Source organism: Pogona vitticeps, chromosome 1 (assembly GCF_051106095.1).
Source record: "Pogona vitticeps strain Pit_001003342236 chromosome 1, PviZW2.1, whole genome shotgun sequence".
NCBI classification, from domain to species: Eukaryota; Metazoa; Chordata; class Lepidosauria; order Squamata; family Agamidae; genus Pogona; species Pogona vitticeps.
In genome coordinates, this window is record NC_135783.1 from 99,497,308 (window position 1) to 99,641,486 (window position 144,179).

Genomic DNA, 144,179 nt, shown 5'->3' on the forward strand with positions numbered 1-144,179 from the left:
TTTTGGACCCTCGACTTACAGACAGCTCCACTTACAGACTTTTCGAGTTACAGACTTCTCTGGCCACAAAATTTAGGTTCGACTTGCAGTCAGAGAATCGACCTACAGACCAGAAAAAAACCTAAAATGGAACAAAAACGGCCGGTTACAGATTAATCGTTTTTCAATGCATTGTAGGTCAATGGAGCCTCGACCTACAGACTTTTTGACCTGCAGCCACCTTTCCAAAATGGATTGATTCCCTAAGTCGAGAATCCACTGTACCCTAAAAGAAGAATAAGTGGGTCCTAGATCTAATCATTCCTGAACCATCTTTGCAGGCAAAAATGTTGAAACTGAGGTTGTCCTACTTTAGGCATCCTGGGAAGAAAGGATTCTCTGGAAAAGATAATAATGCTTGGGAAGGCAACAGGAAAAGAGGAAGACCAAATATGAGATAGATTGACTCTCTAAAGGAAGCAACAGGTTTGAGTTTGCAAGGCCTGAGCAGGGCTGTTGAGGAAAGGACAGCTTGGAGATCACTCATTCATAAAGGTCACCATAAGTAGAGGGCAACTTGACAGCACATAACAACAACAGCCAACACTGATAATTGATTTTTTTGTCTTTGATTTTCTTTTCTAAAAGGCTCAGTGTCAGTAACCAGAATAGAAATGTTTAGTCTGAAGGCAGAATTCCAAATACAGTGGTGCCTCGCTTAACGAGTGCACCGTATAGCGATGTTTCCGTATAGCGATCCCTTTTTCGGGATCGCTATACGGAAACATACCCGATCTTCGCAATGGGGAAAACCCGCATTGCGAAGATCGGGTATTGCGGCGGCCATTTTGGAGCCGCCGAACAGCTGATCGGCGGTTCCAAAATGGCCGCCGGAAGCCCGGAAATGGCTGCCGGCAGCCGTTTTCGCGCCCTGCCCTCGCTTAGCGAAGGCGCGAAAATGGCTGCCGGCACCTGGAATCCTCGCTGAACGGGTAAGTAACGAAGGTATTGGAACGCATTAAACGAAGTTTAATGCGTTCCAATACCTTTCCCCTACCCGTTTAGCGATGATTCCGTATAGCGAGGGTTAATCCGGAACGGATTAACCTCGCTATACGGGGCACCACTGTATGTCATAACAGAAATCGTGAAATTTGATAAAAGTTATCTATAGATAAAGTGAAAGGCATGTTTATAATACTTTAGAGAAAATAGTATTTTAGAATAGAAATACAGGCATCAATTCAAATTATCCCGCAACAGATACACTGAAAAATAACCATGTCTCTCTGCAAAGGATGAAATAAAAAGAAAGGGTGCCAGCAACCAGATTAAACCAGGCATACATTTATTCATGCAGGCTTAAATTTGTAAAGTGGTGTCATTGTTAGTCCTCTAACCTCACACCTACAGAACCACTACATGAATAAGTGTACCAAAGACAAATCACAAAGCAGAAAGGGTAGAGGAAGAGCAGAAGATAGAACAAAACTGTAAAGATGAATTGCAGGCAACATCTTTCATGTTCCGGGGCACTTTTAGATCAACTGTCAACCAATTACATTGAGAGTGGACCAATATGTTTTTTGCTTAGATCTATTAAATCCCACTTTCTCTTTCTCTTCTGAGTCCTAAATCATCATCTATGTACTGTTCTATGGGAACTTTCTGCCATATTAATACTCAGAATATTGTAAGGTATATATGAATATCAGAATTTAAACAATCTTGATTTAAAACACAGGACCTCCACTTCCTTGTGAAAAAAGTTGTCAAATCAAACATGTATCCAGCTAAACTAAATAGACTGATTCTCATTTATTCTGGTATTTTATCCAACATAATTTTACTTCCTTTAGTCCAGTCCTCTCTGCTAATCTGACTCTTTTTTCCCCCAGAAGTGTTGCATCTTTGTTTTCCCTTTTTCTCAGCACTTCTGACACTCTGGTTTTTAAAAGTTTTCTTTTTTCCAGTTTCCCCACTGTAATCTCCTAGAAATCAGATTTGCAAATTAATCATGTGTTCCAGCACTCAGTCATAAAAAACAAACCATGGTAGATGCAAAATGCATGGGTAGGGGAAATTGTGACAAACAGTTATCTTTCAGCACTCGGGGGAGCACTTCTGCAAAAAAAAAAAAAGAGATACTTAAGCACACACACACACACACACACACACAGAGAGAGAGAGAGAGAGAGAGAGAGAGAGAGAGAGAACTTATAAGACACTTATAAGACATTGCTTGTTGCATACTCTGCTTTTTACCTTTCTGCTTCTAGGTTCAAATTTTCAGATTTCTGTTCCCTAAGCAAACTTCTGACCTCTACACCATTTGCTGTGGATGTTCACAAGATGTGAGAGAAGAAACAGTAAGGTTTCTCTCTGTATATCACAGTAGCTGTTGCACCGGCATGTGTGCAGTGAGACCCACAAAAACACAGGTGATTTTAAGAAACAGCAAATTTTTATTAAGAAAGTTATGTTTTAGATAGAAAAGCCTATAATCCTAACTAGATGAAAATGTGCCCTGGGGACACATGAGAGATGAGTACAACTTATCTACCCATTTGGAAAAGAAGAAAAGAAGTGAGATGTATAGGAGGACCCTAAACATATCATCCTAAAAGGTGCAGGGGGGAGTAGATGTCAGAGAGTCAAAGACCAAAATACAGAGCAGTCTCGGTGGCTTTGGTTTATGGCTGTTGAGCCAGAGGTTGGGAAATCAATTCCCCATGTGCCTCCTTGATAGAGGCTGGACTTGATGAGCTATATGTCCCTTCCAGCTCTGCAGTTCTAAGATGATGGTGATGATGATTACTTCCCAATCCTCTCTCTTGTAATTTGGGCTGGACAGATGCTAAGAGGCAATGCTTGAAGAATACCAAGCCAACACTATTAATTTTAACTAACACAGCCCATCATGATCATAAGTTGCCGAAATGGAAGGAGACCTTTGCTCCTAGTTCCTTCATGGCACCATTACAAAAATGGCCAAAATTCTTTTGCTTGCCATAGTAAATTACACAAGAAAGATGGAGTTACTACTCACAGTTATTACAGTAGGACTACAAGATCCTTGGGATCACTACCTTCGGTTTCATTTATCTACTGTCTGAAAAGATTAAATAACAGCAACACCCCCAAGAAATATGCATTTCCAAGATGTATTACCAGAACTGGCAGCTAGAGGTAACCAGAGACTATGCTATATGTCTTGTTTGTTTCTATATTGCCACTTTTGGCATCGGACGGGAGGGTCTTGGAACCAATCCCTCACAGATCTTGCAGTCCTACTGTACTCATCTCCAATTTTCACCTAAAATGTGATGGTTGGTAATTAGTCCAAACTTTGGCATTAGCAAAATGTGAAGGTGAGGAGAAGTTCTTATTTAGATGCAAGATACACTTCTCTCACAGCTGCTTTTAAGACATAAGACATAAGAAATTTATTTGTCATTGCGCTCACAAGTGGGTGCAACGAAATGAGGTGCTCTTCCCCAAGGTAAAACTGGACAACACTACAAAAAAAAGTTAAAATATACACAACTTTCACCATCCAAATATAGATACCCCGTTTTCTCTCAGCAATTAAAATTCCACCAAAAACCTATGGCCCCGCATTTAAACTGCTTGTCCTTGCTTTCAATACCCTGAATCTCCTTCCTGATGGTAATAGTTTAAAGAGCTGATATCCCGGATGAGAGGAGTCTTTTCACTGTGTTACAGGAGTTTTTTCTCCATTGAGGAACTTAAGGGCAGTTGATTCAAATTGGCCTATTTGGACTAATTCTCAAGCATCACATTCTAGGCGAAAATTGGAGATGAGTAATATCTATGAGTCTGTCTTGTGCAATTTACTATACTAAGAGAAAGAAAGTGAAAGATTTTCCATAGAATATGTCATTTTAAAAAAAGGGTGTGTGAGAGCAATACTTCATTTTCAATGGCATAATGGTTGTTCCAATTTCTTCAATTGTATTGTGACCACTTTCCACATCTTTTTAAAATTCCTTCCCCAACCCCAGAAATTCACCCTTTGTTAGAGCTATGACAGATAATGCCTGGAATGTGTTAAGATTCAGGAGATATTTTATTATATGATGTGCTACCAATTTCTCATTTTAATCAGTGATAGCAATTTTTATTTTAACAGTATTAAGTAATTTGTGATTTTTTTTTCCCCCTTGTGGACCAATCGACCACCGATCAGCTACACTGCTTGTGGACCAATTGACCAGCGTCTGGAAATGCAGAAAGCAGTTACCCAGGTAAGTGAACACCACCACCCATGGAAGACCACCAGGCAAGTTGCTCTACTCAATCAACATGGTGAACTGCAAAGTTTGCAGGCCTGGCTTCCAGGAAGATGATGTATAATCAATCAGAAACTTAGGAAGCAGCCTTCTACTGAATCAGGCCATTGGCCTGTTTAGGCCACTACTGTCAGCATTCATGAACAAAAACTTTCCAGGATCTCAGGCAAGATTATTTCCTGACCTGTATCCAGAAATTCCTAGTACTTGCTGGTTGTGTCCCATACCGGTATTAAAGACGCCTGAACCTGATTTGCTTTAGAAATCAGATAAAATCTGGTGCATTCAGGGTGATATGGTAACCTAAATTGCAAGTATCTGCTCATCAATTGCTAGAAGAAGACAAATATAATCAAAGCCCATAAGTGTTGTTGTTTAGTTGTTTAGTTGTGTCCGACTCTTCGTGATGCCATGGACCAGAGCATGCCAGGCCCTCCTGTCTTCCACTGCCTCCTAGAGTTGGGTCAAATTCCTGTTGGTAGCTTTGATGACACTGCCCAACCATGTCGTCCTTTGTTGTCCCCTTCTCCTCTTGCCTTCACACTTTCCCAACATCACGTTTTTTTTCCAGGGAGTCTTCTCTTCTCAGGAGATGGCCAAAGTATTGGAGCCTCAGCTTCAGGATCTGTCCTTCCAGTGAGCACTCAGGGTTGATTTCCTGCAAGATGGATAGATTTGTTTTCCTTGCAGTCCAGGGGACTCTCATGAGTCTCCTCCAGCATCACAATTCAAAAGCATCAATTCTTCGGCGGTCAGCTTTCTTTATGGTCCAGCTCTCACTTCCATACATCGCTACTGGAAAAACCATAGCTGTCATTATGCAGACCTTTGTTGGCAAGGTGATGTCATCGCTTTCCTCCCAAGAAGCAGGTGTCTTTTAATTTTGTGGCTGCTGTCAACATCTGCAGTGGAGCCCAAGAAGGTAAACTCTGTCACTGCCTCCATATCTTCCCCTTCTATTTGCCAGGAGGTGATGGGGCCAATGGCCATGATCTTAGTTTTTTTGATGTTGAGCTTCAGAGCATTTTTTGCGCTCTCCTCTTTCACAGTCATTAAGAGGTTCTTTAAATCCTCCTCACTTTCTTTCATCAGAGTGGTATCATCTGCATATCGGAGGTTATTGATATTTCTTCCAGCGATCTTAATTCCTGTTTGGGTTTCCCCCAGTCCAGCCTTTCGCATGATGTATCCTGCATATAAGTTAAATAAGCAGGGAGGTAATAAACAGCCTTGTCGTACTCCTTTCCCAATTTTGAACCAATCAGTTGTTCCATATCCAGTTCTAACTGTTGCTTCCTGTCCCACATATAGGTTTCTCAAGAGAAAGATAAGGTGGTCAGGCACTCCCATTTCTTTAAGAACTTGCCATAGTTTGTTGTGGTCCACACAGTCGAAGGCTGCTGCATAGTTAATGAAGCAGAAGTAGATGTTTTTCTAGCTTTCTCCATAATCCAGCGCATGTTAGCAATTTGGTCTCTAGTTCCTCTGCCCCTTTGAAATCCAGCTTGTATTTCTGGGAGTTCTCGGTTCATATACTGCTGAAGCCTACCTTGGAGAATTTTGAGCATAACCTTGCTAGCATGTGAAATTGTACGGTAGTTGGAGCATTCTTTGGCACTGCCCTTCTTTGGGATTGGGATGTAAATTGATCTTTTTTAATCCTCTGGCCACTGTTGAGTTTTCCAAACTTGCTGGTATATTGAGTGTAGCACCTTAACAGCATCATTTTTTAAGATTTTAAATAGTTCAACTGGAATGCCATCACCTCCACTGGCCTTGTTAGCTGTGCTTTCTAAGGCCCACTTGACTTCACTTTCCAGGATGTCTGGCTCAAGGTCAGTAACCACACTATTTGGGTTGTCTGGGACATCCAGATCTTTTTGATATAATTCCTCTGTGTATTTTTGCCACCTCTTCTTGATGTTTCTGCTTCTGAAAGGTCCCTACAATATTTGTCCTTTATCATCATCTTTGCATGAAATGTTCCTTTAATATCTCCAATTTTCTTGAACAGATTTCTGGTTTTTCCCTTTCTATTATTTTCCTCTATTTCTTTTCACTGTTCATTTAAGAAGGCCCTCTTGCCTCTCTTTGCTGTTATTTTGAAGTCCGCATTCCATTTTCTGTAACTTTCCCTATCTCCCTTGCATTTTGTTTCCCTTCTCTGCTATTTGTAAGGCCTCGTTGGACAGCCACTTTGCTTTCCTGCATTTCCTTTTCTTTGGGATGGTTTTTGTTGCTGCCTCCTGTACAATGTTACGAGCCTCTATCCAAAGTTCTTCAGGCACTCTGTCCACCAAATCTAGTTCCTTAAATCTGTTCTTCACTTCTACTGTGTATTCGTAAGGGATTTGGTTTAGATTATACCTGAGTGGCCCAGTGGTTTTTCCTACTCTCTTCAGTTTAAGCTTGAATTTTGCTATGAGAAGCTGATGATCAGAGCCACAATCAGCTCCAGGTCTTGTTTTTGCTGACTGTATAGAGCTTCTCCATCTTTGGCTGCAAAGAATATAATCAATCTGATTTCAGTATTGCCCATCTGGTGATGTCCATGTGTAGAGTCCCCTCTTGTGTTGTTAGAAAAGAGTGTTTGTGATTATCAGCTTGTTCTCCTGACAAAACTCTATTAGCCTTTGCCCTGCTTTGTTTTGAACTCCAAGGCCAAACTTACCTGTTGTTCCTTTTATCTCTTGACTCCCTACTTTACCATTCCAGTCCTCTATAATGAAAAGAACGTATTTCTTTGGTGTTTAGTTCTAGAAGGTGTTGTAAGTCTTCATAGAATTGGTCAATTTCAGCCTCTTCCTCATCGGTGGTTGGTGCATAAATGTGGATTACTGTGATGTTGAAAGGTCTGTCTTGGATTCGTATTGAAATCCTTCTATCATTTTTGAGATTGTATCCCAATACAGCTTGCCATTTCCTGTTTGACCACATCCAGGTTCATGGAACTTACATTCTAGGTTCCTATGCAGTATTTTTCTTTGCAGCATCGGACTTTCCTTTCACTTCCAGCTGCATCCACAGCTGAGCGTCCTTTCGGCTTTGGCCCAATCACTTCATTAGCTCTGGAGCTACTTGTACTTGTCCTCTGCTCTTCCTCAGTAGCATGTTGGATGCCTTCCAACCTGAGGGGCTCATCTTCCCGTGTTATGTCTTTTAGCCTTTTGTTTCTGTTCATGGGGTTTTCTTGGCAAAGATACTGGAGTAGCTTGCCAGTTCTTGCTCCAGGTGGATTGCATTTAGTCGGAACTCTCCAGTATGACCTGTCCATCTTGGGTGTCCCTGCATGGCATAGCCTATAGCTTCTCTGAATTACTCAAGCCCCTTTGCCATGACAAGGCAGCAATCCGTGAAGGGATGATACATCATAACCCTTCCAAAATAACATTATCTCTTGTTTGAGTAAACTCTGCTTTATCTGCACAATCCTATTCATGAGGAAGAAATTTGGTTATTGTTGCTCAGCTGTTCAGAGGTCCTGTACAGTTGTTGTGTGTTCTCTATAAACTGGGGAAAACTATCACCCCAGCATGTATAATCACTATCCCATTTTATACGTATATTGTCATTATATAATGAAAGTAATTTTCTTTTCTGTTTCAACTCTGAAAGAACATTTTCTGCCTGTCAGTTAGTTCCACACCATGGCCTGCAATGGGATATCCTTTCACATCTTTCCCAACATGTTTGCTCGTTTTACTTTGAACAGTGATTCCCAACCTTGGGTCTGCAGATGTTCCTGGACTAAAATTCCTAGAAGGATTCACCACAAGCTGTGCTGGCCAGGATTTCTCAGGGTTGTGGTCGAAAAAGATCTCAGGGACCCAGGGTTGGGAACCACCGACATAGAATAATATGCAGACTGAAGAAGGTTCCCACCAACTTTTATGTGTAGCAAAAATGCTGGACTAGATTTTCCTCTTGCATTGACCGCTGATTTCTACTATGATGATTTCTCTGGGGTTTTATGTCTGGCTCAATGTGTAGAACTAGGATGGGCCCTTATCTTACAACCTTATGGAAGCCAAAGTAGTTTCATTTTACTGAAAGAAGAAGCAGAAAGGTTACACACTAACGCAAAAGCATACCAATATAATCCCACACTGCAGTTTCCATGGCAACGTGTCTAAACTAATGAAAGCCTTTGTGGAGTGCCATGCTCAGAACAGTAGTATGAAAGGTTCTGTGGATAATCCAGAAATTAGATGTAAAACCACACCATTTTAGTCTTAGAAATTCAAACGATACATTTTTTTGGAGAGAAACAGAGATCACCGTATTCACCACTATCCTGTGGTTGTATTTTGCTTTGTTTTTTTAAGGCAGCAAAATATACAATTTATACCTGATTCTTTCTTTATTTTTGGAGAAATTTCTCTTTCTTTCTGGTTTTATCTCTGGCTCAACTATTTTATAGAAGTAGCCTCTGTGCTATGGATATCAACTCTATTAAAATTGTCTATATTTGAAAACATCTCTGTAAATCTCTCTCTCTCTCTCTCTCTCTCTCTCTCTCTCTGTCTCTCTGTCTCTTTCTCTCTCTCTCTCTCTCCTAACAGCTTTGGTTGATTCCAGAAGCGTACGTTGGTTTTTCAACATTGTAGTGCTAAGGAATTTATTTAATGCTTGAATTCAATCATTGATTAAGTTGAAGGAGCTGTGTGTGGCATTTTGTCTGCCAGAATTTGGCTGGCTCTGGCTACTGCACATCTTGATTTGTGATGAGAAGGAGGTGGAAGATGGATGCCCTCTGCTTTCTGCTCTGCCTTAAGCCAAACATCATTATAGTGTTATACAGTGCAGCACAAAACCATATAATAACAATATTTTTTTTAAAAAAATGGCTTCCCATGATATTTCACTTTTTGTGTTTTGTTAGTTCTCGTACTTAATATACTGTATGCTTTTTTCCTGCATCCTATGGGAACTAGAGCAGACTTTTTTTTTTTGAAGTGCCGTTTGAGGCTTTTAAAAATCAGCTCTCCTTCTCCCTCTCTTTCTTGCTCTCCATCCCCACTGATACTTCCAGGGGTATAACCAGTGGGATATGTGGATATCAAGCTATCCTGTTATTTTGTTCTTCATCTTTTTTTCTCAGCTGCCAAAAGAAGAAGATTTAAATTCCTAAAAAAAATCCTCACTGAGAAGAAAAATAACTTTCTGTAGTAATATTCTCATACTTATATAGTGCAATGGTTTTAAGCCACTGAATAAAGGTTAGTATTTATCAATGGGATTAGTTTAGCTATGTCCCATTCCCACCACCAATCCAACAACTTTCTCACGCAGGCCCCTCTGTCCATCTTTCAATTAGCTCCATATCCAAATCAGACAAATGTACCCCATCACCCCTAAGAGGCACCAGCCTGTCCCAATGGATATCCTGGTGCCAATCACTGATCCCAAATCCTTACAAACATCCCTGCAGACTTCTTCGCTTTCTCTCTGCTGTGCTCCATTAATACCCTACAAGGGGCACTCTGTTCGCTACAACTGCTGGGTATTCTTGTTGACCACACAACTCTTGTTGATGGATGCTCCCTCTTCCAACCCATTCATCCAGCAGACTATCAAGTATTATGACTTGCTGCATGGCTTGGCCAAGTGTGCCCAGCTGTGCCACAATATATTGGGGGGCCAGCACAGAGTACCATGGGATGCCATTCCAATGAACTCATCCCATAACATACCTTTCCATCCCCTCCACCCCAGCAGGTTGATGCCCCAAATCAAATTAGGACCACAGGCCATTCTGGCCACACCAGATGCTACACAGAGGAAGCTGTGTCCAATCTGCCGGATATACAGCCACCTCCTGACACTCCATGTACCTGTAAATCAAAACAAATTGAGCCAGCAAGTGACCTAGAATGCAGCAGCACATGGACATACTGGCAGTAATTAATTGAAAACCAATGGCCCATCCTCTTAGTGCATAGAACCATAACCCAGGGCTGGAGGAGTCGCAGCTGCACTTGTTTGGAAGAATTATGTTGAAAGCAACAACCCTGATTTCCTGCTTCCTCTCTTAACATTTTGTTAAGCAGAAATCTGACATCAAGTCATAATAACCCTGATGACTTTTTACTTTATTTTGTTAATTTTTAATATATCTATAGCAAACTGCCAACTCCTGTAAGTGCCATACAGGCACTGTCCAAGTCTGCTCCAGACTCTCCCTAACTCTACATTCCTGGAAAACTGTACGCACACCACATACACCTTGTGCATCCTCAGGGCCAGTGCCAGCCCTATCACAAACTCGGCCTCATTCTACCATTTGCCAGTCCTCAGGAGACAGAGTCTCGGAACACATGCTGGCTCCTGGAGCAAGTATCCTGAACCATAAAAGGGGATATGGGGCAATGCATAGGAAAAGCCCCATCCATGTAAATGCCCTGAAAAGAAAAAGCTAGGAAGTCAAAATCCTTTAAATTTAGCCACCTAGAGTGGTCGTAGTTGACCAGATAGGCGAGATATTAAATAAATAAATAAATAAATAAATAAATAAATAAATAAATAAATAAATAAATAAATAAATAAATAAATAAATAAATAAATAAATAAATAAGAATGACTGGTAGAAGGCAAATGGCGACCTTTCTTTTTCTTTATCTAATGAATTGTGTCTTCCACACCATGCATAGAGTGAAAATAGTCTGCCTGTGACCTTACATGCTATAATTCCCAGGATCCTAAATCCAAACATTGCAACAGGCAATTTGCTCCTCCCTTTAGCATAGTGGCGAGGGCCTGCCATTGGATTCACTGCTCCAACTGGGCTCTTTACCCCCCCTCCCATTTGCGCCCAACCCTAAATAGTTGGGCTGGCACGTTGTCCCCACAGACACTGCACTCTTGCCTGTATCAACCACTTACATGTACACATCTTCAAGAATTGAAGGTTCAGGAATGAACCACCTGCTCTGTCATTAAATCGGGAGTGTAAGCTTGCCCGGCTCTCAAATCAGTGCCACTATCAAATCTGTCTCCTCACATGGGGTGTGCTAGTGCCATATATTGAAGCAAAGGCTGGGCTGCAGTTCCTCCCAGTGCCAATTCAAGTGGTGGCCATCCTTGACAAAAGGCTTCCTCAAACAGCAGCCATGCGCAGCCAGGGTAGTCCCTGCATGCTGGAAATTAAATTTAACTATTGTGCTAACCACTTGCCCTCCAAATAAGGAAAACAGGTAACTAGTTGCCCCAAGAGTATTCTGGCTAATGCACCTCACTCTATCTTGTTCACCCTCCTTCTCTAGGTCCTTCTTATCGACTTTCCTATTCAGTAATCCAAACATCTATGCAACCCTTTTCCAGATCCACTCTTGGTTGTGGTGTCACCTGAATCCCTTTTGGCAAGACATAGTCGCAACAAGACCAGACCTTCATTTGAACTTGCTTGTATGCCATATCAGGTATAGATGGCTACAACCATATACCCAGTTCAGATGCAGTTCCTGTTGGTACCTGTGGATAACATGTTGTCAAACCCCCATTGTTGGCTCACAGATAGCTATCTGATCTGAAGTCACCCCTAGGCCACCATACCAAGATGCAATATTGAAACAGGATATCGCTGTATCACACCACGATACCACCCGTCCTGCCACACCTGGAACCTGAACTGCTTGCCATCTCTATCTCCTGCTGATCCAAACCAACTGGCTGGGTTCCAGCTGTCATTTGTCCTGGTGTCCCCAGAGCATTACACTGTCTAACCTCTAACGCAGTAAAACAAGACATGCCAGAACCTACAGATTTGCACACATGTGACCTTTAAAAATTATACAGTATCCCTAAAACTGCAGATCCAGACAGGATTCAATGGGTCACTGAGTCCAGCCTCCGTCAAAGAGGAATAGCAAGGTCTTGAACTCCCAATGTCTGGCTGTGCAGGCAGAGGCCTGAAGCACTGATCTACCCATCAGCTCAAATCCCTATCCTGAGCCTTGCAATTGGCCTTCCCTGCGGTAATTAAAACCCGAGGCATTTCCAATACTAGCCAATTCTCCTTGTCAGAAGATAGTCCGTCCGTCCGTCCGTCCGTCCGTCCGTCCGTCCGCCCGCCCGCCCGCCCGCCCGCCCGTCCGTCCGTCCGTCCGTCCGTCCGTCCGTCCGTCCGTCCGTCTATCTATCTATCTATCTATCTATCTATCTATCTATCTATCTATCTATCTATCTATCTATCTATCTATCTATCTATCTGTCTATCTATCTATCTATCTATCCACACAGACCCTTGTGTGCATGGGCAAAAACATACACCCCTTCTTTTTTCTTTCTTTTCCCCCTCCCTCCCTTCCTCTTTTCTTTCTTTTTTTTTAAAAAAATCCAATTCATATTGAGACTAAAGGGGGGGAAGTCACCCACCCCCTGTGGAGGCATTCCTTCCTATTCTCCCTAAAACCGAGGGGAAGTGCCCCTTGCTTCGGGGCAGGTGCCACCACTCAGGCGATCACACTCATGTACACTCATGCCCACTTCTATATTTTCTTTCTTCCTGCCTTTCTTTCTATCCTTCTATCCTTTTTTCTTTTAAACAAGTAAAATAAACCTCACCCTCCTTCAAAATAAAGCAAACCATGAGGGGAGTGCACCCCCCCCAGTTATCCAAAAATGAAAGTGCTCCATGAGACGTGAGGGCTCTCCCATTTGCAAGCCTCGAAAGAGGCCCCTCCCCTCCTGGGTTGCAGAAACACAATTGACGGGTGTCACACTATCCCGGGAAGGAGGACAAAGAGGCTCTGCTAAGCAAAGTTTCCTCACCCACAGAGCTGCCATTGGTGCTGCATTGGCAGTGGTGTACGTAATGATACTTCTGGTCCTTGTAATATAAACCTGTTTTCCTGCACTGGGTAGACTTTTTATTCAGTGGACATTTGATCAGATACTGACTTAGAATGTTGTGTCATGCCACCACAAGTTAGTGTCCTAAAACTTCCAAATGAACAATAACTGTGGAGAGAACTTCTAAATGGAGCTGAAAATTTTGACTTGCTTTGTCCGTAGGATTGTGGGGCAAAAGAATCATTACTCTGGGAGATTCTGGAAAACGGGCAGAGCTGGGGACAAGTGGTGTAGGCATTTGACTACAAAGCCAGAGTCTGCGAATTCCAACTCCCCACTGTACCTCCCTCACAGGGGCTAGACTTGATGATCCATAGGGTCCAGCTCTGCAGTTCTAAGATTTACACATCGTGTGCAACTTTCCCAATAAAGAAGCAATTTGTTTGCTTCAAGGTGGACAGGTGCAGGCCATAGGTACATTTATCATGTCTGTAAACACCATCCCTATCCAAAATGATCAGAATGCTGGGTAGTATTTAAATTTGGGAAATTGCATAAAAGAAAGCATTGAGAAAACAAGCACAAATATTTCAACCTGGCAATAAGTCTCCTCAAAATAACATGCACTTACTCCTAAGGAAAGTGGCTGTAGATTTGCATGTACCTTTGCATTTCTAACCGTAAACAACACTGCCATTCCACATTGGGTTCCTCAGAAAAGTATCACTGCATTCATAATTGCATTTAGTTTAATGAAAAGAGGAACTGATTTAGGAGATTAATCATGGATCTCTTGATTTGATCTTAGATTCCCCTAGTATTATTCTAAAGTAGTGTCTCCATTTTTATTTTAGCAATTGAAATTCAGTCATACAGTGTGACATGTACATCCGTCTAGAATAGTTGTTATCTAAATTGCTGGTTTCCCAAAGATTAAGATAAATATAACATGGTTAATTAACATTTCCCAGCACTAATTGTGGTTTGCGAAAAATGGTGCAGTCCATCGGCCTGAAGCAACCAAAGCATACTACTGTTCAATCACTAAACCATCACGTAGGAATTTGTGCCCATCAAAAACTGTGTTTATTTTTTCTTCTGAAGTAGACAAATCCTCCCTTCTGCTGAGATTAGTTCTGCGCATGTATCTTAGAAATTATGAGTAAATAGTACCATCCATTGAGGCACACTGCATCCTATGGGGCAAGTAACATTTTCATCATTACTTGTACCTTGTTTGTGCAGGAGTACAAACTTAGAAGTAATTAGACACAGTGCCCCAAACAAGTCACTTTTTTTGCTTATTTACTTTGATTATAATATTCCCTGAGGGGAAAGGGGAAACATGGATTGTATGACTCAGAAGATATCTGATTAAAAATCAGTGAACATAATCTAATTATAGGGGACAGCTTATAATTAGCAAATTACATTCAATCTGCATGTTGCATGCTTTATTAATTATGGTGAGTGGTTTGGGGGGAAATTTAGCTTGAATCATGCATTCACTTGCAAACCTATGAACAGCCTCAGTGGAAGTTAGTGATAAAAGCAGAAACACATATAGAAGAGTAGGCCAAGGATGATCCATCAGCCTAGATGATCCATTTTGTATGAGTACTTTTATTTACTTTGTAAAAATTGGCATGTTCTGCAAATAAAGTTTGTTGTTTGTACCTGGTACTACCTTAAAGAAAGCATTAACACCTATAAGAAAACTAAAACAATTTAAAAAATAATTGACACCTAATAACACCCAGCTGGTAAAGACCTACCGATCCCCCTTATCAGTCAATCCTGGGAGCGTGCAGCTTGCCCATGGTTAGCAACCAACAAATTAAAAAAATGTGATGTTTTGACTTCAAATTGGAAATGAGCAGCATGGTCTGATAATTTTTAGGCTAGTTCCTATGTTGAAAGAATAATTCTGAATGCTGTGCATTCTAGGAGATGCATAGTTTGATGTTTTGGTTTTAATCTTTTGTAAACTGCCCAGAATAATTCTTTGGCACTAATGGGGCAGTATATAAATAAAATTGAATTGTGGTGCTGGAGCAGGCTCTTGAGAGTCCCCTGGACTGCAAGGAGAACAAACCTATCAATTCTAAAGGAAATCAACCCTGAGTGCTCACTGTTACATACAGCACTGATGTTACCTGTCTGTCATGGGTTTGGAGGGAAAGTTCCATCCTATGGGGAGTGGAAGGCGGGACATCAGGAGGAGGGGCTGTACTGTATATATATGTGATGCCTGTGTGGTGAAGTTTAGACACTGAGAGATGCTGAGAGACACTGGGTTGTGACGAAGCAGCAGCTGGGAAGAAGAAGCTGTTGTGGGAGTCTGTGTGTCAGACAGGGTACTTCTGTGTGTCAGAGTACCAACCTGATAGGTTCAGGTGTCTGTTGGTTAGCCAGAACTGATAGGTTCAGGGTCTGTGCTTTAAGTTAAGGGTTCTGTGTGAACCAAACTGTATGCTTGTATGAGTGAGAGTAAGCCACGTTACTTTATCTTATTTACCTGATTGTTTATTTTTCCCTGTGTGTATTTAAAATAAACCTTATTCTTTTATTGTTTAAAAATCCATCCCTGGTCTGTGTGACTTCTTAAAGGGAATGGTTGGTGGCAGCTTAGTGTAAATGTGTGACATGTCCCAGTAGGTCTGGGTTTGTCACATTGATTGGTGTCCAGCGTGTGGGATACGACTGGTCCAGTTGTCCAGTGGTCCAGCAAAGCCTTGGCAAGTGTGCCCAGAGCAAGGGGGGTCTAGTCAGGGACAGTCTGAGGCGCGTAGGTAATCTTCTAGGTGTACCTCACGGGGAGGTGCGCTAGTAGAAGAACGTGCCAACTGGGGAGACTTAGATTAAGGTGCTCTGAGGCAGCCTGGTTTTGGCGGGAAAAAGCTGAGGCAAAACTGCGTAGTAACAGTGAGCTAGCTTGCCAGCTGAGAGGCCCAGCAGAGGGGGGTAGGCTCTGACTCGATACTGTTGCAAGTTTAGTGCTGAAGAACAGCAGCAATCTCCAGGGAGAGCTGGTTCTGAGGCAAAAAGGAAAAAAGTGGTCGTTTTATTTTGAGGCTTGACTTTTTAAAGCAGCCTGTTCTGAGGGGGGATTATGCCCTTGACTCGAAGCCACGTAGCAGAAATGGGTGAAGTGAAAGACCCCCAGATTGACCAAGGTTCTGAGGATGAATTTGGCTCAGTGCAGGGTGACAGCACAGGAGAGCAAGACCCAGAACTCAGAAAAATACTCATAGCCCAACAGCATGAACTGAGGGTGAGGGAAATGGAGGAAAGGGAAAGAGAGAAACAGCGGCAATTTGAATTAGAGAGAGAGAGAGAGAGAATGGAGAGGGAAGAAAGATTGGAGAGAGAGAGAATGGCGTTTGAATTAAGAAAACTGGAACTGATGAACCAGAACAATAATAATAATAGGGATTCTGAGGGAGGCCAATTGTCTAAGGCTGACCTGAAGAAATTCCCTGTGTACCACAAGGGAGATTGTCCTGAGGTGTTCTTTTCCTTAGTGGAAAGAGCGTTTGTGGACTTCTCAGTGAGGGAAACTGAGAAGATGACCATCATGCGATCTTTAATCAGTGGTAGCCTGGCTGAGGTTTATGCCGAGATGCCTGAGGAACTGATGAAAGATTTTGCAGAGTTTAAAAAACTGGTGTTTGCCAGACATGGGATAAATGCGGAGCAGCTGAGACAAAGATTCAGGTCCCTCACCAAGAAACCAGAACAGACTTTTACCCAAGTGGGGGCCCAACTGGTGAGGCTGCTTGAGAAATGGCTATCGCAGGAGGGAACAGAGACCTATGAGCAGCTTAAAGATTTGATAGCGCTAGAACAGTTCTATTCAGTCCTGCATGGGGAATTGAAATTCCAGGTGAGGGAAAGGAAACCGAGGTCTGTGGCAGCAGCTGCAGAGATCGCAGATTTTATTTCCCAAATAAGAAAGCCCTTGGGTGAGGGGAAATCTGTAGGTAAACCCAAAGAAACCTACAGCAAGTACTCTCAGGGACCAGGGAAAAGCCAGCAAGGGGGAGGGGCCCATGGTGAAGGGAAGCCCTCAGACATGAAACCAAGACCTCAGATTTTGGAGGGAAAACCAAAACAAGATGACAGCGAATCAAAATACACCAGAAAATGTTATTTCTGTCAGGGAAAGGGTCATCTAATCTCAGAGTGTGAGAAATTAAAGCAGCTAAAAGGAATGGTGCCTCAGAATTCTAGTGGGACCAAGCCAAAAGCTGTGTTCTGTGTCCAGAAAGAGCAAGGCTCATTGTCACTGAGGGAGCCTGTTGCCATGACTACTCAGTCTGGAACAGCTACCTCTGCTGATCAGGCTGAGGAAAATGGTCCTCTTGTGGAGGTAAAGCGCTGCTTGCTGATAAAAACAGATTCTCAGTTGTTTGAGACAGCAGGGGTGGACGTAGGAATACTTGACCGTCAGTATAGGGGGCTGCGGGACACTTGTTCCCAGGTAACCCTGTGCCATCCAGATATCATCCCTAGGGAGTTTATAATCCCAAATGAGAGCATGAAGGTGGCAGGGATTGAGGGGCAGGTAATCTCTCTGCCAGTAGCAGAGGTACCTGTCAACTTTCAAGGCTGGAGGGGAGCTTGGCGGCTAGCGATTTCATCGACTCTGCCAGCAGCCGTGCTCGTGGGAAATGACCTGGCTGAACATGTGAAACGGGTGCTCGTGGTTACACACTCACAAGCCACCACGGGGACAGTTCAGGGGGGTAATGATGAGCCCGAGACGGAAGCAGAGGGGAGTTCAGAAGCTGTGGTGGAAACCTTAACCACAGACAGCAGATTTGGACAGGAGCAAAAGGCAGACGCCACTCTCCAAAAGTGTTTTGAACAGGTGACTGACGCCCAGCTAACACCTGAAACCCCAGTGAGATTTCTGGAGAAAAAGGGGATTTTATATAGAGAGACCCTGAGGAATATCTCAAAAGGGGGAGATGGGATCAGAAGTCAGCTGGTGGTACCTGAAAAGTATCGCCCCATGATCTTACAAAGGGGTCACTCTGACATGGTTGCTGCACACTTAGGGGTGAAAGGGCCCCTTGATTGGATCAAACAAATTTGGGAGCAGGTCACCCAGGATGACCCACAAGACGTGGTGACATACATAGACACCTTGATGAATGACCTAAGGAGAAATCTAGAGCGGGCAGCAGAAAACCTGCAAGCTCAGAAGGTCAGACAGAAAACATGGTATGACCACAAAGCTAGAGAGAGGCACTTTGACCCAGGGGAGGAAGTGCTTTGGCTTAGGCCCTGCAGAGAGAATAAACTGCAGCTCAAATGGGCAGGACCATATAGGGTCATGTCCAAGATGTCAGACCTGAACTACCTTATAGAGCAGGAGGAGAACCAAGCAAGGAGGGTGGTTCATGTGAATGCCCTAAAACCCTACTACAGAGGGGAACAGAGGGTTTTATTCGCGATAAAAGCAGCTGAGAGTGAGGAAGCTGAATTACCCTTCTGGGAGGGTAGAGGGGAAGTAAAATACAACCCAGAGGAGGTAAAGATCAGTCCTGCACTCACCCAAGACCAGCAGCAAGAACTAAAAATGCTGCTTAGTAAATATCAACAGGTGTTTTCCAACAAGCCGGGGATAGTGAAGGGAGTGATGCATCGGATCCACACAGGGGATGCACCCCCGCAGGCAGTATCCCCATACCGAGTAACGGGACCCTATAGGGACAAGGTGCGGAAGGAGCTGGACGAGATGCTGAGGGAGAACATAATCGTCCCCTCTTCTAGTCCTTGGTCCTCTCCGATAGTCCTTGTGGACAAGCCTGATGGGAGCATTAGGTTTTGTGTTGATTACAGGAAATTAAACCGTGTAACCACTCCTGATGCCTACCCAATGCCCAGGCTAGACAACCTGATTGAAACCATAGGGGGTTGTCGGTTCATCTCATCATTGGACCTGGTAAAGGGATATTGGCAATTAAGAATTGATCCCAGGGATCAAGAAAAGACTGCTTTTTGCAGCCCTTTTGGTCTCTATGAGTTTCGAGTCCTGAGCTTTGGTCTCAGAAATGCACCAGCCACATTCCAAAGGCTGATGGACCAGACCTTGGCAGGGCTCAGTGACTTTACAGTGGCCTACATTGACGACATAGGGATCTTCAGTAATACCTGGGAAGATCACCTGATACACCTGGAGTTAGTGCTGCAGAGGTTAAGTGCAGCAGGGCTAACAGTAAAGGCCAGCAAGTGTCAGCTGGGTAGCCCAGAAATAAAATACTTGGGTCACATGGTAGGGGGAGGAATGATAAAACCCCTGGAGGCCAAAATAGAAGCAGTTCGTGATTGGCCTAGACCCAACACCAAGAAAAAAGTCAAATCATTTCTTGGGTTGGTGGGCTACTACAGAAAGTTCATCCCGAGGTTTAGCGAGATTGCGGCTCCGCTGACCGATCTGACGAGGAAGAAGGCTGATGACCGCATCCCGTGGACCAGCGACTGTGAGGCGGCGTTCCAGAGGTTGAAGGAGGCGTTAATCAACTATCCTGTCCTGCGTGCTCCAGACTTCGACCGGGAGTTCATCATCTACACCGATGCGTCTAACAGCGGGGTAGGAGCAGTTCTGTGCCAGGAGGATGAGAATGGTGACCAGCATCCAGTGTCCTACCTGAGTAGGAAACTTCAAAAAGGTGAGAAACATTTGGCAACAGTGGAGAAGGAGTGTTTGGCCATAGTCTACGCGATCCAGAAGGCCAAGCCTTACATCTGGGGAAGACATTTTGTTCTGTGTACTGACCATTCACCATTGCAATGGTTAAAGACAATGAAAACCCACAATAGTAAACTTATGAGGTGGGCTTTAAACCTACAGGACTATGACTTTGAAGTGAAGGTGGTCAGAGGGTCAGTGAACTGTGTTGCTGACGCCTTATCAAGAAGACCTGAAGAATGAAGACGGCGAAAGAACATGGACTATGTGTATATAATGATGACAAAAGGTTAAATGTACCTGTTTTTTTTTTTGAACTTGGTTTGTATGAATAAAGGTAAATTGATGTAATGTTAATGGTAAATGTTTAAATGCCTAATTGCTATGGTTAACTTAGAATGTAAGTATAAGTAAGTATGATATTGTATGTATAACTGTTGTTGTGTGTTTTATTCAGGTTGTTTTTTGGGAAAAAGCACGTTAGCTTTCCCCCTACAAAACAACTTATAAAGAGGGGAGGTGTTACATACAGCACTGATGTTACCTGTCTGTCATGGGTTTGGAGGGAAAGTTCCATCCTATGGGGAGTGGAAGGCGGGACATCAGGAGGAGGGGCTGTACTGTATATATATGTGATGCCTGTGTGGTGAAGTTTAGACACTGAGAGATGCTGAGAGACACTGGGTTGTGACGAAGCAGCAGCTGGGAAGAAGAAGCTGTTGTGGGAGTCTGTGTGTCAGACAGGGTACTTCTGTGTGTCAGAGTACCAACCTGATAGGTTCAGGTGTCTGTTGGTTAGCCAGAACTGATAGGTTCAGGGTCTGTGCTTTAAGTTAAGGGTTCTGTGTGAACCAAACTGTATGCTTGTATGAGTGAGAGTAAGCCACGTTACTTTATCTTATTTACCTGATTGTTTATTTTTCCCTGTGTGTATTTAAAATAAACCTTATTCTTTTATTGTTTAAAAATCCATCCCTGGTCTGTGTGACTTCTTAAAGGGAATGGTTGGTGGCAGCTTAGTGTAAATGTGTGACATGTCCCAGTAGGTCTGGGTTTGTCACATAGGCCAAGGATGATCCATCAGCCTAGATGATCCATTTTGTATGAGTACTTTTATTTACTTTGTAAAAATTGGCATGTTCTGCAAATAAAGTTTGTTGTTTGTACCTGGTACTACCTTAAAGAAAGCATTAACACCTATAAGAAAACTAAAACAATTTAAAAAATAATTGACACCTAATAACACCCAGCTGGTAAAGACCTACCGATCCCCCTTATCAGTCAATCCTGGGAGCGTGCAGCTTGCCCATGGTTAGCAACCAACAAATTAAAAAAATGTGATGTTTTGACTTCAAATTGGAAATGAGCAGCATGGTCTGATAATTTTTAGGCTAGTTCCTATGTTGAAAGAATAATTCTGAATGCTGTGCATTCTAGGAGATGCATAGTTTGATGTTTTGGTTTTAATCTTTTGTAAACTGCCCAGAATAATTCTTTGGCACTAATGGGGCAGTATATAAATAAAATTGAATTGTGGTGCTGGAGCAGGCTCTTGAGAGTCCCCTGGACTGCAAGGAGAACAAACCTATCAATTCTAAAGGAAATCAACCCTGAGTGCTCACTGGAGGGACAGATCCTGAGGCTGAGGCTCCAGTACTTTGGCCATCTCATGAGAAGAGAAGACTCCTTGGAAAAGACCTTGATGTTGGGAAAGTGTGAAGGCAAGAGGAGAAGGGGACGACAGAGGATGAGATGGCTGGACAGTGTCTGCGAAGCAACCAACATGAATTTGACACAACTACAGGAGGCAGTGGAAGATAGGAGGGCCTGGCGTGCTCTGGTCCATGGGGTCACGAAGAGTCAGACATGACTAAACAACTAAACGATGACGATATAAATAAAATAAAATAGTCAAAGGTGATAAAGGGTGGCCACAAAGAATTCCCAGTCTGTTTCAGCAGTTGATCTGGATGAGTTTATCATTTTGAGTAAGGACAGTCTAGAGGTAGATACATCACAGATCTGATTTTCTCTGTTGTGTCATCAAAATCATTGTAGGTCTAGTCTGACTCATCTTCCCGGTCCTTCTGTTCATGTACTCATGTTCTGCCTTGCAGCTATGCAACAAGACCTTACTGAAGCAAAGGCAATCTCAGTGTAATTTTAGTGTGATTGTTAATATACTTTCCAGTTGGTGTACACCTCCATGTTTGTTAAAACAGCACCTCCAATGCATATTGATGCACTCATGCATACCCTGTTTCCCTGAAAATAAGACCTAACTTGAAAATAAGCCCTAGTATGTTTTTTCAGGATGCTCGTAATATAAGCCCTACCCCAAAAATAAGCCCCAGTTAAGTGAAACCCCACCCTCCACCATTGTGCAGCATTGTGCAGCATCCAGGATATGACTGTATTTGAATAAATGTAGATGGTTGTACATGAAAAAAATAAATAAAACATCCCCTGAAATAAGCCCTAATGAATTTTTGGAGCAAAAATTAATATAAGACCCTGTCTTGTTTTCAGGAAAGTCATAGAAATTGCTAATGAGGTTTGCTTGCTGTCCTTGATGGAGTGGATAGATGACGATTTACAGAGAAAAATATAGAAAAGTCTGCTCTTTGAATCTTTTTGAGCACACTGTATTGAGGGCATTTAAAGTTTGGTGTCGTTTTGCCCAAGAAGAATTTGTATGATGTTGACAAATTTAGAGGTGGTCATGAGAGATACGTTTGTTTATTGGCTGAACAGATACCCAGCGGGCACCCACCCAGAGGAAGCACCCAGCGATGCCGCTGAGTGGTTTGTGCCCATCTCTACTCTGTTTGTCAAATGACTGTTACACATACACACATGAGCTCATATATATGTGCACACACATAAAGTGCTTGAGGCAGCTATAACACTCTGCTTGCCCTCAGAATTCCCTCATAATATCAGACAGAGGAGGTATTGTGTGGATTAGGTGGAACTCTCTGTTCCTGCTTGGGACAGTTGGTACCAGTAGCAGCTACTCACTGGACAAATATTGAGGGTACAGACAACTCTCATTTACTTATGTTGGCTTTCAAAGCATTTCAAGAAGCCGGAGATATCAGTGCTGACTGCTACAGATAGATTGTCACTAAATGCAGTGAAAGCACAGACGACCTTCAGAGAAATTATATTAGTTTTTGCCATCTGGGTCTGGCTGGCATGGGAGAGAAATAACTTCCCTTTATTCTAATAGTTTTGGTTGGATGGTGCTTTGATTGTATATTATATTATATTATATTATATTATATTATATTATATTATATTATATTATATTATATTATATTATATTATATTATATTATATTATATTATAATTTGCTTGGTTTTCTTGGTTTTGGGAAGAGGGACTATGCACATTTTATTAGCTTGCTCTTTTCGCCCTATGTGTGTGTGTGCTTTACCTATTTGATTGATTTTTAAAACATTGTTATTTGGTTAACATACTTTATATTTATTCTGCTAAAGAAGAATCTTTGAATTGTTGCGATTGTTTTGTCAGTTGTTGTTGGTAGTACTGTTGCCTGCTTCTGGAGCATGTTGATTCTCTGTTGCCTTGCCTCGCCTTTATTTTGGAGTAGTTTTTACAGGGTTTTTAAAGAGTATTTTTGAACTAGTGCCAAAAAGCACACATGGGGGAAATGAAACAATATTACCCAAAGGAAGTAGTAACTTTTTTTGTGTAAGATGAAAGGATCAGTGCATGAAAAACACACAAATAAAAGAAGCATCTCCTGAAAGAATCTGAGATGAAACAAATATGAACATTTTCACCTTGCACATGCATCGTGAGAGTCTCTGTGGGCTCTTTACTGATTCAGTGACCTCTGGGGACTATTTTCAGAGAGTACTGGTAGGTCTGAATTCCTGCCTTCTGGCTCAGGAAGAATCTCAGATAAGTACTTTGTGACCTAACTAGTAACCGTTCCTGAGCGCCCTTTCTGCCCTAACAGCAATTGTCTTAGGCCAGAAAAAGATGCTAGAGGTAGGCCACATCTGTAAGAGGCAATTTTTGAACTAATATGAATGTCTGAGTGTCTGTCTGACTGAGAGCTTCTCTCACTTCTAGAATTAGGTAGATTAGCTAGCTGTTTCAGGGACTGGTTTTCAGGATTTAAGCAGAGGATTCCTCTGAAGTCTGAATTCACAAATCCCGAAAGACCATCTCCATCGCTTCTGTGTACTGCATCAATGGCTTTCAGCTCTAATTACGGGGTATCTCTAAAGTCTGTATCTGGCTTTAGCTGTCACCAGTTCATCTCCATTCATTCTAAAAGTATTCAAAATGGCTTCCTTTCCCCAAGTGCATCTTGGGATATTCAAGAACCTTTGATCCAAAGCCTATGCTGAAGGGAAATTGTGAAGGCAGGTGGGAGTCTGTTTAATAAAGTCAGGTGTGCTCTCTGGTTTCTGTCAGTCTTTCCTCAAAATCAGCATCACCCCTTTCTGACAAGCTAGCTGAAGCAAGGGGAGGGACTATTTGTTATTCAGCTGCATTTAATCATGTGGCATAATTTTACCCTATTTCATACCTATGCACTGTTTGAGGAAAGTGAAGAGAGATGGAAACTTTGAATTTTGTATTCCGAAGATGAATGCTACTTTGATCCCATGGCATTTAAGCTTAATATGAGGCACATTTCAGAATATATATGTTGTGCAAGATGAATAAGAAATATCTTCAGTCGCAAGGAAGGCACTTTAAGCTAAGATTTTCTGGCTCTCATATATTGGTACAACAAGTTATAAGACAACTGTCAAAACTGATCTGCCCTCAGCTCATGTCTCCAGAAAAACAAGATTTAGGGTTTTTTCTGATCATTGAAACCCATGCAATCAGATGGTTTGTCTGTTAATCTAACAAAAATATTGTTGTACCTGACATGGACCAAGACCTTGTATATAGAGAAAGAATGTGAAGGAGACTTTGTTATGTCTAGAACATTTGTTCTGTCCTGTTAAAATCTGGCATCTTACAAATGCAAGAATTGTTTTCCATGCTAAGGGCCAGACCCTTCCTGCTCTCCCAAGCATCAATGAAAAGAAAGACTTAGACTAAACACTCAAACGGATGTGGCAAGATGTCACCATCTTATATGTGACCAATGATGGTCTAGAAGTACATTAAGAACAGGTTTTTACCCTTTTTTCCTTATGATAAAAGAACTATAGGGATTCAAAATAAGGAAAGATCAAGTGATTTTTTAAAAAAACAGAATACTTTTGTGTCCCAGCCAAGATAAAACATCATGATAAAAAAGTTTCCATATCATTTTTGTGGATATAGCAAAACAGAAGTTCTTCTGAGATCAACAAGTTGGTCCCTTGTGGGATAAACAGAAATCTCTTTCATTAGGAGATGAGTGGAATTCACTGAAATCAAGAAATACTCTTCCATGGGTGTTTTATTTCCAAGGAATTGATGTTTTATTTTATCTGATTTTATTTTATTTTCATTCTGCTGTGTGCTTTCTGCCTTTGAGTGTTTGTATGAAAAATATTTGAGTCTGTTCCTTTGGGCATGGAATGTTTCTGTATTTGGTAATACACCTGAATTCAGAAAATACTTCAGGATTCACACAAGGCAAGTTTTTTCCCAAAAATAAATAAATAAATAAATAAATAAATAAATAAATAAATAAATAAAAATTATGTGCTGTGTGAGGGCTAAAGATGCAACAGTCCATTTTAATCTCCTGAATTATACATTTTTGAGCCATTATTCTTTTTCCTAGAGTTATGACTGTATTAAACGTAGCTGTAGGAAATAATTAACCCTGCTGAAACAAACGTATACCAAAGGAAGTTTACAACACAGTTTAATCGGAAAATCATTCAGGGGCCTATACTGAACTATCATTACTCTTTCTGTGCTGCTGTTTGTCCTGTCAATGTTTACTAGCAGTAATCCTTAATCTATGAATTACCGAGTTTAATAGTCAGCAGGACCTTTTTAATGGTCATTACTTTTTGTTATATCATTGCCTTCTCACTGCATCAGAAATACATTTACCTGTGAACTAACAGATTACAAGAGCTACATCTCAGCAATTATTTTATCATTGAATCTCACTAGAGAATTTTCATCTGGTTGAACAGTGCCAGAGGCGTATAAAACTGCCCAGTTGTTTCATTCAGTTCACTGAATATGAAAGTATTATTTTATATTCAGATAAATCAGTATGCTCATACTTGGTTAGCAAGTGTGAGTGTCACAGATTGCTAAAAATGTGGACCAAAATTTAATCCATTAATCAGACTGTTAAATCAGAAAAGAGATTGAGTTGGAAACAGTGAAAAATGTTATTTTTCTTTATGTAGCTGTTGCAGGATTCTCTCTCTGTGCATGTTTCCTTTGCTAAGGCTGAGACATATATTGGAGAATAATAAAAGGAACAATGCACCAAGTACCTCCATGGAAGTACGGAGCATCTTTTTCCAGACTGGGACTGGGAGTTCTTCCATTTCCTTTTTTTGGCATAAAGAAGACCCCAGAATACAACGTCCTTGGGTGGAACAGAGAGGGCATTTTCTTCCAGACCTCGAAGCAACTAGTAACAGTAATATAGTTCCTGTAACTGGTTACTATTGATTAATGAGTAATGAATTGGTAATTTGAAGTAGCTAGTTACAAAGTTGTTACAAAATTAACTATATACAGTGGTGCCTCACATAACGAGTGAACCGTTTAACGACGAATCCGCATAGCGATCTATTTTTTGCAATCACTAATGTGATTGCATTGCAATGTTTAAATACGGCATTTACATGCTTTTGCACTGCTAGGTAGGCAGGAGCTGGAGACAAGTGAGGGGAGCTCACTCCATCATGTGGATTCGATCTTATGATGGCTCATCTTCTGACCTTGCAGCACAGAGGCTTCTGCGGTTTAACCCACAGTGCCACCACATCCCACAGACAGATTATACTTATCTGTTTATTATAAATTTAAACAGCAGGCGGAGTCAGGAAACATTTATATATATTTAATATAATCATATTCAAACAAATTCACTTTTTTGACAGAACCTCCTCCTTTTCACCTTCATCTTTGGGCAGGTAACACTCAGCCTGAAGGCTTATGGGCTGTTGTGTTCTTTTTGGGAAGTGGGATGATCTGACAGGGCATTTGAACAATTGGAAAATCTATTTTTAAAAAACAGTTGAGACCAAGGCAAGGATTACTGTTTTTTTTTCCTCATCAGTTTCCTTGTAATTTATGTCTACTTCTCTAGGCTGAAGTAGTGCCCTTTCACTTTGAAAGAAAGCTAGTAGCAATGAATCAACAGATTGTTATAAAAGATGGAGACTGCTTCATTGGTGCTTCTAATCCACAGAGGTCCACGCAACAAAGCCAGAGCCATGGATATTTTGCATAGGTTATGCACCCTTACAATTAAAAGGGTTTTTATATATGTATTCGCAAGGCTTTCATGGCCGGGATCTAATGGTTGTTGTGGGTTTTTCAGGCTCTTTGGCCGTGTTCTGAAGATTGTTCTTCCTAATGTTTCACCAGTCTCTGTGGCCGGCATCTTCAGAGGACAGCACTCTGTGCCCTGGTGTAGTTGGCTTGGGAGTGCAGTATTTATAACTGTGAGATAGGCTTTTGTCTTTTTCTGCAGATGAGTGATTAGTGTGTCTTCTTCTGAGTGTATTGTTGTGCTAAGGAGAAGAGATTATCTCTCACTGTTGTTGATGGGTGTCATCAGCTGGTCTTTGTGTGTAGTGATCCCCTGTCCTTGTGGCTGGGTAGAGTTCGTTGACCTTTTGCACGCTGTATTTTTGAGAGCTGGAAGCCAAGTTTTGTTGAGCTTCACACTTTCCTCTTTTTTGTTGAAGTTCTGCTGGTGCTTGTGGATTTCAATGGCTTCCCTGTCCAGTCTGACGTAAAGATTGCTGGCGTTGTCCAGCATTTCAGTATTTTGAAATAGAATTTCATGTCCAGCTTGTTTTAGGGCATGTTCATCTACTGCAGATTTTTCTGGTTGTTTTAGTCTGCAATGTCTCTCATGTTCTTTGATTCTGGTGTGGATGCTTCATTTTGTGGTTCCAGTATATACCTGGCCACAACTGCAAGGTATTCGGTATACTCCTGCAGTGGTGAGGGGGTCCCTTCTGTCCTTTGCTGACCATAGCATTTGTTGTATTTTTGTGGTGGGCTTGAATACTGTTTGTAGGTTGTATTTTTTTTCAAAAGTTTCCCATGCGGTCCGTGACCCCTTTGATGTATGGCAGAAATACTTTATTTGTGGGTGGCTGTTTTTCTTCTTCAGTTTGGTGTTGTCTTCTTGGTTTGATGGCTCTCATGATTCCATTTTTGGAGTAGCCATTTGCCTGTAGGGCCCAATTCAGATGGTTGAGTTCAGTGCTGAGAAACTGAGCTTCACAGTTCCGATTTGCCCGGTCTACCAGTGTTTTGATTATGCCTCTTTTTTGCTGTGGGTGGTGGTTGGAGTTTTTGTGTAGGTACCGGTCTGTGTGGGTGGATTTTCTGTAGACCTTGTGTCCGAGTCAGAGGTCAGTTTTGCGTAGGACCATGACATCTATTTCTTTTACCATGGTGAATTGTATAGTTGGGTGGATGCTGTTGAGATGGTTGAGAAATTCTTCCAATTTTTCTTCACCATGACTCCAAATTGCAAAGGTGTCATCCACATATCGGAAGCAGACTGTGGGTATGAGGGGTGCCGAAGCCATGGCAAGTTTTTCAAAATGCTCCATGTAGAAGTTTGCTATAACCAGGCTGAGGGGGCTGCCCATGGGCACTACATCTGTCTGTTCATAGAATTCATTATCCCACTGGAAATAGCTGGTCATTAGGTAGTGTTGGAAGAGGGCCTTGATGTCTTCTGGAAAGATCTGCTGGATGAGTATCATGGTGTCCTTTATCGGTGCCTTAGTGAACAGGGATACGACATCAAAGCTGATCAGTCTGTCCCCAGGGTTGAGTTTTAGGGTGCTGATCTTCCTTATGAAATGTCCTGAGTCTTTGATGTAGGATGAGGTTTGTCCAATGTGGGTCTGTAGGAGGGTCGCTAGGTGTTTGGCTAATTCATATGTTGGAGAGCTGATGGCACTTACAATGGGCCTGAGTGGGATTGAGTCCTTGTGGATTTTGGGGAGTCCATATAGTCTTGGTGGGAGAGTTTCTGTCTTGCAGATTTGTTGAAGGACATTGGGGTGTGTGGGACGTGGTGGCGCTGTGGGCTAAACCGCAGAAGCCTGTGCTGCAGGGTCAGAAGACCAAGCAGTCGTAAGATCGAATCCACGCGACGGAGTGAGCGCCCGTTGCTTGTCTCAGCTCCCGCCAACCTAGCGGTTCGAAAGCATGCAAATGCGAGTAGATAAATAGGTACCATCTCGGTGGGAAGGTAAACAGCGTTCCGTGTCTAAATCACACTGGCCATGTGACCACGGAAAGATTGTCTTCGGACAAAAACGCTGGCTCTATGGCTTGGAGAGCGGGATGAGCGCCACCCCCTAGAGTCGGACACGACTGGACAAAAATTGTCAAGGGGAACCTTTACCTTTTTATTGGGGTGCAGGGAGGAACTCCTGATCAGCATGTTTGTTTGTTTTGTGATTTTGTTGGTTGGGTCCCGTTTGAGTTTTCTGTAGGTGATGGGGTCTAGAAGTTCTCTGATTTTGTCCTTGTATTCTTCTGTTTCCATGATTACTGTGGTGTTGCCTTTGTCTTCTGGCAGGATGATGATGTCGGGGTCTGAGTTCAGGGACTTGATGGCATTTCTCTCCTTTCTTGTTATGTTGCTTTTGGGGGGTTTTGCTTTCCGTAGGATCCTAGTCACTTCCCCTCTTATTTCCTCTGATTATTTATATATATTTTGTGCACTTTTACTTAATTTGTGCAAAAAATAGTAATTCTTCTTGTCAGGCATGCCGTAAAATGCCTTGCCTTCTTGCAGGGCAAGATAAAAAGTCTGTGCTTCCTTACCTTCATATATGAGGACAAGATTATCAAGGAGGTATATTCCTAGAGTAAACAACAGGAAAACAAAAATAAGTAAGTGTAGCATTCACTAAGTTATTCATTATTCATGTTATATGTTAATATGGTTAAGGGGTGGGGCCTAAAGAGATGTTAAAAAGTGGAGCCTGAGAGGAATTGAATCAGTCTGTGTTAGGAATCAAAGAGAGAGAAGAATAGTTTGGGGAGTGATTAATCTGAGTGTAAACTGTGATAATTACTATGTTGTTGTTTAGTCGTTTAGTCGTGTCCGACTCTTTGTGACCCCATGGACCAGAGCACGCCAGGCCTTCCTGTCTTCCACTGCCTCCCGGAGTTGGGTCAAATTCATGCTGGTCGCTTCGATGACACTGTCCAGTCATCTCATCCTCTGTCGTCCCCTTCTCCTCCTGCCTTCAAACTTTCCTAACATCAGTGTCTTTTCCAGGGAGTCTTCTCTTCTCATGAGATGACCAAAGTACTGGAGCCTCAGCTTCAGGATCTGTCCTTCCAGTGAGCACCCAGGCTTGATTTCCTTCAGAATTGATAGGTTTGTTCTCCTTGCAGTCCAGGGGACTCTCAAGAGCCTCCTCCAACACCACAATTGAAAAGCATCAATTCTTCGGTGGTCAGCTTTCTTTATGGTCCAGCTCTCACTTCCGTATATCACTACAGGAAAAACCATAGCTTTGACTATTCAGACTTTTGTTGGTAAGGTGATGTCTCTGCTTTCCTCCCAAGAAGCAGGGGTCTTTTAATTTCATGGCTGCTGTCACCATCTGCAGTGATCATGGAACCAAAGAAAGTAAAATCTGTCACTACCTCCATGTCTTCCCCTTCTATTTGCCAGGAGGTGATGGGACCACCTTAGTTTTTTTGATGTTGAGCTTCAGACCATTTTTTGCACTCTCCTCTTTCACCCTCATTACAAGGTTCCTTAATTCCTCCTCTTTCTCTGCCATCAGAGTGGTATCATCTGCATATCAGAGGTTGTTGATATTTCATCTGGCAATCTTAATTCCAGTTTGGGATTCCTCCAGTCCAGCCTCTCACATGATGTATTCTGCATATAAGTTAAATAAGCAGGGGGACAATATACAGCCTTGTTGTTCTCCTTTCCCAATTTTGAACCAATCAGATTAATATTGGAGCTTGATGAAACTTGAAGAATGTGCTTATGAATTGTTCCAGAAACTAAATGTAATCAATAAACCTGTTCTATTAAAAAGTCAGTACTGAATGGACCTTTATCCTTTCTAAGTAAAGTAAGTAGATAAGGAGATCAACTGGTGGCAGCGTGTCAAGAGGTGTTTCGGTTTGCCCTTGTGAGCTCTGTGTTTAGTGAGACAAACAGGGGCCACGGGGGCAAATGCCACAGTAAGTCATGCTGAAAGATGGTGACTAGCCCAGGATTACCTAATGCCTGACTGAGGATCTGACCACAAGCTTTTCTGGCCCTTCAGAAAACATATAGTGTCATTAGAAGTAGAACTAGCTTCGATTTAATTACATTCTATTTGTTAATCTCTTTTAAGAAGTCAAGTTCCTGGAAGAACATTTGAGCTAAGCACTATAACTCTTCCTTTCTCTCTCTGCACATTTCTATTTAGCAGTTTGTTCATCTCTTGGGAACTTCTTGGACATATTTGATTATTATTAATTAGGGTTGACCTGAACGAAAAACTTGGTAAAATACCCCATGGGATATAGCCAGTCACTAATGACAAAGCTGGTGCTATGAACTACACTGAAAGTCATCTGCTGTTTTTACACGTAGCATCAAGATGAGAAAATATGCTCTAGAGAAAAACTCTATAAACTTGAACTGCTTTTTCCTCCCCAAAGAAGAATAAATTTCCCAAGCTGTAGGGTAGTCTACACCAATTCAGTAACTAGGGAATCTATAATTAATCTTCTCTGAATTACTGAGAGGCATAGGTTGGCAAAAAGCTCCTGTATATCATAGAAAATACAACTGGCAAGAGAAAAATGATCATTCTTGTCCATTATATTTTAGCAGTTTGCCACAGAGCTAGGCATAGTTTCTGGGTGAATAAGGCATTTTAGTTTGAAAGCTAGTAATCATTTTTGGAAAATATTTGCACCTAGAAATATGCTGATTTTTAAAAAGAAATCAGCATCTATTAGTGGATAAGCATCCACCCAATGTGTGTATATTTCACAAGGTCTTTTATTTCTATCGCTTGCTGCCTTAAAATGGAAGGAGGAAAAATGCAATATAAATACACTTTGAGACTCAGGATCTGATTCTGTCAGCACATTTTTATTTTTTCTCCTGCTTTTACAGAAAACATTTTAAAGGTAAGTTGATTGATACAGAACTAAGAAAAACACTGATTAGGATATTGCATGATTTTCCTCCAGTACTTCCCAGAAAGATTTTTTTAAAAGCTGTTCTTATTTCTATATTGAGTACAGAGGATGTTTCTTTAAACCTTTAGGCTATGAATAAACCATATGTTTTGCTTGTGGTAAACAGTCACATGGCATACCAGTGCATGTCTTGTTCACTTCAGTAGAATAGTAACCTGAGGAACAAAGTGAGAGTAGTTTTTCAAATGCCCACATTTCAAGGATTTTCCTTTAAGTACTGCACTTGTGCATATCTTTCAAAACATTTTTGTGTACAGTCCTTAAAATATACATATTTTTGAAGCCTGTTGCTTCTTTTTAGGAACTGTGGTGCCATTAATTTTAAAAGTATCATTCTTGAAATTTAAATTCTTTCCAGTTCATATTTAGATTTGATAAATGAGATTTTAGTGTACAGACTAGATGAATTTCTCCCCCAGTCCTTCTCCATAGTAAATGTGCTTATATTGGCAGTCTCATTGATTCCTCCTCTTCTAAAGCATTATCTGAAACCATTCATGGCCAAGAACAAAACCAGAGGCAAAGGTACAATTTCTAACAAACAAGTTATTAGTATTATTGACTTAACCTTACTCAGTTAGAACAATGGCCTCAACAAATTCATTAAAAGAAATGGTAAATATAGAATTCTTACTAGAAATTATAGTATAGAAGGGGTATAGGAAAATAAGATAATGAAAGGAGTAAAGTGTAGAATTTATAAGATACTAATAGAAACAGAGGACAAACATGATGTTTGTAGACCATTAGAATTAGATATGGGAGAGGAAATAAGCATTGGGGGTGAAGAATTTAAGAAAATATTAAAATATATGTGTATAAGGATAAAGGAAACATTTAAAAAAAATAGTCCAGAGATGGTACCTGACTCTGGTGAAATTAAATCATATGAATAATAAATATTCTAACTTATGTTGGAGAATATATCAGGAAGTAGGTACTTATTTCCATATGTGGTGGAAATGTGAAAAATATTGAAATTTTGGAGGCTAGTCTTTAAGGAAATAAATTAAATAGTTAAATATAGAGGTTTGTCCTAAGATAGCTCTTTTATCAATAGTGGATAATAAATCACTGGAGTTGGACAATGAAAGGATTAATTTTTGATTTACTAGCAGAAAAGAAATGGAAAGTTAAGCATGATTTTCTATTGGAGGAATGGTATAGAATATAGGTTTGGAATATAGCTATTAATGATAAATTACACAGCACCACCAGGGACGTGGTGGCACTGTAGGCTAAACCGCAGAAGCCTGTGCTGCAGTGTCAGAAGACCAAGCAGTCGTAAGATCAAATCCACGTGACGGAGTGAGTGCCCGTCGCTTGTCCCAGCTCCCACCAACCTAGCGGTTCGAAAGCATGCAAATGCAAGTAGATAAATAGGGACCACCTCAGTGGGAAGGTAACAGCGTTCCGTGTCTGAGTCGCACTGGCCATGTGACCACGGAAGATTGTCTTCAGACAAAACGCTGGCTCTATGGCTTGGAAACAGGGATGAGCACCGTCCCCTAAAGTCGAATACGACTGGACAAAATTGTCAAGGGGAACCTTTACCTTAGTATTTAATATAAAGATGAAGAAGGAATTGTTACATAAGGATGTTGTTACTGATATATGGGGGGATTTCTTTGAGTTTGTGCCAAAAGAGGGGAAAGGTTCTATGACTCAGAAGAGTCAGTGCATTTTTGGAAGGGGAATGGGATTCCATAAAGAAGGAATGTGATTTATATTTCCAGATGGTCCCAGTAGGGATAGATGCACCTTTGTATTATTGTTTGTGGGGTGTATGTGGTTTTTTTTAAGGCTTTGTGCTTCATGGGTTGGTTGGTTTGGAGTAGTGGCATTATGTTTTGTTTTGTATCATTTTAATTAAATAAAAAAATCAATTTTAAAAAGATGGAAGTTCCCTTCCATTCCTTCATAAATTTGCTCTCCATTTTCCCCTTCAGTAAAATATCCAGATAAAACGCACACTTTGGTGTAAGTTTATCTGAAATAAATTTATTTATTTATTTATTTATTTATTTATTTATTTATTTATTTATTTATTTATTTATTTATTTATTTATTTATTTGCAGCCCACTTTTCTCCCTGTAACTACAAGCATTTTTCTACTTATTTATTCTAATGTTTTAAAAAGAGGATTTATCACAGAATTCAGAAGACTATGAAAATTGAAAAAATAATTACATTGCTAAAACTGTATAGACACATCAGGTGTGCCAGTTTTATCTGTGCAGGTATGTACACTTGGTAAGATAGGAGTTTGAAGAAAAACTGCATTCCCTGTTTTTCTGTATAAAAATAAAATAAAAATTTCTTGGCTCCACTTCAGAAAGCTCAAATTCACCTGAGGAGAATTTCAGACATACCCCTATTTTCAGTCAAATGGCAAGGTGAAAAGATAACAGTGATAGAAAATATATCCTGTTTGCCACCGAGCATAACAATTATTTCCTGTTTAATTATGTCGTCTATCTCATTAGTACTGTTAATTACAACACAAGCAATCTGCCAGGATGTATTTTATATCTAACACGCTTATGTGTTAGATAAAAACACAGTTTTGGTTAGTGAATATGTGGGACATCCTGTGATAATTTTCATTTGTCTAATCAAAACTCCTTTGACGAGTCTCAGAGGCTGACCAGAGGACAAATCCAGCCTCTAAATTGACTTGAAATCACATTCTAAGTGTTCCAGGGAAAACTCTTAGACACTGTAATTTCCTTTGCTAGCATCTCTGCATGTTTACTTTGTCTTCTCTGCACCCCTGGGCAGCCTCTTCACCATGCCTATGTTGAACCTGTCTCTTTATTGATACTAAATAGATACAGTTTAGTATACTTAAGCCTGACATCCTGAAGAGAATTTGATATTTTGTGGAAATTTTTAATTATAAATTATTTGTGGGGTTTTTTGCACATTGTTCCTGAGTTACTAAGTGCTTTGGATTTTTGCCTGTGACCTTCGCGAAGTATACATATGTCTAGAATAATGAATATCATGCAGCACAGTGCTTTTTAAATTTAGTGCACAGTGAACTAATCCATCTGTTTGTAGATTTCTTTGTCCCAAGACAACATTTCATTAAGAGACACATGGTTTGTCCTTCAGGATGAATTCCTTTTCACTCCTTAATTCTTATAAGTAATAAAAACCCAGGGGCAAATCAGTCCATGCATTAAACTTTAGGACCTCAGACTTTTCTTTCATTTGATGACTGCATGGGATTCAAGAGACTGAAAGCCTCTGTATCCTTTTAGCTTCAGGACAACTGTGTTAAAATATACTGTAGGTAGGGATGGCTTTGGAGAAGGAAGAATAAATCTTGCATCAACACAGCCTGGGAAATAACTAGTCTAGTATTTCAAACTCATTTATATTACATAATTTGATTTTTTTTTAAAAAAAAAAAATCCTTTGCAAACAAGTCCATCTGAGGAATTTTGTTTTGCAAACCAGTCCTGTGAACAGTGCCCCCCCAACTTCCAAAATTATCATAAAAACTGCAATTATCTTTTTTCAGGATAAATGGCTATTCGCTTTTATATTATTCATATCATATGTGGCAGTTGTTACCAAAGTCTCCCATTTTAGGTGTTCAGAGATGTTGTGAGATAACCATGTCTTGCCTCAGAAATCTGCACCACTGCAAAGCTTGTTCCACGTGTCTTATATGCCTAACATCAATCCTATTTTTTTTTTAAAAAAAAAACAAAAAACAGGAAAAGTTAAAAGTATTCATTTTTTGAAAAGAAAAAAAAATCCCAAAGTGAAATATGTCATTTTTGGCACAGTCTTCCTAAATAAATAAATAAATAAATAAATAAATAAATAAATAAATAAATAAATAAATAAATAAATAAATCCATTCCAAAATGGACAACATTCAGCCACAGCTGTTGACATTACTGATTTCATTGGATTGCTCGACCCCAGCAGTACAGAATTACAATATCATCCTGTTCCTCAAAAACATTTGTAGGTCATTTGCCCTCATATTGTGTTTCCTATATAGAAATTCTTGACATGAAAAGCTGAAACAAAATGGGGGAATCTCACACATTCCGAGTCATGTTCTAGTGCATCAAATATGAAATTGTTGTCAGGACCTTTAGAATATTGTCTATTATTCTGGCATGCATGTTGATATTATTAATGCAGTTTTGCTTGGTAAGTCGCATGGTTCACCAATGTGGTTAGAATTCTTGTTCATTTCTAGCATAGCATCTTGTATTTTAATTTTTTCCCTGTATTGGCTGCTCTGTTTTATCTTTGTCCTTTTTTCTCCAGCACTGACAGAATGTGAGATGATTAACTGCTTTCTTTGCATTGGGTGACTTGCGAATTTGATGCAAGAAAAGATAAATTTCTGCTCCTTTAAAAAGGTGGAAAACCTAGTGAACTGGCTATAACAAATATTTTAAACAAGGGCTGTGACACTGGTGAAATAAATTTTAATTTTCATGCCCCACTGAAATCAGAAATATGTCTACGCAACTTTCCAATGGCTTTTTAAAAAGTTCCTTCTTAGTATTATAACTTGCCATCAATACAAAACTTCTTGTAGCCAATAACATCTTAGCATGGGTCTGAATGTTCTGTATCTAGGTTCTCTCTCTCTCTCTCTCTCTCTCTCTCTCTCTCTCTCTCTCTCTCTCTCTCTCTCTCTCTCACACACACACACACACACACACACACACACACACACACACACACACACACACACACACACACACACACACACACACACACGGCTGTTTACAACTTCTGCTTAATTTTGCAGGTTCAAAAAGGTGGTGCCAAACTGCCAAGATGAATTGCTTAACATTGCAATAGTGTGTGTGGTACCAACAAGAAAGTCACTAGGCACCCAGAACAAAATATTTCAATAATGTAATAGAGAGAAAATTGGAGCTTCCACTTCAGTTTCCTAAGAAACAGTCTGAAAACAGCACAGCTGGAGCTGTGATGGTGACATATATAGAAACGATCTGTTTTGGTCTTGGTGCATAATATTTAACACAAACATAAATTACATTTCCATTCTGTGGATCAGAGGACTAAAATATGATAGAATGAGTATGTATTTTCTTTTCTGCATGTTTTTTCTTCCCTTACTCATTTGCATGGATCAGCATCACACATTTATAGAATAATTGAAGCACATGCTTTTTGTGTATATAGCAGTTTGCAGCAACAGACACCCTTGCTTGTTCGTCACATGGCGGATGGATGGATGAGCAGGACTGCAGTTTCATGGAGTCACAGAACTGTAGAGTTGAAAAGGACCCAAGGCTCATCATTTCAAGGTCTCTAGTGATGCAGGATGCAGGAAACCCATGGTCTAGTGGTTGCTGGTTGTAGTTGCTGGTACAGAAGCACAGCTGTGACAGGCATAGGTAGTGGGGATCATGATAGAGACAAAAGTAGCATCCACTTACACACAGGAAGACAGGCAAGTATTCACATATACTCGATAGGAAAAGAACAGAGATGCCCCCCCCAGCTCTTTGCATCTGACAAGAAGACAGACAGGTATGAACTGGCTGTAGGTAGCCCACTTAACCTAATAGACAAACCTTGACTGCCACTTCTATGAGCTTCTCTTATGGCATTTCTCCTCAACCCTGCAAACAAGGTGATGATCTCTGCTTTGCATATTGGTAGGATTAGTAGGATATCCCCTCTTTTTTCTTGTTTGGTATTCCTTCTTGATAAATGTTATATAAAGCAATACAGCAGGTCTGGGAAAAAAGTCTGTTGTAAAGGAATATCACTGACTGGATAGCTCAGAGATTTACATATCTGGTTGCAGAGGCAGAGATTGGGAGGTGAATTCCCCACTGTGCCTCCTGTGAGTAGAGCCAGCCTTTGTAGCCTTGGGCAAGCTGCACAGTTCCAAGATACCCCCAGAAGAAGGGAATGGTAAACAACTTCTCAGTATTTTCTGTCTTGAAAGCCCTGGAAAGAGTCACCATAAGTTGGAATCAGTTTGATGGTACACTATTGTTGTTGTTGCATTATTATTATTATTATTATTATTATTATTATTATTATTATTATTATTATTATTATTATTATTATTATTATTATTATTATTATTATTATTGGAAAACCAAAAAAGTCAGAAAAAAATCTCCAAAATTCAGTCACCAGGGAATTTAGAGGGGACAAAGCAACATCTGGGAATATTTCAAATTAAGATCTTATCTAAAACATCTAATTTATGGAAGAAAATCCGAGCAGATCTGAATGGTATACCAGATAGTACTGTTCCGTCATCCACTTTCTATCTATTGATTGCGTATTCTAACTGCATCATTACAGCTACTTTTGACAGTGCTCATAATGAAAAGACCCCTTCTTAAAGATGCTGAGCATGTCAGTTTCTTGAAAATTAATTTGAAAAACTATCAGAGATCTGCTCGTTCACCTTCCTCTTTGCTTCTCAAGATGAGGTGAAGGATGCAATGCTAATGAGCAGCTCAAATACCACTCTCTAAGTTGCAGACTAACAACTGTCAAACCCACAATCATATTATTGTAAGTAACTCTAAAGTGGCTAGGACAGAACAAGAAATATCTGTTCCTTGATTTTAACCACATAGGAATCCTTTATAATATTTAATTCAAAATGTGCAATCATCATTGGTGCTTCCTAATTTATCTTGGACAATTGATTCATAACAGCAGGCAGAATAGATTTTCCACAAAATTAAGCTTTGTGGTACTGTGGCATGACAATTGACTGAACCATTGTTCTTTTTCCAGTAGTTAAAAAGAGCAGTTCATTTAAAACAGTAGTTAATTGAGAAATAATTGATATATACAACGGTGCCTCGACTTACGAACCCCCCTACTTATGACCATTTCGAGTTACGACCACCTCTGGTCGCAATATTATGCTTCTACTTGTGACCAGAGCTTCCACTTACAAACAGAAAAAGGCAGGGGAAAAAAGGCAGAAAATTCAAATTTCTAACTGTAGGTGGCGACAAAGCTGCTTCTTTGTAGCTCTTTCGCCCCAGCAGTTAGAGAGTGTATGGCGGTGTCGGAGTCTTCAGACTGCCTCCTTCCGCTTCTGAGAGCATGTGTGTGTGTTTGCAGGGAGGCTTTGGGCTGCCTTGTAAGGTAAGGTTTTGTTTTCTGCTTTTTAAAAACTGTTCTGGGTGTTTTTGCAGTGTGGTTTTGAGCTGGGGGTTATATTTGGGGGGGGGGTTCCTTGCATTTTGGATTTTTTCCCCCCATTTCCGATGGGTCTTGGGGAGTTTGTGCGCTTTTTAGTTACCTCCCCCCATTTCTGATCTTGCATGATTGCTATTTGCTTTCCCTTGTTTGCATTTGCAATGGATCTTGCATGATTGATTGATTTTCTTCCCCCCTCTTTGGCTGGAAGGGATTACAGTGGTGCATCGCTTAACGGGCACCCCGTTTAACGCCAAATCCACATAGCGATGCAGATTTTGCGATCGCTTCTGCGATCGCATTGCGATGTTCCCTATAGGGAAAAATCACTTTGCGATGATGGCATCCCCCCATCATCGCTACTGCCCCATTTTTGCACAGCTTGCGATGGGGGGGGGAAGCAATCATCCCAGAAAAGAGCCAGGAGCCATCTTCTCTGCTTCAGCCCCTCCCCCTCCCTGCCTTACAGCTGATCGGCACTGCTCTTAGAAGCTTCCCCAGGCTTGCCCAGCAGGTAAACAGGCAGTGGAAATGCACTGGGGAAGCCTCTGAAAGTGGTGCTTTGCCGGGGTGGGGGTGGGTGAGGGTGTGGTAGGGACAGGCTCGCCACTCCCCTGCACCCCCTCACACACCCCCACGGCAAAGCGGGGCTTTCAGGTGCATTTTCACTGCTGAAAAAGCCCCAGGAGGCTTCCGAAAGCGGCACGAGGGGGGCTCAAGGGGCAGGGGGTGGCAGGCCTGCCCCTGTCACACCCCCACCCACCCCCACCCTGGAAAAGCACCACTTTCAGAGGCTTCCCCAGTGCATATCCACCACCTGTTTACCTGCTGGGCAAGCCTGGGGAAGCTTCTAAGAGCAGCGCCGATCAGCTGTAAGGTGGGGAGGGGGAGGGGCTGGGAGAAGATGGCAAAATGGCCGCCCGCTGTGTTTTGGCCCGTATTCCTCGCTTACCGGGCAGCGAAAATGGCGGCCGCATGGAGGATTTTCGCATAAAGTTGAGTTTTTTGCCCATAGGAACACATTAAACAGATTTTAATGCATTTCTATGGGCTTTTTTTATTTTGCATAGCGACGAATCCATATAGCGATGATTTTGGCTGCACGGATTATCGTCGCTATGCGGGGCACCACTGTAATTACATTTCTGACCGGTCTTGCAGTGATTTTTTTGTGATTTTTTTCCTTCAGCCGAAACAGATTAATTGCATTTCAATGCATTACTATGGGAAAAGGTGTTTCAACTTAAGACCCATTTCGAGTTATGACCATCTTCTGGAATGGATTATGGTCATAAGTTGAGGCACCACTGTATAAAGACTGTGAGCATTTGCTTATAGTGCATTTTGGAACACTAAACTGTGATTTTGTATTAGGTTCATGAGGCATACACTAGCATAGTCCCTGCCCTACTTCCATTAGGAGAAAGAGATGAGGATCATTCACTTCACTGTTAGCTAACTGTACTAGCTATGGACCAAATTGGTGGTGGGGAATCTCATCCCTAAATTTGGGAGGTATGGCTAGCTGTGGCTAGTCACACCCCTGGGCAAGAAGCCATTAGGACATAGCCATTAGGAAATAACGGCCAGAAGCTAGTTACACAGCTCCATGTGCACAACGGAGATGGCATCAGCAACAACAATAATTTGACACTGAATAACAGCAAATCGCAGCTGATGAAAAGCAATTTCAGAGTATACACAATCATACACAATGCAACAAAATCATGTGCAACCCAAAATCACCAATGAAAGCCTGGAATCAGCAGCATCTGCTGATGGCATCATCCCCACTGTGCACAAAGGGCTCTGCAACAGGATTACATCCTGTATATATCACAGGTAGAGAGAAACACCCTAGTTCTCCCTCATTTCTTGTCTTGTTACATTCCCACACAATGAAAGTGATGCATCTGAAGAGGAGCAAGATGAGTTCTGTTATCCATGGCAGCTCTCCACATGAGCTGTCCCCCTGTGAAATCAGTTCCTTGAACTCCCACGGAGAGTCCCCACTCATCACCGGCAAGAGAAACAATGAAGGTATGATTCAAGCATGTCCCTCTACTGTACATTAGGTAAGCATACACAATTACTGTATGTAATGACTGAATGGGGATAAGGAAATGGATGAGTGACGCCCATTGGTACCCCATCACAATCTTCTTTTATTCTTATTTTCTACTGGAGACATTAGAAATGATTAGACAGAGTTGATCGATAGCTGTAATATACTGTATAAGATAATATTTAAAATGTAGGAAGGTTTGCACAGAATGAAACTGTGCTTTGCATTCCTGAAAGCTGTCACACTCCTCCAGGGTAGAGATGCATAGACCTGAGCTGCACTTTATGCACCTGAACATTCCATGAACTGAATGGAGCTGTGCTTTATCTCTCTGAGAGGAGGTACACATGAGATGCCAAGGCTCAAAAAATAGATGACAGAGCACCTGTGGCCCTATTTGTTCAATCAAATAAATGCCATAAACTTTATCTTAACCTGTTTTGTAACCTGTTTTTCAAATGTTTGTGCCATGGCCCTTTTGTTGTTGTTCTCTTTCTTGGTGTGCATGCAACTGAAGGTTATAGCCTTATCCTGTTGATATTTACTTAGAAGTTAGTCCCACTGGTAAGACTAGGCAATTAATTCATGTGATGCTCATAGGGGTGCTGATAGGGAAACATGCATTTCTAATCTCCCAAGCCTGCTAATGAAACGCAATTTGCTTCAGAAATCTGTACATTTTAGAGGTTTGCCATTCCTTTCTGATAACATAATATGCACATAATCAAACGTGATGAGAACAAGAGTGAAAGTTATCCCCATCCCTAACATTCAGTTAAATGGCACTCCTGCCTGGTTAAATGTCCATGTTGGACATTTGGCATAAGGTCATAACCTCCTCTTGCCTTATTGGGAACAAAATGGAGAAGTCACCACAAATGAACCTTTTGCTTCTGCTCATCCTACAGATAAAAGTCCACATGATGCTCAAAATGTCATTAGCAACTACATTGCTTTGTTATTTAATAGAAAGGGTTAGTTTTTCAGCAGGACCATGTTGCATCAGAAGGGCAGCCATCCCATTCATGAACATAATGGAAATCACTTGGACCTTGTGTACTGATAGCATAATTGGAAGGAAAGGTCCCTCTGGCACCACAAATTTTGTAATTTTATTTTATTTTTAGAGATGGAACATGCAAAGCTATCTGGCATGAGGTATCTGTGCTAGTTACACCACTGCATATCCTGGGAACGGTACTTGTGCCAATTTTCCATTTTCCTAAAAAGAAATGTCCATGTTCTTTCTTACCTATTCCATGCAGGGACAAGTGATTTTTACCTTCACAAAGACAGTTTTTTCACAGAACACTGGCCACCTACTGGAACATTAAAATCATATTGACTTTGTTATAAACTTGAAATGTCATTTTCATTTTTATTCCTGATTTAGGTATTCAGGGGCAGGGGAGAGACCCCCTAAAATTGCATAGATCAAGAGTTTCCTAATGAAGAATACCCTCCCGTGGTTTTTAAAGCACGTCAGTACAGAAGAAGTCCAAATTAATAGAATTCTGTGTTTATTGCTAATGCACCACACTGGCAGCTGTGAGCATGCAACATTGACTGGGATAATCTATGCACATTTTGAACTGTAACAATTTTATGGTGTAAACTTTTTATTATTTATTATTGCTCACCTGTTTGCCCCAGCTGTTGGGAAACTGAGGGCAAAGATAGTCCCGTAGCCAACAAGAGCAGGATTTGCAAGTCATACTGAGATGTCATAACCACTCTTTGAGCACTTAGCCCCCTCCCCCTTTGTCATTGTCTCCCTCTGGAAAGTGAGTTGTAACCAGCAGAGGCACTACTGCTCATTCTTAGGCTACACCTTCAAACAAGAGCATTGGAAAATTGGAGTTCTTTCTCTCATGAACAACTGATAGGCTAACCAAAACTACTCCAGGTGGCTCCTTTCCTCATGTAGAAAGCAGTGGAGGAGGGGGGGGAAAGCCAGGTGTTCTCCTTAATGCACGGTGAGACCACCAATGATGCTAATGCCCAAATGGGGTTTCAGATGGATGAAGAGGCCAGCCTAGGTAGTTTATTACATCTAAAAACTAGAGAAGGACACAAAACAAACTCAGAAACCCAATGAACCAAGTTGGTTCATGATTCGTTTCATGACCCAGTTTGGGGATCCTTTTTTGATAAACTGATGAAAAACTTTTTTCCCTTTGGCATTTTATTTGCTTTGGCAAAAGGGGACACCCATCCACCCCCTTTGCACTGCTCCTGTTTCCTCCAGCTACCTTTTCCTGCCACCACTGCCTCCTCCACCAATGCCACGGCTGCTATCCTCAGAAGCAGTGGGCCTGGCTTCTCTGCCAGGAGTCTGTGGCTGCCTCTGAGCATGCACCTGCAGTGGCAGAAGCAGAGGCAGAGGTGACAGGAGCAGGTAGCCCCCGGCCCAAACCAGAAAAAACGAACCACACACTGGTCCTTTTTTCAAGATATTCATGGTGGTTTGTGAACCACAAAACATCACGAACCACATTTTTTTTCCAGTTCATGCCCATCTCTATTTATATCATTTTATTTTCTATGCCCCACATCCAATAACAGTTGACAGTTAACCTTGATTGCAAGGTTCAGGTCATTTGTTCCAGGGATTCCAGCCCAGCCCAAAGTTTTAGGTATCAGAGGTATGCCATTATGGAACAGTGAGGTAGAGAGGGCCATTAGTATGATGGTAGCACTGAATATGTGACGCAGTTATGCAGCTGCATGTGCTGAGTTTCAGGCTTTTAGGACCAGAGAGGGATTGGCACAAGTTTGGTCTGCTCCTGATGAGCATTTGCTGTTGAGTTACATATAAGGGCTTTGTCCACCATTTTATTTTGGGTAAGATATCTGTCCTGGCCAAAAAACATGGCTGGTCTGATGGCGACTGCAGGGTTCACAAGATGATAGAAGGATGGACGAGGGAAAGAGGTGTCATTCTCAAGATGAGAACTCCATTTTCTCTGACCATCTCAGCTAAACTAATGGAGGCCTGGGCCAGAGTGTGTAGGAACAAGTGTGATGAATTACTGTTTCATGCCTCAACACTAGAGGCATTCTTTGAAGCCCTTAGAATTGGTTAACTAGTAGCGGCACTGCAGTCTGATGTATCAGGGAGTGCACTAATTTTTGGTGATCTGATTATTAGTGGCTTCGTTATTAAGCTATATATTCATCATCAATCCAAGACCAACCAATTTATGACATTACCTGAGACAATCTTCTATTTTGAAACTTTGCCCAGTTCAAGCCATGATTAACTACCTACTTGTGTGGGGGTGGAGGGGCAATGAGAGTCCATTGATTAGTCATGAGGATGGGAGACTGCTAATGAACCTCCAATTCTGGATGGTTACAGCAAGGGTGCTGCCTAGCATAGGAATTGAAGGGTAGAATTTTGGAACACACTCATTCCATATTGACAGCAGCAGCCCTAGGGTATGCTACTGAGGACGTAAGAAGGTGGGAAGAGGGACATCCAACCGGTCTAGGCCTTATGTTTGCCCGCTTCCATATTGAGAAGTGGAATTACTGCTGGGTGTTTTTTTCTTGTTTCAGATTTAAATTTATGGGGGAGGAGCATGTCGATTCAGATTTATAGCCACATCTATGTGTACTAGGCAACATAGCATTCTGCACAGACTGCATGGGATTTGTACCTGGATCTTAGAGCTTGGACCTCATTAGAATGGAAAGGCCATAAAGAAAGCTGACCTCTGAAGAATTGATGCCTTTGAATTGTGGTGTTGGAGGAGGCTCTTGAGAGTCCCCTGGACTACAAGGAGAACAAACCTATCCATTCTAAAGGAAATCAAACCTGAGTGCTCACTGGAAGGACAGATCCTGAAGCTGAGGCTCCAATACTTTGGCCATCTCATGAGAAGAGAAGACTCCTTGGAAAAGACCTTGATGTTGGGAAGGTGTGAAGGCAAGAGGAGAAGGGGACGACAGAGGATGAGATGGTTGCACAGTGTCATCAAAGCAACCAACATGAATTTGTTCTGGTCCATGGGGTCACGAGGAGTCAGACACGACTAAATGACTAAACAACAACAACGACTTACCATGGTCTTACAGAGCAATATAGATCTCCTGGTGATCCACCTGGGATCGCAATGACTTGGGTCTGAGGAAGTGCAAGTCAGTGGTTTTACAGGACCTATAGTGGGGTCTTAGGACTGAGATTCTTGATTTGATGGGGAGCAAAGGGCTTACTGAGTGCTAGGCCCATTGTCTTGGCAGATAGTGTTGAATAGAGTTTCTCATGTAACCAGTGTATTTGCAACATGGATCTTGAGATTCAGTTACTAGGAGAGGGGAGCATGAGCAGCAGGTTCTGGCCACTGGCCACCTAATCTCATGAAGCTTGGGTGGCTGGGGAGGTCACTTAGGTGTTAGCCAGTCAGGAACAGGCTCTCTTTGGGACAGGACAGACCAAGGATTGAGAAGACTCACTCATTGAGGGTCAGATGCAGGGGAAACAGGTACCTGTGGCTCCTGGCCAAGTTATCTGCACATCTCAGGTGTCCTCTGAAGATGCCAGCCACAGAGACTGGCGAAACGTCAGGAAGAACAACCTTCACAACATGGCCAAAGAGCCCGAAAAACCCACAACAACCATTAGATCCCGGCCATGAAAGGCTTCGCGAATACAGTAGGTCCCTTTGTTGGTAGGTGGGAAGTTAAAAGTTAATGAAGTTGTGGCCCTAGTTAAACCCATCACCTTTGTCTCTCCTTATTTCTGGGTTTAAATAGGTTAGATATTTGTTTGCAAATCATTTTGCAAGAAACTGATTTGACTACCCATTTCAACTGTTATTTTAAAAATGTGAATACTTCATAACCCTTGAAAGATGCCAAGATTAATATTTCAAAGCCCAGAAAAAAAAACAGTGTCCATTTTGTGCTGGAAACATTTAAAATTCAGGCACCAGCTGACGCCCTCTGGAGAGGGTGTTCCATTACCCAGGAAACACTGTTGTAAACACTCTGTACCTTAAAGCTATCAAGTGGTCTCCACTAACTGAAGGCTTCTGGAGAAAGGCCAGTGAAAATCTTAAGGTCCTTCAGGTAACCTAGCCTCTAGTCATTTGGACCTCTAAAGGTTAAGATGGACAGACAGAATTTGTTCATGGCTCATCTTCCTAGATAATTATGTTCTGAAAATGCTGGTCTCAAAATTAAAAGTTTGAGTTAAGAATGAATGTGACTCCTTAAATTTTTATTTAGCTTAGTTTACTTTTGTTTAAGTTAGTTTTTGTCATTTCAATAACAAAAATTCTCTAGGTAGATTTACAGATGGGTGAGCTCATATTCAATGGAATTAATCAATTGTACAGCTGCCAACCTCCCTTACTCCTTAAAGAGTAAAAAGCAAACTTTAATGAGCCCATTTAATATAGCTGAGATCCTATCTTAAGAGAATTTAAAGATGCAACTCAGGGAGTTTCCACATTTTTAGCAAGACCCTGAGGTCAAGGTAATCTAGTTTGCTGTTCAACGCAATCTGGACCATTCAGCCAAAGCTTTCTCTGTCTCTCATGTTCTCTCTGTGTCACTGTACTAATGTAATAGCTATAGCGGATTCTGATCCAAGAGGAAGAACAATCAGAATGCTCCTGCTTCCCAGGTGACCTAGCACAAGTCAGTCAGAATTACTATCTTTGTTCATATATTTGTGAGCTGCAGATTGGTTTTGACTAATAGTGGGAAATAAAGCAGAACTGAATTTGCTCCCGAACCTTGTTCTCAGAATTCTCCTTTGGAAACACTGATGTTGAATATTTCTGAGATCACCTCCAATTATATGAATATCCACCAGTATTTGATTGCTACAATTAATAATACTCAAACATTTTATGATATTTCACTGCTGGAGATTAAATAGTATGTATTAGTTGAAGAGTCTTCCTGTCCATAGCAGGGATGTTGGTAAGTTCAAAGCCAAAGGGGAAAACCCCCTCTCTGCTTATGCCCCTGAAGAACAGCTGATCTGCGGGGCATAAACGGATAGGAAATGAAGGGACGACTATAAATTCATTGCTTCATATTTGTTGGGGGTCTCTGGACCCCAAGAATATGAAGCAATGAATATCTGATGAATCAGGGGTATTTAACAAATATCCTGTTTCATTTTTATATTCATCCCCATGTTTCATGGTTAGTGATAACGTTGACAAAAAAATAATACTGTCTGTTTTATATTGGATGCAAGTGCGCAGAGTGGGAAAGAAAGAAAGAAAGAAAAAGAAAGAAAGAAAGAAAGAAAGAAAGAAAGAAAGAAAGAAAGAAAGAAAGAAAGAAAGGGTTCAGGTGAGAACAAGAATATTGTAGGTGATTATTTAGTGAGACCAGATTTGGGGGTGGGGCAGGAGGTATCTAATAAGATTTTATTGATTTCTGTTTTGAAGTACATTAAGAAAAAAAAATGGTTACCAAGGTTCTTCAACCTGTCTAAATGATTTTGAAGTCCTCCTGATAGATGTATTGAAGTACCTTTTAATGTAATGCATTGTGGACATCAATTTAAATCACTCATCCCTTCATCTTGTCTACTGAGATTTCCTGATGGAACAGAACCAAACAAATAATTCATAGCTAATAATTTATTCAAAAAACATTGTCTGTTCTGTTAGAAAAAAAGGTCTTTCGTATTTCAGGTACCACAATGGAAAGTGCATATGTAAGACCCAGCAGGGAAGGTGGTGGTGGTGGTGGGGAGAGTATTTAAAAAGGAACGAATCTATGCAGTGCATTACTGCAGAGAGTGCCAGCACTGCATGGGGGACAAAATGACTAGGACACAGGCAATCTGGACTCAAATTCCTGCTGGGCTATCGGGGTTCATTGGTGTTGTACTGGTAAGAGCATTCCTTAAATATCTAACCTACCTCTTAGGTTTGCTATAAGTTGAATCTAACTTGATGGCACATAATAAAATTGCTTGCTTTCTCTATTAGCAATCATGAGGGCAACCCACTAAGTTGAACATTGTATTCAGTACTGGCTTTACCAGAGATGCCATCTATAAACTAAGAAGCTGACTATATAGGCATGGTTTGGTCTGCTGCAGGGTCAGGCTGGTTGACTTCTAAAGATAGTGTTCAGATGATGTTTATGCTGAAGCAAACCAGTCCACCACCAGAATGGTCCTACCCACACCTGTGTGGCCCATCTCAGGGGCTTCTTATTCTTTTTGGTGTGGGCAGGATCATTATCTTTTTGTATATTTCCAGTGTGTGTGATCACTGGAAACAGACCAAAAACAAGCTTTCCTCTAATTTGCCCATATTGTGAAGTGGCTTAATGAGACAAACACAAATTCACAAATATTGGCAAATTTATCATTTCCTCAGTTCCACAGAAGTGAAAAAAATAGTGCGTATTGGATAGCTCAGTGGTTTAAGTAGAGGTAGGGAGTTCAATTCCCCTCTGGACCTCCTTGACAGGGGGTGGACCTGATGATCCGTCTTTCCATCTCTGCAGTTCTAAGATTATTATGATGATGACTGAATAGTGAATACATGGAAGGCAATCGCTTTTTCCTGCCTTTTGTGAAGCCATAGGGCTCCTTTCAGGTAAAGCAGCCTTGAAAGGGCTGCACGATTGCAGCGCTTTGATCCTGAAGCCCTTTCATGGCTGCTTTACCCACTTCCTAAGCCCCTCTGGGCTAAGGAAAGCAGCCATAAAAGGGCTTCAGGATCAGGTAGTCTTATAAACAGAAAAAATATGGATCTCTTGATGAACCTTTCAAACACAATTCACAAAATAGGTATTTTCTTATATTCACAGTTATGAAACAGACAACCTGAGCAATTATAAGAACAACAAAAAGCTACAATTTGTGTGTCCTTGGCAACAGTACAGAAATTGCTTGTGGAATTGCAAAGTGTCCTTCTGAATTTCAAATTCAGACAAAAATCCAAGGTACTTTTGTCAGCTGGGTTGGGTATTCAGAAGAATCAGCTCCACATGCAGAATCTTCAAAACTCTAACATAAAATATCAATTCAATTGCATATGCATAAATTCACTATGTAGATTCACATGCAGACACCCAACACAAATATATAGGAATTATACCTAGTCCAAGGTGGCAAGGCTCATAGCAGTCTAAGTGGTAACAGCAGCTTTGGTTCCTTAGCTCTTCCACTCTTTCTGATTCAAATTTCTCACTCATAGCCTTTCTCTTTCTTGGTTTCGCCCCTTTGGGCTGAGCCAATATTTCACAGGGTTACATAGTAACAAAGTGTATTATATGCCACTCTTTTAAACCCTTTTACATTACAACAAAAATGCATATATTTGAAAAAAATGTATGTGCAAGTGGGTTCACTTTTAAAAATATGTACAGCCATGCTAAAGTTGTTGGGGAAAACTCAAAGATTTTGAAAATGTTAATAAAAATGCATACATTTTGGAAGGTTAATATAGCAATGCAAATGGAATTTCATGCAGAAATAAAATTTGTGATCTGAAATGGAAGAAAATTGGAATGAATTTTAAGATACATATCAAAGGACTTGAGCAAGCTCAAGCTTTACACATTTTCAAATCACTGTCTATTAATAAGTAGAGAAGGGCAGGGACTGGAAAAATGATGAATTGGTGTGGTTCATTGTTCATGGCTGCCCACAAACCATTCATGAATCCTGGAAAAACTAAGTGGTTCATTGTTCATTTTTTCTGGTTTGTGCCTGGGGGAAAAAAACCCAATGCCTCCACCCTCTCTGCTGCCCATCTGCCTCCTTCCCACTGCCTCTGTTGCCTCCCTACCTGATCCTGCCTCCTCCTCCTCCTCTTTGTCCTCTGCCACCACCAACTTTAGAGACAGTAGCCCAGCTTCTCTCCTGGAAGCTGGGCTATCCTGTCTCTGCACATGTGCACATCTATCAGCTGATAGGCATGCTCATAAACAGAGACAGCTGGTCTGGCTCCCTGAAGGGAAGCTGGGCCGTTGTCTCTAAAGCTGATGATGGCAGAGGACAAAGAGGAGACAGCAGGACCAGGTATGGAGATGACAGGAGCAGCAGGAAGGGGACGGGGCATCTGTTTTGCCCAAATCATACTGCCAAGCGGAAGAAGGTTTGGGGTTTCATTTTGTTCTAGTAAAACAGGATCCTCAAACCGAACTACAAATTGAACCACGAACCAGCTTGATTCATGGATTTTTTTCAGTTTGTAGTTTAGTTCATGCCCATCTCTATTAATAAGACATTAGAATACTAGCTACCTCAGCCACATGAGATTCAGCAAGGTGGACATACAGTTTTTGAACATTGTTAGAGTTAGTACAGCTTGTGACATAACGTAAATTTTCCTACAAAGAGAAAACAAAGAATGCACTGTGTGAAAAATATAAAACTGGCATCTGTATCTCTCAACCAAATTATGCCATTTCTGGGGATTAGACGATTGGCAGAAAGATCACAAGACCAGAGCCAGACACTGGCAGAGTTCATAATTCCTACTCTGTCATTTGTGTTGAGTCATTACACAAAGTTATTGTTCTTATCATAGCTGGGATCAAAAGCAAAAAGTATGAGTTTTTGAAGAGGAGTTTAACATTCTTGCCTTGTTGAACAAAGTTCCTTACGGAGCAAAACTGTTTCTTTGCTTTTGTTTTGTTCTGGATGTGTAGAAGCTCATAGAATCAGGATGGTTCAGTTTATTTAAGCTCCAATTAAAGGATCTGGGAGACACTAACAATGTACATAAACATGTTTCTGACACATTACTTTCTGAGAATTAAAACATGAAATTAATCATTTTTCTTCAACTTGGGTACTTTGACCCACAATCCTACCCAGGATTAACCTTGTATAATAAATAGCACATGATGGTCAGAGGTACATATGTGTATAGAAATATTTGGTCATTTAAGGTGCCTTCTCACAGCCTTGTGAATACATTGTACACAGAGAGTGAAGTTCTTTTTCAGGGAAGTGCCAAAAGTGTCTGTTCATTGTTATCAATTTAGCGCTCTTAGTTTTGAAGTTTGCTCTCACACTCCCTTTTTCTGCTTATCTCTCCCTTCCCAGACGAAGCAGTGACAGATTTGATTTCCTACTTGGCCTTCCTCTTTCATAAGAAAGCAGTAACTGTGCCCGTGCGTGTAGCAGGTGGGGAAAACTCCTCTTGGTCAGCTACTTTAAAACCCAATTAAAAACATGGTTGTTCATTCAGGCCTTCCCTCCAGCCAGTTCTTCACTTTCTTTCTATTTCTTTCTATTCTTTATTTTATTGTAGTTGTTGTTGTATTATTATATAATTGTTTGTGTTTTATAGTCTGATTTTATATTGGAAGCTGCCTAGAGTGATCCAGTGGACCAGATAGGCGGGGTATAAATAAATAAATAAATAAATAAATAAATAAATAAATAAATAAATAAATAAATAAATAAATAAATAAAAATAATAAAAATAATAAAAATAATAAAAATAAAAATAAAAATAAAAAAATATATAATAATAATAATAATAATAATAATAATAATAATAATAATAATAATAATAATAATAATAATAATAATAATAATAATAATAATAATACTTCCTCCTGAATAAGGGCTTTCTATGCTTGAAGCTTAGAGAATACAGTGGTGCCCCGCAATATGATGTTAATCCGTTCCATTGAAATCGCTGTTTAGTGAAAACATTGTCTTGCGAAAAGCGTTTCCCCATTGGAATGCATTGAAATCCATTTAATGTGTTCCAATGGGGGAAATAGTGGTCGTTTTGCAAAGATCGTCCATAGGGAAGTCATTTTGTGGAGCTGCTGATCAGCTGCAGAAATCACTGTCTTGCGAAGCATCGGTCCCAAAAACATTTTTGTGAAGATCGCCCATAGGGAAGCCATTTTGCGGAGCCACCGATCAGCTGTAGAAATCGTTGACTTGCAGAGCATCGGTCCCAAAAACACCCGTTTTGCGAAGATATCCCATAGGGAAGCCATTTTGCAGAGCTGCTGAGCAGCTGTAGAAATCGTCATCTTGCGAAGTATCGGTCCCAGGAAAAAAAAAAGTCTTGCGAACCGAAACATCATTCAGCGAAAATCGCCCATAGAAAACACTGTTTTCCGAAGCACAATGGTGATTGCAAAACCTCATCATCATGCGGATTTGTCGTTTTGCGGGGTAATTGTCTTGCGAGGTAACACTGTATAGCAAAATATAAGTATTTAATAGTAAAAGAAGGGGAATTTAATTTTCCTACATGGGAACAGGTTGGTTTGTACTTTTTTTAGAGTGATCACATGACAGTCACTGGAGTGAACCAAATCATTATTGACCACAGCTTTCTGGCCCCTTTTGGGGGCTTCTACCTTTTTTATGCGGGTAGGATCACTCTGTTGGTCTGTTTCCAGCATGTGTGAAATGGGCCAAAATCCAAAAGCAAGCCTTCCTCTAATTTATAAATGTTGTGAAGTAGCTTAAGAAAACAGCCACTTCACAATATAATCAATCATTTCTTTGGCTCCATGGTGGCACTGGGTGTGTGTGTGTGTGTGTGTGTGTGTGTGTGTGTGTGTGTGTGTGTGTGTGTGTGTGTGAGAGAGAGAGAGAGAGAGAGAGAGAGAGAGAGAGAGAGAGAGATTTTGACAGCAGATATTCACTGCCTCACTTTAAAAAACTGAAAGACTAATGGAAAGCAAATGCGTATTCTGACAGCAGGCAAATTGACTGCAGGTTGGTCTACATTTTTGGCCTGCTTCCAGAGATCACCTGAGCTGGACTATTTGTCTACATACGGAGTGGACTGACCAGGGTCACTTAAGGTCTGTATGCCATTTGGATGTGAGGATCACCCCAAATGGCATGTTGGACCTGCTAGGAACCCTATTTAGTCTGCTTCAGCCTGTTGCAAGTCCTCCATGAAGAACATGTGGGGACAACTGGGAAGACACTGAGGTGTAAAAATCAAATCGTTGTAAGCAAATTATGTAACACAATGTTTGATAAGCACAAACCAAATGTAGATAGAGTGAAAAACTAATACAATGTTTTTTAAAGAACATATTACCATAGTCTCTTGAGACTGAAGGATGCCTAATCTAATCTACTCTAAAGCCTGCTCCTTATGTCATGTGTAGCCAAGCAGATAGCCAGCAAACAAATTTATGAGATGATGATGCTCTCCCTTCTTCCTCCCCTGCATTCTAATATTTTAGCATGTACATTCCATCAGAGTATCTATGCAATAGAAAAGATGAAGGGGACATTTCTTAACTAGACGATCTTCTTCTCTGCAATTTACATTGCCGTTGCTTACTGCCACAGTTCAGTGAGGTCTTACTTGAGTTCCATGCTTACATCAGAATCACAACCAAACAGTTACTACAGTTCCTGCCTGCACAATCAAACAGAATTGATTTCCCACACCTATTTTTGCTAGTACCAACTCAATGACCTCTCATTATAGGCAGTCATGAAACTATGTATGCATCTAGCTAGATGATTCCTGGGGGAAGTATTTTTTGTTTTGTTTTGTTTTGTTTTTGGCTTCACAGGTGCAGATTATATTTAAGATTCTTCTCACTATATCTGCCAATTGCCTGTTTTGCATAAAGCCCAATTGGTCATTTTGAATTTAATTAGCGATGCATTTATTTAATGTAACATCATTATTATTGTCAGCACTTTTGCATCTGGATTCACTGGGAGAATTGGACAGATGCCCTGAGACTCCTTTCCTGGTTTCAAAATTAGAACTATGTGGTGTATCTTCCATAGTCTTCCATTTAAGGATATTGTTGTATATGTATGCAATATCTGGAGTTCGGAGTTATGAAGAACTTTAAGAAATTTCCTGTAAAATTTGTCTATAAAGTTGTCCATGCCAGCAAATGTGTTACTTTTAAGTGTGGCTACTACTTCATCTTATTTCTCACTTAAAGAGCTCTTTATGCCCCATATGTAGCTTTTTCAGTGGTTCCTTTCCTAAATAATTATTTATTTCTTCAAAGATGTGGTATTCACTCTGTTTTATTTTAAGATACAGAACCCAGAATCCTATTGCTTACATATATCAGCATAAGTGTAACAATGTAAATTGCAGAGAAGATTCTCTAGTTATGAAGTAGACGTTTGTATTTCTGTCATATGCCAAGTCATGCAACTGACATAAAGGAAGGACTACACATCTCAACTTCTTAAATAGCAGCAATTTGCTACAATGAATTACATCATTTGACATATGCTGGTGTATATAAACAATAATAGGATTCAGACCATTATTTTACAATAAATAAAAATATCATGAAATATCTTAAATGGATTCCCCCTTGCCATTCTTAAATCTTAAAGAACATACATAATTAAGTGTTTATTTTATTTTATTTTATTGTAATATGAAAAGAGTTTCTCAAGAACCTTGAACTTTTATTTTTGTGTTCATATTTAAAAAAAACACAAAAACCACAGAAGAGCCCTGGAAATGTTCCCCACATCTAGAGATTCCAATTCAGCTGATTTTTTATTTTTAATCTTTTTTAAATTGGGCCTCTGTCCGCTTTCTGATCCCCTGTTGCTTTATGTTTCACAACCAACTGAATAATACAGATCTCAGCAATACAGAGGAACTCAGTGACTATCGGCACCTTCTATTACTTCAAATGCAGTGCCTGATACAGATGTTCCAGGCAATCTAAGAGGTTAGCTGCTGTGAAATGAAACTTGAGCTGCGGTTCTGGTGCAGCTCCCATTTGGGGATGGGGTGTTATTTTCAAATATTAGGTCATATTTTTGCTTTAATAATAGTAATCACATGCCATCAGATCAATTCCAATTTATGGTGACCTTTTTCTTGTTTTTCTGGTTTTAGATTACTCAAGTGGTTTACTATTCTACTCTAAGGGGCCTCTAGGGTTGTGCAGCTTGGCCAAGGCTACAGAGGCTGGCGCTTCTCCTGGGATGCACATAACTCCCAATCTCTGATTCCACAGCCATGTATCTAATTCATTGAGCTGTTTTTGCTTTATTCACAATGACTCTAATGGGGAAATTTAAGGAATGAGTAATGATAATGTAACAGTAGAAAATGAGTAAAGATGATTTTTTAAAAAAATGCAAATAAGTGACTGTGTGATGCATTCATAGAAATGAAGCTTGGGCAATACTTTTATTGGATTAAATCTTTAAACATAATACGACCTCTCAACTTGTGTACCACACATTCTCAGGTAAAGATGGCAGAAAATGTGACATTGCAGTAGCGAGTTAAATAATTGGGCCAGGGCAATGCTCATCGTTCATGGAGCTTCCATTCATATTCTTCATGATACAGAGAAGACAAAGCTATCATTTTGCAGTCACTCCTCATCTGGAGGCAAAAGCATCTCCTGCCCATTCCCCAGATCTGCCAGTTGCCTTGGATGAGGCACAGAACCTCTTTCTTTCTTTCTTTCTTTCTTTCTTTCTTTCTTTCTTTCTTTCTTTCTTTCTTTCTTTCTTTCTTTCTTTCTTTCTTTCTTTCTTTCTTTCTTTCTTTCTTTCTTTCTTTCTTTCTTTCTTTCTTTAGACAGAGTAAAAAAAACCCCACTAAACAAAGTCTATACTTTTTACATCAACAAAATAGAAGATACATCTTAGTATCACAGTATAGTACAGTGGTGCCTCGCTTAACTATTTTAATTGGTTCCAAAAAATTCATTGCTATGGGAAAACATCGCTAAGAGAAATGCGTTTTCCCATAGAGATGCATTGAAAACCAGATAATCCATTCCAATGGGAACGGATTACCGTCCTTAAGTGAAAATCGCCATAGGAAACATCGCTAAGCGAAACGCAGTTCCCCCATTGGAATGCACTGAAACCTTTTCAATGCATTTCAATGGGGGAGAAAAAAATCACCAAAAATTCAAAAAGAGTCAGAATGAAGCCAAATTTGGTTAACAAAAGGTTTATTAAGTGCACTAACAATTTCAAGCACTCCAAACACTTTTTAAACAATTTAACACCTTTTAAAAATAGTGAAAACGGAGCTGTCAAAAACATTGCTAAGCGAAACAGGACCTAAACTGTCATCGCTAAGTGAAGCAAGGTCCCGAACATTGCTATGCGAAATTCCCCCATTGGAAACATTGCTAAACGGAGTGCAAGATTGCTCCAAAAACCTCATCGCTAAGCAAATACATCGTTAAACGAGGCAATCGCTAAGCGAGGCACCACTGTATTAGTATAGTATTAGGGAATCATTTATAGCCAAACTGTTAATCATACCTAATGGTTTGGGTAAAATGAACCTCATTAAGGTTCAGTCTTATAGTAGAAGGAACTATTCTTATGAACAATTTGCCTTAATCGTACATTGAAGAGGAGGTTTAGAAGATATGCTAAGAGAAGGAGTAAGACCAGTATGAGTTTTGTATTTGTATGTGGAAAAGAGTTTTGTTTAGTGATTTTAGATTTTCTATTTTACAGGGTTTTTTTTTGCTTCTAAGTAATTAAATTACAGTATTTATATAATTTTAATATTTCACATAATTTACTCTGATTTAAATCTTCTCTTATTTTACCCACCTCTTTCAGTCTTCCTTCCTGGCTTCCTTAATAAAGTTGTGTTTAATTAATCATTTTTGTCTCATTTGCTTTGCCCAGTAGCAAGCAAATTGATAACATGTCAATTCTGCTTTCAAAATGACTTCAAAGGCTCCAAAATGACTACTTTCTTGGCCACCAGTTCTTTTGTTTCAGTTGCTGGGATTTGGATCTACGCCCTCAGTCTCATCTGTCAAATTCTTCATTCAGCACACTATCATTGTGTGGAACCATTGTGTAATTAAAAGATCCTTTACTAGTGATAACTCCTTTTATTTTTCATCTCATTGATGTTGGGTGTAGCTCTCTGCAACTTCTATTGGAAAGTAAATTAATCCAATGTTAGTTTAGCTACCTCTTCCATTTGCGACTCCAGTCAAAACCTCTCGTTGTGGTATTTAGAGATGTAACTTTTTGGATGTGGTCCTACACTACATCTGGCAGAATAGAAATTTTTTTCTTCCAAAATTCTCATGATAACAGATGTGTTAAATTGTTTCTGTATCTTGAATTTTTATTATTTATTTGCCAGGCATTGAATGCTACTGCTTGTTTTTCTTTCCCTGTGTTCCTTCTCTCATGATGTCAATTTATGTTTATATTACAGCTAACAGAGTCATAAAAAGTTGGGGATTTTAACTGCCAATGTCATTTGCTCATGGAGAAACATGGGTTTCAACTAGATAGATGAAATTCTGTTTAATTTGCCATATATTGCCATAAGGTTTCCATTAAATATTCAGTTAAATGACAATGAATTTGGCACCTAGTCCAAAACTTAAGGCTATAATCCCAAACTTGATTATTTAGGGTACACATATGATTGGTCTGAATTTGGCTGCTAAGCAGGGTCATTCGTACTTGGATGGCAGACACATACACACACACCCCAAACTCTGGGAAATATATTGTGCACCACCAGAAAAGAATTTTGACTGAAACCCTTTGGAGCAGTAGTTCTCAAGCTTAGGTCCCAGATGTTCTTGGACTAAAGCTCCCAGAAGTCTATACCAGTGGTTCTTAACCTTTGTTACTCGGATGTTTTTGAACTACAACTCCCAGAAACCCCAGGCAGCACAGCTGGTGGTGAAGGCTTCTGGGAGTTGCAGTCCAAAACTCCTGAGTAACCCAAGGTTAAGAACCAGTGGTCTATACCATTAACTGTGCTGGCCAGGATTTCTGGGAGTTTATTTATTTTATTAATTTATTTGATTTATATACCACCCATCTGGCAGGCAGGGCTGCTCTGGGCGGTTGTCGTCAGAGAACACCTGGAGACTTAAGGTTAGGAATCACTGCCCTAGAGTACTGCTGCTTATCAGAGCTGACAGTATTGGGCTTGATTGACCAATTATGTGACTCCATAGAAGGCAGATTCTTGTCTTTTATATGCTTAAGATGTATTAACAAGGAACTTACGGCTCTAGGTAGAGCTGGGGGGTAATCATATATGAATATCCCCGCACAGCTGGACTTAATGAGGGTCTGGTCCCTGGGGCTGGACCGTCCACTCATGTGCCTGGTGGCAGCAGTGGCCCCTCTTATCCTTCCAATTGCTGCTGGAGCACCACTCTCTTCCCACTCGGCTAGCCACTCCAGGCAGGGGGAGGGAGGATGAGTCTCTCTGCACAGCTGCTGAGTGGCCAGCCGAGCGGTAAGAGAGTGGTGCTCCAGGACTGAATGGAAGGATGAGCAGGGCTGCCACCACCACCAGAAGCATGAGTGGATGATCTGGCCCCAAGGGCTGAGCCCTCATTAAGTCCGGCGGTGTGGGGATATTCGTATTCATATACAGTACAGTGGTGCCCCGTATAGCAAGGTTAATCCGTTCCGGATTAACCTTCGCTATGCGAAAACATCGCTGTACGGGGCAGGAAAAGCCTATTGGAACGCATTAAACTTAGTTTAATGCGTTCCAATAGGCGCCCAAACTTACCCCTCCAGCGATGTTTTCGCGGTCCAGCGGCCATTTTGGAGCCGCCAATCAGCTGATCGGTGGCTCCAAAATGGCCGCCGGATGACCCGAAATGGCCCCCGTCAGTGTTTTCGCGCCCTCCCCTTGCTTACCGAGGTTGCGAAAACGCTGCGGGGGGGCATTTCGGGTCGTCCGCAGCCATTTTAATGGCCGCGGATGACCCGAAATGGCCCCCCGCAGCATTTTCGCGACCTCGGTAAGCAAGGGGAGGGCGCGAAAACACTGGCGGGGGCCATTTCGGGTCATCCGGCGGCCATTTTGGAGCCGCCAATCAGCTGATCGGCGGCTCCAAAATGGCCGCCGGACGCCCCAATCGTCGCAAAGCAAGTGCGGCGATTGGGGCAGCTCCGTATAGCGATCCCCAAAAAGGGATCGCTATACGGATTCTTCGTTGTACGGTGCACTCGTTAAGCGAGGCACCACTGTATCTAGTTCTAGGCTGAGGGCTGCCTAGAAGAGTTGTGGTGCTGTTGTGTTTAATTACAAGAAGAGGCACAAACTATTTACTATTTAAAAGTGTGTGTGTGTGTGTGTGCGTGTTTTTAAAAAAACCTGCTAGCTCTTGCACTATAGAAAAAGAGCCCTGCTCCTTTCCCCAAACCATTTAAAGGATTTTAAGGAAGGTGCATTTTTACTGCACAGTGATGCTGTATGGAAATCCTTTTTCATCCAGAATATTGGCCAAGGTTCATTTACTCAAACACTGGTTCTGAGCTTAGACTGAATCCAACCAAGAATGAGATAGTGTGATGTAAAGCAACCTTCCTGAACCTGGTGCACTCCAGATGTGTTGGGTTACAGCTAGCTTACTTCTGGAGAGTAAAGCACCTACAGTCCTGGATATCTCACGGGCAAAGGGTTGGGGAAGACTGATGAGGAAGATGAATAGGGAAAAGCAAGCTCTGTTTAGCAGCAACATGGGGAAACAATCCTTCTTGCAAGAAATTAAGAACTTGTTCAATTGGATTTTTGAAAAATCACCAGTTGTGATATCATCATCCAACAAAAGTGCATCACAATTATGCTTCACTGAGGGCATGATGAGGAAAGTTTTTTTAAAAAATGCAGTAACTGTTATATTAACTTAATGGCTGTTTTTTTTTTAAATGTGCTGGAGAATCTTATCTTATCACTCTTGCCAATAACATGTTACATCTAGGACAAACCACTGCCTAAGCATAGACATCAGCTTCTGTAGTGCGTCTTCCTTTTTAACCAATGAAAGCTATTACATTAGTGATTACTAGGAATGGGGACTTTGCAGTGGTTAGCTGACATCTTTAGAATATCCTTCCCAGGAAAATCCATATAGTCTGTTGTTTTGATAAGGAACAGAGACATCTATCAGGTTTGCTGTCCCATGCTTTCAGATTTGGGGAAGACTCTTAATAAATTTGCAAAATATTGGTACATTCTTCAAAAATGAGCTGCAAAAAGATCTATATTCACTGACCAAATTTAATGGCTGAAATCCTGCTCCATATGCTATGCTGTATAAGTCTGATGACATCATAAACTGGTGCAGTTTTTTAGAAATAAAAAAAATCTGATGGCCACTCACTGAAAGACACAAGGCCTCCATTTGCAGGATAAGCAGCAATTAGCAAAATTACATCTAGATCATTTCGGCAGCAGTATTTCCTTATGCTGTGCCACTGTCTGTCTTTTTCCAGGCTTGCCCCTCACAAACACTGACCTCAATTTGGCATCTCTCTACAGATGCACGTAATGTGTCTCAAACAAGGATATGTTGAATTTGTACAAATTCAGTACAAATGGCGTGAAAGATCAAGCTTCCCTAACAGAACTCCTTCCAGGCTGAAAGCTAAAGCTCATAAATATTTTCTGGTCTTTTACCATCTTATCACAAACATAAACCTGGTCTATTACACAGCCAGATTGAGCATAAAATGCTCAAGATTAGATTTAAAAAGAGATACTCACTGCGAAGACTAAAATGTCAGTAAGAAGCTTATCAAACCCAAGAGAATATTAACTATCCAAATCCACTACTCTGCACAACTCTGTTAAAAGAGGTAGCCAAAATGCTAAAAATAGATTCCAGGTCATAAAGCAGAAATCAAGTGGTGCTGTCGAACAATTAAACATTGTTTATACAGAACACAGAACTTCAGGTAACATTAGCACCTGGCTTAAAATTTTTGAATTTGTAGTTTTTTAGTCAATAACATTAACTGTTGTATGATTTATTGTAAAAATGTATTGATTTGGTTTGAGGTTTGCTAAAGGTAATTGAACTTAAGTATGTGATCTTAGAGGCTTATTAGCTTTGATGCTAGCATTCGCATGCATATATAACTTCAAAATATGAGTGATCATGAGTGATCATTCATTGTTTATTCCTTTGCTGCGGCAGCACTAAACATAACCTGAAATCAGTGAAACCACTAATCAAATTATGTCTGCAGTGTCCACCATTTGAGCCTTTGACTAGATGAGGATTCTGTGCTTCAAGATAAAGTTGATGTTTTTTTCCTATTCTTTCCCTCTCTTTCCTTAGCATCAGCCTGTCAAAAAATGCTAAGGATTTCAAAAGCTTTCTCAGTATTTTGTGCCATTCTTATTGCTCCTAATGAAAACATTGCCTTTGCAGAAGAAAATCAAGGTACTCTTCCCCCACCCACCCCTTATGACCTAACAGCTATATGCTTGTTCTGCCTCCTGATAAACAACAATGCTACCTGCCTATAATTCTAACTGGAGATGAAGTGATACAGAACCCAGTATATCAAAGAGGGAAATATGGGATGCTTTTCATCCTCCCACAATATTTTACATTGGTTGGAAGCTTCATAGCCTGCATAAGCAGTCCTAGAAAGAAACAGATTTACAAGGGGTGCATCACATTTTCATAATGAGAAGCAATGACTGGGGCATTCAAACTAATACAGGAGAAAAAGGAGAAGAGGCTCTTTTGAACCTTAAGAGAATCCCTCCCCATGTATGTTGACTTTTCTTTGGGCTGGGAGATGCGGGGAAGAATTACACTTTATGTTTGTCTTTTGTGAGAAATGTTTTTGAGGTAACCATTTTCTGTAGGTTTGACTACTAAATTTTATCCAAAGGAGGAAAAGAAAAAAGATAGTGTCCATCTTGAGCATGGCTAAGAGAGCTTTAACACTGGCCGTTTATTTGCTTCAAGCTGAAACTCCTACTCCGTGTGTTTGTAATACTTTATGGTCTACACTTGTCCGGCAGTAGTTCAGTGCTAAATTACTGTTGGAGCATTCAGCGATAGTTTATCGCCGCTTCTTCTGAAATGTTTGAAAGAAGCTGTGGAAATGGTTTGCGGGTAATATGTAATGAATTTTTCCTTCCTTGGCAGAAAGTGTTCGATAGACTGTCTTCTGTTAAAAACAGCATCGCCCATGCGCCTTTTCTCAAGCCAAGCGATTGTGGGTTAGCTACTGTCTTTCTTCATGATCTGGGGAGAAAGTAGAGGAGAACAGCAACATTTTACTTCTCCCTGGAGCGGCAGCACAGAGAACAATGACATATCACACTTTTTGTCCAAAAGTTTGTCTTCCCCTCCTGCTTCCAGAAAGCTTTTTCAATCTACAAGGCATGATTCATTTCTTCTGTTTTTAGTGCTCTTTGCTGCTTTTAAATACGGCTATATTTTTATCCAGTTATAGCACAATCTTTAACACAGCTGCTCAGAAGTAGCTCTCACTGGAATCAGTGAGATGTACTCTTAGGTAACTCTATGTAAGAACTGCAGACTTAATATTGATTTCTACTCTGAATTCTCTTTTCTTCTGATTGTAAGCTGCTTTAATGAACTAACCTGAAAAGCACAATAGAACTAATTTTAATCAATGATTTAATTAATAATAAGCAATTTTCTGCTTATGAATGGTTCCATAGATTATTGTTACAAAGAAATATATCTACGAATTTAAGCATAAGAGAGTTCCCAGTGTGGTGTACAGTGGATCAAATGACAGCAAATGACTCTGGAGAACAGGGTTCAAATCCCACCTGGGCGTGGAAGCTGACTGAGGTGGTAGAATCAGTAAAATCACTCTTTCAATATCTCACTGACTTTGAAACTACTACTAGGCTCACCATAAGTCAGGTCTGTCTTGATAGAGCATAACAACAACCCTAAGAAATGGAACACAGTGAGAATAATATGGTGGCAGGAGCTCTGCTCTCAATGGTTTTCATTCAATTCTGTGGGACAAAAATCAGTGGATTGCAACCTGGGATACAGCTGAGAAGTGGCCAAACAAGCCACCAACCCCAAGCCGAGATTTTAGCAGCACAGAAGGCATTTGGGATGTTACTATGTAACATGTATGTTTGATGTTGCTTCCATTTGGGATGTTATTATGTACATGGCAGAATGAATTAATTCCCTTATCCTGGTCCTCATACAATAGCAAGTGGCTCTCATTCATTCCATCTTGTAAAAAGACATTGGAAGGAATACTTCTACAGCCTGGATGTTGAATGGTTTGGACCACAGCAAGAAGGGGTTGGAGGAAGGAAGGAAGGAAGGAAGGAAGGAAGGAAGGAAGGAAGGAAGGAAGGAAGGAAGGAAGGAAGGAAGGAAGGAAGGAAGGAAGGAAGGAAGGAATAGTCACATGTCATTAGTCATAAGATATAAAGAGCTCTGTCACCATTGTCACCAATCCCTCTAAATGAGAATTGGAGATGGAGGAGATAAGTCACATATGAATTGCTCTTTCTCATGCTCTCATCCTTTCTCATCCATCCTCTGATGGAAGGGACAGGAGGAAGTACAGATGCTCCATCTGGTGACTAGGGAATTGTGTATGAACTGGGACCCCAACTTGGAAAAATTAGTGGTAATTATATTAGAATTGTGCAGCATGCTGTACAATTGTGAATCAAGTGTACTCTTACTCAGGACAGTTATGGTAAGGTAAAGGGAAGGTGTTATTGCTCCATGAAATCCATTTGGTTCCAAACAAGACAAAATCTGGACTTCAATGGAAATGTCTCTAGAGATGGCTCAGAAATGTGCTGAAAGATAACAAGGAGGCACATTCACACCATCCATCCATGGCAAAAGAAGGAGAGCAAAGACCAAATGGTTTACTTGAAGAAGAAGACAAGTAATCAAGGACAAAAATCAGGATAAACAAGACACTGAAGCCTGTATGGCTGTGTAGCTGCTTATTGCCCCTCACTGGCTACTTTAAATACAGCTCTGTTGCAACTGCACTTATTCTAATACATTGCTGTTCAGAGTTCTTGAAAAGTGAATTTAGTATTCAAGTGATTTCTTAAAAGCTTTTCTGGCACATGAAACCATATATCTACAGCTTGTGAATGTTAATTTGGCACAATAAGTAGCATTTCGGTATAGATTTTTGGAGTCTTTTGTTTGCTGTTAATGCTAGATTTAAGACTGTCAATGAAATTGAGGCTGCTATTTATGAGTTTGCTCATTAATGCATAAGAAGAGGGATGGTATGTGATCAGGGTGTTATAGCATATTGGACTGATGCCAAACGCATACTAAAGAATTGTTTGTATTCACTAAAATTTCAAGGTAGAAAACTGATGGAGCACAGAATTCTGTTTCAATTAAAGAAAATAGTAGCTGGCATAATAAATAATGCCCTGCAGAAAATTATCCCATATTATATCTGTAGAGCCTAAGTATTCTTGTTCAGGTCACAAAATCAGAACACATCTCTAGGAGGAAAAAAGAAAGAGAGAAAATATATCTTTATAACCTACCTGTGATTTGTGGGGCAAGGAAGTGATTATTTTATTCAAGAAAATGTGTCCTACTTTTCGTAGCATTTAAAGTCAAGAAATTATAAATGATAAATCATTGTTGTTGTGTGCCATCAAGACGTTTCCAACTTACGGTAACCCAATGAATGAAAAATTTCCAAAATGTCCTTTCTTCTACAGTCCTGCTCAGCTCTTGCGAACTCACAGCTGTGATGTCTAGGGATAGGACTTTCAGAATTCAAGGATTTTGAATCCCATAATTTGATGGTAACCCCCCCAGTCAAATTTAGGGACTGGGAGTCCTCAAACCAGCAGGAGGTAGAGCAGCCCCTTCACCTCCCTTCCCATTCTCATTCTGCTTCTTTAAAGCATCGGAAAAGTGCCCTATTGTACCATGGGAGTTCTGAGCCTTATTATCTTTTCCGGGAAGAATAATGGAATAGAAGTGTTATTTAGTTAAAAAAAAAAACAAAGTCATTGATGATTCTAAAATTTGGAAAGCAGTGCAAAGTTCATCACACATTAGAAATCAGTGTAGCCTACAATTCAACAGTTCAAGCAACCTCATATCAAAAGTGTGTTGAAAGGAATATGTTTTCATGGCTTGCCTAGTAGAAACTTTCTGTCTATTATATGTAGCATTTATAATATATGAAAATAAAACATTTCATGTAATAAGTATTTAGCTGGAGAACAATTTGAATCCCAGTGCTTACTGGGCTATGACTTAAGTAGCAAGTTAAATATTTATCAAGGACAATGCATAAAAATATCATTATATAAAACATAAGTGAGGAACTGATGAATCCAGAGCTCCACATTTTTATGATATACATGATGTCTATGTAAAGTTGCATGTATAACATTCAGTACTCATCCTCTCCATGCAATGATCTAATTGAGCAGGACCTCATACTGCATTGAAGGAAAATGTAGTAATTCAATATCATTAGTTTTAAAACTAAAATGTGCAAGAGTTTTGCACATATTTAAAGATTCAAACTATATTTCACAGAACTGTATGTCCACAATTCTGTGTTTTGCAGGGGAGTGGCGCTTCTGTGTCTGAAATGACTTGGAGTTATGCTGTCTCTGGAGCATTCTGTGCCAAAGAGGAAAAAAAGAAAGAAAGGAAAAGAGAGACAGCCAAGTGGCAGCTGTGGGAGGGGCACTCCCAGAGGCTTCTCTTTTGTAGCCTGCGTTTTTCCCTTTGGAAAGTGCTCCTCTATGCTGCTGATAAAAATGCACTAGCCTCACCACTTCCATTATCATCATCATGCCAAAGCAATTGTTTGGAAAAAAAAGGGGGTGCTATTAGCACAGGCTAGTCTCATGTGCTCGAATGTGGAAAAAAGAGAACTCTGTCTTAGAGGAACAGCCTATGCAGATGAGAACAGCCATCTTTCCCTTCAGACAGAAGGGATGCATGCATGTCAAAAACAGTGCTGGATGGGATAAAGCCACTTTGCTTCCCTCATTGCTTGAAGATTGACCATGTTTTACTAACATGGTTCATTCAAGGGAGCAGGTAGTGGTGAGATCCACACCTGGCTGTTTATCTGGAATTCTCTCTAACTGAAGGCCAGGCTGGCCCCATCTTTGCTGTCATTCCACAAGCAAAGACCTTTCTCTTCAGGCCGGCTTTCACTTAGTGACTGTCTCTCTGAGAGAGAATTTTAAATGGATTGTTGTGTCTTACTGCTTTTAATGTGTTTTTTTAGTTGTTGTTGACTTTGTTTACTCTTTTAGTGGCATAATTGTTTTTATATTTGCATACATGTTGTTTTTAGCTTTTAAATATTGTCTTTTACTGATGTGCACAACCTTGGATATTTTTAAAGGAGAAAGGTGGCATAAAAATATTTTTTAAAAATAGTAAATAAACAGATATCTATCTTTTACATTCATTGATATAAACATGTATATCACATGACATACAGAAATATAAAATTGAACATTAGCCACGGTGTCTGGAGCTCATATCTAAAATACTTCTACTTGTGCTGCCTCATGTCAATATAAGTAATGTCCCATCAACATCAATGCTGCAGTGACTGGAATGTTCCATACTAAGAGATATGTATTTTAGCCTATGAGGTGGATTCTAATATACTGTGGATTATATAGTCAAATTCTCTTCCAACCACATGATACATGAATTATAGCCAAACATGAGTACACCATTTGGTAACATTTTATGTTTGACAAGTACAAATTAGAAAATTTGATTCATTTCTCTAGCTTCCCCTCAAAGAACTAGCATACCTTGCTTTCATTGTGGTCCTAATTCTGAATGTTGCCTCATACCTCTGCAGTGTGTGACAATGCGAAGACATTTGACAGAGCAGACACAGAGGAGATATGTACCTTGCCATGTTTGATTTCTGTCAGAAACCCACTGACACGACTCCAGCTGCCTGGTGCTGTCATCTCCCCTGAAGTCAGCTGCGGGCTCACTGAAAAGTGACATGTGGTGACATTTACATGTCCCTAGGCCATGTTCTTATGCCATCATTGGTCTCCTATGTAGAAACTTTGAGGCGGGTTCTCCTCGCCCCTTTCCATGGTGATTGTTGCCTTCTGGATAGTCATGATACTGCTAGGGAAGGTGTTTTCATAATTTAATACATATGTGCCTTTGTTCTGTTGCACTGTGTGGCTGCTGAATATTTGACAACTGGAGCTATTTTTAATAGAATTCAATTCTTTTTTTAAAAAAAAAAAAAACCTCTACGAATGTGGGATATTGTGGTTCTGTACCGTGATCCAGGAAATGACATTGCTGCAAAATATCATGCCCATGTAGCCTGCAGAAAAAAGCATGCCAAACTTTACATAGCAAAGGGCAGCCTAAATACTGACAACACCAATGGCAGCAGCCAAGATCACCCACAGGATACCCTCTTCTGCTCACTAGCATTCACACTTGTTGAAAAACAGCCCTGGCTATTCCTTTGTGTTTGGGTGAGAAGTGGTTAACCTATGAAAAAAGGAGTCAACTTCTGGGAGTTTTCCTTGTGTGATGTCACTTTGCAAATGATAGTGTTGCTAGAGAACTCCTGTTCAACCTCTTGAACATTAACCTGTGGATAATACTCTTTTAAGCATGAACTAGACCATTCCAAATCCCCCCCATTTGCACAGGTGGTTTCTCTTAGCATCAGAGGAAATATGCCTCTGAATACCAGTTCTTGAGGAAAACGCGGGAGGGGTTGCTGTTGCATTCAGGTCCTGTTGGCAGGTTTCATATTGGCAACCAGTTGGGCACTGTGTGAACATAAGGCTGAACAAGATAGACTTTACAATGGTCTATAAAGTCACTTCCTTAGTGAGGTACTATGTAGGGATGTGAAAGCTGGACTTTGAGGAAAGCTGGCAGAAAAAGAATGAATTCATCTGAAACGTGGTGTGAAAAGAGAACTCTGCAGGTAGGATGGACTGCCAGAAAAAGACATATACAGAGGGGGTGAAATCAAATCAAACATGAACTCTCTCTAGAAGCAAAAAAGTGATTGAACTGTTTGAATTACACTGCTGATTGAGACTGGTTAGAGGAACATATAAATCCTTCATTACAATAGCTTCACTAGCTGAAAGTCTGTTTCCAGACCCAACTCAAAGTGCAGGTTGTAACATTTAAAGCTTGGGTCCAGCTATCTGATGGGCCATATCAGTCAATATGAACATCCATGGCTTTTAAGTTCTTGGGGGGGGGGGGAGAGGTCCCTTATTTTAGTCTCACAACTCTCACAGGCTTATTTGTGAGGGCACAAGAATCCCCTGGTTGTGGGATGTGCTCACACAAGAAACCAGGTCGGCCCTCTCCCTGGTGTCCTTCCACCCGCAGGCAAAAAACTTATTTTTCAGGCAGGCATTTGATTTGAGCAGATGGGGAGTTCAGGAATGTTGCATTTGTTGAATTTACCCTATATGGTGGCATTTTTTTAAAAAAAAATTGAAACTGTTCATTATGATAGTTGTTAATATTATGTGTTTATCTTTTTATAATCTCTTAAAGTGGTTTTAATTATAACAATGAGAACTAGTGTGTTGTTTTAATTTATTATGACCTGCCTTGAGTACAGTGCAAGGCAGAAAAGTGGAAATAGAATGATGATGAGGATGTAGTACTTTGGACCTATGAGAAGACAAGACTCTGAGAGAAAGACAAAAATTCTGCAAAAAGTTATAAAAAGCAGGAAAAGAGGAAGACTGACTATGAAATGGATTTACTCAATGAAAAAAGCCACAGTCTTGGGTTTTAAGATGTGATGGACACTTCTGAAGGTTACTAATTCATTGGATCACCGTAAATCAGAAATTACTTGACAGAACATAGCAACATGAGCTGCCTAGTTCTCACCCTGAAAAAAAAAAGCCAGTCTTTTGAGCCTTCCTATGACCCCTCAATGAATGGCCAAAGTTCTAATCAACTCCATCCATTAAGTGCTATTTGCTTCCCTTCCCTTCCCTAAACAGGTTGACTTATTAGGCAGTAGACAGTTTCTAAGTTAATTCCAAAGGCCCAGGGAATCTTCTCAGCTGGTGCTGCCATAATCAAACCAGTCCAGAGCACAAGGGTTCTGCCAGCATGCTTTACTCTGCCATGGGAGAAATGTCGAATACCAAATTTTCAGCACTGAACTAGGATTTCATGGGGGCATGGAAGAGAAAGACCTAAATCCAAAAACTAAATTCCCTGATACCATAACTGTGTTGACTTCAAAATAGCCCTCGTTTTTCTTGCTACTTCTAGTAGCCCAGAGGACTCTGTGTTTAATGGATAGAGAGGACACAATTGTAGTTACAGAGGCTTTTGAAAAATTGAAACTTGAAATAATCATCTTTGAAACTGAGGAAAACAAGTTAAGCATTTCCTGAAATCAGTCATCCTTTAAATGCTACTCAAAATTCCTGAAAAAAATATTCAGGGATCTAAGAAGAGGGGTGGGATGTCTCAGTAAATACAGGTCATAAGAAGATACACAGAACAATCTTGATGTAGATAAATATAAGCCTTGTGGGTTGCCTTTTTAAACACTGTATACATTCATAATGATTGCATTACATTAAAATGCTTGCTACATGCATATTTGTAATATCAGAAAGCTGTTAAGAGAATATTCTGAATGAAAACCTACTGTCTGTTGTAGTGGCTAGTAATTATGTTTTGTTGCCTGGGCCACATTGTTATTTGACTTTGCAAATTTCCATTTGAACACCAACTGTTATAAAGCATATGGACTGCTGTAATAATCCCATATGCCAAATGATCGCTGGCAGTTATCCACACAGATTCAGCGAATGATGAGATTAGAGAATGATTTAATTGTGGAGGGTGGTATTCTTAAATTATATATCTTGCATAATTTGTTTGCAAGAAAATATCAAAATCTGTACTGTCTACCTTTTAAAAGCTGTTGCCTTTTTCCTGTTCTTAATGCTCGCATTGAATATTTATAAGAATTCCCAGCTGGGTAGAAACAATGTTTAGGGAAAGAAGGAGGCACTATATCAGTAATGAAAAATGATGGCAAAGCTCCTCTGCATCTTTCAGAATAAATAATAGCCTTACCTTTTCATGATATATCCCTGGTTTTATATTGCAGTCCAGATGTGCCAGGACAAGCTACAAATTAGCTTAAACAACTCATTCAGATTAAAATGCTCTGAAGCGCTTTCCTTGGAGGGAAGATGTCCTTTAGTAAAGATGATTTTTTAAAAACAACCATTTATGACAAAGAAGAAACTCTTGAAAAGAGCATTGGCAAATTTCAGCAATAGCACTTTGTGGAATCTTTAGTTTATAAAACAGATATTTATATAGCACATATACACACAGAAAACCCATAGATATTCTCCAGAAATAAAGGAGATTGTCTGATCCAGAATCTGGATTTAGTCAAGTGGGAAAAATCAGTTTACAAACATTTTGAGGCAAATATGAATTTGGACACACTGATAACCAAGTCTACACAATTTAGAACATCTGTGTGTATAACAGAATTGTACATGCACATACCATAAGAGCACCTGAACACGATTATTACATGACTCAAGCAGCAACAACTGCATAGGCCAGCCCTGCTATCAGGGCATATTAAGGCAGCCAATTCAAACCACAGATGGAACAGGGAGATAGCAGTAGCAGCCTCTGGGTTGTTTTTCTGGAGCCCCCATATTATTTACCTTCTGCTGTTCTCAGATGTTAGGAATAAGCCTAACTGTAAGACTCCCTGGTATCAAGGGCATTGGCTGACATGTCAGAAAATAGCAATCCTTGTCTCTCCATGTAGGGAGCCAAATCTCAGTGCAACACTGGAAAGATAAGTAGGTGTGTTACAGGCATTATATATTGTGCATAATCATATACTGGCTTGACCTCCTTAGGACAATCTGAATAGATCAGGCTTCTTCACAAGAGGGAGAAGGCAGAGGTGAGGTCATCAGTGGTCTGTTCCTCAAAGATTTCAGTCAACTGGATAGGCAGCACAGAGCAGCAGGTGAGAAATGAACTGCCACATTTTCTCCTACAAAGGCTCACAATAGATCTAAAAACAACAGCAACTATTGTAGCATTTTCCTGTATGCATAACTACTGGAGAACAAGTTTTCCCTGGCTCAGGATTGCCAATGTTTTCTGATTAATCAGGTTTTATCTGGATTTGGGGCCCATTTACCTGAATTCCTTTTGCACCTCTTCCCATAATCTGAAACAGTTCATAACTACCTTCCTAACCCTTGCCTGCACTGCCTCTGTGAACTCAGATCTTGGCCCTGAATCTCTGTGAATGGGTTGCTATTGACCTGGCAATCCTAGTCATTTCCAGTAACGATGGGGACAAATATGAAAACAGATGGGTTTTTCCGACCAATATAGCCGATTCATTAAATATTTGTCAATCCGTATTTATGGGTTCCAGAGACCCCCCCCCCAAGAATACAAAGGGATGAATCTTTACCCATTTTTATTTGTTCTTTGTGGGCTAAGGTAGGGAAAGGAAAGGTGTGGGAGGGTGGCTGCCTATCAGCTTCTGATCAGCTGATTGGCGACTGGTAGGCAGAATGGGCTTCTGTGCTATGTGGTAAACTCTCCTGGGGGGAACCCAATTTGTGGGTGAATAACTGGGATGTTTGATAACCAATCTTCACCAAGGTTGGCAGGCATGTTGGAGAAAGACATAGGAAGCTCTGTTGTGATTCTGGGGTCTAAGTACCTGGGGGGAGCTTTCATGGGGGGTTCTCTTTGTGACTATGTAACTCAGGGGTCCATGGTCCAATATTCACCAAACATTCAGGAGTTGTAGACAAGCATCTGAGGAAGCTTTCCTGCATATGTGGTGCCTCTAGGTCATTGGGGGCCAGTGTTATAGCCATTTAAAGTGCAGACGAATCGACATTGATTTATTGAAGAATATTTGTATATTCGTATTCATTGCTCCACTAACCTTGATGAATAATGGATCAAAACAAATCCCAATTTTTTTGTTTTGTCTCCATTTCTAATTTCCAGTGCGGAATGATATGTCAACCGCTAATCCACTTTACTCCTCCTGTACATGGAATGGGGAGGAGTAAATGTTTTCCTTCACTTCAGATAGCAAAATTATTGAGCCAGTCCTGCTTACCAAATTTCTTCAAAATACATTACAAACCTAATTAGCCTAAATGGAGACCAAGTATATGCATGTGAGAGAAAAAAACGGCATGACAGTAGCCATTGGAATGAAACAGAGGCAGAGACTTTGTCATCTAGGAATTCATTTAGTAGCCTCAGACATTGCCCAGCTGTGCTCCAGAGCTATAAATGAGTTAACACTTCAAATAGAACAAGTAGGAATTTTGCACCATATGCCACAGTTGATGTTTCTGCACTACATTTTTGAAAGAAAAGAGTCTGGAAGAGTCCCCCCTTGTTTGGGGCCAAAGAGCAGCCCTGCATATGTTCAGGGGGTGCAGATCTCATTAGCTGTAGCCAGCCTAGCCAATGATGAGCAATGCTGGAGGTTACAGCCTGACAACACCTGGAGCATCTGCCCTGATTAAAGCCTTCAGGCAAAAGGTTCAAAATTGCTTTCATAAACTGGGAAGTTTGAAAATATTGTCCCCCCTGCCACACATCCACATACCTATAAAATATGCTATTGATTAGGAGACAGAATACCTGCAACTGAAGCAACACATTTATTTATTTCAATAGTGAACACCAAAAAAAAGGAGGAGTAATTGCAAGTGCTTATGAAACATATTAACAAGGTTTCTATCATTACAATGCCTTCATGAGGAGCTAAAATCAGCAGCAAAGGCAATACACACAGCGAGCCCATTCTAACTGATATGCAGAGTGAGTGGTAAGACTAGAATTCATGGGACCTGGGTTTGCATCCCTGCTCTGGCATGGAAACTCACAGGAGAGAAAGGTGGCACCAGTAAAACTACTCCATAAATATATTGCTTACCTTGAATGTCTGATTAATATTGTTATAAGTCAGATGTGACTGCAGGGCACCTAACATATGCATGGTACAACTGTCAAGAAGTAAATGGAATAACCACAGTCCAATACTCACTAAGAGGGAAGCCTCCATCTGCCAAAAGAATGCAAATAAAGAAGGAAATGGTCCAACTTCTTCGGGCAGGGTGTTCTACATACGGAATGCCACCATCAGGAAAGCCCTCTTGTATGTGGCTACTAACCAGATCTCTGAAGGCTACTGCACATGTGTCCATGTTTGTGTGTGTGGGGGGGAACATTTGCTCTTAAAGGATGGACAGGTTCCATAAACAGAGACAGTTGTTACATAGCATGGTTTAGTAGCTGTCTAATAACCAGCATTATGAATTGCATTTGGAAGCAAACGTTTGGTCCATTTGCCAGTATATTGCTTCCAACCTTTTTAGCCAAGATGGAAATGTGTGCCTCAAATATTCTAGACTATTTACAAACCTATTAAGACAAGAGGCACCTTTTAAGAATTACCTCCAGGAATTTAGTGATATTAAATTGCTTGTTATAAATTGTAGAGGAAGGAAATATATTTCTTGTTAATATAGAAGGAGATATAGTAGATGGAGGAAAAAGCCTTCCTAGTTAATGTGTTGGAAAGAAAAGGTAACTAAACAAAACAACTACTGGTGGAATGGCCTGGAGCCTCAGGTAAATTATTATAATGAAGGAATCATATATTCTCCCATAGTAATTGCAGCATTAATAATTAATTGAGTGAAAATGTATTAGAAGGCCTTCTAATATTAGTGAATAGCTAGCTGGTTATTGCCATATAACATGGAAGATACTATTGGCATTTCTGTTTACTGCTGAAGGAATTAATTATCCTTATAAAATGACCCTTGCCAGATTCCTTATTTGAAAAGGATTAAAATGTTTTTAGTGCTTTAAACACAATAGTTTCACCAAAGGGAAATTAACCATCAGCACCAATACCATGCCATCAATCTCATCTGATTTCAGAAACTAAGCAGAGTCAGGCCTGTGTAGTACTCCGGTAAGAAAGCAGGGAGCTATGTCTTCTGTACTATGCCATTGTGCCATACATGTGGCAACCTGCTTCCTATCTGAATACAAATGTGGGGAGGACTGAGAGACTAGCTCTGCATACAGCCCATCAGCCCATTACCTTTTTCAGCCCTGCTGATGACCAAGTGCATTTATAGATGCCCTGAGGTCAAACCCAAGCCTTTGACCCTGGAAGAGGGGTGCACAGTTTGGCTTGCATCAGACACCCATGTTGGTATTGGATTCCTGCAGTGAGCAGGGGATTGGACTTGATGACCTTATAAATCCCTTCCAACTCAATGATTGTGATTCTATTTACTGTTTTTAAGATGTTTTATGCAATATTTGTGACTGAAGAAGATGGTCCCCCATAATTTATTCGAATGTACAGATTTATCTTTCTAACAGACTTACCACAAAAAAAATTGCTTAACAAAATCTGTCTCACCCTCCAGTTATTCTTAAGTGAATTTTCCTTGCAATAACGGGCGTCTGCATATCTACAAATACAATAGGGACAAATAATGTCAAAAAAGATTAAATGTCTTAGTTTATTACTCCTGGGAAAGCTTAGTTAAAATCAATCACGAAAACTCTCATGCAAAAAGAGTTTTAAAGTCATCTGATACTATCTTTCCCCTTCCCACCAAAAAAAGAGAGATGTCTATTATTTTCTTTACTCTTTTAAATAATCAAGATGGTTTCTCATCTACACACTGTGGTCACTTCCAAGTACTAAGATGAGAGTCCATTCCAGAATATTTGTCTGGTGAGTTGATAGTGGTGTAATTAATGATTGCCACATCTCAGGGTTTGGATAAGAAAGGCAGATGCCATTTTCTAGCTGATAGGCTTTGGTCCTTAAATCACAGAGAATGGTGTATTGTTTACATGGCAATGTCAAATTTTGAAGTAACTTCTGCTTGGACTGCAGGGCATCATGGAGATTCACCATTACAATGATCTGAGCTCAGAGATTTGTTTCAGGCACCAGGAGTGAATGGAGCTTACATTCCATTCACACAAAATTCTACTCCTATTTATCTCTAGTTTTCTCAATGTTAGGAGCATAAGAAGGATAGGAACAGTGGTGGGATTCAGCCGGTTCGCACTGGTTCTACAGAACTGATACCTAATATACTATCGGCTCTGCAGAACCGTTTTATGGCCTGCTGAATCCCGCCACTGGCTTTGTGGCTCCCAGGCCGCAGTGCTGGGCAGAGCAAAAAACTAAGCAGTGCTTGCTTGGTTGGGAGGGAAAGGAGAGGGAAGAAGAAGGGGTGGGGGATGGGATGTGGAGGTTGCGCTCCTGCCCTTTCCTTCCCTGAGAGGGCAGTGGCTGCTCTTCCCAAAGTTGCAGCACCCCCCACCCCCGCCCATGCAGTGAGAGGGCTCGACCAGGAAAGTCCATCAGTAGGCTGAGCTGCCTTGAGGTAAACAGGACTCCTGGTGCTTGTTTGTTTTCTTTTAAAACCAGGCAGCTTCTTGGAGTTGCTGAGCAGAGGAGAGGGCAGGCCAAAGGTCTGCGTTGCTTGGGCGAAAGTGACAGCAGGCACCGGCGGCGCCCCAACTGCGGGGAGGTTGCAGAGGGGAAGGGAAGGGGGCGCCGAGGGTGAAGTTTCACTGCCAGAGTGCCAGAGCCCCCTCAATGCCAGAAGACAGGTTGCTCTTCCGGTTCCAATGCAACCCCTTTGGGTGGCGGGATCAGGGTCGGCTTCCCTTTTGAACCCACAAGAGCATTGCACAAGGGTCCCTCGGACTCGGTTTTGTCTGAGGTGTCGCCCGGGTGAGGGAATAAAGCAAACATTGTTGCAGCCTTGTGGGTTGTGTGTTTTCTTTTATACTCACCCCCCCCACCCACACCCCATTGCTGCTGCCACCCGGGCTGGTTTACGCTTCCTCTAGAAATAAAGAACGCTTTTGAATGGTCCCTGGGCTATCTGGACTGACATTTGCATGGGAAGTGAGTAGAAGGGGCTTTTGGTATAGTTAAAATGGTCATTAAGACATAGAACCTGTTGTTAATTTATTTGAATCCCACCACTGGATAGGAAGCACTGAAGAGGTATTTATATTGCATCAATAATGATTATATTGAACTGTTAAAACATGTTCACAAGAGTCTGAATTCCTTGCTGTTATGGAAAGAACAGTGTTTATGATTTAGAAAACAGTTGTCTCTTTCCTTTCAGCAATGCAAGAGTACTAGGCTTCAGCCTGCAAATCTGAGACAGATACTCAGTAGGACTACTTCACTGGCCTTTACATTTGCCATTATGTATTCACAGGGGCCGCCTATCCCACGCCACTGTGCAATTGTTGCTGCTGTTCATGCTTTGTGACATCAGAAGGGCACACTCCTACCACTCCTAATTAGCCGCCGTTGCCCCTGAAATCTCACTGAATTGGATGTTGTTGAGTGGGAACTCTCGTGGAAGTATGAAATTGATCTATTTATACTACTGCTACTGCTACTGCTACTGCTACTACTGTATTTTGGCCCGAACAGGCACCTGAAAGCAATGTAGAAATGCCCCCCCCCCGACAAGAACATTAAATTTAAAACTGTGTAGCAGATTAATGACAGTGCTATAATTTAAACCTTACAGCACAGTGTCTACCACATGTTTAAAGATTAAATGAAATATAAGCGGGATACATTAAAAAGTTTTCACTGGCCATTTGACCCTAAACAAAGATGAGTCTACTCTCACTGCCCTAGAAAAGAAATTTGATACCCAGAATCCTGAAGAGGAAGGAAGTGCTGTCTCATGTTTCTGTCAACCTAGTCTGTTAGCGGTGGGACACATACAACAGCTCTTCCAAATAATTTTTTATGATTATTTTACTTACTAGAACAATTTAATGATCAAACAAGGTTAAAGAAATTTCACTGAAGGTTAAATAATGAATAAAATAACACCAGCATTAAGTAGAACCATAGCTAAGACAATTAAAATGACAATTTAAAAGGCATTGCTAAGAAATATTTACGCAATGTTCGCATGATGAAAGGCCTCTTCCTCAGACATTAGGGGGGTGTCGAAAACGTTAACCAGAATGAAAAGTCTTTACCTGCTGATGGTGGGACAAGAGGAGGAAAGCCAACCTTGTTTTCCTTTGTAAGGAATTCTAGAGTTGGGGACACACTAGAAAAAGCCCATCCCCACTTCAAGGACCACGAGAAGGTTTCACCTAGAAACTGCAAAACTGAGTCACATATGGGGAAATTTAACCCTTCATATTATGTATGCCACAGAATAAGGTGTCTAAATAAAAGATATTTTAAAGGAATTTCTTTGTAGACAATGGGAGAAAGCCAAAGTGTTACAAAGAAGAAAGACAATGAATGGGGAGTGATCATCAAAACCAGCATAAACATTCTGAAGTCACCATGTGTAACTTGGAGACAACCAAATGCAGTATACACTGGTGTAATCAATGTTTGATACTTTACAGCATAAAATAGTCAGTGACAAAAGACCAGCTAATTTCAAAGTTAGCACAATAAAGTGTACTTAGGAAGCCACAAAAGTCATTTTCTATCCCCTTCCTTCTGTAAAGGCTCATTGAAACAAATGTGTTCTAAAAGAAAGGAAGAAAACAAGCCCTCTACAAATGAAATCCACAGTGCTGGCTTTGACCTTAAAAGCTTTCATGTTGTGGAACCCCAGTATCTGAGGAAATAATCTCCATAGACAGGTTCAACTGGCATCCACAGCAATGTCATCAGTGTCTTTTGGACACTAGAAATATACTTTTCATTTTTTCTGGGTGTCATTTAACATTAAACAAGGTAATCATATCACTTTCTACTCCAGTGTAGGGGTGTTAAGTTTTGAGTGTCTGATGTGCAAGGATGAGGATATGCAATGTCCTTCTTCTGAGGAGTGCAAAGAATTTTCTGGCACTCTTAATAGAGTTCTCACATTGCCAAAAACAATGTTTCATGAAAAACTGTTGGAGTTTTTTTGTACAAAATTGCATATTGGTGTACATTGTAGCAATTGCCCCAAACTCTGAGGTCTGTTGCAAAGTGAAAGGGTATTCAAAATATTTTGTAGAGACTTGAGGAGGTCTCTTGCTTTTGGCTGAAAGCGAGAATTCTGTGGGACTATAAAATTCATTGTAAAGATGTTTTGTCAACTTACACAGAAAAGAATGAAGAATTTAATGAGTGTTCTTTCCATCCGTGCACTGTTACAAATTCTGTACCCAAGTATAGGATTATAGGACTGATACCTTAATCTTTGCATTGGCCGTAGGTTTAAGGGTTATTCTCTATACTCCTGCATGCGTTAGAGACAAAGACTGTGTGCTTTGATATGGTGGCTTGATTTTGTTTTATAAGATTTTTCTGCTGTTCTTAGAATATTTTTGAAAATATATTTTTACTAGCTTGTTTTAACAAAAAATCTTGATTGAAGGATGAGCAATCAATCAATGTTAAGTTACAAATAAACACAATTCTAGATTCATTCCACAACAAATGTTTTTTTGCCACTTGGATATTTTAGATGATGATCTCAGCATAAGGGCAGAGATCTTATGAAAGAAAGAGATTTGCATTAACTCCAGTCATAGACCTATATCTCAGTCATCCAGGTGAGATTGTCTGGAAGATGAGTCATGGCAAAGGGACTTCTTTCTTGATAGGTTAAAAGGTTTCACTACTCATCCAAGTAGCTTCTTCAGTCTGAGGAGAGTTGTTAGGAAACCCCTGATATATCCTCCACATTGGTTTCACTTGCACAGCTCTGAAGACTAGAGCCTTGATTTCAACTTAAAAACTTTTCTAATTACTTTGTTACAGTGATGATAAGCCTGAATAGCCTGTTGCCCTATCAATTGCTACCTAGCTTCAGAGTTGAGACACCTGTACTTCTACTGATTGGTGCAGGTTTATTTGAGGTCAAGTATCCTGTGGAAAGCTAAATGTATGATGGGAATAGCAGGTGTTTTGTTTTTCTGAACCCAGCTGGTTTCCAAAAATGTATGAATGCCACCAGAATTTGGTTGAGCTTCCTGCAGAGAGCTCCCCTATAAAATTTGCTGCTTCTCAGTTGGAAAGCAAGTGAGTGAAAAATTGCAATATCACAAAAGTAAGTATAATATTTTTTTTTCAATAAGCTGTATAAACAAATTTCACACAGAGAGAGGATGCATTATTTCAAAACTATGATTGAGACACTGGAGGGACACCTTTTCATCAAAGCACTGTTTATTCTGTGTTATATTCATCTAGTAGTGTCTTTCCTTTGAATGGGTCAGAGGAAAAAGAGTTCATTGTTTCTACACGTATTTTCCCCCTCTGTTTTCATGTGAGCAAATTACTCAGTTAAAAATTTATCCATCTGCATGTGCACACACATACACAGCACCCACACTATATACACACAATAAACTGAAAAGTTTATCAGATTGAATGAGAGACGTGTTCAGTATGGCATACATGTCAGAAAGGGGAAAACTGATCATGTTGGTTTCTCACACATTTGTAATTTGAAATTTTTTGTAAATTCTTTAGAAATGAACTGTTACCATATTACAGTGGTCAAACTCATTAGGTTATATTGTGCAAGAAAGCTAATCCACATTCTACAAGGAAATTCTAAAAACGAGGGCTGCTCCAAAAATAAACAAAAAAACCCCCACACACCTTTGAAACTGGGCTGCAGATCAGCACCAAACTTAGTACTATTTTAGAAAGCATTTGGCTCTTGCTCTGTGCAAAATTTGGAGAAGTTTGGACAAAGTGTATAGAGTTATTATTTTGAAAAAATATAAAACTGCCCCCCTACATTCAAACACAAACAGGCAATGCCAAATGACCCCAGATTTAAAACAGAGCAAATCAATTGAACAGACCAGTCTTACTTATCTTAAAAGATAACATTTGGCCCCATTCACCTTTTTATTTTGAAAGAATCCAAGCTGCAGGGCCTGAAATATTGATCCTCAAAAAAAGACCTTTCAAAATGGAGAAAACTCCATCCACTTTATAGTAAGAATGAGTGTGTATTGTACAGGCTTGCCAGCAGGAACTTTACAAAGTGAAACTTTGTATACATTCATAGGTAGGGGTGGGGTGGGGTGGGGTGGAGATAATTTAAGAGAAACATCACAGAAACAGACTGAAAATACAGGTTTTCTTTAAAAAGATTTTTTTAATTGCTCTAAAGAAAGCAGTGGAGTGACAGTCCTCCCAAAAGAGGAACATGTTTCCATGTAAACTCTGAGAATTGGCATACAATTTTGTAAGTCATATTCAAAGTTTTTTCCCTTACCTTAGAAAAACATACAGCAGCTGTGTTTTGTCCTACAACTTCAGTAAATGTTCCCTCAGGATTTCTGAGAACCAGCTCCTCACATAAGTTTTCAAGAGCGATATTATGTCTGGGGTAATCTGACCTCAGGGCCCAGTTAACTGAGTCTTAGCTATCTTTTTAACAACTTCTTGGCCAAAAATATCAGAATAATGCTAGCAAAGGGATTGTGTGTCTGATTGTAAAAACCGAGGCACAAAGAGAATATTAAAAACTGAAAAATACAGAAATTGAATTCCCCCCCAAAAAATGCTAAAAATATAGAACACATATTCAAACACCCACTCATTTAAGCTAAGTAATTACTGTTTTTTTCTTTATGGATTGGGATGGTCTTATTTGATACTTTTTTGGCAGACCTTTGGTATCTATATGCTGCCATAGTCTCCAGTCCGCCCATCTTGTCACTCACTATATAATTGCTTGGTAATTTCAAAAAATATAACTCCACGTGTGTAATGAGCCATCAAGTCACTTCTGATGCATGAGTTAATGACCTCCCAAATGTCCTATCAGTAACAGCTTTGCTCAGATCCTGAAAACCAACAACATCTCATGTTAGTTTATTCTCTCTTTCTACTGCTCCCCTTCCTAGCAAAATTGCTTATTAAGTTCTGATCACATCTTGCAAACTAACAGCTGTGGATTCCCTTATTAAGCCAATCCATCTCATTTTGGATCTTCCTCTTCTCCTACTGCCCCTACACACACACACACACACACACACACACACACACACACACACACACACACACACACACACACACACACACACACACACACACACACACACACACACACACACACACACACACACACACACACACACACACACACACCATTTCCCAGCAACATTGTCTTTTCTGGTCAGTTCTGTATTATTAAATGTGCAAGGTAGGATAGTCTCAGTTTACTCATTTTTGCTGTAGTGAGACTTCAGATTTAATTTCATCGACTTTTCTGCCTTTTTGACTGCCTGTAGTATTTGTAAGGCTCCAGTACCACATTTCAGATTAGTTGATTCCCTCCCATTCCATCTTTCTTCATTGTCCATCTTTTACATAGTATGGATGATTTTCACCTTGGTTTCCAGTGACAATATTTACTAACTTCCCGTCTCCCCTTTTTTAATTTCAAAAGACAAGGAGATATATTTTGGAAAACATGCAGGCAACATGTTTGTAGAGTTTGGAAACTGGAGTAACTTTCTCATCTGCGCTCTGTGGAGCTGAGATGGCAACATACGTTCACAAGAGATTTTAAAGAGTGTATGTTTCCCTGTATTATGTGTTGCACTCACTTGCATTTTGCTTCACCATTTCACTAAGTCCAAAACAGTCTTTCAAAATATTTTGGCACAAAGAGACTGCAGCAACATCCCAACTGTTCTTGGGTCTACCCTCCTTAGCAATCATATTACAAATCATATGATTGTGTTCAGGGATCCTCTAGCACTGGATGAGGGAACTTTCTGTTGGGATTTGTGTAGTTTATGTATACTTCCATCTTAAAAAGTCAAGAAACACAGCTCTTCAAAAAATCTTATGAATGGGGCATATTGTGCTTCTGTATCCACAATTCAAAACACTAGGTAATGGCCAAACATAGCTGTATAATATCATGCTCGCATTGCTAATATGAAGGATGACAAACTTTACAGAACAAAGGACAATCCGAATGTCAATGACACCAAAGGCAGTGTCACATACAGCACTGATGGTACCTGTCTGTCATGGGTTTGGAGGGAAAGTTCCATCCTATGGGGAGTAGAAGGCGGGACATCAGGGGGGAGGAGCTGTACTGTATATATATTTGGAGCTTGTGTGGAGAGTTAGGAGTGGGAGTCTGTGTGTCAGACTGGGTACAACTGTGTGTCAGTTAGTACATACCTGATAGGTTCAGGTTTCTATTTAGGTAGCCAGAACTGATAGGTTCAGGGTCTGCGCGTTACCTTAAAGGGTTCTGTGGGAACCAAGCTGCTGTATGTGTGTGATTGGGGTTATGCCACGTTACATTATCCTATTTACCTGATTCTTTTATTTACCCTGTTTGTTATTTCAATAAACCTTGTTCTTTTATTTAGTAAAATCCATTCCTGGTCTGTGTGACTCCTTACAGGGAATGGTTGGTGGCAGCATAAATACATGGTGGCACACTCCAGTAGGTCTGGGGTTGTCACATTGATTGGTGTCCAGCGTGTGGGATACGACTGGTCCAGTTGTCCAGTGGTCCAGCAAAGCCTTGGCAAGTGTGCCCAGAGCAAGGGGGGGTCTAGTCAGGGACAATCTGAGGGCGCGTAGGTAATCTTCTAGGCTTACCTCACGGGGAGGTAGGCTAGTGGAAGAACGTGCACACTCAGATTGGGGGGGACTAGATTAGGGAGCTCTGAGGCAACCCGTTTTGGCGGGAAAGGGCTGAGGCAAAGCTGCGTGAGGTAACAGTGATCTAGCCTGTCTGCTGAGAGGCCTAGCAGAGGGGGTGGATTCTGCCTGGCAACAGTTGCAAGTTGGTGCTGAAGGAACAGCAGCAGTCTATAGAAGGCTATTTCTGAGGCAAAAGGAAAAAAGTCGTCGTTTTATTTTGAGGCTTGACTTTTGAAGGCAGCCTGTTCTGGGGGGGGGATTATGCCCTTGACTCGAAGCCAGATGGCAGAAATGGGGGAAGTGAGAGAGCCACAGGGAGACCAAGGTTCTGAGGAGGAATTTGGCTCAGTGCAGGAAGAGAGCACGGGAGAACTGACCTCAGAACTCAGGAAAATGCTCCTAGCCCAACAGCATGAACTGAGGGTGAGGGAAATGGAAAAAGAAGAAAGATTAGAGAGAGAGAGAATGGAAAAAGAAGAAAGATTGGAGAGAGAGAGAATGGCGTTTGAGTTAAGAAAATTGGAACTGATGAATCAGAACAATAATAACAATAGAGATTCTGAGGTGGGCCAATTGTCCAAAACTGACCTGAAGAAATTCCCTGTGTACCACAAGGGAGATTGCCCTGAGGTGTTCTTTTCCCTCGTGGAAAGAGCGTTTGTGGACTTCTCAGTAAGGGAAACTGAGAAGATGACCATTATGCGATCTTTAATCAGTGGCAGCCTGGCAGAAGTCTATGCAGAGATGCCAGTAGAACTGCTGAAGGACTTCGCTGAGTTTAAAAAACTGGTGTTTGCCCGACATGGGATAAATGCGGAACAGCTGAGGCAAAGATTCAGGTCACTCACAAAAAAACCAGAGCAGACTTTTACCCAAGTGGGGGCCCAACTGGTGAGGTTGCTAGAGAAATGGCTGTCTCAGGAGGGGACAGAGACCTTCCAGCAGCTCAAAGACCTGATAGCGCTGGAACAATTTTATTCAGTCCTGCATGGGGAACTAAAGTTCCATGTGAGGGAGAGGAAACCTAAATCGGTGGCAGAAGCGGCAGAGATCGCAGATTTTATTTCCCAAATAAGGAAGCCCTTAGGTGCTGAGGGGAAAACTGTGGGTAAGCCCAAAGAAACCTACAGCAGGTACTCTCAGGGACCAGGGAAAAACCAGCAAGGGGGAGGGGCCCATGTTGAAGGGAAGCCCTCAGACATGAGACCACCAAGACCTCAGATTTTGGAGGGAAAACCAAAACCAGATGAGAAAGACTCCAAGTACAGCAGAAAATGTTATTTCTGTCAAGGAAAGGGCCATCTAATCTCAGAGTGTGAGAAATTAAAGCAGCTAAAGGGAAATTTGCCTCGTGATTCGAGTGGAACCAAGCCAAAAGCTGTGTTCTGTGTCCAGACAGAGCAAAGCTCCTTGCCACTGAGGGAGCCTGTTGCCATGGCGACTCACTCTGGACCTGTTACATCTGCTGATCAGGCTGGGGAAAATGGTCCTCTTGTGGAGGTCAAGCGCTGCTTACTAGTGAGGACAGATTCGCAATTGTTTGAGACCGCAGGGGTGGACGTAGGAATACTTGACCATCAGTATAGGGGGCTAAGGGATACTTGTTCCCAGGTGACCCTGTGCCATCCACACATTATTCCTAGGAAGTATATAATCCCAAATGAGAGCCTGAAGGTGGCAGGGATTGAGGGGCAGGTGATCTCACTGCCAGTAGCTGAGGTACCTGTGAGCTTTCAAGGCTGGAGGGGAGTTTGGCGGCTAGCGATTTCATCGACTCTGCCAGCAGCCGTGCTCGTGGGAAATGACCTGGCTGAACATGTGAAACGGGTGCTAGTGATTACACGCTCACAAGCTAGCACGGGGACAGTTCAGGGGGGTTCTGAAGAGCCCGAGGTTGAAGCAGATGAGGGTAGTCCCGAAGCTGTGGCAGAAACCTTAACCACGGACAGCAAATTTGGCCAAGAGCAAAAGGCAGATGCCACTCTCCGAAAGTGTTTTGAAAAGGTGACAGACACCCAGCTAACACCTGAAACCCCAGCGAGATTTCGCGAGAAAAAGGGAATTTTATATAGAGAGACCCTGAGGAATATCTCAAAAGGGGGAGATGGGATCAGAAGTCAGCTAGTGGTACCTGAAAAGTATCGCCCCATGATCTTACAAAGGGGGCACTCTGACATGTTTGCTGCGCACTTAGGGGTGAACAAAACACAGCAGAGAATCACACAGAATTTTTACTGGCCTGAAATAGGGAAGCAGATCAAGGAGTTCTGTAAACAATGTGATGTGTGTCAGAGGCAGGGGAATAACCGTGACAGGACCAAAGCGAAGTTGTGCCCTTTGCATGTGATTGACACCCCATTCAAATGTATAGGAGTGGATATTGTGGGACCTTTGCCCAAGGCCACAAAGAGGGGGAACCGATTCATTCTCACCATTGTGGACCATGCCACGAGGTACCCCGAAGCCATACCCTTGACTAACATCGAAACTAACACAGTGGCAGATGCCTTGGTGGGGTATATGTCCAGGATGGGATTTGCCTCAGAAATAATCACAGATTTGGGCACATCGTTTACATCAAAGCTCATGAAACGGTTATGGCAAATCTGTGGAATTAAACACAAGGAAACCACTGCCTATCACCCCGAAAGTAATGGGTTAACGGAGAAGTTCAATGGGACTTTGATGCGCATGATTAGGGCTTACTTGGCAGAGAATCCAAACAATTGGGACCAGAAGCTGCAATCCCTTTTGTTTGCTTATCGATCAGTGCCACAAGCCAGTACCGGGTTCAGTCCGTTTGAACTTTTGTTTGGGAGAAAAGTAAGAGGTCCTCTTGATTTAATCAAACAAAATTGGGAGCAGATCACCCAGGATGACCCACAAGATGTTGTGACGTATATAGACACTTTAATGAATGACCTGAAGAGAAAGCTAGAGATAGCAGCAGAAAACCTGCAAGCTCAGAAGGTCAGACAGAAAACCTGGTATGACCAGAAAGCCAGGGAGAGGCACTTTAACCCAGGGGAGGAAGTGCTTTGGCTTAGGCCCTGCAAAGAGAACAAGCTGCAGCTCAAATGGGCAGGACCATACAGGGTCATTTCCAAGATGTCAGATCTGGACTACCTTATAGAACAGGAGGAATACCAAACACAAAGGGTGGTACATGTGAATGCCCTGAAACCCTACTACAGAGGGGAACAGAGGGTTTTATTTGCGATAAAAGCAGCTGAGAGTGAGGAAGCTGAATTACCCTTCTGGGAGGGTAGAGGGGAAGTGAAATACAACCCAGATGAGGTGAAGATCAGTCCTGCACTCACCCAAGACCAGCAGCAAGAACTAAAAATGCTGCTCACGAAATATCATAAGGTTTTTTCGAATAAGCCGGGGATAGTGAAGGGAGTGATGCATCGGATCCACACAGGGGATGCAACCCCGCAAGCAGTATCCCCATACCGAGTGACGGGACCCTATAGGGACAAGGTGCGGAAGGAGCTGGACGAGATGCTTAGGGAGAACATAATCGTCCCCTCTTCTAGTCCTTGGTCCTCTCCGATAGTCCTGGTGGACAAGCCTGATGGGAGCATTAGGTTTTGTGTAGATTACCGGAAATTAAACCGAGTAACCACTCCTGATGCCTACCCAATGCCCAGGCTAGACAACCTGATCGAAACCATAGGGGGTTGTCGGTTCATTTCATCGTTGGACCTAGTAAAGGGTTACTGGCAATTAAGGATTGATCCCAGGGATCAGGAAAAGACCGCATTTTGCAGCCCTTTCGGTCTATATGAGTTTAGAGTCCTTAGTTTTGGTCTCAGAAATGCACCAGCCACATTCCAAAGGCTAATGAACCAGACCTTAGCAGGGCTCAGTGACTTTACTGTGGCCTACATTGACGATATAGGGATCTTCAGCAATACTTGGGAAGATCACCTGAAACACCTGGAGATAGTGCTGCAGAGGTTAAGTGCAGCAGGGCTAACTGTAAAGGCAAGCAAGTGTCAGCTGGGTAGCCCAGAAATAAAATACTTGGGTCACATAGTAGGGGGAGGAGTGATCAAACCCCTAGAGGCCAAGATAGAAGCCGTTCGTGATTGGCCCAGACCCAACACCAAGAAAAAAGTCAAATCATTTCTTGGGTTGGTGGGCTACTACAGAAAGTTCATCCCGAGGTTTAGTGAGATGGCGACTCCGCTGACCGATCTGACGCGGAAGAAGACTGATGACCGCATCCCGTGGACCAGCGACTGTGAGGAGGCGTCCCAGAGGTTGAAGGAGGCGCTCGTCCATTATCCAGTGCTGCGTGCTCCCAACTTCGACCGGGAGTTCATCATCTACACCGTTGCGTCTAACAGCGGGGTAGGAGCAGTTCTTTGCCAGGAGGATGAAAATGGTGACCAGCATCCAGTGTCCTACCTGAGTAGGAAACTCCAGAAAGGTGAGAGACATTTGGCAACCGTGGAAAAGGAGTGCCTGGCCATAGTCTACGCGATTCAGAAGGCCAAACCTTACATCTGGGGAAGACATTTTGTTCTGTGCACTGACCACTCACCACTGCAGTGGTTAAAGACAATGAAAACCCATAATAGTAAACTTATGAGGTGGGCTTTAAACCTGCAAGATTTTGACTTCGAAGTAAAGGTGGTCAGAGGGTCAATGAACTGTGTTGCTGACGCCTTGTCAAGAAGACCCGACGAGTGAAGACGGCGAAGAAACCATGGACTATGTATATTTTGGTGACCAAAAGTTAAATGTACCTGTTTATTGAACAGGCTTGGTTTGTATTAATAAAGGTAACTTAATGTATTGTAAATATTAATGTTTAAAGTAAGTATGGGATTGTGTTATAATGTATAACTGTTTTGTGTTTTGATCCTGGTTGTTTTTTTGGAGAAAAGCACTTTAGCTTTTCCCCCGCAAAACAACTTATAAAGAGGGGAGGTGTCACATACAGCACTGATGGTACCTGTCTGTCATGGGTTTGGAGGGAAAGTTCCATCCTATGGGGAGTGGAAGGCGGGACATCAGGGGGGAGGAGCTGTACTGTATATATATTTGGAGCTTGTGTGGAGAGTTAGGAGTGGGAGTCTGTGTGTCAGACTGGGTACAACTGTGTGTCAGTTAGTACATACCTGATAGGTTCAGGTTTCTATTTAGGTAGCCAGAACTGATAGGTTCAGGGTCTGCGCGTTACCTTAAAGGGTTCTGTGGGAACCAAGCTGCTGTATGTGTGTGATTGGGGTTATGCCACGTTACATTATCCTATTTACCTGATTCTTTTATTTACCCTGTTTGTTATTTCAATAAACCTTGTTCTTTTATTTAGTAAAATCCATTCCTGGTCTGTGTGACTCCTTACAGGGAATGGTTGGTGGCAGCATAATTACAGGGTGGTATACTCCAGTAGGTCTGGGGTTGCCACAGGCAGCAGTCCAGATGTTCTACAGGATACTCTCTTGTGCTCACTACTATTCGCAGAGAGACCAAGCAGGGGGAAATCCCAGGACCTGAATCATTGTTTTCATCAGTCAACCACTTCCCACCCATACACAAAGCAATACTCAGGGCTGTTTTTAACAAGTTATCTAGGTATCTATAGCTTGAAAAAAAATAGGGAAATGTCTGCTGTGGGTGGGCAATTGACATGGCCTTAAACATCCAGATGATCAGTCCCACTCACAATTGAACTGGCCCTTGAATTTATTGCAGATGTGTATGTAGAGAGGTGGCTTTGATTTCACATTTGAGGTGTTAGATTTTGCAGATTCAGTGCATGGGGATCTTTCTGCTTTTCCTCAGTCTGTACAAGGAACCTTCCTTTTCTGTGCTGAAAAATGGTACCAGCTGAACTCCACCTTTGCTGCAGCTCTTATTTTTGAATACAGATGCTACCAACATTTCAAACACAAGGTGACAATTTCTAAATTCTGATATTAAGGAAGAGGATTAGAGAATAATTGACAAATATTAACTGCTCCATTCATCTTAAAGCACGGCATCAACTCAGCAAATACAGAAATGTGGGGGAGGGTGCTGAACTTGATTTATCAGTTTTTCCCCAAATAGGCATTTAACTTCCCTCCCAAAAGTTCAAGCAAATATTAAACCTCATTTTGCAAACAAGGACCCAAACTACACATCCCTGAGAGGGGTTTCAAATGAGGCTTTGCAACATGTATCCATACCTTTCTTTTAGCCTTCTCTCAAAGTGTTGGGTTCTACATTTGAGCATAAAAGAACTTCTTTCCTGTTGTTTTTCCAGGCTTACTTCTGTCCCCTGTCCCCTGCTTCCCAAAGGGTATTGTTTCCCAGTGAGATTTGAAATTTTTCATGATGCTTGTGGTGTATCAAGCATCAAGCAAACACTTAAGGTGTTCTCCTGCACTGCTTTCTTCTTGTTTCTCAGTTGTTCAAAGGGGTGGTGGTGGCTATGAAGAGATTCACAGAACTAGACTTCCACTTCTGTATGATGGGATCCTTGAAGGCTTTCTATTTTTGCACTCTTGCTATCTGTGCCTGTGCCACCTCAGATACCATTTTATCTGAGTGAGCACGGTGACATCATAAGGGCATTTCGCATTACTTTGTTTAAACTGGCAGTTGTTCATCCATTGACAGCTAATATATAAAGCATGGGCTAGGAAAAAAACAGATTAGAAGGGAGAAACCTCCTCTAGTGTCCCACAAGAGTAAACTCTGGTTTTGGCTTCTTGATAAGTTGGCTCTTACCCAGTTCGCAAACGTATTTTGAAATGCCATCATGCTTACATGTAAGCAGCAGACAATATCTCAGCTTAGCGTGCTGTTGTCGTATGAATTGGTATTTGAAATTACTGGGGTTTTTTTCTTCATAATCCATATAAGGTTGACAAAAATAGTAATAAACACTATCTTTGCTCCACAAAATAACATTGTAAGTGCAGCCACCTGCTAAGATAACAATATAATGCTGATTACATTAGTTCATACCTAAGCATATGAGAGCATGAACATTCCACTGTGAAACACATCTAGCTCAAAAAAACTGCAGGTTTCTGTCTCTATGTGTCAAATTATTTCAAAGAATCTGCCACTATCTTGAAAATTAACAAACACAGAGACACAAATGTCCCCCTACATTAGGACTGGTGAAAAGAGTAGATCTGTGTTTCAAGCACCATCTAAGTATGACACTGACAGAATGATAACACAGTAGTTGTGTTAAATAATATACCAGACACACTCCAATACTTAATTTATCACTTCTGAGTCTACAGGAGAATGTGGTCCCAACTTAAACCCCAAATTTTACACCATTTTTACTTGGTGAAAACCTAACAGTTTGCTTTCACAAAAAGTTCTAGACTGGGCAATACTTTCATAAGATCACTATGAAGTTATAAAAGAGAGGAACTTTTGAGCTCTCCAGAAATTTTCATCAAGTAAAAATGGTATAAAATCTAAGGTTTCAGTTCAAAATCCCAAAATTAGACAACAATTAATGAAGTCAGATGGCCAGGGAAAACACCATTCTAGATTCTATACACCACAGAGGTGACAACGCCTTCAGTTTACAGGCTGTGCATCTCACTGTCAGATTAGAGGTTCTAACACATTCACCTTTTTCTTCAGAAGCCTCCAGATAAGCCACAGATGACATTCCTCTTCTAAACATTTAAAATAGCATGGAACCCAGAAAAATTATTGAACATTAAAAATTCTTCTGAATATCCTTTAAACTAAACTCTTCCTAACTGAGGAAAAAAGGTCATGAATCATGAATTTGTCTAAAGGATTAGACAACATTACAACTGTTTATTATCTCTGATTTAAAAAACAGGCTCAAGTTTAAAAACATTACATGATTTGTTTATAAATGCTACTGAAAGGCAAACACTTGTCATTTAATGGATTTTTTTTAAAAAAAACCTCTCTTTAATCAATATATTTTGAATTCTTTTTGTTGGCTGAGTCCAACTGAGTTCACTTATTATGGATTCATTATCACTCTTCTATGGATGAAAGAAATTATCTGTTCAAATTCTTTTTATTAAATGTATTCATCAGCTATCAGTGGGGAAGCATGAGATACATTTTCCTCTTCTTTGTACACTCTACCAATGAACTCTGACAGACAGAGGACATTTGTCAAATTTATCTTCCAATTATTTGCAGGGGATGAACTGAAATTCCAAGCTATCTCTGGAGACATAGGATTGAAATCAGTGATGTTTGAAAGTAGAAGTTTTGACTCCATTTCTCTGAGGCGGGCTTATCTCAGGACTTCTATGCTGTCCATACAGGGATAGATTTGAATGAGGTCTCAGTGGTAGTAGTGGAATTTTGTATTTTTGATTTTTGTACTTTTCTTTTCCCATTTTCAAATATATTTTTATTTTACTTCTGTATTGCATTTATATCCCATCATTCCATTAAAAAGAGTGCCCAAGGCAGCTCAAAATAAATAAATAAAATTAAACCAGGACCTAGTTAAAACTTTAACAGAATCATATAAACCAACTTATCCTGAAACTATAAATATCTAACAAAGTACATTTTTTTTGGGGGGGGGGAAGGATGAGGAATTACAAAATTGTTCTCTCCTCCTCCTCAAAGACAAGATATTATCTTATACTACTGATGTTACAATTTTTGTGCTAATTGCACTACTAAAGAAGTTGCTGGATTGCAAAAAACAGACACCTCAGGTGGTTTCATTTCCATCTTGTTTTTTAACAATCAGATATTTGTTACCGTATTTTTCGCTCTATAAGACGCACCTTTCCATAAGACGCACTGATTTTTTAGGAGAAGAAAACAGGAAAATATAATCTGTTTTCTTCGCTCCATAAGATGCACAGACTTTCCACCCCCCTGTTTTGTGGGAAAAAAGTGAGTCTTATGGTGCAAAAAATACAGTACATCCTTCCTGTGCATACATGCTTGCTTTCTTAATAGGAAAAAAGACATAGCATTACACAACCTGTTACAGAGATATTTTGCAAAAGTTGCAGAAAATATGATGGGGGAAATGATTCTTGTCTTATTTGCAGAATGGAGGTGGGGAATCTCATGGAACTCTGAAATTCCATGAAAACTTAATTAAAAAGAGATAGGGATTTAGACAATATTCTTTGCCCTCCCACCCCGGAATGCGGCAAGACGCAGGTGATGGGTAAAACTAGGGCCACACTTTATTGAAACATATCATAACATGAAATGCAGGGGCCTCCAGTAGTGTGGAATCAGGTTTGGTGCCAAAAGTCTCAGAGGACCCATCACCAACCTTATATGGGTGAGTCCCACACCCCGTTGTCACACTGTCCTCCAGGCAGCATGACCGTGGCCAGCGTAATTTCAACCCCCCCCCTTGGGCCTGTAAGCCGCCTCTCTTTGGCGGTCCTCAGCCTGGGGAGGGCCCTAGCAGGTCTTTCCTCCGGGCACTGTAACCTCACGATCCGCAATGCCTAGAGGTTGGATGTGCTAACCCCTACATTGAACTCCCTGGGCACTCACCATTTCAATTTCCTTCTGCGCTACCCACCACGGAATGAGCTAAACTAAATATGCCCCATTCCCTCCATCAAGCCAAAAATTTTGGCACTCAGGCCCCTTTGCAGGTCAATCAAAAAGACCTCCATCTGACAAGTAAACACCATCACCCCTGTAAAGCCACGGTCAGTCCAAACAGATCTCCGGGTGTCCAATAACTGAACCTAACCTATTAATAACTTTCTATCTTTTAAATAAGAGAATATATTATTAGAGATAAGCAGCAGAGGTGTGTAGGGAAAGAACCACACATGCAGCTCTAGTTTTAATGCAACAATTTGAAGTGTCAAAACAGACATAACTCTCCTTTCTTAACTTTACAGTGTAAGTCTGTGAAGATTCTCAGTCATCCAGATGAAGTTATCTGGAAGATGAGTCATGGCAACTGGACTTCTTTCTTGTTAGGTTTAAATGTTTTACAACTCATCCAAGTATCTTCATTGGTCTGAGTTGAGTTGGTAGGAGACCCCTGATATATCATCCACATTGGTTTCCCCCTTTCTGAATAGGCTTGTTAGATAGACAAAATATAGGTTGCAAGTGAAAATCCCCCTTCTGCAGTTCTTCTCCACCCATTGTCATGGGTTATTAACAGTTGTTAACAGTGGTCTTTCTGATGGGTGTGTCCTGATCTTTCTGGGGATGGAAGAAAGGGTAGCATGATAAAGAGGAGACATATTGTATCTGAGGTCTCCACCTCGGTTGAGTGAGGGATTTTCTATATGCATGTATATGACCTCCCTGACCCCTCTCTCAAACCACCTATCTTCACGGTCCAAAATGAGTACATCTTGGTCATCAAATGAGTGTCCTTTGTCCTTCAAATGAAGGAATACTGCTGATTGTGGTCCTGGGCCATTGCCCCTCCTGTTCTGGGCAATTATCCTGTTTAGTGTCCCTTCATGTAATGAGACTATTCAGTCCAGGGGAAAGTGAAACCAATGTGGAGGATATATCAGGGCTCTCCTACCAACTCTCCTCAGACTGAAGAAGCTACTTGGATGAGTAGTGAAACGTTTCCACAACAAGGAATAATAAGAACGAAATCCAGTTGCCATGATTCAACATCCAGATTTACAATGTAAGGTTTTTAAAAAACACTCATTGATTTTTTTTTTAAGTTTCCTTGGACCTTAGGTATAATTTCAAAATAGGAAAAAGTAGCTTCATCAATAAACATTATATAATGTTTGTAAGTATTAAAGTATAAGTTTTACCAAATGTTATCTCCTATTTACTTTATAAACATTTTAAAAGAACTTAGTAACAGGATTAGAAGGTCTAGAATCATATTTTCGAGCCAACCCACAGCCACGAAAAACTAACTGATCAGCTTCTTAAACACTCCCTAACAGCACATTAAATATTTATTAAATATTTTTGATTGTTTATTTGCCTCTTCCAAAGCAATGTATAATAAAACAATAAAAAACATTTTTAATCCAATATTTAGAACCTAAGATCATATGAATATTACACATTTATTGCAAGCATTCAAAGCATTTTCCTGAATTCCCATCAGAGTTCCCAAATCATTTTACAACAGAATAAAAGGATTAAGAATAGATTAAAAGCATTTTTGGGTGGGGAGCATCAGGAACAACTCAAAAACATTTTAAAAGAGGTCCAAAATATTTTTCAAAAACTAGTTTTGAGAAACTGATCTAGAGACCAAATGACTTTCAGAATGATGCAGGGGTTTTTTTTGTCCATTAGAAAGTGAACGAGACGTAGTCAGTCTAATGTTCTTTGGGATGAAATTGCAGAAGTGGGTACTGCTATTAAGAAAGCCCTTTGTGACCAATGTACCCACCAGCCTCAATTTTTGTTGTGATCAGACGCATAATAGAACCTCTGCTGGGGGATTTCAGCATTGAGCAGGAGGTAGAAGAGAAAGAGAGATAGAGTTACTTATCATATTATGTAGCATTGTGATGAGTTGTTTTGGGGGTGACATTGACGCATTTACAACTCATTTCACCTCTAAGGATTAATGGCCTTCAAAATGTCCAGTCAACAACAGCCCTATTCAGCTCTTACAAACTAAGTATTGGGGAAATTTTGCTTTCAAAAAGGATTTGTTGTTTGTTTTTGTTAGGAGTTTGGTCGTTCCTTTAGTTGGCATAATATACAGGGGTGCGGGACAGAAAATTCGAGATATCAGCTTAGTCTCACCAAACACCCTCCCTGATTTGCATACAAAACTATCATTTTGTATGTTTAAAAATCACTCTAGAAACCTTAAAAGTAGAAATTACCGTCTTTGCTCACAATTATTCACAGCTGAAAAACAGCCCTGACAATTGCTTTGTGTTTTGGTGAGAAATTGTTAACTGGAGTCACCTTCTGGGATTTTCACTTGTGTGGTGTCACTTTGTGAATGACAGTGAGCACAAGAGGAGATCCTGTAGACCATTTTATCTGCTGACATTGGAGTCATCAACGTTCAGGCTGCCTTTTGCTATGTAAAACCTGAAAATCTTTTCCCTGCTGACAATATTGAGCAGCTATATCAGGGCATTTTCTGACATTTCAGATCATAGACACAGGAAGCAGAATATTTCAAATAGGTAAAAAGGATATTTTTTTGAAGAAATGAATAGAGCTTAATGTTTTTTCTCCTTGCTTGGAGTAAGGAGTGTGTGGGGAGTATGATTAGCATTCATTTCAAATTTTCTGTTCCAAATGCCACATCCCTTTTAAATGATTACCTTTCTTTACAAATGCTCATCCATCCCTATGCTCTTTTCATTTCTTACAAACCAAAATTTACCACAGACTTAGCTTGTCAAGTGTATGAATTTGGCCGTCTCCTTACTTGAAGAATATTATCATAATTGTGAATATATTTTTAAACATTGTTTCTATAAGGTGGCAACAATTCCAGTCACTTGATGTGTTAGAATTAACCTTCGCTGAAGTTTGCACAACTTCCCAAGAGAGACTGTGCTGGGCAGCTAAACAAAAACAACAATTTGATTGGCACCTGTCATCTGTCTCTCAGGGGAAATTTCCAGCATAATGAGCTACTAGAATACATTATTTCAGGCTGATATTTGCTTTGGTTTGAAAACAGAAAGAATTGAATCAACATTTTGATTTTCCTGCAAGGTTGATTAGCACCCTTACCTACAGAATCAAGCAAAATTAGGTTTCACAGGAAACCAAAATAGTTTTGATGAAACCAGGCAGTACTATAGAGTATAAACAGAAGGTATTCATTAATCAAGCAGACATAAAACATACAGAATGTGGTCAGCACCTAAAATATGTAACTGCTAATTTCAGATACTAGTGTGGGAGGATTTTGTTTTTAGTGCTAAAAGGGGGGAAATCTAGTAGATCAATCTTCTGATTCTTAAATAGACTTAGCATATATGATATAATGTATTTTATGTGTGTAGGCTGGAAAACATCAAAATATTTTCATGTTAGAAATTCTCTTTTGACATGATGGATAGCTTAGTGCTTCAGGATAGGAGAATCAGAGGTTAGGAGTTTGGTTCCCCACTGTGCCTCCTTGATGGGCTGGAGTCAATGATCAATAGAGTCCCTTCCAGCTGTGCAATTCTAAGATGATGATTATAAAGCCTCAAAGCATACACAGTCAATTCAAATACATAACGGCTTGAAATATCTGGCATTCAGCTACAGCTTAGAAAACAATGTTGTTCAGGAGTATTTTACCTCAGTAGGACTGGAGACATTCTCCTACTGATGTTGCTAATGCTGGCATAGTATTAAACTAGTGGAATCAGGATCCTTTACATTTCCATCAGCTGATGAAAAATGCCACTTTAGAAATAAAGAGTATCCATTTAAGGAAAATTAACACCATCATTAATATTGACACTGAACACAGAACAAATTGAAAATTGAACTGAGTAAAGCCATTTTGTCCTATTTTTCACATTTTCTGAAGTAAATGAATTCAGTAGCAAACATGTAAATGTTTGTTACATAGACTCTTGCCTATTTGTATTATTGGGCATGAGTGTAGCAAAAGGCTTATCTTTTTACTGACAAAATTCAAAGGAAGAAGACCATATATGAGGTGGATTGAATCTATAAAGGAAGCCACAGTCTTGAGTTTACAAGAACTGAGCAGGGTGTTGAGGATAGGACATGTTGGAGTTCATTCATTCATAGACTCACCGTAAGTCAGAGGTGGTGATTTAACATCATGTAACGACAACAAGCAAAATTTGGTATTTGCTTCTAGCATTCATGGTTTCATTTCCCAAAATACCTCAGATAGTTATCTTTCAGAAATGCAATGACAGTCAACATGAAAAGCTACCATTTTGTTTTCTTATAATACTGTGAAATGATTCCGCATCCAGGGCACTCTGAGAAAATGATGGTAATTGTCAAAAGATGTCAAAATCTCACTGGAGGATGGTTGATCTAGCCAGAGCCACTTCAGATTTAAGATGGGAGAACCACATAGATGAACTATTTATTTATTTTGAGGGACCATGGTAGGAGCATTTTTTGCCTACAGCAGATGCTGCTACTTAAGTTCCTGCTATAACCCCTGTAACAAATATGAGGTAAAGTCACGTTGCATCTACCTCCAGGAAAGAGGTTCATTGTGTGCCATTATTTGTCCTTCCCTACTCCTGCTGTTGCTTTCATGTGAAAAGGGCTCTCATTTTTTCTGCCCCTCCCCCCCTTTAGAATTTCTTTTGCTGACATTTTTTAAGCTTACCTTTATATAGCCAGGCGACTAGAGTGGTCCTCACCGACCAGATAGGCGGGGTATAAATTAAATAAATAATAAATAAAATAATAAAGTATCCCACATTTTGCATATTTTTCACATAACCATTCCAGAGTTCTGGCTGCCCAAACTTCCTGATCATAATGTTTGCAGAATTAAAGGGGGAGGGGGAAGAAAGGGAGGAGGGAAAAAAGGATAAACTATCGGGGCACTTAAAAAATTTTCAGATTGATTTCAGTGTGGGAACTTTCATGGATTAAAATTTACTTCTTCAGACACACAGAATACAAATGCTATCTTCGCTATATGTGTCCATATCCCCATGTTGAAAGAGATGATGAATAGGTGATGAAAAGTAATAACACATTGTTAACAGAGGAATGAGATGATCAAGATGTTACTGCAGGCTGTAACTGTACTCCAGATAGATTTTGCTGTCATAGAAACACTAAGATTTGTTTCTGGGGCAAAGGTCAAAAAATGTCAAGAGAGACAGCTTTTTATACTTACAAGATATTACAGAAAGATACATGATTAATACATGTAGTGTATTAACAAGCTTTGATCTTTACCAGTGCATGCAACAGTACACTAGAATTTGTTTATGTAGTCCAGTGGTTCTTAACCTTTGTTACTCGGATGCTTTTGAACTGCAACTCCCAGAAACCCCAGTCAGGACAGCTGGTGGTGAAGGCTTCTGGGAGTTGCAGTCCAAAACTCCTGAGTAACCCAAGGTTAAGAACCAGTGATGTAGTCAATACTTGCTGTCTTCCTCTTGAATCTTTCTTTGTAATTCCTTTTTCTACACTAGACACTGCTGCAGTGTTCTGTGTTCCCATTCCTGATGTCAGATTATTTGTCCATTCATTCTTTTGCATAGAAATTGGCTCATTTTTTTTCATATGTAGAATGCAGGGGGGCAGAAGTTGGCAGAAGTCACAACAGAAGATGAGCCATTAAGTAAATTCATGATATTTTGGGATCCTTAATAGTGCTGCCAGTGCAGAAGGAAGAATTATTAATGGCAAAAATATTCTAAATTTTCAAAATATTGGGAAAAAAATGCTAAACTGGATTCTCATTGCTGTCATATATTTAAAAAACTGTTCTCCCCTGAGGATTATTGTAGTTAATTAGATATATTATTTCTGCTTGGACATTAGCAGTAGCACTGCATTTACTTAGCAGTTACAAAACTATAGTTACTCAGTAGCTACAGCCAGACACCTCTGTTCCATCTTAACTTTGTTAATTCTCCAAGAAGTACAATTAGTTTTACTTTTTAAGAATACAAACAAAACCAACCAAACAAAAAATCCTCCTACATATTTACAAATGTTTTAATGAATCTTTTTCAAATGTCTTTGCTTGATGAAATGTCAAAAGAAACCTCTCATCACCAGTAATTGCAAATATATTCCATTTATGGGACTGTTTCTGTTATAACCCAGGTAATTTGCAACTGCAATTGTTATAACATGACATTTGCATATTCATACCGATTGCTACTGTTTTGAAACATTGCTGAGGAAATTGTTACTGTTTCAAAACATTTTCTCATTGTCTGGAACTGAAACAATAGGTGCATGAGTAGAGTTAATGATTTTGAATACATCTGGGAATATAACCATGTCATATTCTCTGACAGACTGTCAGTGATGTGTCCTTGAAATGCGGTGAATGCTGATATGTTTTCAGCAGAATGCTCACAGATGGTGCTGGTACTCAGTGCAGTGGTAGAATAATTCAATTATTTCAGCTACTATGTCTGTTACAGTAGTATGTGATTGTCAGTTAATACTAGAGTAGATTATTTCTTAGGTTTGAATCAATTTAGGAAGTTAGTGTACTTTGACTATTTTTCAAAAATATCCAGTGTAAGTCAACATACATTCAGATTTTAGAATTTTGACATAGTTTTGGAACTTGAGTACAGTCTGTCTCTGAATCAGTCTCACTCCAAGAAAAATCCTGCTGCTTTCCAAACCACCAAATCAGGAGCTGCACTTGATCTTGTGGTTGGTTCAGTGTATAGAAAAGTTGTTGTTGTTGTTGTTGTTGTTGTTGTTGTTGTTGTTGTTGTTGTTGCTGCTGCTGCTGCTGCTGCTGCTGCTGCTGTTGTTGTTCATGTTCTTGTTGGTTGATGTATTCTGGCAGTTGCAGCTTCTTAAAGTTCTTAATTGGTGCATATCTTGAACACCAACACACACAATCGTAAACCAAATGGATATTTCTGTAACCTCTAGTTCTCCTGGGAGATTCTAGGAGATTCCTTTGTCTGAACCAAAATTAGAGCTGAATTTGGTGCTCCCTCTTCAAGTGAAACTTGTAGAGTAACCTGTGGCCCATCAGATGTTCATAGGCTCCCCCCATCCCCAGGACAATGGTGGGACTTCTAGTTTAAGAATATTTAGAAGACAACAGATTCCTTGCTACATGGCACTTAGCAGCTGAAATCCAGTAGTAAGCTGCAGCCAGAGGAGGACCATTGAATCAGTGGGGATTGGGTGAGTCAACTCCTGCATGAATTCTACTGATTCAATGAGCTGGCAGTGGTGGTGACCTACTATGGGATTTCAGTTACAAAAATCTAGGAACATTAACCAGGTTCTGTTTAGGCTCTTACATTTTATCACCTCCAAAAGCACCCACAACTTTATGTCTTAGCTGAAATACATTGGACAGAATCTGTTTTTCCACACTTTTCCCAACAAGCATAAAAATTTCTTCAAAACGAATGACAGATAAAGTGCAGGATGACAGTTTTTCAGATTTAGTAATTTTGCAAGACATTACAATTGACCTGGCAATTTGAGTATCAGAAAGTGAAAGTGGGTTGAACAACTTCTTCTAATGCACATGACACCATCAACAAAGGAAGCAATGCCTCCACTGTATTTACAACCCAGTTTTCCCATTACAGGGATCATTTATTCCCACTGGGAGTCTTGCATACATAATATAATTCATTAAGACACATTAGCTAATTGTCTTCTTTCTCCTGCAGTTAATTAAACTGAATTAAGTCAATTATAGAGTTCCTATCCTAGATTTTTTACTCTGCCTAATCTAAATGGGAAAAGCAAGTAAGAGAAAAAGATTAAAGAAAGACTGAAAAGAAAGAAATGGAAATATTGTCTGGGGCAAAATGAAAGTCACAAATATTATAGAAAGAAATCACATAAAAGTTGGAGCAGATGGAAGAATATAATCAGTTAAATTCTGTACATCTACCTCATGTGCAAAGACTACATGGATAGACAGCCTTTTCCTCTTCAAATTGTCATTTACATGGAATTAAAGTGATGGCAGAGAGGGTATGATATGTGGAATGCACATACTTTTATATTGAGTGAAGAGGGCTACAGAACTTTCATATTTATATCTTTGGAAATATATGCTAGCAACTGATAATACACATCTTAATAGATTAAACCTGAGCAAAATTAAAGATAGCTGTTGCCTTTGTGGAGGGATATTATCCATGACGATAAGTATAAGGAAAGGTTAAGCACCTTTGCCCTTTGCTAAGGTGGGAACCCAAGCCTGCTTTATGACTGCATGATGTTTCCGCATCTAATGCATCCCAAATCACTTGTCTTCCTGTTGTACCTCCTGTGTCTATAAATATAACAACTAAAATTGCCAGGTTGTGTGAATGCAGTTCTGATTGCTTATATGCATGTATTATGAATGCATATTCCTATTTCACCCTAGTATGTACAAAATTCAATCACAGAATCTTTTTCCTCAGTCTGGGAGGCAGTAAGATTTTTTTTAGTGCCATCAAGATTGTCAATAACAACATTCTCACAAATTGCATAATGTCTGCACAAGTGGTACAGAAGTACAATTGTTGCCTTGTTGTGTGAAATGTTAAAAATCAGAAGTGTCAAATGGGTTACTTGTATCCTTTCAAAATCAGCCAGTCTTTCTGCTCTTGCTGTATGAGTATGTACTCTGCTTCTCAAATGCAAAAGAATTCAATTTTGTGTAGACTGCAACAGGAACATTTTGTGCAAATTGCAGTAATACCGACAGGGGAACTGTAGTTCTTTGTATATCTCTCACATTGGGGTGAGGAACCTCATGGAGCTTGGAAATTCTTTGTAGATGTGTTCTTTTAAATCTAAATAGATGAGAACAAAAATTCAGTAAGGTGCATGTTGTACTGGTGCATTGCTTATGTGCAATGTACCTCTCCTTAGTATCCATACATGTGTTCCTGATTCAGTGAATTTACAAAGATGACCAACATGCTGTACAGCAAAGAACTGGAATCAAATCCTTCCTTCTTTTCCCTACCTCTAGGGAGCAAGATACACCATCTCTCTAAAATGTTATAATGTGTTTTGGTCAGACTGATGTAGGAACAAAAGGCTAGGTCTGAAGAAAACTCCCCCCCTCTCTAAGCGGAACTACTCATTGCAGACAGCATGCTATCTTACGAACAAAAAGGAAATTTTGATGTACAGACTTTTTCCCCCTAAGAAGGAAACAAATAGCAAGCTCTTAGTCTCACAAGATGCGAGATTCCTTCTAGCTCTTTGCCTTTATTTCTTCTTAGACAAAGCTGCAATACATCCATCTTTCTTTGACATGTGGCACAAAAGTGTTCAACAACCATCAGGTATTTTATTTTCCACTGAAATGGCTCTCTGTTTTCTTTCTTTGAAGAATAAAGAGATGCTGTTGTGGAAAAGGGAACAGGGAATCACTGAAAGTAAAAGTAACAACCAATTCATGTCTGAGCCTTCTCTAAGTTGCAATCTTATAGTGATTCTGATATTTACAGTAGACAAAGCCTCACTGCACATTAAAATACATATGACTGAATCAATGGCAGGGGTGCATTTTACTGCTGATGAAGACTGCTGAGATCCTAATTTAAGAGCTACTGACTCAAGAATTGTATGCAGCCATTAGTGTTCCACCTATTGCAAAAGGCAGTTTAAGATAATAATAAGAATCACTCATCAACTGAGAATAGTGATTTCAACTAAACATGACTGGAAGAAGTAACTGGGTCAAGACAGAAGAACAAATTTGCTATTCCAGCCAGTTACATGGATGGTGTTGATGAATGTTAAGAATCTGTGATGTTCCTTGTTAGCAAGAACAGTGCCCAACAGGTCATAACCCATCCAGGTAATGCCCCCATGTTGTTTTCTTATTGCATAGTGCTATGCTGTATTTGCCACCTGACAAAACTGTACATGATGAATAAAATCCAGTAGTAAGCCTCTTGAATCAGAGGGCATTGGGTGAGTTACCTCCTGTGTAAATTCCATTGATTCAATGGGCCTACTCTGATTGTGACTTACTTTTGGATTTCTGGCAATGGCTGAAACCTGTTGCTTAGTGTAATAAATTGCAACCGGAATCAGTTGGAATTAGGTGAGTCAACTTCTGCATAACATCCATTGATTCAATGGGTCTATTCTAGTTGCAACTCACTATGCTAAACAACAGGATATCTGGCACTGTTTACAATAGCAATTCCCCAACAGGGCATATGGGAGCCTTGTCACTAGCTCCTTCATTCTCAAAAAAATCTATTTTAGAGTGGGCTTTTATGGATACAGAGACAATACCGTGTAAGCTCACACTGAAACAAATACTGTATGTTAATCTGAATGTTGCCACGATGCTTTTATTTTTATTTCTTTTTGTTACTGTTGCTGGTGAAACAGACTAACAGACCTCTGTAAAAACTAAGTTGCAATAGTGTCTCTCCAAACACAGCAAATCCCTTGCTGCCTGAGCTAGGAAAGGACATATTAAATGAACACATCACACAATGGGAGCATCCACCACGGGAAAAGAAGGATAGAAACTGTAGACAGTCCATCCACAAAAGGAAAAGGATGGATGTCCCATCCATTTCACCAATGTAGATAGAGGAGGATGTTGTGGTGTTGAAAGTAGGGGCAGACATCCTGAAAGGAGAAGCAGTAGACTAAAGAAGTAGCAGCACCTAGAGTTCCCACAACACTGTCACCGTCATAAGTACAGAGTTAGGTGCTTCTTGAAGGATTCACCAAAGCCAGACACTGTGGAACTAGTCTGTTCTGGAAATTTGTGTGTGTGTCCCTGCATCATGCTTTACTTGGATGGGTTATCTTGCCCTACCAGGGAGAATTCTTCCCCTCCAGAAGATAACAACAGCTTGGTGAATGAAGAACCTCCCAGCCCTAGAGAACGCCAGTGGCTCTGGGCGTTGAAAAAAAGAGGAAATACAGAAAATAATGTGGGTTCTCCCCAGGTCAGACATTTGCTGTAAATAACTAGTTAGAACGTGCTGGAAAAGGGTCCCAGACTGAAGTGAAATAGATATTACTGTCTCAGTGATACCCAGGTTGCAGGAAGCAACATTTGTAATCATATTTTGTGATAGCACTCCTCTTGTCATGTCAGCCTGAACTCCTGCCTGCCATTTGGACTGATGTTAGACCTGTTGCTGTTTGCTTCCATGTATTCCTGTTAGGCTGGTCTGTACATTATTCGTGGTGGGACTACTTGCTCTGGTTTCTGATTCTACCTTGCACACCCCTTGCAATATGACTTTGACATTCAGTGTTTGTTCTGGACTGGGTGCAGACTCTCTCTCACTTCTGTTTATGGACAATTGATGCCTCAAACGTGACACCCAGTCACCTGAGACTACTGCTAGGGATTGTCCTAAGATGTTGTAACAAAATACCCCAAATATGGAAAAAATTTTGTGTGTGTGTGTGTGTCTCTGTGTGTCTGTCTGTGTGTGTGTGTGTGTGTGTGTGTGTGTTCGTTCATTGATTGCTGAAAGAGAGCCTCTAAAACACAAGTGATTCAGAAAAGCAAAATGGGTGCATACACGAGTTTCATATTTCTTTGTGTTTTCCTCTAGTTCAACCTAGCAGCTCTTATTTGTCAACCTGGAATAGTCAGATATTTCAGCATAAGGCAGCATAATCCAAGATGGAGGACACCAAGAGCTCAGCAGCACACAGTGATCCTATCCACAAGGAAGAATGGAGGCTTAAAGCAGTCCTTGCTGGTTTCCAACCACTCCAAGCCATTTTACTGATTCAAAATTCACATTCACCCCCAGATGTTCTGACTAGCTGCTGATAGTAGCCCTCATGACATTATGCCATCAGGATGTATAGGGGGTTGGTTTTACTCTTGCCTGATTTGGGAGGAGAATGATTCTCTGTTGCCTTACCTCTCTGCTGTTTGAGGGTAGTTTTAAAGAGTTCTTTGGGGCTTTTAGAGTGCCAGGGAACACAAATCAGAAAAGTGAAATGAATGAGCCACAACAGACTTTTTCTTTCATAAAAAATTACAAAAAATCAAGATGTGCCCCACTGGAGTTGTAGGGAATTCTTTGAAAGCACAGCTTTGGACTGTTTAGTTACCTGTCCTGCTTCCTTCCTGTCTCTACCTCCTTTTCCCAATCTAGATGTTATATCCTTGAGATATGAATAATTCTTTTGGGAAGGCTCATCTGTCATGGGAGTTTTCTCCTGTCATGTTAGTTAGCCAGATAGTGGTACAACCGAACCTGTGTACTTGCTAACAAATTCCAAGTGAATTAATCAGGAAGGAGACTGTAAGTGAAATTCTTATCTATCAAAATTGCTTGAACTAGTTTAGTTTTAATTAAATGTATCTCCAATTGTATACAGTAATCATAATTTGCTGGCTGATAAGCAGTCCTAAAGAGAAAGGGGGGGAAGCACCCCAGTACAATTAATGCTTTCTGTTTACATTCATTTGCTGAATTAATGATACTAAAATAGCCCCAAGGCAGAAATGAAGTAGACATAAAACATCAATAAATTTCTCTTATGACAACTGATTTATTTTTTAAAATAAGTGTGTTGATGCAGAAAAATCACAAACACTAGCAAGATCTAATTAAATGAAATTAACTGATCAATAGGAGAATATGTTTTTATAGTAATGGGCATTTATGAATCTCTGTGTGTTCATAAATAGATATATTTTATTGCCACAAACCATGTACATGGCTGGACATCTGGAATCAGTGTAACTGTAGGATCAAAAAATTAAATGACATTTTGACATTTGTGTAATGGAGTTGGTCTCTGCACATATTTTATTTTCCTACATATAGATTTTTTTCATGGTTTCATGGCTAAATATGTGAAAGGAGTCGGGCACCCACTTCCTCCATTAACCCAAGAGATTAGGGATGTGGGATGTGCAGCCATTCAGATGTTAACTACAAGTCTTACCGTCTTGTTCTTTTCACCAATATTAGCTAATATTGGTGAAAAGTACAATTCAGCAACATTTGGAGGGACTAAGGATCCCCATCTCTGCAATTTTTGACTGGGGCTTTAAGTTCAATATGCTAGGATCTCTCTCTATGTTTGTGCTCACATATATACACCTGTCACTGTATATATCCACTCTGAAGGGTGGGTATATACAGGCTGTATCAGTAAAAAAAGAAGGGGTTGTTCCAATGGAGATGGGGGAGGAGAAACCTTCTAGAATAGCTACTGGACAACAGTGGTAGCTGAAGGTGGCATTGGCAGAGGATCTTTCACAAACAATAGCAGTGACATTCAAGCTAAATTTTGTTAGTACTGTGATGAAGAAGGCAATAGTAAATTGCTACTAGACCTTTCTTACCTTGAAAATCCTATGATGAAACAGTCCGAAATGAAGCAAGTGCTGGAAGATGAGGCTCCCAGATTGGAAAACACTCAGTCAGCTACTGGGGAAGAATAAGTACAAATAGTGCTATTGCTAATGATCCAACTTAATCAAAGCCAAAGAGACGTCTAGTGGCTGAGGAGAATAGAGGTGAAAGGAAAATCTGATGCTACACAACACATACAATTGGAACATGGAATGTGAGGAGCATGAATCAAGATAAACTGGAAACTATAAAGCTGGAAAGAGAGCATATAAATATTGTAGTGCTTGGTGTCAGGAAATAAAGTGGATGTGATATTGTCAGTCAGACAACTACAAAATATTTTATTCTGGAAATGTCAAACTCCAAAGAAATTGAATGGCTCTAATACTGAGAAAAGATATAGGACATACATAAGGGCACTATAATGCAAGGTCTGACCAAATAATATACCTTAAACGGCATGAAAAAATTACCAACATAAACAACACTGAAGTCTATGCTCCAACAACTGATAATGAAGAAGATGAAACTGAAATCTTCTCTGCAAGCATAGAGGAGGAAATTGATCACCCACCAAAACAAGACATGCTTATGATCATAGGTGACAGGAACACAAAAGTAGGGAACAAACCAGAACCAAATGTTGGAAAATTTGGCCTGGGGATCAGAAATGAAGCAGAGGAACAACTCATACAGTTCTCTGAAACCAACACTCTGATTATTGCAAATACATGCTTCAAAAAAGTGAACAGATGGCTATACACATCGACATCTATATCCAATACAGAAATAAAATAGACTACATAATTGGAAGCAGGAGCTGGAGAAGCTGTATTTTGCCCACCCAGTCCAGAATAAAGAGGCAGACACAGCTGAATGGGTTAAAATTGGGCCACAACTTTATTAACTGTTTAAACCTAAATTCCCCTTTTGAAAGGGGGCCTACTATAGTGCAAGATTTATCAAAGTCCAAAGTACCCTTTAATTCTGGACCATGCTAGAGCAGGATGGGTTCCAGGGTCTGAATTGTGCTGTAGCTGCCCCATTATAGGGATATTCCCTCACTTGCTCAGCCCACTGAGCCTCCTGACCCTAGGTGAACTGCTGCACGGGAGGTCCCCTTAAAAATCCACCTCCACTCACTTGCCCTACTGGTTCAACCAAACTGGGAGATGGGCTGTTTTACGCCCATCGGTGCCCTCCTGGAACTCACCAAGACTCTTACCCTTGCACCACCCGCCATGGCATGGGGCTATTTATAACAACTGCTGAAAATTTCAGCCCTAAAGCCCCTGTGATGTGCCCCTTGCATGTCCCCAGATTATTTCACTAACCTAAAGCCCATGCCTTGTTCCCTTTTATGCTGCCACCAGTTGATCTCTGTCAACAATATTTACTTAGAAAGATTGAGGTCCATACTGTGGGTAAATTATAACAAAACAGGTTTATTGGGTACAGTTCACATAAATAGGTTTCTAAAAGACTTTAAACTATTCAGTAGATTCATACTAACTTATTTCCTTGCTAATATTTTCCCACATAATGTCCTCCATACCTTTAACAGACCTCAAATTGCCAGTCAATGTAGCAACCCTCTTCCCTTGTACAGGGATCCTAAAGCCAAACTTAACCCCCTCAATCAGATAACTAGTTGCTTCCTGATCTGGGTAGGATTCTAACCACTTTACCAAAACGGAGAGATTATTTGCACTGGGGCCCTTTTGTAATAGGAGCTGGTCCAGGTGGTTGCCTGCTGGGGCCTCCACCATCCCTAGTGCTGGTTCGCCCAGGCTGTCCTCTAAAACTCATGGAGGAACCATGTGGTGCTCTACATATTGAACACTGGTGACAAAATTTGCATTGCTTCCAGCTGCAGAACCCTCAGGCATTAAATTCCCAACAAACCAGGCAGGGTTGAACTACCTGGCCTGCTAGTGTGTGCGGGGTGTGTGTTATATGTTTTATTCTTCTGAATTAAATGTCCACTGTCAAAGCAATCTCCTAGATTGGGGTGAGAAGGTGTCATTAATTGCAACCATGGTGCTGTATGTCATGGTGCATTTCAGAGTGAATCACCACTCTCATATGGAACCCCTTATCATAGAGTAGCCACACATGCCCAGGGAAGTCAACATAAGCCCTATAAATTAGATTCATGTATTGTATCAAGGAAAAGGCCCTTGAAGGGTGGGCCTTCACAATTGTCCCTGCGTAGATTAAAAAATCCTGGTAGCCAGTTGGCCCAGCACCTCTCCAGTTTCTTTTTCCTAAACCTCTCTGTCTACCTATCTTCCTCTTTTGTTCCTTTCTTCTGCTCAATTTTTCTATTTAGCAGTTCAAAGACATCCACTTACTTTTCACTTCAAATTTTCCCCACTGTAGCTGGGAAAAGGTGATCACCCAGTGGTAAGGACTGGTCCCCATATGGGAAAGCACTCTGTGGCACTGAGTTGTACCCTGTGTTTGGTATAGTGGGGTGATGGTATTGTTGCAAACTTTTAATAAACCTGGGAGTCTGACTGGACTGTGGGTAGGATGGTGTCCAAAGATTTGAAGTCAGTCCAGACACCACTAAAATGGGTGTATCCCTACCATTACTACCCAGTGATGAGCTATCACTCACCTTAAGTTGAGCTGGCAAGCTAATCATTCCCCAGGACAACAAACTCACCTGGCATTGGTATTGCCATCACCAAAGCCTCAGCAGTATGTCCCTCAGTTGCCTGCCGGCCAGTGCCCATCTGAGCACCATCATCTTTCAACTGTCTGCCTGATGTTGCCACCAAGTCATGGTGGGTCTTTGTATCTCTTTTTGCTTCATCTACCTGGTGACTTACCACCTCTTGGGGCACTTGTTCTGAACATGATGCCTCACTGGTAGGCATGGCTTCCTGGCTGCCATGAGCCGCTGCTGCTGCTGACACTCCTGCAGGACCTAGGTGCTCACTTTTTAAAAGAGCAGTGTGCAACAACATTACATCACCTAACTGTCATAATTCAGCCATCCTGTGAGCCTTGGACTCCCTTTGTCATTGGAGATCAGGACCAAAATCATCCACATTCTTGTATTCCTGGTCACCATGTATGTGTGTGAAAGACAATGAAGAAAATTAATAGGAAGCAAATTGATCTGTTTGAAATATGGTACTGAAAGAGAGCTTTGCAGATACCCTGGGCTGCCAGAAGGCGAAACAAGTGGGTCTTAAAACAAACTAAACCTCATCTTTCTCTGGAGGCAAAAAAATTTGACAAAACTAAGATTGTCAAACCTTAGACACATTGTGAGATGGCAAGATTCGTTGAAAAAGGTAATGCTGGGAACACCTGAAGGCAGCAGGAAAAGAGAAAGACCAGATACGAGATGGATTTACTCCCTAAAGGAGACCACAGCCTTGTGCTTACAACAGCTGAGCCGGGCTGTTGAAGACAGGACATTAATAGGGTCACCCTAAGCTGCATTAGGCTACTTGGTGGCACTTCACAACAGGGAAATGACAGCCACTTTGTATGGAGAATTAGTGCAGGGAAGCCGCCCCCAAGGGAGACCACAGCTGCGTTACAAGGACATCTGCAAGCGGGATCTGAAGGCCTTAGGAATGGAGCTCAACAGATGGGAAACCTTGACGTCTGAGCGTTCAGCCTGGAGGCAGGCGGTGCATCATGGCCTCTCCCAATTTGAAGAGACACTTGTACAGCAGACCGAGGCAAAGAAGCAGTCCCGAAACAAGCAAAACCAGGGAGCTGGACAGGGGACAGATTGGATTTGTCTCCAGTGTGGAAGGGATTGTCACTCTCGAATTGGCCTTCTCAGCCACACAAGACACTGTTCCAAGACCTCCATACAGAGCACGATACCATAGTCTCTTGAGACTGAAGGATGCCTACAACACCTTACCTTATTTTAAATTATATTGCCTTAAATTTCTCATCATCAAAACTATTCCTTCATTTCTATCAATTCACAAGTATTCTAAGTTTCCCTTTAAACAGGAGGGCTAGTATTTTAAAATGTTTTTTCTTCCCTCAAGTTTGTCACTCATATTTATCAATAAAAGAGTTTTCATATATTGTGGGGAAATGGGAAGGACTTTGTGATGAAATTTAAAATTATTTATTATGCTGGAGTAGTCTAAAACCCAAACAAAATGTGATTTTTCCCATCTTCAGGAATGTGGAATTTGTATAAGCCATTTCAACTCAAAGGTTAATTCCCTTCCTCCTGAGACCTCAGAAATCTAAGTGTATAAAAACAGAGGCTTATAACAGAAGTGTCTCCTCAACCATAGCTATAGTGTTACCAGTGTGATGCTATAATAAATTGAAATTACTGAACCATATTTGAAATGTGATGGAGATAAGGTGCTATACAGCATTTGAATTAGAGCTGGAAAAAATGCCTAGGGAAACACATTCGGCAGGGGGGGAAAGTCATCTTATTTTTATTTCTGTATTTAAATTCCTGTTCCAAAGTGGCAAGGAAGTTAGGGAACGTTGAAAGGGCAATCACAGGGCACAGTGAAGGAGGGTTGCTCCCTTCATCAAACTATAAACTCTTGCAGTGGTGCAACAGTTATAATGTTAGATTAAACATGAAAGATACAGGTTAAAATCCCCACTGAGGGTCAACATACTGTATACATTAGAGGGAGCACATCATTAGAGGAGATAGGGATGCTGGAAATGTCTTATTATCACAGTGCAAGCTTTTCATGCTACCAGTAGCTTGCACATTAGTTTGCTTTGTTTTATAAATGCAGATGTTGGGCAAAATCCTGTTGGCATAGTTTGTTGTTGTTTAGTTAAGCACTTTAACAGCAACATCTTTTAAGATTTTAAATAGTTCAACTGGAATGCCGTCACCTCCACTGGCCTTGTTGTTAGCCATGCTTTCTAAGGCCCACTTGACTTCACTCTCCAGGATGTCTGGCTCAAGGTCAGCAACCACACTATCTGGATTGTCGAGGGCATCCAGATCTTTCTGGTATAATTTCTCTATGTATTCTTGCCACCTCTTCTTGAGGTCCCTACCATTTTTGTCCTTTTTCATGTCCATCTTTGCACAAAATGCCCCTTTAATAGCTCCAATTTTCTTGAACAGATCTCTGGTTTTCCCCTTTCTTTTATTTTCCTCTATTTCTTTGCACTGTTCATTTAAGAAGGCCCTCTTGTCTCTCCTTGCTATTCTCTGGAAGTCTGCATTCAATTTTTCTGTATATTTTCCTATCTCCCTTGCATTTTGTTTCCCTTCTCTTTTCTGCTATTTGTAAGGCCTCGTTGGACAGCCACTTTGCTTTCTTGCATTTCCTTTTCTTTGGGATGGTTTTGTTTGCTGCCTCCTGTACAATGTTACAAGCCTCCATCCATAGTTCATCAGGCATTCTGTCCACCAAACTGAGTTCCTTAAATCTATTCTTCACTTCCACTATGTATTCATGAGGGATTTGATTTAGATCATACCTGAGTAACCCAGTGGTTTTTCCTACTTTCTTTAATTTAAGCTTGAGTTTTGCTATAAGAAGCTGATGATCAGAGCCGCAATCAGCTCTAGGTCTTTTTTGTTGTTGTTGTTGTTGACTATATAGAGCTTCTCCATCTTTGGTTGCAGAAAACATAATCACTCTGATTTCGGTATTGCCCAACTGGTGATGTCCATGTGTAAAGTCACCTCTTGTGTTGTTGGGAAAGGGTGTTTGTGATGACCAATTTGTTCTCTTGACAAAACTCTATTAGCCTTTGCCCTGCTTTGTTTTGAATTTCAAGGCCAAACTTTCCTGTTGTTCCTTTCATCTCTTGATTCACTACTTTCACATTCCAATCCCCTATAATGAGAAGAACATCTTTCTTTGGTGTCAGTTCTAGAAGGTGTTGTAAGTCTTCATAAATTGGTCAAATTATGCCTCTTCAGCATCAGTGGTTGGTGCATAAACTTGGATTACTGTGATGTTGAAAAGGTCTGCCTTGGATTCGTATTGACATAATTCTATCATTTTTGAGATTATATCCCAGTATAGCTGTTCCCACTCTTTTGTTGACTATGAGGACTACCCCATTTCTTCTACGGGATTCTTGCCCACAATAGTAGATATGATAATTGCCTGAATTGAATTTGTCCATTCCCGTTTACTGATGCCCAGAATGTCAATGTTTATTCTTGCCACATCCAGCTTACCAAGGTTCATAGATCTTACATACTAGGTTCCTATGCAGTATTTCCCTTTACAGCATCGGACTTTCCTTTTACTTCCAGGCACGTCCACAGCTGAGCATCCTTTCAGCTTTGGCTCAACCACTTCATTACTCTGGAGCTACTTGTACTTTTCCTCAGTAGCATGTTGGATGCCTTCCAACCTGAAGGGACTCATCTTCCGGCATCATATATTTTAGCCCTTTGTTTCTATCCATTGCGTTTTTTTGGCAAAGATACTGGAGTGGCTTGCCAGTTCCTACCCCAGGTCGATCGCGTTTAGTCAGAACTCTCCACTTTGACTTGTCCGTCTTGGGTGGCTCTGCATGACATAGCCCAAAGCTTCTCTGAATTCTTCAAGCCCCTTCACCACAACAAGGCAGCAATCCACGAAGGGGGTTGGTGTAGTTACACTGGTGTACATCTGAGCACTGGAAATGAATTGTCAATGTCCTATGCCTTTGTTTCAGATTCTGAGGCTCCCTGGGGTTTCCATTTGCCTTGGGGAAGTCTTTGGGAGCCTCAGGATGGGGAGGGAGGAGCCTTTAGTAGTCACCACTGGATTTCCTCCAGCTGGTTTACACTGGTATAACTTAACTGACAGGATTTTTCTCTTTGCAAAGTAATATTGCTCAAACACAAAGGTACTGAGGTTAGCCTACATTTAATTGATTGTGGATAACTGCAAGCAGGATGTTTGCTCTACTGTGTATCCTGATAACAAGGAGACTACTGCTCATGCGTCTGCAGGGTTCTGTGGTTGATGTTAGAGATGGGGACAAATATAAAAATGGATCGGCTTTTTTGACGAAAATATTCATCCCTTCATATACATGGGCTCCAGAAACCACCACAAATATGAAGGAATGAATTTTTATTTTTATTCATCCTTTGTAAAAAAAAAAACAAAAAAAACAAAACCCATTCTGCCTACTGCCGGCTGATCAGCTGATTGGTGGGGGATAGGAAGCCACCCCCCCAAGAGCCACCCAACCCCACAGCCTACCCCCATCCCTTCCTCTCCCTACCTTAGCCCTCCCTCACCGACACCTCCTTCCTATTAAAACAACAACAACAACCATTCTGCTTACCAGCCACCAATTAGCTGATTGGCAGCAGATAGGCAGCCATCCCCCTCCCACAGCCAGCCACCCCAACAGCCTACTCCCCACACCCTTCCTTTCCTTAGCCCTCACCCCACCAACACCTCCTTACTTAATCACTGCTGCAGAGGTCTCCTTCTGGCCTCCCGGCCATGCATGCAAAAAGGGAGACTGGCTGCCCTTTGCAAAGATGGCAGCTGTGGCTTCATCTAGGGTAGGAAAGCTGCAGCTACCATTTTTGCAAAGAGCAGCCTGCCTTAAGAGAATCCAGGTTGCCCTTTGCAAAGATGGCAGCTTTAGCTTCCCCACCCTAAATGAAGCCGCAGATACCATCTTTGCTAAGGGTGCAGCCGCTGCCAAGCCATTGGGTCTTTGGGCAGCGAGGCCAGCTCTTTGTCCTACCCCTGGGATAACACGAGACTATCTTAATCTCATGTAACTTGCTAAGGGGTGGGGAAAGCCAGGGTACTTAAGGGCTTCCTCCCTTGCCCCGCCATCTTCTTCTCTTTTTTTTGAGGGGGCACCCACCCACCCTCCCTATCTATAATGTGAGTTTTTCTGGTTGCCTTTTAGGGGCCGGATAGGAATTTTGATCTTAATCCTGATTGGCCTTTGGATGGGGGGAGTTTTTGCCTGTCCCACACTGGAAGGGAGTTGTTGGCAATTGGGTGGAAAATTGTGGTCACAGTAGTGGGTAGTGCGGAAACAACAGGTATTTCCGGTGGGTCCCACAGTAATTTCAGGTAAGCCAACAGCACATCCAACCTCCTGGCACTGCAGATCATGCAATTACAGTGCCTGTGGCAGGAAGATGCGCCGGGCCACTTCCAGACCAACAGACATCAAGTAGATATGGCTTGAGGTCTGGGGGTGTTTAATAGCGGTCGGCCAGGTTCTTGCTGTCTTTGAGAACACTTGAACTTAGGGCCGGGGACTTGCCCGTCTGTTTATCAAGGGGTATTGGGATACCCCTGCCATTCACCTATTTCTGCACTACAGCAGGCCCCCTCCTTTGCCAAAGGATGGCATGATTTTGAATCTGAATTTGTATTAATAAATTGTGGCCTGTATTTAACCCACATCACTCACGTCTTTATTCTGGGGTTGGAAGGGCAAGGGCAGCCAGTCTCCCTCTTTACATGCGTGGCTGGGACCAGAAAAGATAAACAGACCAGAAAAGTAAATTTTGCTAGGAAAAGTAGTGGGGATGGGCAATAAGAACACAGAAAGATCTAATATGAGACAAATTGTCTCAATAAAGGAAATTACAAGATCTGAACAGAACTATCTGAAAAAGACCATATTGCTAGGAAGGGGAAGCTGTTGATGATATGACATTTTGAAGGTCATTAACTCATATACTCATCACACATCAGAGGTGTCTTGATGGCATACAAAATCTTTGGAATCTTTATCTTACTTACGATAGAACTTAACATCTTTGGAATCTTTATCTTAATTACCATAGGACTATATAGTAACAAGACTGGTGGAATGGCTAACATCAAGTAATTTTATAGCTTAAACAATGAGCTTCTGAATATTTGTTGTTTCGCAGCACCAATGCCTGTTTAGCCAGGAAGGAGTTAAAAAGTTGTCCTCTTGAGAGTCAGCCAACTGGGCCCTGACAGACAGGGTGAGATTTCAGTAGAAAAGGCACCAGGACCCAGTTCAGAGCAAGTCCACAGCACAAGCAGAGACCAACCAGCTAAGGTTTTGAGTCAAAACAGCAGTCAAGTAGAAGGATGACGCAAATCATGGTCAGACAGTCCAAGAGTCAAAGCCAGGAAGAACAGTCTCAAGGCAGCAGGGTCCAGGGACACAAAGAGAGGCAAGGCAGGAACAACAGGGTAAACACACATGGCAGGAACCACCAGACAAGTCAGGAACAGTGAGGTTGGCAGGCAAGGCAGAAATAACAGCAGAGCTGGAAACCTTCATTGCTGAGGCAAAGGTCAGTAGGGAAAGCCTGTTCTCTTATATCCCAGTTCTCAGATTCCTCAGGTGGCACTCCTGAGGAGCTGGGCAAGACTGCAGGGAAGGGACCTAGTCCTGCAATCTCTAGAGCAGTTCTCCCCAGAGGGATGGGGCTGGTCCTGCATGCACTAAGGTTGCATGGTTCCAGCATGGCCCCAGTCCTGACATTCAGATTGTCTTAGACTTGGAGCTGATTTATGCTTTGAAAACTTTTGTTGGGAGCTTGGTCTCATAAATGTTTAATAAAGCCTTCAGGGCAGGGACAAGCATAACTGTTCTATGTTTTTGTAACACAGAAATACTTTTAATATCCCTTACATAATTGTATACTCATTTCCTGGAGATACATGACATAATGTCCCTTTTTGGAGGACTGTCACTCCATTATTTTCTTTAAAGCAAGCCTGAGTGGTCCTTTAAAAAATTTTAAAGGAAAATCTGTCTTTTAACTCCGTCTCTATGACCTTTCATTGCCCCACAGCCTTACCTGCACAAAGCTGGAAAATTTATCTACTTAGTGTTGCTTTTGCTGGTAAGCCTGTATAACAAAGTAACTGCTTTTCTCTTTTGAAAGATCAGTATTTCATCTCCTGCAGCCTGGATTCTTCCCAATTAAAAAAAAAATAGGTGCAATTCTCTTTCAAGATAAGCAAGACATATATATTTTTATTTATTTAAACTGATTCAAATCTGGGGACATTTGGGGTTGCCTGTTTCTGAATGAAAGTAAGGCAGTTTTAAAATTTAAAAATCCTAACTCTGAAACCCTTTGTACAAACTTCCTCAAATCTGGCAAATAGCAAGAATCAAATGTCTGCTGCAATTATTCCAAATTTGGTGCTGATTTGAAGTCTAGTTCTGAAGTTTTTTTTTGTTTGTTTCAGCTGCCTCCATTTTTATAATTGCTTTGTAGAATGTTAATTTGCTCTGCTGCACAATAACAACACTGCACTCTCATGCAATGATAATAAAAATCATACTCTATACTAGCTTCCACTTTTTAAAATAAAACATGCTGAGAAAGGGAATGGAATGGCTACCATCAAGATGTAGATACAAATGCTCTGGGAAGTTTCAGTCTGACTTAGAAGAGCCCTACCAACCTTTCAAGAAGCTGAAATGGTTGTGTCACCTTTTTGTAGCCTGCAGATGGAGCTATGAAAGAAGGAACTATTTCCCAACACTTCTAGTAACTAATAATTACATTGTGAGCATTACAGTATTTATTTGTTTGTTTGTTTATATATTCATATGCCTTTCTTCTGATAAGGGGACTCAAGGCGGTTCACAATATTAAAAGGAATAGAATTAAAAACATATTAAGTTAAAGATTAAAAATAAATTGAACTATGTGCCAATTAAAATACAATTTTATTAACTAACTAACTAACCCATTAGTGCCGAAGCATTATTCTGGGCGGTTTACAGACAGTTAAAACAAACTACTGTACACAAAAGTAAATATAACATAAATAACAACTAACAACATGGTCTAAAAACAATTGAATAAAAGCAATTAAACATTTAAAACTATCTTGACTCCAAGAAGGCATTCAGGGATTCAAACATGATTGTTAAAAGCCTGCCTGAAGATACAGGCCTTCAGATATCAGAGGAAGAACAAAAGGAAGGGAACCAGCCTGTTCTCTCAAGGGAAAGCATTCCATAACTTGGAAGTTGCCACAGAGAAAGTCCTCTCAAATGTCCCCATTAGCCATGCCTGCACTAGCAATGGGATTGACAGAAGAGGCTCATCTGATGATTTTAAATGTCAAGAAGGCTCATCTGGGGAGATACAGTCCTTCAGATAGCCTGGATCCAAGCCGTATAGGGTGTTATGGCTAATGACTAGTACTTTGAATTGGGTCCAGAAACAGACTGATATCCAGTGCAGTTGTTGTAACGGGGGCTTTATATCCTCCCTGTAATTGACCCCAATCCCTCTCTGATAGGGAGAGCTGAGCTTGCAGCTGTATAGTAAGGCATGAACCATTGCACCATAAATTGTCTCAAGCAAATTATTCTTCTCAGTTTTAGCTGAGCAGAGAAATCAAGAGAAAGAGAGAAGTTCAAGGAATCTTCAGCAAAATCCAAATAATCTGAATGATTTAAGCAACAACAATCTATTCTCTGCATACATTTTCTGACTCATGATTGCTGAAATTACAACTAGAGGCAATGATTCAGTGAAGGGCTCTGCATGCTCTTGCCACTGGGACAGTTTATTTAATGATACAATTTGTAAAATGTCAGGTGTAATATCTTCCTTGTCAACATATCCCACATGTGGGAAATCAGCATTTGCATCAAGAGTTGTTCATATGTGAACTTCCACAGCTAGTAGTTATTTATGAACAGTTTTTATCAACAATATTCTCATTTTCCTGTTGTGTATCAGACTGGGTAGGGAATCCAACATAAATTATGCTGTTTGGCTATGTTGTTGTTGTTGTTGTTGTTGTTGTTGTTGTTGTTGTTGGTGGTGGTGGTGGTGGTGGTGGTGGTGTTATATGCTATCATCTATGACTTATGATGACCCTCTTAATGACATATTACCAAAATGTCCTGTGCTCAGCAGCCCTGCTCAGCTCTTGTAAGCTCAAGCCTATAGCTTCCTTGAGGGATTCAATCCATCTCATATTTGGTCTCATCATAGCATTTTCATGGTAAGTATGTTTGGAAGGAGTTTACAATTTCAACCTTCAGCAGAGTACTAACAGATGTTAGCTTCAGTGTCACCATCATTGCTTCCTCCACCAATGCCACATTCCACTATCACTGTTGCCCAGTAGCTGCCATGAATATTTTTTTTATTTATTTAATTTATACCCCGCCTATCTGGACTACCAGACCACTCTAGGCAGCTTCCAGTACAAAATCAAACAATGAAACACAGACAAGAACATGATAATTCAGTAACAGTTACAATAAAATAAAGAATAGGGAAAAGTAAGAAGAAAAATCAAGAGTTGGCTAGAGGGAAGGCCTGGATGAACAACCACGTTTTAAATTGGGTTTTAAAGATGCCCAGCGTAGGGGCTGCGCGAATCTCTGGAGGGAGATTGTTCCAGAGGCGAGGAGCCACCGCCGAGATGGCCCGGTTTCGTGTCTTCTCCTTCCGGGCCTCTCTTGGCGTCAGGCTCCTCAGCCTCACCTCCTGACTCATGTGGGTAATCCGGGTAGACCTTGGTGGAAGAAGGCGTTCAGCCAAATATTGAGGCACCAAATTAAGATATATATCTTAATTTGGTGCCTTAGCTATGATCATTTGTCTGGGGAGACCCTGCTAGGAGTGTAGGCTTGTAATGGAGTCTGGTATCCTGACAGCATTGCTCTCAGTTTCACTGACACACCCAAATACATTTATAATGTGTGTATTAGACATGGGAGCTTCGTAATCATCTCCTGAGGGAGACAAATATGAAGCTCACCAGCACAGGTGTCCCAGTAGTTCCTTCCCACCACCCAGAACCAGCCAGGTCCACTCACCTGATTCCTCAGTGCACATAAGCCTGGGAGCGGTGACATCTCATAAATTGCAGATATAGTCCCACTGTCTCCCTGCAGCTGTCCACTCCAGTGAGGAGCTGGGAAAAAGAGTTTCCCTGGTCATCTGCTGACCAGTTGGTTGAGGGGACCTGGGACAAAAATCACCACCACTTTTTTTTTTTTTTTTTTTGTAACTCTCTTTGGTTGCCAGCACTAAAATCATGCTGCAGACATCTGGTGACAATATCTTCTACCACCCCTTGCAAGGAGGGAAAGACTTTGCCCTGCCTGTCTGCAGAGGTATGTGGGGTAAGGCAGTGTTGTGCCATCTGTATGCACCAAAGAGAGCTGCCTCCATTACTACCACATTTCCATCATAATTACAGTGGTAGCAGCAACCTAGATAACAGCCATTGGTTTTCTCTATAAATTTTAGAGTTCCAGTGCAGCCTCACATGATTGAGGTGCTGGTCATACAAGGACAATGTTTTCTAGTTCTTTTGATACTTTCCATACACAGAGGAATTATATCAGAAAGATTTGGATAGCCCGGACAACCCAGACAATATAGTTGCTGACCTTGAGCCAGACATCCTGGAGAGTGAAGTCAAGTGGGCCTCAGAAAGCCTGGCTAACAACAAGGCCAGTGGAGGTGATGGTATTCCAGTGGAACTATTTAAAATCTTGAAAGATGATGCTGTTAAGGTGCTACATTCAATATGCCAGCAAGTTTGGAAAACTCAACAGTGGCCAGAGGAATGGAAAAGATCAGTCTACATCCCAATCCCAAAGAAGAGCAGTGCCACAGAATGCTCCAACTACCGTACAATTGCACTCATTTCACACGCTAGCAAGGTTATGCTCAAAATCCTCCAAGGTAGGCTTCAGCAGTATGTGGACCGAGAACTCCCAGAAGTACAAGCTGGATTCCGAAGAGGCAGAGGAACTAGAGGCCAAATTGCTAACCTGCGCTGGATTATGGAGAAAGTCAGAGAGTTCCAGAAAAATAACTACTTCTGCTTCATTGACTATGCAAAAGCCTTTGACTGTGTCGACCACAGCAAACTATGGCAAGTTCTTAAAGAAATGGGAGCACAAAATGTTCCTCTAGTATCTCCAATTTTCCTGAACAGAATACATCATGTGAAAGGCCGGACTGGAGGAATCCCAAGCCGGAATTAAGATTGCCGGAAGAAATATCAACAACCTCCGATATGCAGATGATACCACTCTGATGGCAGAAAGTGAGGAGGCATTAAAGAACCTTGTAATGAGGGTGAAAGAGGAGAGTGCAAAAAACGCTGCTGCAAACACCTCTGTAGGCTTCCCTGTTAACACTCCTCTGAGTAGTGCTTATGGGCAAAAAATTTCTCGCATCCCTTCATGCCAGCCAAGGGACAATGGTTGACCAGAAAACATGCATAGCAGGGTATGTGGCTCTCAACCAAGTGAGGTCACGAATCACATCGAGGATCAAATCCTTTTTGCAATGCCTGGTCAGATCATTACCTTCCTAGTGTACTACCAACACATAGGGGGATGGTAACTGAAGGCAGCTGCACGTCATGGCAGCATACTTTGCTGCCCAAAAAACATAACTGTCTTCTCTACTCCATAACCATAGCACCTGCAAGACAAAACAAACCAGGTGGATAACTACATAACATTCCTCTCATGTGAACTGGGCCTAAGAAGCATTCTGCTTCATACTGACACATGATAGCAGGGACTGATTTGTGATTTATAAATGCTGGTTTGTTTGGGAGCAACACGTCAAGTTGCCGGATTCAGACCAACAGAAACTAGCTTTGCGCACTTACACAAAGACGGAAAGAAACCAGAAAGAAGTGTAGTTCATTCACATTAGGCCAAGAAGTCTTTTGTGATCATGGATAGTTTTGCCTAAATTCTAAACTACGAAATGCATAGCCTGTAAAATCACAGCCAGCAGAGACTTCCCGATTTACAAATCCAACAAGCAAACAGCCATGTCATCACTTCCAAATGTATCTTAAAAAATCCTTTGTGAGTACTAAACATAATTGTTCTATCCTACACTTGAATGGTTCCTCTGTTTCAGAAAAGCAAGGAATAAATTTGGTCCCCCCCCAAAAAAACTATCCAACCTTTGAAGAAAAATATACTTAGTTCCACAACACTGAAAATCTTCCCAGCTGTTTCACCAAAAGATTAGTTAATGTTCTAATGCTCTAGAATCCCTGGTGTTAATCTTAAATACAATTATTCAGTGAAGGAGACAAAAAAGATTTACATAACTGGTCTACATTTAGGGGAAAAAAAGAGAAATGCCTCCTTTGTTAACCTCTCCAAGATTTTTCTTCTCTGAAGTGCAGCTTTCATAATTCACTGCTAGTGCTAGAACTTTAAAATAACACAATAAACATTCTGGTAATGCTGTTCAGTGTTAATAAGCTGTTTGATTTCACTCTAGTAGTTTTCTTTGGTTTTTGTTTTGAAAAATCATTGTACTTGCTAGTGAAATAAAGGGAACCAAATTCTCAGTTCAGAATGAGTGTCAAAGCTGAAGGTCCTTTCATTGTTCAGAAGACACAGCAGAGCTTTAAAAGCTCAGGGTAAGGATGCTCTTATTGTGTACTACAACTCCCATGTTGCTGGAAACTTTAGCCCCTCAAAAGTAAAATTTCCAATCTCTTAGCATAAAAATTATTCCTTTTTCCTTAGTGTATCTGCAGTCCCACTTCTCATTTTTCTTTTGGGTGGAGGGGCAAGTATTCTATTATCAATATTCTCAATAGCTCAGTGGTTCAGATATCTGTGGATATCTGTGGAGCCAGAGGCTGGCAGTTTTATTCCCCAAATGTGCATCCTAGAAAAACCAGCCTGTGAGACATTCACAGTCCCAGGACGACCCCAGAAGAAAGCAATGGTAAAGCACTTTTGTGTGTTCTCTGCCTAGAAAACCTTGGAAAGGGTCACCATAAGTTGGAATCAACTTGATGACACACAATTATTATTATCACCATCATCAATATATTGGCTCTAGGATGTGGACACATCCATGACTCTCATTTTTCATGGTGGTTTGCAAAGATGAAAAGAAACTACCATGGGGAAATTATCTTAAAACGCTGATCTACTCCCAGCTTTGCAGGCTTTTACTTAGTGAAGATTCCAGATTATGCCAACTGCTTACCTAGAAGCAAAATGATCCTGTGTTCCTCTCTCACAAGTTTATGTGTTTTTTTTTTTTTGTGGCCAGGTAGAAAACAGCCTACTCCAAATGCCATACTGCCCCTTTCATACAGAACCAAGGACAAAATTATTGTCTGGTATTATTGACCAATATGCTAACTAATCTTCCCAGGGCATGATATTTGGGATGGGATTTTGGATTTTCTGGACTACAAATAGGTAGAACTCCATTCCAGAAGTTCTACCTACCTTGTAAACACCTGAATGTGATGCACCTGGGAGAAAAGCCTAAATTAAAAGATTTTACCTTTAAGATAGGTAAAACTGCCAGAATGGATAATTATAGCATTTGTTATCAAGAAAATACAAAAATCTCATTCTTACATAATATAAGACCTCCTGGATGGTCCAGGCCACCTCCACATCAGACAAGAGTGGGTCTGTCCCAGTTTGTTTGGCTAATATTTGGATAGTAATTGGATTGGATGGTACTAGCACTTTACCATATAAACATCACTGAAAGGACACACAAGACAACCAGTTTCATGTGTTTTCATATGACCATTTTGCCAGGTGTGCTGGCCATTTGGCAGCTGTGAAAAGAAGCCATAGTTGTTTATCAACAGCACATGTGCATAAAGTACATCAACACAGAAGCAGCACACATTTTCATGCATATAGGATGCCTTCTCACAGCTATCAACAACACACCTGGCAGGGGTGGGTATGGTGATGGATACACAGAGAAAAGTATAATTATGAGAGCCTGCAAAACCTCACATGTGGTGTTAGCCCATGAAGAGGATCATCAGAATGCCCTTACATTATCCCCATAAAGTGACTTTATGCACACATAATATAATAATAATAATAGAACTGCAGAGCTGGAAGGGACCCTGTGGATCATCAAGTCCAACCCTGTGTCAAAGAGGCACAGTGCAGAATTGAGATCCCAACATCTGGCAGCACAGCCGGACACCTAAACAAATGCAGAGCTGGAAGGCACTCTATGGATTGTTGATTCCAGTACCTGTCAAGGAGGCACAGTGGGGAATTAAACTCCCAACCTTTGGCTCCACAGCCAAATACTTAAACCACTAAGCTACAGAGCAGTTCTGTGTACAGTGGTGCCTCGCTTGATGACATTAATTTGTTCCAGCAAGATCGCTGTAGAGCGAAAACATCATCAAACAAAATAAAAAAACCCCACTGAAACGCATTGAAAACTGTTCAATGAGTTCCAGTGGGCTGAATACTTGCTTGTCCATCGAAGATCCTCCATAGGGCGGCCATTTTCCCGTGCTTGTAGTGTGAAAAATCAGTCCTAAAAAGAGCGGGGGGTCATTTTCTTCAGCCGGTGGCCATTTTGAAACCCAATGACCAGCTGTTTGTTGATCGTCGTAAAGCGAAAATCAGTTCCTGAACAGGGAACCGATCATCGCACAGTGAAAAAAACCCATTTAAACCAGTGGTTCTTAACGTGGGCAATAATGCCCCCCAGGGGGCGATTTCATTTTTCAGGGGGGCGATAGAACGAAAAGGGGCGGTGTGGGGGCGCTGGAGCAGAAGGGGGGCGGTAGGGGGGCCCTGGAGCAAGCCAAACCTGTTAAGATGGCTGCAGCCTTTTTACAGTGTGCATGAATATATATTTTCCTCCAATCTTGATTTAGTTTCAGAGTTTTTGTCTTGAAATTTTTAGTTCCTGCATTGTGGTTTGTTTTTATGCCCTTTTTATATTTCTTTTTGAGTCTTAAAATTCGCTTGCAACTAAATCATTAAATGTTTTTGGGGCATTTCATTTTCTTAGAATTGAATTTTGTTTTCAGGGGTCATTGGATGTAAGTGTCATAAATAAATAAATAAATAAATAAATAAATAAATAAATAAATAAATAAATAAATAAATAAATAAATAAATAAATAAATAAATAAATAAATAAATAATAAGTAAGTAAGTAAGTAAGTAAGTAAGTAAACAAACAAACAAACAAACAAACAAACAAACAAACAAATAAATAAATAAATAAATAAATAAGAAAGATATCATCACCGCGGGGAGGGGGGCGGTGATAACTTCCTCAATGGCTCAAGGGGGCGTTTCTTTCAAAAAGGTTAAAAACCACTGATTTAAACCATCATTTTGTGATCGCAAAAATGTCAATGTTAAGTGGATTCATCGTTAAACGGGGTAATTGTCCAGCGGTGCAAGACTGTATACTTGAACAGGAATACAGACCAAGAAAAAAGATGTGACTTTTTAAACTGGATCAGGCCAATGTGAGAATCCAACTCAATCCTACTTCATCCAGGTCTGGGCTGGGACCCTGGGTGCTAGTTAGGGGTGAAATATCTTCTGAACAGATTCTGCACCAGGGTGTCAGCTGATTATTTCAGTAACCTAAGACCCTGAGTATGTTAAAGGTAAACTTCAACTAACCTGCTCACCAGAGTTTATACAATGATGTGTTCAGGCAAGCTTGATGATCGAAGCACTTCTTCACAAGCTTGAAGTTGCCCAAGAAGGTGGCTGTTAACTGGTCACTTTCCAATTCCCATGTTTGGAAAGAAGGGTGGTATTTATTTTGGTCAATGTGCCCCAAGAGCACAAGAGTGGTAGAGGCTAGTCCCCTGTCCAGTCTTTTGCTGGACTGAATAAGGAATACCAGCAACACTGAAGCAGGGCAGGTAGGTATGAGTGTTGTGTATTGCTGCCTGCAGGTATTCACAGCACCACAAGTCATTTTTCTGTCTGTCATTTCCTTTAGGAACCGCAGTGTCTGAAGGTATATGAGATGCTTTCAGATATCAGGGCTCAAGTGTACGTTTTCCATACTCAGGCTCTGAGCTGTGCTGCCACTTTACTCCCCACATCTATAGTCACTTGGTTGGTGAGACAGCTGTGAAAAGTACTGGCTTCATATACTGGAATTTTTTCCATAGGAATGGAAGTTCTAGCAGAAACTCTCAGGATTTGTGTAGGATGTTAAATATAGACTGTATTACCTAATGTAGGCATATGATTATGTTCCACAAGGAGGGGAGAGAGGGAAAAAAAGATATCTGTCTTTAAGAATAACATGCCAAACATTGGTTTTCTCATTTATGTCAGAAGAGGTTAAAGTGCAGGAAAAGGTCTCCATTGCTACTTCGAGAAGTTTGCTTTCTCTAGACTAGTTTTGCTTGCCCAGCTGTGATAAAGCCTGCACAAAGTAGCGCTTAATGAGCAAAACTCAAGCACACCTCCAGGAATGTTATATCTTTGAGGCATTCTTGTCTCGGAATACCTCCACATTCTCCAATAGTTAAAGTCTTGTTATAGCCGGAGAACTGTGAGATGTTATTGATTTTCCTGTGCCAAAAAAGACCACTGCCTCTGGGCAAGGGGGTGCATATTAGATTACTGTATCTTTTGTTTCCAATTTCCACTTTTTATATCCCAAATACGCTAGGTTTGCTTTACTTTAAATTGTTCATGCTTGCTGAGACCACCATAGAGATTTATAGCCTGGTGCTAGTTCTGCTTGCATTGGTTTGGGGGAGGGGGGGAGGAGAAAGAAGTCAAGATAATATAATCCAATACATTTGTATCATGCATTGCAATTGTCCAATAAAATCTAAAATCCATGTTAACATTTTAATTTGTAGAAGAATTACCACATAAAACTTTAAAAAATAAACTCCCAGCATTTATCTTGAGCGCCACGTTTTCACAGCATGGAACCATCAAGGGAAATAGACTGAAAACAGTATTTTAATGAAAGAAGCATAGTGCAATTTTTATTTCTTCGAAATCTCAGGTGTCTACATAGTCCTTAGCTTCAGAGCTATGTAAGATTCTTTAGAAGTTTTCCCTCTGTTCTTCAAAAACAGCAGTTTGAAAAGGGTTTAGCATATTTTGCTCTAAAAACATTGATGCAGAGTCTTTGCAAAGTCCTGGAAAATTGTGCCAGGAAAATGTTAATTGTTATGTATTAATCTCGATCTTTGCATTTCCGTATCTTTCGGTGGTTGGTAAATCAGGTGGGTGCTACTCACTTCTCTGAGCCTTGGGGACTGTATTCAGTTTCTCTGTTACCATCATTTGGCCCTGACCAAAGACACCTAGTTAGATAGTGAATTCCACTGAATGAAGACATAGTGGAAGTGAAGAAGCGTGACTTCTTCACCAATTCATTGCCACAAGTTAGTGGGCTTTAACTTGAACTCATTGACAAGAACCTTACTAGTATGCTACGGTGGCATAAGTGAATTTTACGATTTAATGAGTCGGCATTTGTATTCCTGTTTGTGCCCCAACGTTCAAAACTAGTGTTCAACAAAGGATACAATTTTCATCATTTCACTTATATTGGTGTAACTAACCAGAAAGATTCTGGCCATTGTACTTCTATTTGTATCCAAGCCCTTTGTTTCTTTCTCCTCAACCAATCCTGAGGAACATTTTCTGGAAGTAGCCATTAGGGGTGGAGGGACAGTACATATTTCATATACACCACCATTCAGGATGAGGGGAATTTTTTCTTTGATCGACATTTTCAAACAAAGTGATCTCACTTGAACTTCTCAGATTAATAACACAATGTACCTTCACACTGCATTCTTATCCAAATTTTACAATATGCTTTTCAGTTCAAAACACTCTATCCTATATGGATGAGCATGGTGCTAACTAGACAAGATGGTGGAGGACCTGCTAAGCTGACACTAGGCCCGCTGAAGCTGTACTAAATCCAGACCTCTCCCCCGGCCTAGGGATGTTGGAACTTATATAGGACCACCCTGACCTATTTTAGTTCTGTCCTCATGTCTGTGAATCTGGGTTGGCAGACGTTTGGTTCTGGCATAACTCAGCACCTCCCAGCATCCATCTCTACAAAAGTGATGGGGCCTATGCCCCTTGTTGTGGCTTTACTTCTCGGAATTAGGAAACGTGTAATCAAAGTATGGGAGATGTGCCCCAAACATGAAGACTTTGTCTGATTTTATTATATGCTGTCAGACTGCTGTTCCTAAAACATTTGATTTATTCAACAGTACAGAAATACGACTTATAAAACTTGAAACTTGGAAAGGCATCCAATTAAAACACCTGTTAGGTGGGTGTTGACTTCAATAGCATGAAAGCTCAGTCAATACATTTGAAAGGGACACTCCAAGAAGGAAGGGAAACAACATGTCACACAACTACTGGCATTCTTCTCAGTTCCCTGGTGCGTTTCAGCATTTTGCGATTCTTTGTTGGAACTATAGACATGAAAGTCTTTGGGGATAATACCTAAACCAAGATTGCATTTGCTACATGATAACACACAGAACAGCAACCAGTTCTACAGAGAGAGAAAAATAGATTTTTAAAAAACAAACACATCATTTTGTTATACTTTATTTTATTTCTGTTCTACCTTTCTCCCAAGTAGTCAAGATAACTGAGGGCTAGTTGAGCTGATACACTTGACGAGCGGATGAATCCAAATCCTACCCAGCCTAGGGATGTTGGAAATGAGTTAGGATGACCCTGGGCTGGCTGAACTTTATACAGTCAAAGTGACTGTGAGTCTGGACTGAGAATTTGCATAACTCAACTCCTCCCCTAGTTGTCCTTTTTGGGACCCCCAATTGCTGGTGAGAGCTCTTTTCTGGTATGACCTGAGCTAGCACAGTAGTTTTGTCAGGGGATCCAGTTGTGCCAATAAATCTATGATCAGCGGGCCCACACTATAGTGCTGGCAGAACAGCAGTTGTGTGGGTACCAGAGGTTACAGTTAACATGCCCTTGGGTTTGGATTGAACTGCAGGACTGCAAACCTAAATATGACTATGTGTAACTTTTAAAATGATCAGATTTTACCTCAAAACAAATAACAACCCTTTATTCAGCAGTTCATTATACTTACATCCTGCCTTTCACACAATAAAGAAGCTCATACAAAATGTTTTTAAATATAAATGCAGTTAAAATACAGAATATTAAACAATTAAAACATCAGTGAAACACATTTATAACTAAAAGACCACATCTCCCTCTGTGGACCTGCCTGGGCATTAAGGTCATCAGAGGAGGCTCTTCTCTTGGTCTTGCTACCTTCACAGGTGAGTTTGGTGGGGACGTGGGGACACAGGAGAGGGCATTCTCTGTGGCTGCTCCCAGACTCTGGAACTCCCTCCCACAGGAAGCCAGTCTGGCTTCCTCTTAGTTAGTACCAGAGGTGGGATTCAGCAGGTTCTCACCTATTCTATAGAACCCGGTTCCTAAATGTACTGTTGGTTCTTAGAACCATTTGCTGGCTTGAGATGAATGAAGGAGGAGGGGCCAGGTGACCAGCGATGAACGGGGGGGGAAGGGGGCACAATTAGCTGCCTCCCTTCCCGTGCCACACTGAGCCGTCTGAGGTGGGGTGGGGGTGAGAGAGACAGAGCCCTGGAAAGAGCAGAGGCATCACTGGGGAGAAAGGGGGGAAGATGACACCTTGAGGGGTGGTGATTGACAAGGCATGTGGGCAGGACACAGAGGGAAAAAGTTTTGGAGTGAGACCGCTTCAGTCGAACACCCAACCGTCCTCGTTTTACTATGATTTTTTTCAAGTTAAAGGTACCACATAAGACTGTTGCTCTGCCTAGAAACAGTTTTTTTAAAAATATCTGAGAGAATATCCAATGCATGAACCAGTGACGGTCTCACTGATCCACGCAAGCAAGGTATGCAATAGAAAAGTCACTCACACCACAAAGAGTTCAAACCTCCAAGCCTCATTTAGAATAGCAAAGAACTTTTCCTCCTGCCTCAAAACTGACAATTTTGGGAGACAAATGGCACACATATAGCCCACTCTGTTAGAAGGAGGAAGACAGCTATCAGTATTTTAACACTAGTAAGATTTACTATTCTTGAAGGCCATATATCCAGGTCCAAGAAAGGAAAACACATAAACATATAAATAGATAAGGGGAATCGAAACTCTTCTCTCGGAAGCGGCCGCCGAGGGTGAGGTGGGGAGGTGGAGCCTGCCAGGGCTCTGAGGGAAGCCATCATCACCACCAGCGCCTCCACCAACACCAACACCCCTCAAAGCGACTGGTGAGGAGAAGCGGCGGGTGCGGGGTGGAGGGGAAAGATGGAGGAGGAGGAGACCTCAGAGAAGTCAGTAACTGAAGGACTGATTGAGGTGGTGGGGTTGAGGTGGAGTGGTGACAGATTGAAAAGAGACCATACCTTCCAAGCCAGAAGGAAGTGTGTGTGTGTGGGGGGGGAATAACTCCACAACAGGTGCATAAAGGCGGCCTCCAGGTAACAACAAGCAGGGCTATCAGTCATTTCAGGAGCAGGAAAGGGGAGGGAAGCAATTTTTGCTGGTGAGTTATAGGGTGAAATAGGAGGTAAAGGGAAGGAGAGATGTGTCAGTTCTCTGTCAAACTTGGTCATAAGCACCCACTGTGAGGTGTGTGTTTGTGTGTGTGTGTGTTTGGCACATGCCCATAGTGAGGGTAACAGCAGCGGTATGCCCAAACAGATACACGTCTGCGCATACTGCTGGGAGACCACTGTGGAAGAAACCCTCATCGGATCCCACTGTCCTGGGCATTTATTTATTTATTTATTTATTTATTTATTTGTTTGTTTGTTTGTTTGTTTGTTTGTTTGTTTGTTTGTTTGTTTGTTTATTTATTTATTTATTTATTTATTTATTTATTTATTTATTTATTTATTTATTTATTTATTTATTTATTTATTTATTTATTTATTTATTTGTCATTAGGACATAGAACCTGTTGTTAATGTATTTGAATCCCACCACTGGTTAGTACATTTAGAAAAGCTCTTCACTCAGAACAACTCTGCTGGGTGGTAGATTGAAGAAGAAACACTGGATACAAAACAAGAATTTTTTGTCCTCTTCACTGTATCAAAGTACGAAAAGAGTTAGTGGTCAATTTACAAGTAAAGTTGTTGACAGCGGTAAGTACAGCTAGTTCTTGTGACAGAGTTGTCACTCATACTTTTCTTTGTTGTTGTTTTGGGTTTTTTTCCCCTTTTGCCTGTTGCATTTCAAAAACTTTTTAAAAATGAGCCATAATGTCCCATAAATAAGGTAGGCAACAGAAGAACCATGAGCAACTTCACTGCTTTAATTCTGCTCATATAGGGCTGTTCAGGCACTGTATGGTGCACTGTGGGGGACAGGCTGGTTTGATATCTTTCCAGCAATCAGATGATATAATCTCTAGAGTGCACCAATCCTTCCCAGAGTACCCCTTACCTGCATCTCCCTGAGACCTTGTCAGGGGCCTCTACTTCCTTGGTGTGGGCAGGCTCACTCTAGTTTGATCCATTTGTGGCACTTGTGATCCCTGGGAATGGATCAAGAAGTGAGCTGTCAAGACTCCTTCAGCTGTCAATTTCAAGTATCATGAAGCGGCTTAATAAGCGAGCTATTTCAGGACACCTACAAATTGAACACTTCCCCTGCTCTTCAGTGGAGGGGTAGGGAAAGTGAAATTATTACTTTTTGACTCTGCCAGAGCTGGACTTAATAGGGTTACCTGGATCACACTAAATGGTATATTGCACCTCCAACTGGCTCAGGCAACCCTATTTTAGACTGTACCAGCTAGCTCCAAAAGGGCAAGTGTAGCTGTGCCCATGTCCAGAGTTCAGAAGTTACCATTTTGACCTACATCTCCAGAGTCTCCCAGCCACTGGCCATGCCTGCTATGGATTCTGGCAGTTGTCATTCAAAACCAAACATTTGCAAGCTGTACACTGCAGCGGTAACACCTGTGATGATTCCCAACAGGAAAAACCTTACCAGGAAAATGATATAGATAGTGGTGTGGTGAGCAGTTAAAAAACAGAAAAGGTTCATCATCTTGCCTTAAATCTCTTGCTAATATGAAGAAAGGCTGATGGCATAGTGATACTAACAGTGTCTTCTTCCATTGTAAGCAGAGGGCCGAAGCTACAATCATCATAATGCCTAGTAGAAAAGGCCATGGTAGGTCAACAATAAGGTTGGAATCCTTATTTTAGGAAATTCTTACCAGGGAGTAAGCCATAATAAAATCACTGTGACACACTTCATAGGAGTCAGAAATAAATAAATAGCAATTCCACTCTAATTAAGAATGGCATTAAAACAGAATTCAGAAAAGTGGAATTATTTAGATGTTGACATCCCTAGTTTTTGTTGAGGGTTTTTAATTATATTTTAGGAAAGATTTATTTTGATATATAATTTCAAGAAAAGTTTGCTTTGACATGGTGAATGTTTGCGTTGAAGCTCCTTTTCTTATAGATGAAATAATTCCCTAAATAACACAGGAAACTGAGGGTGAGTGGGGAAGAGAAAAAAAGTTCTAAATGTAAAATGTGATCTTGCATAAACAGACTAACCAAGGGGTGAGTATACATTATTTATTTTGACTCATTATGGATGACCTTTACTAACTCACACATGGTTTCCTTTCCCTCCATCGCTTACGAGTTAAAACTCGTCATCAATAACTTGTGGCAATAAATAATGCATTTCTTTCCCTTCCTTTGGCACAGCTTTCCAATATGATAGTTAAAGAAATAAAATAAAAGATCCGAGATGGTGCTCTCTCAGGGGAATGGGCACCTCACCGTGTCAGGAGTTATTTGAAAATTGCATTCTAAATGTGTGGAAATGCCACCAGCTTCAAGTGGTGGTAATTGTTATTGAATTAATCCATTACGGTGCTGTACAGTTTCCTGCTGTACTTTGTACACTTCTCTGCCTTTTTCTAGGAGTGACATGCTTGATGTTACATAGCAGGAAACTAAAAATGCCAAAGGATTTCAGAACTAGAGCACAGTTACACATAATCACCCTTACACAGTGTATTATAAACATTAAAAGAGAAAAAAACAATGGAACCGCTTCTCCTTGTCGTCCATAAGAGGCTGGTGCTTTGTTGTTTGAAACATCCACAGGGAAGCATTACTTCATGTTATTCATTAAGATGGAGAACAACAGAATGATTCTACAAGCTTTTAACCCCCACTTCATTTTAACAGCAGTACATGCTTTTTCTGCAGGAAAAAAATGTCATTTTTAAAAAATCTGGAAGACATTTAGTTTCTTTGACAAGTATTCTCTGTGTTTGTATGTGTGAGAGAGTGTCTGTAATCCACTAATACATCACAACTAGAATAAACCCATTGTATCAGTGGCAATTTGGTGAGCCCCCTGTAAGTTCCATTGATTCAATAGGCCTACTCTAGTTGTGATTTACTACTGGATTTCAGCATGGTGGTAAATGTTTTGCATTATAGCTCAGGAGACCTGTGTTGAAATCCCTACTGAGTCATGAAACTCATGGGATAGCTTTGAGCCAATCACAATTCTTCAGCCTCATCCATCTCACCAGATTCTTGGAAGGATAAAAAGAATGGGGAGTAAAATCAGATTTGCTGCCTTGGAGTCACTAGAGGAAGTTGGAATATAAATGGAAGGAAGGAATAAGAAAAGAAAAGCCCATCATTAGAAGCAGGAAAACCTTCATAATGTCACTGTCCATTCCAGAATGATGACATCCAAATATATTTTACAGATGATTATGTCAAATTTTAATGAACTTGCTGAAGTATCCTTAGATCTGGACAGCTGTGCATTTTAAAGTTTGTCCTTTTAGGGCAAGAGAAAGACACTCATAAGGATTACTATACTTTGCAATGTAAGTGCTCTTCGTCTAATTCTTCTTTATATTCCTTCCAGATATTCACACAAATTTAAGGTTCTTTTTCGTAAGTTCATGTGTGATTCCACAACTACTTCCCACAACTTTCTTTGAAGAACATGCAACATTTAATGAAGGTTGATCTGGCTATCCTTATCTCAGTGCATATCATCAGACCTAATTCACTATTTTTTACCAATTATTAAGACTGTTCCCGCCAGCAGCAATACAGTATAAATTCTGAGTTCTCTCAGAAATGCCATGCCTGGTGGCATCGGTTGCAATAGGTTCCAGTCCTGCAAACACTTGTGCATTGAGAGAGCTATGGCATGTAAATTCTCCACAGTTTCAATTTGGTCCACGTTCAGATGCTACACTAACCTAATAGGGCAATCCAGACTGTAAAATGGCGAAGAAGCCATTTCTATGGAAGGCTTAGAAATACTCATTGAATCAATACAGGAAAGAAATACAGACCATTTGTCTAAAAATATTTGCTATCAGTGTATAAATTCAAGGTTTTAGGAATCAGTGAAACAAGGGATTGAGGCCCTTATTATTCCTAAGCAGTGGAAGGTGGCCTTAGCTTCCAGACCTGCTATAATAAAGGATCTTAAGCTTCAACTTAGCCAAAAAAATTATGTTCACCACAATGTAAGGACCTAAGTATATAATTCAATTTTTGATGCTGCAATATTCTTGTTATGTCTCTGAAACACACAACTCGTGTCCGGTTATAGATTTGTTTTTGTTTTTATTTTTAGTGAAGTAATTACACCTATTAATTTTGTACTGGAACATTTACTGACTTCTGTTGAGGCTTATGAGTTTTAAATTACTTGCCCATTTCCTGGAGGTTAATCACTGGTCAGAGAAAATGGAGTCTCCATGCCCTTGCTGTAGCTAAAAGACGTTTTATAGTATTGGAAAGATAAATGCTCATTTCTTCTTATACAGTAGACTGAGGACCTTACAACTCTATCAGTATCTGAACACATGGCGTGTAGACTATAACTTTGTACAGCTATGTTTGGGGACATTTGGGAGCCTTCCATAGAAGCAAACATACAGAGGTGTGTGTGTGTGTGTGTTAATGTTACTGTTGTACTTGATTGTGAGAAAAAACATGAAAACAAAGCTTGTGTTTTTAGCTAAAGACCAATGAAAAAATAAATGGAATTAATCTGTAGGAATTGTGGCAAATTCTTGATGTGGCCGTCAGTTTTTCTTGACACTTAAGTAATCCTTTTTTTGACTCAAGGGCAAACTGCAGCATATACTTTGGCCTTGACTGAGTGTGTGCTATGCATTTGTGAAGTTTGGACTTTGGGGTGCAGTCTTCTGCATATTTACTCAGAAGCATATTCTATTCAGCTTAGCATTCGTAGGCATGTCGGCATAGGCTTACAGCTGTGACATCAAATAGTAGACGGCATTCCACAGACCCTTCAAAAACACACACACATCCCATTCTAAGTAGCATTTGGTGCATGATTCAGACGAGTTCCAAGGCAACCTTGTTCATGTATGCAATCAAACATCTAAGTTTGTATGCATCTTAACTTGTAGGAGGAAGGTGGTGTTTGCCAAATGAGGGAAAGGACACTAGGCAAATGGCAAAGCAGTAGTCTGAAGACTAAATGTGGAAAAGATACATTTAGAAATGTTGCAGAAAGAAGAGAACACAAACACACTAATTTTCTGGATCACTGTGGTTAGTTCGATAGCAGTCAAGGGCACAGGCTAGCCTCAGGTCTCTCAGCTTTTTGTTGCAAGTCAAAATGGGGCAAAAGCCTCAAATCTAAAATACGAACTTGGCATGAGGCAGGCAATCAATATGTTTTAAAATGCTTCTAATACAACTGGCCCCTGTGGTGGTGAAAGGGAGACTGCTCAGATCCCTGGATCCAGAGCAAAATAGGTTGCAAAATCAGAATAGATGCACGGGCAGCCTTTAAAAAGTGGCAAGGAAAAGGGACTACAAAAATACCCTAGAGGCTTAACCTGGTGACTAAACCTTGGCTTGAATCTTTGGGTCTGTGGCTTGGGCCCACGATATCTGAACAAGGATAATCTCCCAGGTTTTAACAAATTTGGGGGAAGTTGTCCTGCAGCAAATTTGATGAGGACTTGAGCTGAGGTTGGATCACTTGTTTGTGTTAAACAATAGAAACAGGGAGATTATTTGTTGCTCCTACTATTTAGATCTGAACATCTTTAATTTGTTGAATTAGAATTTAAATTCATCAATATTAAACTGTCAGTACAGAATGTAGATTTTTCAATATTGACGAGTAATGATTATTGTCACCCATTAGTTAACTGCAGTACTGCGATCAAAAACTCTGCTCAAGCCCACTCAAGGTTGACTTTGACCTCCATGGAGCCTTCCAGCCTTTGGAGGTCAGTAAAATGAGTACCCAGCTCATGGGGGTGGGGGGCAATGTGTAGCCTGTATAATTAAATTGTAAACCACCCAGAAAGTTCTTTAAGTGCTATGGTAGTTATATAAGCAGCACACTTTGCCTTTGCTTTGCTTTGTTATGTGCTGTTAAGTCATTTCCAATTATGTTAACCCCATCAATTAATGACCTCCAAATGCCCATTAATAGCATTGTACAGATCTTGAAGACTAAAGGCCATGACTTCTTTATTGAGTTAATTGATTTCACGTTGGGTCTTCCTACTGCCTTCGACTTTCCTCAGCTTTATTGTCTTTTCCAGCAAGTTTTGTCTTCTCATGATATGCCCAAAGTACAGTAGTTTCAGTTTAATCATTTTGGTGACATTTCCAACTTCTTTGTGGAAAGAAGGAAGGTGGGCACAGAAGCATAGCGTAAGTATTGATTTTAGCAAGAGAAAATGTGTTAATGTGACTTTCAAAGACTTTTAAGCATTCAGTAAATGGCTGCTTTCCCACATATTTGACAAAAAGTACGAATTTAACAATGTCTTAATTTTAACATTTCCAAGCTCAAAATGGCAGCTGATTCCACAAAAAGGAATTCCCTTCTTTGTGAATGTTCCTAAGCTTTAGAACTCCATTCCAAAAGAACCTAGGAGTGCTATCTCCTCATCCTTTCAATGGCAGCCAAAGGTATTTATATTCAGGCAGGTTCTTAGCCTAATCACTGAGGAAGAATTGTTTTTTTTACAAATTGCTCCTGTATTTTTTTAATGTGTGTGTTTTTAAATTGCTATTTAACTCAAGAATGTTTTAGTAGTTTATATGTGATTTAGCAATATACCTTTGTTTTTATTTGTACTTGATCTTCATCTTGCTGTGAGTCACCTTGAATCCTAGTGTGGGAAAAAGTTAGGGTGTGAGTCAAATGTGTAAGTAAATAATAAATAAATGGGACTTTTACTAGCAGCTTTCCAAAGGAAATAAAATTCCCTGCATTGCCATCCTTGATATATTCAAAGCAATTCCTGCTGAGTGTGATTTCAGAAATGGAAGGGTATGCTAATAGGCTATTCAACCTCATGAATGACATGGGGCTTTGGACTCAATGGTTATCTTAACAGATGGTAAATCTTTCTCTCTGGATATGGAAGGCTGTACAGATCTCTCTAGAAAAATGAGGCAACAAGATTGTTTAAAACAAAAAGAAAAACAGACACCTAGGCATCAGACTAGTGTGGAGAGAATATTTAAAAAGGAGCAACAGGAATAGCCTTGCAGGGTACTTAATAGAGATGGGCACAGAATGGTTGCCAAACATCTGTAGGCCTGGAAATCGTGGCACTGCTGTAACAAAACTTTCATTTTTAAATCTTATTTTGGTAGTATGGTGATTTGGAGAGCATGCAAACTGTTGGTTACACAAAATGAACCATGAAGCAAAAACAACAACCACCAAGAATCAGGCCCCATGAATCTGTCTAAAGTGCTCTTTAGTTAGCAAGCTGAAGATGTGCTGTATATTTAGTGTCTGTAACTCATGCAGGGCCTTCCTACTGCTCCTAGAAATTGCAAAAACCATGAAATGGTTCATTTTGTCGGAAAGCTCATGAAAGTTCACCATTCATGAAACATGAACCATTATGAACCACTGTTTTCCCAGTTCATGTCCATCTGTAGTACTTAATCTTAGATTTGAAACTGACATGCACACTGGATGCCCAGGCAAAAATTACAACCTCTGGCCAAACTTACAGGAAATTGTTAACTCTTTCTTTCTTTTTTTAATTTCAAGGGTAAAGGGAAATAACTGGGGATAACAGGGAATATATCATGCCATACATTATCACATATTATCTGTACTTAAACATATTATTTCATTAAAAACGTTTGTGTCTGTTATGTAGTTGCCTATATCAGTGGTCCCCAACCTTGGACCTCCAGATGTTCTTCAATTCCCAGAAAATCCTGGCCGGCAGAGGTGGTGTTGAGGGCTTCTGAAGGTTGTAGTCCAGGAATATCTGGAAGCCCAGGGTTGGGGGGATCACTGGCCTATATAACTCCAACTAGAGTTATTTGACTAGTTTATAGAACGGATCCAGTTGTATATAGGGTCCCATTTTTCAGTTGCTTCTTGGACTGAATTGTCTTTCAAAGCTTCTGTTAGTATCTCCACTTCCATAATCTTTTCCACAAGTTTTTTCACAATGTGGTATTTTGATTTTCTTCCATTTCCATGCATATAGTATTCTGGCTGCAGTTATTATATGTATCACCAAATGGCTTTCTCTCCTATCTAAACTCTCTGGTAACATATTTAATAAGAATCATGATCAGATGCTTTGTTGGCATGCATTTTTGCTAAAGCTAAAGACCATAAATATTTTAACAACCACTTGATAAGAGGATCTCTATTGAAGTCCTGGGACAAGATACGATATCAGATATAGGAAAGATACCAGCATGGATATCTCCATTAGAAGCTTTTACACAACCCAATCTGACTGGTTGCAGACTGCACAGATATAAAGAATTACTAAAAGGGAATTGTGAATTAAAAAGAAAAGAGTTAGAAGGACAAGATACTGTATATAGAGAGATTGGTGGGCTAGAATGCAAATGGTATCTAGATATGTAAAAGATAAAAAGGAGTGTTTTTATGAAGAGCAAAGATTCCTGGATAAAATACTATTAGAAACAGATGACAAATTGATTAAAAATTTATGAATTGTGATTAGAAATTAAGATGGAAGATGGAGTGGTAAAAGATTGTATGACCAAATGGGTACAAAATATAGGGCATAATATTGATATTGAGGACTGGGAAAAATTAATGTAAAAATTACAAAATCAGTGAAGTTTAAAGAAAATACAGTATGTACAAAATGTTCTACAGATGGTACATGACACTAGATAAGTTGTCAAAAATGTATAAAGGTACATTAAATATATGTTGGAAATGTAAATTACAAGAGGGAACCCTGTATCATATATGGTGGACATGTAGTGAAGCAAAAAAAAAAAATCATTGGATACTAATACATGAATGTTTACAGAAAATTCTGCTACAAAACATACTGTTTAAACCAGAATTGTCAGCTATTTCTTTGTGTCAGATGCACCACAATACAATTAATGGAACGTAATTAACAATAGCTGGCTGGATACCTCAGAGGTTTAATTATCTGGCTACAGAGCCAGAGACTGGGAGTTCAATTCCCCATTGTGCATCCCAGAAGAGCCAGCCTGTGTGGTGTTGAGCAAGCTTCCCCCAGAAGAAGGAATGGTAAACCACTTCTGAGTACTCTTTGTCTAGAGTACTCTTATCTACAAAAGGGTCACTGTAAGTCAGAAGTTACTTGACAGTACAAAATTATTTTTGTTAATATAGGTTAGGCAATATCTTGTATATAAACACATATAAAATGCAAACTGGTTTAGAAAAATAAAATTGCAAAGCATAGATAAGTATATCAGATTTTTCCCCAATAGAGGAAAATGTGATGCTCCACATCAAGAGCACTGGGGAAACTGACACCATAACTTCCATAGTATGTACAATGGTGCCTCGCTTAACGATGATAATCCATTCCAGGAAAATCGCCGTTAAGCAAAAACATCATAAAGCAAAATTAAAAACCCCATTGAAACGCATTGAAACCTGTTCAATGCGTTCCAATGGGGTAAAAACTCACCATCCAGCGAAGATCCTCCATACGGCGGCCATTTTCACTGCCTATATAGCAAGGAATCCATCCTAAAACACAGCGGGGAGCCATTTTAAGCACCCAGTGGCCATTTTGAAAACCCAGCGATCAGCTGTTTTCGATCGTCGTAAAGCAAAAATCGGTTCCCGTAGCAGGGAACCAATCATCGCTAAGTGAAATTCCCCCATTTAGACCACCTTTTTGCGATCACAATTGCGATCGCAAAAAGATCATCATAAAGCGGATTTGTCGTAATGTGGGGCAAGTGTTAAGCGAGGCACCACTGTATTGAAAGGCATAGCGTATGCTGACAGGGGTGTGACGTTGCCTGTTCCCTGCATTAGCAAAGGACTGTGTTGGTGAAAACCCTCTATTCTTAGGCTGCCAGGTTATTTTATTTTATTTTATTTTATTTTATTTAGGAAAAAACATATACGGGATTCATAGGGGTCTGAAGCTACACCCACTATTTTGCTCTAGGGCAGAACAAAGGGATTAATAGTCAGAGTCCGATGAATGAAAGGAAATCTCAGGGAGTTGCCTGGACACTTGACTGATTCAGAGCTAAGTGGTTGAATAGTGTATAAGCCAGAGTATGGAGCCCAAGTAGTCTTCAGTGTGCACAACAAAAGATAATATAAAAAGCCCTCTAGTGAGAGTTTAATCATCTTACTTGTGAGTTTGATTGGGCATCTTGCCCAAATTCTTTTTACTTGCTAGAGTGGATATGTGCTTGTGGGTTAGATCCCTGAATGGTAATTTGGAAATCATGGTGCAGAAATTCTGTTGTAGCCACTAGATGGTAGTAGACTTAATTATACATAGAAGAAATCTGGCATTTCCTCCTCTTTCTCTTTCTTCTTTTAAAGGAATGCTATTGTTTATTATCTTGACTTGCATTTTTCTAAAGGTTTCAGCAAGCTCTCCCACAATATTCTTGCAATTACTATGGCTAAGCCATGTTACTGTTAGGTGGATGTGTAGCTGATTAATGGGCCACACCCAAAGAGTGATCATCAATGGTTCCTCACTATCTTACAAGTGACAAGTGGAGCACCACAGAACTCTGTAGAAATGTTGTTGAACATTTTTCTCAGTGATTTGGATGGAAGAGAAGAAAAAAATTTCCATCAAATTTGCACACCAGACAAAAGTGGGAGGAGTGACTAATAGCTCAGATGACAAATCAGGACTCAGGACAAACTTTAATAGGTTGGTAAGCCCTGTGAGGAATGGTTGAAGGAGTTGTTATGTTCAGGCCAAAGGACACTGGATTGTGTTAAGCTACCACATGACTGTTATTTTCAAATATTTGAAGGGCTGCCACATGAGAGATAGAAGTGACTTGTTTTCTGATGCTCCAGTGGGTAGGACCCGAACCGGTGGATTCAAATTACAAGAAAGGATTTTCCAGATAACATTAGAGATAGTAATTCCTAATGGTAAGAGTTATTTGCAACATTGAAAACATTCATTGGACTAAATAGGGTTATAAAATCATCCTTTAAAATGTAGAAATAGATGCCACAAACCCAGAGACTGAAGCTCTACGTGGTCATTACCGTTACTGGCTATTGTCAAGATGGATAGAAAGGAGAGGCCAGCCCCACCCCTCCTTCATCACTTTCTTCACTTGCACTTCTATAGATCTGGAGTTGAAGGATCCCTGCCTTGCACAAGGAACAGCACTGCAAAATCTGAGTTCTTGCTCATGTGTAGAGCCTACATGCAAACAGGAATGTCTTCTCTTCAGACCCAACACTGAAACCACAAAGAATGTGGTGATGGAGGAGAAGGGCTAAGTGCTCTCCTCTAAGCATGTTCATTTATAATGTTCAAATAGAGCTCATTACATATACTTTCCTCTGTTTTTGTGTATTTCAGAGCATTTGGTATCTGAATTTATGGTGAGATATTGCAATTATGATAGGAAATGCTGTTAAAAATCAGTGCATTCAGTTACTCTTGAGAAGGCTGTAATTCTTCATTATGTTTATTGGGCACTAGCAACAGGCACATCTGCCACATCTCTATGTCTTCATCAATTAATTGACAACAAAACAAACGTTTTAATTGAATTCAGGTCTTCTGCTTGCACTGATGCCACATGCCTCCTAAACACTTGAGAGTATCCAGCCTAAAACAAAAATGATCCATGCAAACTCAGGAATGTGTAAACAGTGGCTTGAATTCATGACCCATTTATAACAGCCAGACAAATATGGTGCGTGTGAAGTTCATAATTTTGGTTCTATAAAAGTGATAGAAGACACTGCTTTTATATAATGACATTGCGGTTGGTCAAAGGATCAGAACTATTTTACTCTCAAGGATTTTCATTTCCTGTGAAAATCAAATTGCTGACAAAAGGCTATACACATGTCAACACCTGCCTTTCAGAGAATTCAGTCAGCTTAGGTTATTCCAATGTCATCAGAGTCTGAAATTTGTTGGGGTTTTTTTGTGAGACAATGGATACCAAATGTCTTGTTTATAACATGCAATCTTTTTATTGCATTAAATTGTCTTTTCCCATTATGTTGCTGTCAAAGCATGATGATAGATATAAACCATCAAACATGGCAAAAAAGTTCTTTCCATTAGGAAGCATTTCAATTGTGTCTGTGTGTTGTTTCTTAATCTTCTTATGTGTAACCTCTAGGAGTTTCAGGGAGATGAGAAACAGTCTGATTGCCTGGTTGCTTTGTGTTTCCTCTCCTGAGATTTTTCAGCTGCTTCCAGCCAGCTTAAAATAATCTTCACACAAACAAATCTATTCCTTTCTCTTACTTAGTCTTATCTATCAAGTCCACTTCAAGAGTTGGGATATGAACAAAATAATGATCTGCGTCTTCTCGTGCTGCAAGCTACTGAAAAGACCAGCCTGCTAATGCATTCAATGCATTGGGAAATGGAAAACAGACAACAGCCTGGAACCATGTTGTTGGTCTTTCTCACAAAGCTGTAAGAACAAACTGCAGGGTGTCCAAGCATTGATATTAGGGATGGGGATGGATATAAAAATGGACTAGTTTTTCCAACGAATATAGCAGATTTGTTAAATATCCATCAATCTGTATTTGTGGGTTCCAGAGACCCCCATGAATACGAAGGGATGAATATTTACCCATTTTTATTCATACTTTGTATTTTTTTAAAAAGAAAACCATTCTGCCTACCAGCCGCCGATCAGCTGATTCGCGGCAGAAAGGCAGCCACCACCCCACACAGCTACCCAATACCACAGCCTACCCCACCCCCTTCCTTTCCCTACCTTAGCCCTCCCCCACTCTGACCAACAGCCCCTTACCTTAATCAAAGCTGCTGAGGTGTCTTGGCCTCGTCCGAGCCACGGCATGTAAAAAGGGAGACGGACTGCCCTTTGCAAAGATGGCAGCTGTGGCTTCATTTAGGGTAGGGAAGCTGCAGCTGCCATCTTTGCAAAGGGCAGCCTGGATTACCTTATCCTACGTTAAGGGAATCTAGGCTGCTTTTGCAAAAATGGCAGCTGCAGCTTCCCTACCCTAAATGAAGCTGCAGCTGCCATCTTGATTGATTGATTGATTGATTGATTTGATTTGATTTGATTTGATTTATACCCCGCCCATTTGACCTAAAAGACCACTCTAGGCGGCTTCCAGAATAATATATACAATAAAATAATACAAAAATTACATAAACCATAATATAACATACACAATACAAAAATAGAGTAGAAAATAAAGAGAGAATAAACAGAAAAATCAGGTATCTTTGCAAAGGGCAGCCCGTCTCCCTTTTTATCCTCTGTGGCTGCAGAGGCCTGATGGAGATCTCGGCAGCAGCTATTAATATTTATTTATTTATTTATTAAATTTATATCCCACCCATCTAGACTACATCTGCTCTGGGCGGCTTACATTAAAAATCATAAAAACAACTAGAGCAATGATTTAAATCAATAATATTGGTATTGTTCAAGAAAAAGCATTGAGAGGAGGGAAAGCCTGCCTAAAGAGACAGGTCTTTAGGTGGCTCTTAAAAACACCCAGCGAGGGTGGCAGGCGGATCTCTGACAGAAGATTGTTCCAGAGTCGAGGGGCCACTGCTGAGAAGGTTTGGTCTCTTGTTCTTTCTTTCTGGGCCTCCCTTGGCCTTAGGCCCCTCAGCCATCTTTCCTGGCTATAGTGAGTGATTTGGGTAGATCTAAGTGGGAGAAGGCATTCTGCCAGGTATTGAGATCCTAAACCATTTAGGGCTTTATAAGTCATCATTAACACTTTGAAATCAATGTGGAAACAAATGAGCAGCCAATGCAAGGCAGCCAAAGTGGGAGAAATATGCTGATGTTTTCTTGTCCCACTAAGGAGTCTGGCTGCTGCATTCTGCACCATTTGAAGCTTCTGCATCAATCTCAAAGGTAGCTCCATGTAGAGCGCATTACAGTGGTCTAATCTTGAGATTACAAGTGCATGGACCAGAGTGGTGAGGGCCCTGCTATCAAGATAGGGGTGCAGCTGGGCAATTCGCCACAGATGGAATTAGGCGGAGTGGACTGTTGATGCCACCTGGGTTTCCATGGTGAGCATCGGATCCAGATGGACCCCCAAGCTGCGAACCTCACTCTTCGTGGTGAGAGTCACCCCCCCAAAAAAGAGAGGGAGTTTCCCAAGGAAGGAAGGAAGGAAGGAAGGAAGGAAGGAAGGAAGGAAGGGAGGGAGGGAGGGAGGGAAGGAAGGAAGGAAGGAAGGAAGGAAGGAAGGAAGGAAGGAAGGAAGGAAGGAAGGAAAGGGCAGCTGACACTGACACTCAGCACAACCAATGATCAGGCATTCTGAGAGATGACGCACAAAACATCTCTAAGACCAAAGACTAAGAAGCAATGACCTAGAGAATGTTTCTTGAAGTTAACACAGTTCAATAGACACAAAAAAGCTAAGTATAGTTTTTAACAGACACACCATTGTTTAGCTACCTTATGTAGTGTTTTACATGGTGGTGAAATGGCTCACATATTACAAGCAAACCAACAGAGACAGTCATCCACAAGGGATATCTGTCTGTCTATCTGTCACCTCCCTCCCTCTCTCACACACAGAAACAGACAAGGTAGCTCAAGCACCACTCCCTAATGTTGTAATGTTCTTATAATGTCCAGACATAATGTGGTTATAATAGGTGTAATACAGATAGATTTTCATCACCTTTTTGCAATCAGCTAGACTCAAGCAGATCAAAAATCTCAGGATCAAATTAGGTGTGAAAGGGATTGTATTACCCTATTTTCTCTTCTACAACAAGATTTCCTCAAAAAATAGATGCTTCAGTTACCAAAGTGGCAAATTAAGTCCATGTTCACTTTCCAACAAACAAGCACAGAACAAATGCAAATATGTATATGAGAAAAATCAAATGCTATGACAGTCAGATGTCTTTCAACATTTGGAGGAGCATCTCTTCTAAAGATGTGTTAAACATATAGTCCAGTTTGGCCAGATAATTTGGACTTGTTTTCTATTTCTTCCTGTATAACAGTTAGATGTGGAGGGAAAAACTTTGATGAGGAGGAGATGGCAACCTCTGCTTTTTTCCTGGACTGATGGTGGTTTTGCTCCCTTTCTTCTACAGTCTGATATAATGAGCTGCTGATTGTTCCAAGCTTTGAAAGGGAACT

The 144,179-nt window shown here is 40.6% G+C and overlaps 1 long non-coding RNA gene across 1 annotated transcript; it reads left to right on the top strand.

Annotated features, from left to right (window-relative positions):
* The first annotated feature begins 1,127 nt into the window (after positions 1-1,127).
* On the top strand, positions 1,128-71,916 carry LOC144587847 (uncharacterized). The gene is made up of 2 exons (XR_013543031.1): positions 1,128-4,247; positions 65,728-71,916. It is a non-coding gene; the product is annotated as an uncharacterized LOC144587847 (long non-coding RNA).
* The last annotated feature ends 72,263 nt before the right edge of the window (positions 71,917-144,179 follow it).